The sequence below is a fragment of the Leguminivora glycinivorella genome, chromosome 19 (assembly GCF_023078275.1).
Source record: "Leguminivora glycinivorella isolate SPB_JAAS2020 chromosome 19, LegGlyc_1.1, whole genome shotgun sequence".
Lineage (NCBI taxonomy): Eukaryota > Metazoa > Arthropoda > Insecta > Lepidoptera > Tortricidae > Leguminivora > Leguminivora glycinivorella.
Genome location: NC_062989.1, coordinates 9283791 through 9400224, shown reverse-complemented (window position 1 = coordinate 9400224; position 116434 = coordinate 9283791). Strand labels below are relative to the sequence as shown.

General features: G+C 38.0%; 7 protein-coding genes across 9 annotated transcripts; 1 reads left to right on the top strand and 6 right to left on the bottom strand.

Moving 5' to 3' along the window:
• Positions 1-3922: 3922 nt before the first annotated feature.
• Positions 3923-6479, bottom strand: LOC125236557. 2 transcript variants are annotated; one of them, XM_048143397.1, is made up of 6 exons: positions 6241-6474; positions 5692-5848; positions 5339-5456; positions 4970-5104; positions 4584-4797; positions 3923-4316 (listed from the first exon to the last, which is right to left on the bottom strand). In XM_048143397.1, the coding sequence occupies exons 1-6, from the start codon at positions 6404-6406 to the stop codon at positions 4159-4161; spliced, it is 948 nt and encodes a 315-aa protein (XP_047999354.1). In that variant the 5' UTR covers positions 6407-6474; the 3' UTR covers positions 3923-4158. The 2 variants fall into 2 exon arrangements, with proteins under 2 accessions (XP_047999354.1, XP_047999356.1); XM_048143399.1 differs by lacking the exon at positions 4970-5104 and having other exon boundaries at positions 6241-6479.
• A 750-nt stretch (positions 6480-7229) lies between these two features.
• On the bottom strand, positions 7230-31807 carry LOC125236497. The gene is made up of 6 exons (XM_048143318.1): positions 31380-31807; positions 17335-17491; positions 16797-16914; positions 9186-9320; positions 8333-8546; positions 7230-8066 (listed from the first exon to the last, which is right to left on the bottom strand). The coding sequence occupies exons 1-6, from the start codon at positions 31543-31545 to the stop codon at positions 7912-7914; spliced, it is 945 nt and encodes a 314-aa protein (XP_047999275.1). The 5' UTR covers positions 31546-31807; the 3' UTR covers positions 7230-7911.
• Positions 25685-28342, bottom strand: LOC125236498. Of its 2 annotated transcripts, none has more exons than XM_048143319.1 (2): positions 27569-28342; positions 25685-25959 (listed from the first exon to the last, which is right to left on the bottom strand). In XM_048143319.1, the coding sequence occupies exons 1-2, from the start codon at positions 28013-28015 to the stop codon at positions 25861-25863; spliced, it is 546 nt and encodes a 181-aa protein (XP_047999276.1). In that variant the 5' UTR covers positions 28016-28342; the 3' UTR covers positions 25685-25860. The 2 variants fall into 2 exon arrangements, with proteins under 2 accessions (XP_047999276.1, XP_047999277.1); XM_048143320.1 differs by having other exon boundaries at positions 25685-25956.
• A 1141-nt stretch (positions 31808-32948) lies between the features above and the next one.
• LOC125236702 lies at positions 32949-49227 on the bottom strand. The gene is made up of 6 exons (XM_048143618.1): positions 49030-49227; positions 48017-48173; positions 43179-43296; positions 42182-42316; positions 34692-34905; positions 32949-33329 (listed from the first exon to the last, which is right to left on the bottom strand). The coding sequence occupies exons 1-6, from the start codon at positions 49190-49192 to the stop codon at positions 33175-33177; spliced, it is 942 nt and encodes a 313-aa protein (XP_047999575.1). The 5' UTR covers positions 49193-49227; the 3' UTR covers positions 32949-33174.
• Positions 49228-51358: 2131 nt separating this feature from the next.
• LOC125236762 lies at positions 51359-60879 on the top strand. Its single transcript, XM_048143686.1, has 6 exons — positions 51359-51508; positions 52465-52618; positions 54118-54238; positions 56275-56435; positions 56913-57121; positions 60495-60879. The coding sequence occupies exons 1-6, from the start codon at positions 51421-51423 to the stop codon at positions 60647-60649; spliced, it is 888 nt and encodes a 295-aa protein (XP_047999643.1). The 5' UTR covers positions 51359-51420; the 3' UTR covers positions 60650-60879.
• An 8154-nt stretch (positions 60880-69033) lies between these two features.
• Positions 69034-84110, bottom strand: LOC125236726 (alpha-tocopherol transfer protein-like). Its single transcript, XM_048143645.1, has 6 exons — positions 83869-84110; positions 82653-82806; positions 81928-82048; positions 80835-80969; positions 78204-78417; positions 69034-70050 (listed from the first exon to the last, which is right to left on the bottom strand). Exons 1-6 carry the CDS (start codon positions 84044-84046, stop codon positions 69896-69898), a joined length of 957 nt encoding a protein of 318 aa, XP_047999602.1. The 5' UTR covers positions 84047-84110; the 3' UTR covers positions 69034-69895.
• A 6969-nt stretch (positions 84111-91079) lies between these two features.
• LOC125236432 lies at positions 91080-101411 on the bottom strand. The gene is made up of 6 exons (XM_048143235.1): positions 101180-101411; positions 96981-97134; positions 95414-95534; positions 94121-94255; positions 92218-92431; positions 91080-91660 (listed from the first exon to the last, which is right to left on the bottom strand). Exons 1-6 carry the CDS (start codon positions 101355-101357, stop codon positions 91509-91511), a joined length of 954 nt encoding a protein of 317 aa, XP_047999192.1. The 5' UTR covers positions 101358-101411; the 3' UTR covers positions 91080-91508.
• Between the last annotated feature and the right edge of the window lie 15023 nt (positions 101412-116434).

The window sequence follows — 116434 nt, the reverse complement described above, 5'->3', positions numbered from 1 at the left end:
GTAAGTTGTGACCAAAATAAATAATCAGTCTTGCCTGTATAGCGGTACCAAATATACGATGCATCACATATCAAGTGCAAAGACGTCTTTCAAACCCGCGCGCTTCATTTTCAATGCGTATAGTTCAAAAACTACTGAACGGATTTTAATGTTTTTTGTTTTATTTTGAAGATGTTAATATCAGATTTTATTTAAATAAATAAAAATGTGTCCATATGGTAGAAAAACTATTTGTAAATTTCGTGAGAATAAAAAAAAATTAAAATTTCATATTTTTTTTATTATTCGGCCTCCATCTTTATTTTTTAAATGATTTTAATTTTTATATAAATAAATGTTTTAATACAAACTGATAGCTACCCCAACCATTAAAATCGGTGCAGCCGTTATGATTCCAAAATTGTTTACATCACGTGCGAAAACGTCTTTCAAATCCGGGCGCTCCATTTGAAATGGGTATAGTTCAAAAACTACTCAACTGATTTTCAAGATTTTTATTTTATTATGTAGATAATATTATCAGGTTTAATTTAAATACATATAAATGTAGCCATATCATAGAAAATTTATTGGTAAATTGCACGAGAATGAAAAAAAAAGTTTGATATTTTCATATTTTTCTTATTATTCGGCCGCCATCTTAATTTTTTTATGATTTTATTTTTTTATATTAATAAACGCTTCAATACCATACCATAGACACCCCAACCATCAAAATCGGTACAGCCGTTACGATTCTATAAATTTTTAAAAATATGCGGCCGCCATTTTGGAAAATGTCCGCCATCTTGAATTCTAGTGGATGAAAATCGTGTTTCCTCGGATGAAATCATTTGTATTGGTCCCTAGTATCACTGTGCAAAGTGGCTTGCTTTCTGCATAAAATGCAGTTTTTTTCCGTAAGCCCTATGACTAAGATATTATCGAAAGCGTTTCCTTAGCGCTTGTACATTCGGCTACGCACACTGATTTATTTGCGAAATGTCATTCGATATTTGCCAGTCGCTTTTCGGTGAAGGAAAACATCGTGAGGATACCGGACTTATTCCAATAAGGTCTAGTTTACCCTTCGGGTTGGAAGGTCAGATGGCAGTCGCTTTCGTAAAAACTAGTGCCTACGCCAAATCTTTAGTTACGCCAAATTAGTTGTCAAAGCGGACTCCAGGCTCCCATGAGCCGTGGAAAATGCAGGGATAACGCAAGGAGGACAATGTATGTGACGCTGACTGTAGGTACAAAATCGTACCTACCTGTGATAAATGGACACTGATTGATTCATTGATTGGACACACATACGTAGAAAAATCATTGAAAATATGCATCTATTAATGAACTTATAATTTTATTTATTTGTTCATGTTACAGAAAACACCCAGTAGTTATGAGTTTGCTTCTTAAATAAAATATTAGGTATTTTTGAAAAAAAAAAAATAGTTTTATCTTACTGGTGGGCTACCTATATAGGTCGTAACCAATCGTAACCAAGGATCATTTATATAGGATTTACATACTTCCAAAGACATATATAACTCCGTATAGACAGATAAAGTCTCAGAAAAAAACGTACCTCAGTTCCATACAGAAAAAGGAACGGTGGCCTATAGATGGCATTACACCTTTGGGGTATACGCTTAGCTAGATGGCTCTAATATTAATATTTGACATTTTAACACATATCAAGCTGAGAATATGGGCCAAATTGTCAAAACTGAGGTTCAAGAGTTTTAAGCCTGTGTCAAGAGATGGCAGTCTATGCACTGTGATTACACAGTAACTCTCTATAATACTCGATCCTCTTTGATACTTCATACTAAGAGTCGCACCTCGATTTTTTAGCGTCACCTATTAAATACTATCATAACTACATTGATGATTTTTTTCAAAATGTGTGCCACCAAATTTATTTTTTTCAAAATGTAAAAATGTAATGGCGAATAAACGCGCGCGCTCCAGGATAGCATTGAAGACAAAATCCACAACGATGGTAGCCATGATAAAGTAGGAAGACAACTTAACCCGATAGCAAGCTAGAGATTAATAATTACAATCTTCTAAAAACAATAAGATCTACCATCATATGATCACATTCCTTCACCCAAATAAGGAGCCATTACCTCCGCAGTCGAGAAAGTGTCCCATAACGCATATGCAAACAAATACCATAACAGCAACCTAGATATGATTTAACTCATGTTATAGTAACTGCACTCATATACACACCTATACACTATACACATATAGCTATCTTAAACTTAGGTATAATGATTTTTTTGTATATCCAAATAGCAATAAGATTTTTTTATTATATTCAGAACCTAATTAAGAATCTATAATCGATTAAAAATGTATCCCAGTAGAAATAAGTAAAAAAAAAAAAGAAGTAAAAAGCCAAAAACAGTTGTCATGTATAATCCAACTATTTTTGACTCAAAAAAAAAGGGGAAAGCTGTAGTGTAGTGTGACAACCCTAATGATATATAACTCTCATACAGAGTGACAACCCTATGCTCATGCAGCTGTGTGTTATGGATCATTGAGTTTTACGATGTAATTATAAATAATCATAAAGTTTATGGTATAATTAAAGTAATGATTATTGGTCATAAAACATACAATAAAATGTAATGTTAAAACAGATGGGAATGACTATTGACCGTGACCAGGATAGTATATAAGCACGATTTTTATTGAATAAATATAGAGTATTGACTCGACTTTTGAGTTATCATTACACCCGAAGCACCCCACACTTCAGTGTATTGACGTGATATCATGATTTTAAAATAAATAAAAATGTCATTTATTCTAATAAAATATAAAATCACGCAAAAATATTTGAGGAAAATATGATTTTGGCCACTTTCAGGCTGCGAACAGCGCCATCTAGTTTTAAGCTTAAAAGGCCCATACATTTCAGGGGTAGGTACTCTTTTTGTATGGGTTTTGTCTGTCCCGTATTAAAACTTTCTTGGTAGTAACTAAGCAAACCAATAGTAGCTATTCTAGAGGTTATTACTTTAATTGATCTTAGATATGTTTGAATTAAAGGTTGTTGTAGTTAATTACGCATTGTTCTGAATAATCGTCGTATTGTCTTTAATACTGCTACAATTTTCAAGTTTTTATGATCAAGTGATTTAGAGCCCAGGCCCCGTAGCCGAATGGCATTTCTGCGAAGCCAAACGCCGCAGAAATGCAGTCTGGATCTGTCGCGCCAATACGCTAGAGCGATAGAGATAGATAACTACGAAAGAGATATTATCGTGGCGTTTGTGAATTCGGCTATACACAGAGCTTCTAACTAATCAGTAAAGAATTACTGTCAAAGTAACATACTAGACTACTAACTAACATTAACAATGCCATAGACTGCCTTCTTTCGACACAGGATTAAAACTTTTTGACCTCAGTTTTGACAATGTGGCTCATACTTGATACAAGTTAAAATTGTAAAATATGAATGTTAGCGCCATCTAGCCGAGAATCAACCAAACGTGTAGCGTTATCTAGACCATACATACTTCGATGGTTCCGAGGTATGATTCTTTTTAACCGCCGCCTCAAATCTCTCAAGGAAGGTGGTTTTCAATTTGTCTGTATGTTTTTTTTTAACCGCCGCCTCAAATATCTCAAAGGAAGGTAATCTCAATTCGTGTTTTTTTTTAAATGTTTGTTCCACTATATCTCCGTCGTTACTGGACCGATTTTGATTTTTTTTATTGAATGTATATGCATATAGATTGGTCTTATTTTTCTTAAAACCCAATTCTGATGATGGGATCCTGTAGAAATCGAGGGAACTCCTCAAATGTGAAAGGCACACATATGGTGATTTTTGTGCTTTTTAAGGAACAGCATGCATTTACGTACGGAACAGTGACATTTGGTGCAGTGGAACTGCTGATGATGGTCAGAACGGAACTCCTCAAATCTGAACGGCACGCTTTATAGCAACTGGTATTTTTATAAGAACAGCATGCACTTACGTCCAGAACAGTGACATTTGGTGCAGTGGAACTGCTGATGGTGGTCAGAATTAACCTTGGAGCCTTTGAGCATTTGCGAGAGAGTTGAGGGAGTATTTTTATTTAGACTAAGTATAACAATCTTAAATAATAATTTTAAATTATCCCACATTGAAAATAGAAAATAAAGTGTTCAATCGACATTCAGTAATTTAAAAGAACCAGGTATTCCAAGGAGTTCTGTGTCTAAATTATTATCAGAACACCTCAGCTCTTCAATGATATGGGCGCGTTTCATTTCTTCCAAAAATGCGACGTTCTCTTCAGTGGAAAATGCTTCATTCATTACATCTGTAAACACACATTGCAGATAAATCTAGCATAGCCGTAACCAAATAGGATTCGCCTTATGTCTCAGTGCTTAATTAGTCGGAGTACCTACTTCAGTTCGTTACTAAGTACTATTTTCGTGGTATGATTTGGGTTTAACGCTCTAATATTTTTAGAATCAAGTTTAGCTGTAAAACATCTCAAAAAAGTAATTTAAACACAGATAACAATATTATGCTGTTATTAAGAGTCAATTTCTACTTTATCTAAATTAAAAATTATACATACCGTAAAGTTCCAAAATAGATTTCTGTTCACCACCGTAATCTTTGGGCAGCATTTTTTTAGATACATGTTCTTGTAAAGATTCCACGTCTTTTACTGCATGTATCCGGCTGCCTATTTTCTCGCTAACAAATTGTTTTATAAACTTTATCAGCATGTTGACCATCGTTGAAGAAGTTATAATGTTAATGGTGCTTAGTCTAAAACCATATGCTTCCTGGAAAAAAATGTTGAAAATATTAGTGGCATGTCTATTGCCTAGGAAATATGGATACCAACAGTGAAGTATAAAAATATGGGTGTACGAAAGCCGCTCAAAGTCTATATCGAAAAATTAAACACCATGTGGCATAATTTTAAGCAACTTTTGTGCTTTATAAAATACTTACAATCACAGCAGTAAGACATGTTCGGAAGACAACCCAGTCTATGTTGCTGAGGAGGTCCGCAACGCTCACTTCGCTTAAGTCATAGATTACGTGATATCCTTTTGCATAGTCATAAAGTTTTGCACATTCTAGAATCTGTAAAGTAAATTATTTAATAGCTTTAATTACATGTCAGTTTTTGTCCATTACGTCGACGTCAGTGTGATAATTTGGAAAGCGCCTGATAAAAAATAATGGCAATTTTTTAATTCAAGTAAACTGTTTACATCAGTTATCAGCGATGCATAAATATAATAAGTGTTAAGCGATGATATCCGGAATAATAACTACCTATTCTACGTCCCATTATTATATCTATTTTATACATACAATTCTGCAATGTTGATAGGCCTCGAGACATCCAGCAGCTGTGACAGTTTTTGTCATAAACTTTCCGATATGGATTCTGCAGTTATCTTCAGACATATTGGGCATTGGCACGTTTACGCTGCAATACAAAAACAATAAAGTCGTATCTTGACGTCACGCGGCCTTCAAAAGCTGAATTTTAATTGACATTAAATAGATACTAATAAGAATTTGACGTACAGTGCGCACACCAGTTCCTTGGTTATGGTGTCAAATTAATTCCTGGACGTACCTATGACATGCATTTATGACAATCAGCGCCACGCACGAATAAGTATATAATTATTGGTGTCATCAGTTACAAAAATACTTACAAAAAATTTCTTAAATTCGGAAAGTCTTTTATAGCATGGCACTTCTCAAAAAGAATAGGAGTCATTGTTTGCATAGTGTATAGGTTATTTAATCTTCTTTTAGCTTTTTCTAGTGATCCCTTTGCATTTATTATACATCTTTCTAAATACTCTCTGGCTAAAAAAAAATATATATTTGTTAATTTTTCATAGTAAATTATGGTACTCAATGTCGTTTAAACACATTTGAGACTTTGTATGCCATTTAGTAGTAATTTGGGTCAATTGTTTTTATTTAATCCGCTTTGATTGATTTTCTTTATAAAATTCCTTACTTTAGTAACCTAACCACAAAATTAAAATTTTGAAAAAACCCCTGTCCACGAAATAGTAGATCGATTTTCATGAAACATGACTAAGAACACTCCCGACTAACTTAGCTTTCAGACAGACACACACACAGAAAGACAAACAGACAGACAGACAGACAGACAGACACGTCAAACTTATAACACCCCGTCGCGTCGGGGGTTAAAAACAACATATCGGTAAAATTAGGTAAAAACTTACGTAAGTCTTTCTTCATGAAATGTGGTTGTTTCTGAATCCAATCATGTAAAATATCTATAGCTTGATCCATAGCACCATATGTATGTAAGTTATACTCCTTCCTCACATCATTAATTGTGTTAGGATTCAATTTGAAATAGCAGAAACTATTTATTTTCGATGACATTACGATAGATATCGTTTTCCGTTGACTATTATGCGAAGAATGAATTCATATGTAACTATGAAATCTATAGCAGACGAAAATAATGTTATAAATAAACAGAGTCTCCTCATAGAATTCATTAAAATAAAATACCTGATTTGTTGTATAAAAAACAACTCGCCATACGGAAACTAGAAACTGGTCTAACAAGTTAATAATAGTTAAACGCGATTTAATCCGTTTCCATAGTTTTGATAACTATCGAACCGAAGACAATTATTAATAATAGTTAAACGTTGTGTTTTGATGATTTTAAAGTTTCGCTAGCAATTTATTTTTCTTTTGACCTAACATAACATAGGTGTTAGGTACACTTAAGAATATAATTTTATTTATGCTATTTTTTATAGGAAAGTGAGAATAAAATTAATAATAGGTCAATACAAGAATCCAAAAAATTATATTTAATTTCAACATGACAAAAACAAATCTAGTACTACATTTATAAATTTCGAGCAATGATCAAAGTCAAAATTGTAAACAATAGAATAATGAGAAACTTAAAAGATATGAAATATTCATTCCATTTATTTAATGAACTACTATAATTTAACTTTGTTGTAGTTACAAAATAATAATGACCTAATAGGTTCATCGTTCATTGAATGAACAGTCAGACGCAGGATTAATTAAATAAAATATTCATAATCTTTATTTCACACAATAAATTATAAGTAATTACATTTCTTAATTCGTTTACTCTGCTCATTCTAGATATAACATGTTTTGATATTTCTAGATGCGTGCTAGCCCTTCACTTCCAGGGTAAATAAAATAGATAACACATATTTATTTCCAGATTTATTTTCATTAAATACTTAACCTTATAGAACCTTCTTTTTCGTCCTCCTGTTTTAAATGTGATATTTTAGATAATTCTTAGAACAAATATTGAGAAACTTTTATTTCATAACAAATACTACACTTTAATAAAAGGTAAAATAAATATTTACAAATCGTTTCTGGTGCAAAAGTACCCATAATACTTGTGGCCCTTTGGATGGTTATGGATAACTTTTGCACCAAAAACGATTCAGCGCGGGGGCCCTCTAGCTCTTTTTGCCGTAATCTAGAACAAAGTAATTTATCCTCATAGAAAACAATTTAATTTGTATTTTTAGTAGACACACTGCTATTTTAACTATAAACTTGGTCACCTTTTTCTTTGTATAATATGACATTTATTTCAGTTTATATTTTAGATAGATACGTTTTCTGATATTTCTATTAAGAATCAACTATGTTTTTCAATCTTAATAGGAAAAAAGTGTCCCATACGATTTTTTCTGATGTGTTAACATTTTCCAAAAAGTTTGTATGGGATAGAAAAATAAGGAAGTAACAAAAATTCATGGAAGTTCTGGGACACATTTTCTCTTATATCGAAAGTGCTTCTGTTTCTGGAGTAGAACTGATCTAAAATTCACTAAAAATATCAAAATAAAAATGGACAAAAAAGCAACGCTTTAATCTACACTCAGTAGTTTAAAAGACCCAGGCATTCCTAGATATTCTTCATCAAATCGACCTGACTGCCTCAAGTTCTCATTTGTACACGTTAGCTGCATCTCTTTCATATGCGCTACATGTTTTTCGGTGGACATCTCTTCATTCATTTCGTCTGAAATAAAACCAAGTAGTTTAGTTTCTAAAGTTACTTCTGAGCTAAATAAAATCATAGGTATTAAGAGTTTTGCAAAGGTAAGTTACCTGCGATTTTGACTAGTTTTGACAACCTCGCCTTACTTACTTTAAACATCAAACTTCAAAGTCGAATTTTGAAAAACAACATAAATATTACGAAATATAACGAACTTTTTTTTTTTGAGTTATTACAGTTGAACAAAATGCATTTAAAAAACAGTATCCTTTAAAAAAAGACCTTACCATAAAGTTCACATAACGATTTCTGATCACCCCCAAAGTCTTCCGGTAGCAATTCTTTAGGTAAAAACTCGTGTAAGGACGTTACAGTTTTAAAAACGTTGATTCTTTGAGCAATTTTATCACTGACTATTTGCTTCAGGATTTTCACAAATGCATCTATCATTTTTGATGTAGATATAATAAATATGCCTGCTATTCTGAATCCGTAGCATTCCTGAAATCAAGTTATATACCTATTAAATTTGAAATTCGACATTGTTAAAGTTAGTAGGTATTGTAATTTAAATATTTTCGTGTAGTAGTTTGGTCTCGATTTCTATAATCATAATATATTCAAAAAATATAACTAGCATAGGTAGTTTTTGTTGCAAAATCTAATTGTGCGTCTCTTTTATTAAATAGGTAATAGTTACATTGAATTAGTGCAAAATTAGGTTCGGATATTTCCATAGTTAAATTTATAAGATTACAAATTTTAGTCTAATCTTACAATACTAACTAGAACTGTTTCAAATGGTAAATTATTTAACTATACATGTTTATGCGAAAAAATATAATTTTAATAAACTATTCAATATGTATACCATATTTTATACATTTAACTAGTGACCCGCCCCGGCTTCGCACGGGTACTATACCTACATGTAAACCTTCCTCTATAATCACTCTATCTATTAAAAAAACCGCATTAAAATCCGTTGCGTAGTTTTAAAGATTTAAGCATACATAGGGAAATAGGGACAGTGAAAGCGACTTTGTTTTATCCTATGTAGTGATGTGATTCGATTGTAAGTATATCATCGATTGCTAAAGATAATACATATTACATAGCTTCCAACGAATATATACTTACTGTAAATAAATTGATATTGTTTCGGAAATCTGCAAGGTTCATGTTAGTTAGCACATCCGCCATATTGACATCGCTTAGGTCCATAATTGAGTAAAATCCTTGTGCATAATCATAGACTGTTATGTATTCACACATCTGTAAGAATATTTTTAGCTTAATCAGATAAAATTTGGCTCGCTGGATGATGTGACAGCGGATATACAAGAGAACAATCTCACACCTCAGGATGCCAAAGACCGGGCAAAATGGAGAAGACTAAGCAGGAAAGCGGACCCTGGCGCTATGCCGAGAAAATGCTAAGTTGAAGAAAATTTTCAATCAGAAATGAATTGAAATGAATCCGTAATAAATATCAATAGTTTTTCTTAGACAGTCTTTCGGTTGAGGCGGTAAGTATGTGGATATGAGAAGCGCCGGGTCAATCTTTCAAATATAGTTTGTACAGTTGGATAAAAATTGTGTAAAAAGTTGTTCTTTCCTTCCCTCCTTTCCTGATTTTGAGAATTGCTCAACCGTGGTTTAAAGTCTGATCAGAAATAGGTACTTATATGGCTATTAACAGGTGGGCTCCTTTATTCTGATAGATGCGGTGACAGTTCAGTATAGTATGAAGAAAACATGCAAATTCCGCAACATGGCACGTATTGCGCATAGTCCTATACTGATCAGGCTTTGGAAGAGTAGACGTGAAAACTAATGTTATCGGTTGTCTGCTTTCACAATCAGACCACTGTTAATCTTTCATTCACTCTATTTACTATATTTATTTAAATCTGCGCTTCTTATGCACAGTAGAGCTAAAGGAAGTACTTGTGTCCACTGTGGCGTGAAACATAATGGCCGCCTTAACTTGTCTATGAAGTCTTTCCGCAAAACCGTTAGTAGCCGGATCTGCCGGATGATTAAGTAAACAGTGCTGAGAAGATGGGTCGAAAAAAGAAATGAGTGCAAATATTTTTTTTGAAACGATGACTCAAATTGAGGTTTGCGGTATATGTATCTGTATGAATATATACAGGTCCATTTTGGTCAACCTAATTGTACAATGCAGCCATAAACAAAATTCGTGAGCAGATGTAGTAATGTCTTGTAATGGATCAAGGTCAACTAGTCGAACGGTCAAAAATGTCAAAATAGTTAAGCAGCGTTTTCACTAAACGTTCTGAACAGTTCTGAGCGAGTATTTGTTCATTCGTATACCTATTAAAGGTATGAAAGTCAAGTATTTTTATCTGCGTACGACCAAAGAAGATCGAGTTTCTAGAGAGTTACTGAAAATGTGTACCTAGACATAATGCATAGACTTCCATCTCTCGACACATGCTTAAAACTTTTGAAACTCAGTCTTGAAAATTTGTCCCATATTCTTAGATTATTAGCGCCATCTAGCCGAGAGCCCCCCAAAGTTGTATCGCCATCTAGCCCACTGTACCTTTTTACCCGACTACGGCAACGCAAAAGGAGGGTTATGATTTTGACCGGTATGTATGTGGGTATGTATGTATGTATGTATGTATGTTCATCTGTTCCCTCATAACTTCTAAAGTACTCATTAGAATTTGACAAACGATACGTCATTCGAATTGTCTTAATCGTCCGCTGGTTATAGGCTATATGACGTCACCGAAAAGGAAACATGGCGCCCTCTAGAGGTCATAAAGTAACGAAGCAAAAAAATAAAATGAAGTTAGGATGACATGTTGTATATCATTTGAAAGGTCTTGATTAGCACATTTCAAATATGTATATATTATTAGCTTTTATTCCCAGCTTTACTTGATTACACCTGATAATTCATTGATTTCTCGGAAAAATTGACTATTTGCAAATCCGCAACGCCGACTGCGTTTACACAAGAAGGCTTTTGCCAAATAAACAAATTTGCCTGCTTTGTATATTAATTTTATTAAAGATTTGCAATATTTTTTCGACCTAAAGCTCAATTTCGTACAGCAAATTGTCATGATAAGAACTAGATGAAGTTTGACGCTGTTTTGACATTCTGACGTGTATCGTAGACTGCAGGAAACCCTAGACGAATGGTATGTTACGTCATCGTGCCAGAATGACTTTCTACTACGACCATATATTATTGAAAGCTAGTTAATCATCTAAAGTTATTATAATTTTCACAAAGAGAGAAAATACGGTACCACGATACTGATTGCCAGCTATAACTGTCTCTATCAGTATACGGTATGCTTTATGAGGTTGTACATACCGTAGACGCGGTCCTAAATCTACTTAACGAGTCCTTACAGAGTTACGTCCTAAACCAACTTAAAGAGGCCTTCGGCGCCCTCATAGGCTCATATTTAATGTGTCACGCAGTCCTAAGCTCTAACTTAAAGTGTCAGGCGAAGCCCGGCGCACGCGCACCTAAGCCGGGCGCCTTCGGCGCCCTCTAACTTAAAGTGTCGGGCGAAGCCCGACGCACTCGTGCCTGCCGGGCGCCGAAGGCGCCCTCTAACTTAAAGTGTCGGGCGAAGCCCGACGCACTCACTCCCAAGCCGGGCGCCTTCGGCGCCCTCTAACTTAAAGTGTCGGGCGAAGCCCGACGCACGCGGTCCTAAGCCGGCGCCGAAGGCGCCCTCAAACTTAAAGTGTCAGGTAAAGCCCGACGCACGCGGTCCTAAGCCGGGCGCCGAAGGCGCCCTCTAACTTAAAGTGTCGGATGAAGCCCTACGCACTCGCTTCCAAGCCGGGCGCCTTGGGCGCCCTCTAACTTAAAGTGTCGGGCGAAGCCCGACGCACTCGCTCCCAAGCCGGCGCCTTCGGCGCCCTCTAACTTAAAGTGTCGGGCGAAGCCCGACGCACGCGGTCCTAAGTCGGGCGCCGAAGGCGCCCTCAAACTTAAAGTGTCAGGGAAAGCCCGACGCACGCGGTTCTAAGCCGGGCGCCGAAGGCGCCCTGAAACTTAAAGTGCGGGGCGAAGCCCGACGCACTCGCTCCCAAGCCGGCGCCTTCGGCGCCCTCTAACTTAAAGTGTCGGGCGAAGCCCGACGCACGCAGTCCTAAGCCGGGCGCCGAAGGCGCCCTCAAACTTAAAGTGTCAGGGAAAGCCCGACGCACGCGGTCCTAAGCCGGCGCCGAAGGCGCCCTCTAACTTAAAGTGTCGGGTGAAGCCCTACGCACTCGCTTCCAAGCCGGGCGCCTTCGGCGCCCTCTAACTTAAAGTGTCGGGCGAAGCCCGACGCACGCGGTCTAAGCCGGCGCCAAAGGCGCCCTCAAACTTAAAGTGTCGGGCGTAGCCCGACGCACGCGCTCCTAAGCCGGGCGCCTTCGACACCCTATAACTTAAAGTGGCGGGCAAAGCCCGACGCACGCGGTACTGAGCTGGGCGCTAAAGGCGCCCTCCATCCTAAAGAGTCGGGCGAAGCCCGACGCACTCGCTTCCAAGCCGGGCGCCTTCGGCGCCCTCTAACTTAAAGTGTCGGGCGAAGCCCGACGCACTCGCTGCCAAGCCGGGTGCCTTCGGCGCCCTCTAACTTAAAGTGTCGGGCGAAGCCCGACGCACTCACTCCCAAGCCGGGCGCCTTCGGCGCCCTCTAACTTAAAGTGTCGGGCGAAGCCCGACGCACGCGGTCCTAAGCCGGGCGCCGAAGGCGCCCTCAAACTTAAAGTGTCAGGGAAAGCCCGACGCACGCGGTCCTAAGCCGGGCGCCGAAGGCGCCCTCAAACTTAAAGTGTCAGGGAAAGCCCGACGCACGCGGTCCTAAGCCGGGCGCCGAAGGCGCCCTGAAACTTAAAGTGTCGGGCGAAGCCCGACGCACTCGCTCCCAAGCCGGGCGCCTTCGGCGCCCTCTAACTTAAAGTGTCGGGCGAAGCCCGACGCACGCGGTCCTAAGCCGGGCGCCGAAGGCGCCCTCAAACTTAAAGTGTCAGGGAAAGCCCGACGCACGCGGTCCTAAGCCGGGCGCCGAAGGCGCCCTCTAACTTAAAGTGTCGGGTGAAGCCCTACGCACTCGCTTCCAAGCCGGGCGCCTTCGGCGCCCTCTAACTTAAAGTGTCGGGCGAAGCCCGACGCACGCGGTCTAAGCCGGCGCCAAAGGCGCCCTCAAACTTAAAGTGTCGGGCGTAGCCCGACGCACGCGCTCCTAAGCCGGGCGCCTTCGACACCCTATAACTTAAAGTGGCGGGCAAAGCCCGACGCACGCGGTCCTGAGCTGGGCGCTAAAGGCGCCCTCTATCCTAAAGAGTCGGGCGAAGCCCGACGCACTCGCTCCCAAGCCGGGCGCCTTCGGCGCCCTCTAACTTAAAGTGTCGGGCGAAGCCCGACGCACGCGGTCCTAAGCCGGGCGCCGAAGGCGCCCTCAAACTTAAAGTGTCAGGGAAAGCCCGACGCACGCGGTCCTAAGCCGGGCGCCGAAGGCGCCCTCTAACTTAAAGTGTCGGATGAAGCCCTACGCACTCGCTTCCAAGCCGGGCGCCTTGGGCGCCCTCTAACTTAAAGTGTCGGGCGAAGCCCGACGCACTCGCTCCCAAGCCGGGCGCCTTCGGCGCCCTCTAACTTAAAGTGTCGGGCGAAGCCCGACGCACGCGGTCCTAAGTCGGGCGCCGAAGGCGCCCTCAAACTTAAAGTGTCAGGGAAAGCCCGACGCACGCGGTTCTAAGCTGGGCGCCGAAGGCGCCCTGAAACTTAAAGTGTCGGGCGAAGCCCGACGCACTCGCTCCCAAGCCGGGCGCCTTCGGCGCCCTCTAACTTAAAGTGTCGGGCGAAGCCCGACGCACGCGGTCCTAAGCCGGGCGCCGAAGGCGCCCTCAAACTTAAAGTGTCAGGGAAAGCCCGACGCACGCGGTCCTAAGCCGGGCGCCGAAGGCGCCCTCTAACTTAAAGTGTCGGGTGAAGCCCTACGCACTCGCTTCCAAGCCGGGCGCCTTCGGCGCCCTCTAACTTAAAGTGTCGGGCGAAGCCCGACGCACGCGGTCTAAGCCGGCGCCAAAGGCGCCCTCAAACTTAAAGTGTCGGGCGTAGCCCGACGCACGCGCTCCTAAGCCGGGCGCCTTCGACACCCTATAACTTAAAGTGGCGGGCAAAGCCCGACGCACGCGGTACTGAGCTGGGCGCTAAAGGCGCCCTCCATCCTAAAGAGTCGGGCGAAGCCCGACGCACTCGCTTCCAAGCCGGGCGCCTTCGGCGCCCTCTAACTTAAAGTGTCGGGCGAAGCCCGACGCACTCGCTGCCAAGCCGGGTGCCTTCGGCGCCCTCTAACTTAAAGTGTCGGGCGAAGCCCGACGCACGCGGTCTAAGCCGGGCGCCTTCGGCGCCCTCTAACTTAAAGTGTCGGGCGAAGCCCGATGCACTCGCTGCCAAGCCGGGTGCCTTCGGCGCCCTCTAACTTAAAGTGTCGGGCGAAGCCCGACGCACGCGGTCCTAAGCCGGGCGCAGAAGGCGCCCTCAAACTTAAAGTGTCGGGCGTAGCCCGACGCACGCGGTCCTAAGCCGGGCGCCGAAGGCGCCCTCAAACTTAAAGTGTCAGGGAAAGCCCGACGCACGCGGTCCTAAGCCGGGCGCCGAAGGCGCCCTCTAACTTAAAGTGTCGGGTGAAGCCCTACGCACTCGCTTCCAAGCCGGGCGCCTTCGGCGCCCTCTAACTTAAAGTGTCGGGCGAAGCCCGACGCACGCGGTCTAAGCCGGGCGCCAAAGGCGCCCTCAAACTTAAAGTGTCGGGCGTAGCCCGACGCACGCGCTGCCTAAGCCGGGCGCCTTCGACACCCTATAACTTAAAGTGGCGGGCAAAGCCCGACGCACGCGGTACTGAGCTGGGCGCCGAAAGGCGCCCTCCATCCTAAAGAGTCGGGCGAAGCCCGACGCACTCGCTTCCAAGCCGGGCGCCTTCGGCGCCCTCTAACTTAAAGTGTCGGGCGAAGCCCGACGCACTCGCTGCCAAGCCGGGTGCCTTCGGCGCCCTCTAACTTAAAGTGTCGGGCGAAGCCCGACGCACGCGGTCTAAGCCGGGCGCCTTCGGCGCCCTCTAACTTAAAGTGTCGGGCGAAGCCCGATGCACTCGCTGCCAAGCCGGGTGCCTTCGGCGCCCTCTAACTTAAAGTGTCGGGCGAAGCCCGACGCACGCGGTCCTAAGCCGGGCGCAGAAGGCGCCCTCAAACTTAAAGTGTCGGGCGTAGCCCGACGCACGCGCTCCTAAGCCGGGCGCCTTCGACACCCTATAACTTAAAGTGGCGGGCAAAGCCCGACGCACGCGGTCCTGAGCTGGGCGCCAAAGGCGCCCTCCATCCTAAAGAGTCGGGCGAAGCCCGACGCACTCGCTCTCAAGCCGGGCACCGAAGGCGCCCTCAAACTTAAAGTGTCGGGCGAAGCCCGACGCACTCGCTCCCAAGCCGGGCGCCTTCGGCGCCCTCTAACTAAAAGTGTCGGGCGAGGCCCGACGCACGCGGTCCTAAGCCAGGCGCCTTCGGCGCCCTCTAACTTACAGTGTCGGGCGAAGTCCGACGCACGCGGTCCTTCGGCGCCCTCAAACTTAAAGTGTCGGCCTGTCGGGCTTCGCCCGACGCACGCGGTCTTAAGCCGGCCGCCTTCAGCGCCCTTATATTTAATAAATAAAATGTAACCCCAAAGTAAGTCAAATAAAAAATAAGTTCAAAAACTAAAACCCGACTACTATAAGTAAAATGTGCTCTAAAAAGTATGAAACAAGATAGAATTACTTTATGAAATTATCATGCATGATATTCACAGATGTGTATTCTTTTCAATACGTTAATTCAATGTTATAATAAGTTTGTAAATTTTAAATATACTTGCAAAGATGCCGAAGATAACCGTGGTCGTATGCCACTTATGTACTTACCTTTATAATTGTGGCATACGACCACGGTTATCTTCGGCATCTCTGCAAGTATATTTAAAATTTACAAACTTATTATAACATTGAATTAACGTATTGAAAAGAATACACATCTGTGAATATCATGCATGATAATTTCATAAAGTAATTCTATCTTGTTTCATACTTTTTAGAGCACATTTTACTTATAGTAGTCGGGTTTTAGTTTTTGAACTTATTTTTTTTCTCTATGTTTCCGAGGTTCGTTTTTTTTTCTTAGACTTTATCTGTCGAATGAATACTCGCTCAGAACATTAATTGAAAACGCAGCTTTAGACGATACCTGAAGCCCGATCATGGTGTACAGAGACCATTATGTCCATAATGTAAACTCAGCAATACTTGTACCCTTAGCACCTTTGCATATAAGATGATATGCAGGCTGCGGTCATTTTACATACTACGGACGACAGAAAGTGACGAAGCCATGATGATGGAAGACTAATGCTAAAGATGAATCAGTGTGTCACGCCACAATGATTATTAACCTTCCTCTTTCTCCCCTTATCCACATCTCGGACACTGGCGATCAAATGTATGAAAGAGGCGCATTCCTAGCACACATTCTAAGCTCGTGTAGGTGAACGCGTACCATGCTTGTATGGTACAGGTACAGATCGCAAGTTCGCGTTTTTGACAGGCGGTAACTGTGAAATAATTGAAACGGGGTGGGCGGCACTTTCAGCGGGGAGTGGGAGTGGCCATACTGTACAATAGTACTCTTTATTACACTGTGCTTTACCTCATCCTTACATACGAAACTTACTATTGCAGCATGCTGATAAGTCTTCAAGAAGCCAGAAGGTGTGATGTTCTTAGTCATCATCTTAGCGACGTGTATTCTGTAGTTGTCTTCGGTCAGTTTTGGCATAAATACGTTGATGCTGGAAACGGTACGGTTATTACAGATGTAGTGCACCATGACAGGAACAAATATCTATTGCTCATTACACATATAAATGCCCTTACCGGGATTCGAACCCAGGACCGCGGCTTAGCAGGCAGGGTCACTACCGACTGAGCCAGACCGGTCGTCAAATAGCTTTTCCTTCATATTTTTCCGGATACGTTCGTATTTATAATGCTAGGCGTGAAAGGCAGTGTCAGCACGTCTTGTACTGAAACTGACTGCAACAGCATGACAAGTTTACTTAGATGTACGTTTCCGAAAAAAATCGAAAAAAAAAATTTAGCACTACATCTGTACTTTCATAGATTTCTTGTGGGTAAAGCACATTCAAAAATAACATACCACCAATTAAATACCCAAGCATAACATTAAACTTATTTAAAAAAAAACTTACTAGAAGTCCCGCAAATCTGGGAAATCATTTTTCGCATTGCTTTTTTCAAAAAGGTTCGGGGCCATAGTACGCATGGTACAGAGTCTGTCTATTCTTAGTTTTGCTTTTTCAAGGGAACCTTTTGCGTAGATGATAAATCGCTCCAAGTAATCTCGTGCTGAAAAATAAAGCACATTCTCGAAATAATAATTTGATTATTTATTTTTAAACTCCGAATATCTTACCGATACAGGGTACGTAGCCGAATGGCACAAACGCTCACGAAACGAAACGCTCGTAGATATCTATCTCTCGCTCTTGCGTATTGGCACGATAGAGTCAGACTACCTTTCCCGGTGTTTCATTTTCGTTTCGCGTCGCACACAGGCGGATTTTCTTAAATTTATGGCCAAAATTCTATGGTATCAAATCAACTATAATGGTCACGTGACTTTATTTTTCTAATCTGTATGCTTCTTAGCATTTAATGACAGTCCGCATGACAATTTAAATGAACGTTTTCAATACTACCCACACTAACAAAGTATCGACTTCTGATCAAAGACTAATTACTTGTTAAAGATAAGTTTATTTATATAAGATATTGTCTTATTTTAATGTGTTCAGTGCAATTTATATTATGGATTGTGAAGCTGGAGGTATGTACCTATGTTTTAATATAAAGGGATATACTTTTAAGTTTGTCTGCACACAAGAAAAAAAAAGTTTATTTACAATCGGAGTTACGCTTGCCGGATGCTTATATTATGCTACAAAGTTATAAATTCAATAGAATTCCGCTATTGCGTAAAGATTTTAACAAAACACAACGTATTAGCTAAACTTTTTTGATAGTTTATATTGCTAATACGTGCTACTCTGTTTTTTATTAGTCAATTATCAAGTAGAAGTAGAAATCACGAAAATATTTAGTTTTTATTTTTTCTTTGTTTTTAGGTTCATCTTCTCAGGATATCATCATAAGCCGTCAACAATTGCTTGAATATTATAGAACGTGTAATTCGAACGATAATAATGAAAAATTTAACAATCTTGTTCATAAAGTAGCAAGTTTCTTAGGTGTTGAGGATGACCTAACAGACGGCTCAAAACAATTGTTATCTAAGTTCATATTTGATTACAAACAGAAGTGGGCTTCTGCTAGAAGAAACAGTGCCTATTTCAATAAAAAAGAATGTAATTGGCTTAGTAATGGTATTTGTTTTGTTGTTAAGAAACATGTTTCAAAGCAAGTTAGCGGAAGACCTTCTAAAGATTTCTGTGAAAGCAGTGATCGATCTAAACGCAGAAAAACCGAAGGTTTACGTAAGGAAAATACTAGTAGTGAACTTTTGTTTGCTGCTAAAATGAACTTCAAAAGAGATGGTGACCTGAAATCCGCTAAACAATGTGAAACTATAATTACAAAACAAGAAGCCACTTCTGGACAACCTTACATTCCCTTTACACCAGATGAAGCTTTAGCACTTGTTGTTGGAGCAAAACTTACCAAGTTTCAATACAATTTAATTAGGAAAAGTACAAGTGCTCATAACTGCAATATCTATCCTCCTTACGAAAATGTTACTTCTGCAAAAAAGAGATGTTATCCCAAAAATATACTTGTCAGTGAATCTTCTGTGACAATGGCCATGCAAGACTTATTAGATCATACAGCAATGAGACTTGTTCATTCACTGCATGAAGTTATTTCTTCGCTATCTAAAGACCAACTTGATACATTGACTTTGATTACGAAATGGGGTTGCGATGGTACATCTGGACAGGCTGAATATAAACAACTATTTGAGGATGAGACGCTTTCAGATTCAAGTATATATTTGATTACTATTGCTCCGATACAATTAGAAGTAAACAACATAAATGGAAGTGGTAAAACAATTATATGGAGAAATCCTACTGCATCTTCACCGAGAAGTTGCAGACCCTTAATGCTGCTTTTTGCCAAAGAGTCGACCGATATGATTAAAAAGTGCGTCAATGACATTGAAACTCAAATAAAATCCTTAACACCAACTAAAATAGACCTCAATGGTATTGATATACAGTTAGAGCATAATTTAATTCTGTGTATGATCGATGGAAAAACCGTTAATGCTATAACTGACACTAAATCAAACCAAAGATGTTACCTGTGTCATTTGACATCAAAAGACTTTAATAGTATACGTCTTAGTTTATCAAGGAATATTGTTAACGAGGATTTTTTAAATTTTGGGATATCCCCACTACATGCCTGGATTCGCCTTTTTGAATGTTTGCTACATGTAAGCTATAGATTAACTATATGTAAGTGGCAAATTCGAAGTCCAGAGCATAAGAGTAAAGTAGACCTTAGAAAAAATACATTCAAGAAGAATTTAGAAAAAAGATGGGCCTCATAGTGGACAAACCCAAACCCGGTTTTGGTAGTAGCAATGACGGGAATACAGCAAGATTTTTTCATTCTTTCGAAGATTCAGCTGAAATTACTGGCATAAACAAAAATTTAATATATCGATTTCTTATAATCCTTTTGGCTCTCACAAGTACGTTTCCAGTCAACCCAAATAAATTTAAAATTTATTGTGCAAAGACAGCTGTTGTCTTTATCAAACACTATCCATGGTACCCCCTACCAACAACTGCACACAAAATCTTATTTCATGGCCATAAAATAATAAGAAATTGTATAGTGCCTTTAGGATTACTCTCAGAAGAAGCTCAAGAATCCAGAAATAAGGACATAAAAATGTATAGAGAACGCTATTCGAGAAAATTCACTCGAATCCAAAACATAGAAGATGTGTTCAATAACCTTCTAGTATCATCTGATCCTTACATAACGGATATTTCACGAAAACATTACAAACAAGATACAAAAATAAATGATTATCCAAAAGAATTAAAGTATTTATTGGACATGTAAGAAAACATAACTAATAAAATATAGAAAAAAAATTGCAACAGTAAATCGAACATAAATAAAGCTGTAGTTTAATTTAATTGTGTTTTTATTTTATTATTTCAGCGTTTCTAACGTTTCCTTCAATCCATTAGTTTTGGCCAGAAATTTAAGAAAATCCGCCTGTGTGCGTCGCAGAAATGCCATTCGGCTACGGGGCCAGGGTGGCTAGCCGAATGGCACAAACGCTCACGAAACGCTCACGAAACGAAGCGCTAGTAAAGCATAGTTAATTTAGAATTGGTACGCGATGGGAGGAATTTAATTTTTAAATGAAAAGAAAAAAGTAAACAATATTTTTTATTGCAGAATATAAAAGATCGTTTATTAATTTATAGCGTGTCACATATATTTCAATCATTCAGTATGTTTATGCACAAAATTACGGACTTTTCTGAAAATAGTATTCATCATCCTCTGAACAAGATTTTCATCCATCTTTTTTGTCTGTTGATTCCGTGTGGACCGCAAGGAGTGGATATTTTGAATTATTTTGCCACTATTATTTAATTGTCCTTTAATGAAATAATGATGTGGGCAATAATTATTGCCTAGTAGTTTTCTAGAAATTCAACAATTTAGCAATCATTGACCCAGACCAAGGGAATTTTTCACGTATTTGTTCACAGTGCATTTTCGCCGGTCAACGTCCATCATCAATAACTTACAAACGCAAAAAGTTAGATCAACCAAATTTCTAATATAGAGTTATCAACGTATTAAAATTAAGATGTGATTATCAGTTTTTTTTAATTTTTAAATATATTTTTTTTTATTCGTCGCTAAACACGTGCCAGTACTATGTTAACTATGCTTTAGATATCTATCTCTATCGCGCTTGCGTATTGGCGCGACAGAGCCAGCGGCGTATCGCTTTCGTTTGGCGTCGGAGAAATGGCATTTCTCCGACGCCAAACGAAAACGAAACATAGTCCGGCTCTGTCGCATCAATACGCAAGAGCGATAGGGATAGATATCTACTATCGTTTCGTTTCGTGAGCGTTTCGTGAGCGTTTGTGCCATTCGGCTAGGCACCCAGGTCTCCTCAATATAATATTTTTTTGCTGTGTTAATTAAGTACAGAGCAAAAGGGAGTGTACAAGCTTCTAATGGGTTGGCAACGCGCATGTGACACTCCTTGAATTGCAGGCGTTCATAGGTTACCGTGACCGCTTTCCATCAGGCGGACCGTATGCTTGTTTGCCACCGACGTAGTATAAAAAATAATATGGAAAATATTCGAATTCACGAATAATTTTAGTTTTACATAATAATGTTTTGACCATTCATTAACAGTATATTCAACCGGTGTTTAAGAGAGGTCAAAAAAGGTGTGGCAGGTTAGAATTGCTGCGTGTGCATTCAAAAATGCATACAATTTCGTTTATTGGAGAATAATATTATATATTTATGTATCAAGAACGATTTAATATTAAACTGACAAAGCCCAAACAAAAAAGCGTAGTACCCCTTTTAGGCTTAAAACTAGATGGCGCTGTTTCGCAGACTGAAAGTGGCCAAAATCATATTTTCCCCAAATATGTTTGCGTGTTTTTATTTTTTATAAGAACAAATTACATATTTCTTTATTTTAAAATCATGATATCACGTCGACACACATTTTGAAAAAAAAATTGTGATTCTTAGTATGATGTTAATCTTATATAAATAATCCTTGATATGTATGTAATTATGTATATCAATCACTAATTATTACAAAAAAAATCACTAAAAATGTTAAATCACCAACTACACATTGTCAATTTACTTACAACCTAAACTGCAAAATTATATTTTTCATTAGTTTTGTACACATAATTATTTTAAAGAAGATACCTACCGGTTAAAACAATGAAGTTTAATACCCTTTCAAAACGTCATTTGAAGGTTGAAGGTTGTCTGAAGGCCGATTTTGAATTACGTAATTTAAGAGTATATTGGTATCATCATTATACAAATACTAATTTTACTGCGATGTTGGACTAAAAGATAGATAAGATAAGAAGAAAAAACCGGCCAAGAGCGTGTCGGGCCACGCTCAGTGTAGGGTTCCGTAGTTTTCCGTATTTTTCTCAAAAACTACTGAACCTATCAAGTTGAAAACAATTTTCCTAGAAAGTCTTTATAAAGTTCTACTTTTGTGATTTTTTTCATATTTTTTAAACATATGGTTCAAAAGTTAGAGGGGGGGACGCACTTTTTTTTCCTTTAGGAGCGATTATTTCCGAAAATATTAATATTATCAAAAAACGATCTTAGCAAACCCTTATTCATTTTTTAATACCTATCCAACAATATATCACACGTTGGGGTTGGAATGAAAAAAAATATCAGCCCCCACTTTACATGTAGGGGGGGTACCCTAATAAAACATTTTTTTCCATTTTTTATTTTTGCACTTTGTTGGTGTGATCGATATACAAATTGGTACCAAAGAGATTATCCGCGGACGGACGGACGGACGGACGGACGGACGGACGGACGGACGGACAGACAGACATGGCGAAACTATAAGGGTTCCTAGTTGACTACGGAACCCTAAAAATAGACCGAAAAGAATATTTTATGATGATGATAATGATGATGATGATAATGATGACGATGATGATGATGATGATGATGATGCTGATGATGATGATGTAGTCCTAGACGTATCCGTCGACGGCGACATCGGACAATTCAGGCATTTAATAAATTCTGACGTGCATGAGCTCGAACGTGACTTGCGAAGCCGAGTTTTGTTTTAAACTTCCGGTCGCAAGTCATGCAGTAAAGCCCACCATTTTCGTCATAGGTGTATGTGTAGGAGGGCTTGGGCCGACATTTTCGGATCTAAGGACCGATTTTTGAATCGAAAATCTGTGGAAAACGACATAATGCTACGACTTTCGAACGGCGAATTCATGCGTTCGAAATTCAAAAATCGGTACCCTAGCGTTTAGCGTCATGATCTTCGAGGCGTGCACTTTCGAAGTCGTTGAGACCAGTGTTGATCGCAGTTCGCCACTCCGATCTCTGAGTTGCAAGCTCTTCCCATGATTCACACGATTTACCGATGGCCGACAGGTGGCGCTTTAGAACATCCTTGTACCTCAGATATTGTCCACCAGCCTTGCGTTTACTCGAAGCTAGTTCAGAGTAAAACACAATTTTGGGCAATCTTGATGGTGGCATGCGCACAAGGTGTCCACATCAACGCAGTTGAATATTTTATAAGTTACCTTTCAAAATGGCCTCACTGTGCTACAGTTTTCGTTTAAGTACCGTATAATTTGGGTGAAATTAACACCATGTGACTTAATTAAATACTTTAACTTTCATAGAAATAATTTTAAAACAATTTGCTTTGTCAGAATCAGCAATTACTCATGTAGTTATCCTTATCATTTGTGTTGTTCTGTGTGAGTATTGAGACGACGATTTATTTGTGAGATTAGAGTCAACCAAGTCGCCAGGTCATTTGATGGTCAGCGATCACTGCCGCCCATGGACACTCGAAACACCTGCAGGGAAGATGCGTTGCCGACCTTTGACGTTGCACGGCACGGGGGTTCGACTATTCGAATAGAACCAAAGAGGATCGAGTCCCCCAAATGAAAGGTGTAATGCCATCTAGGCCACGGTACCTTTTTCTCTATGGCTTTGTGGCGATTTTTTCTTAGCCTTTATCCGTCTATACGGAGTCACAATTATGTCTTTGATAGAACGTATGATTCTGATTTACTAAATCTAACATTAAATAGCATGATGACACGTGCGATACTCGTACTTTTAACAATTATTGTCAACTTTCAATATATCACAATGACACCTGCCGAAGTATATTTTGCTAGATAAAAAAAAGGGTGCGAAAAAAGCGAGGGAGAAATAATATTGACAACTTTTATTTTAGATAACCTGGACTATAATGAATTCGATATTGTAAATCGCTAATTATTGCGCCTACTACGAATTTTAAACATACCTAGTTGCATAGCTGGGCATTAACTCGTTAATCCGTTAATCGTTAATTAACGAAGTTAACATTTCGGTTAACGGATTAACTTTTAAGTTAACTTTAAAAAATGTTAACGGATTCGTTAACTTCCGTTAAATTTCATCGAGTCCGTTAATCGTTAATCCAGCACCCCAAGCGGCTCGCTGCGCCGCGAATACCACGTCCTGACTGCTACTGTAAAAGCCCGTAGTACGGCAAAACCTAGGATTTATCGGTAAAAGCAGATCCGTCGGTTATAAACAGTCTAAAGACCAATTGGCGACTTTGGATCAATTATTCGAGATCTTCTAAATCTTATTAGACGTGCTAGATCGATCACTAACGCCTTTGTCTTGCGTGGGCGACGGTCGCGCGACCGTCGCCGTCGCGTCTCATACTTCCATATCGATAAGGTTTGATTTCGTATGCGTCGCATCGCCGTCGCGCGACCATCGCGCGACCCTCGCCCACGCAAGCCACGGCGTAACCTGGGAATAGAGTGCAATCATCAGGCATGACAGACAAATCGCGCAACCGACGCATCGAGTTAGAGTCCGGCGGGCCTTAGATTACTCTACCAAGTTATCGTGGCCCACAGCATCGAGTTGTCGTCTCAAATCTCAATCTGAAGAACCGACACACCACGATCGCGACCGCATGAATAGGAATGTTTTGCATTCCAACAAAACATGTATTATGTACTAAACAAACACATAACGTCTCTTTAATGAAGAACGCATATGTTATATTTATTTATTTATTAGTAAAAACATGTTTACATGACCTTACAGTAAAACCAATGCGTCACGAAACTTAGATAACAAAAAAGACAGAAAATAAAGAAAACAAAATTAAAAATAAAATTAAACAATTGATTTGGGCAATGACGTCACAGCGTGGCTCCGTTGCGTCGTTTGCCCCGGTGTGGGATTTGGCAGGTTGCCCCGGAACCGCCGAAAAACCACACCTTTCGGCCAGAAGTCTGCGCTCGCGATGGTGTCCTGCAGCGGCCGCGGCACGCGCACAACGAACGAGCTGAAGTGCACGTAGTGACGCGACTGCAGCTGTTGCACCCTCAGCGTGTAGCCAGTCTTCCGGCGAACGTAGTCCACCACCTCGTCGGCCATGGCGGAGTAATGCAGGCGAGACACGTAGAGCGCCCTACTCGGTGTGGCAATCCGTAGACCAGAATTCACCGGTTCCGCAGAGCCACACATAGTCTTGCGAGCCGCTCTGCGCGCCTTGCTCTTCTTTTCCACCAATGTGAACCCCTCTTCATCCACATTGGTGCGGGAAGTATTTTCCTTGGCAGGTGCCCGTACTTCACATCCCTTTGTAGTTGGTGCATTGACCCGGCTAGTTGCAGTAGACCGGCCGGCAGTGACGTCAGCGTATGCACGCTGACACCGTGATTTCGACGTGATTTATATCCCTTAAAATACTTAAAACATACCTCTTTCTCTATGGTTACCGTGTTTTTTCTCTATGGTCCAGCTGGGATGCCCGCTCGCGCTTGGCTGAAGCGAGCTGTCATCCTGACGGTTGACGTCTGTCACTTCATAGCGTCTTCAACAGCAAGGCCCTTGCCGAGACGTTATGTGTTTGTTTAGTACATAATACATGTTTTGTTGGAATGCAAAACATTCCTATTATGTACCTTGCCAAACACATAACGTCTCTTTAATGAAGACGTGTCTGATATCTGCTGGTTGAAAGAAAGAAACACCCATACGATATGTGAATTCTCTATTAATATAAATGAGATGTACATAATACAAACAAAATAGATAAGCCTCTGTAATAGACCTATTAAGGCACCTGCCCATTAATAATTAACTGAGATCAATAATCAACTTAGGTAGTATTCGAGATCAGTAACATACATTAGCATCATAATTCTGTTTAATTATTGTGATGCTGTTAGCAATATGAATCTATATTACTATAAAAACAAATTTATAAAAAGCAAAATAAAACTTTCTTCTGACTTTTAACAACATAAGTAATAATGTATGTTTCTAACAAACATAAGAATGATTAACTATAATCAATTAAAAGATTCATGTACTTGTGAAGTTATTATGAAGCATATCAGTACCAGAATTATTTTCAGGCACTTGTGCAGATCTATAGTAATGATTTTTAAAAGTTTTGAAAGATCTCCAGTTGCCTTTTTCCAGGATCTCATCAACTGGTCTATTATCTAACCAACCCTTAGAGGCAACTGCAGATCTTACACTTCCAGGTGGTGCATCAATGCCAGCCTCCTTGAATATGGATCTGATCTAGCCTGCTATGTTAGTTTTAGAGGACTGCTTAATGGTGCCAGTTACAGTTATAAATAACTCACAGGGATTATTAATGTGGATGATATAATGGAATGTCTCATCTCTCATAAAGTCAACAGTAGATTAATATGTCTAACCGGACAAATATTTTTCTTCGGGGTGCTTTGATAGGCACCAACCCGATTGTCTTTGAGTTGCTGTATCTGTCTTTGATTCAAACACTGGCCATAATACTATGCTATTATCTGATTCTATAAGGCTCTCATTTGACATTCTTAGCAAGGTTTATCATGAATCCTGCCAGATGCTAACAATAATATTAATGCAGTTCTTCTTGCTATGTCACATAATGAGAATTTTGCTCCTGTAGTCAATAACCGGTCATACAATAATTTTGTATCCCATATCGGTGATCTTTGAGTTATTGGTTTAGCAGAAAAAGTGGCCTTAAAATCTATTTAATTAGGAAACTCTTGGACAGCATTTCTGTTTTGGCACAATAGGTAGCAATAGTTATGTAATAAAATTGTATTGTAAGCTAAGCTAAGTTCTGGTCCATATGTAAGCCGGCTAGGAACCTAGCTACCTCATCTCCACTTGGGGATTTACATTTCACCTTGTCTTTACTACACCACTCCTTCCGTCTTCTCATTGCTGGAACGTAAGTATTGAAGTATTCAAGGTGGATGATCTCAAATTCATACCACCCCCAATCCTCCAAGTCTGTATTTCCAGAAGCTCTATTTGAGGTGGGTGATACTGATATCCTGTGGTCCTGTCCAGTAGAACCCTTTGCAGGTTCGGTACCAAATAGGGTTTTTTTCAGTGCTCGTGCCTGAAGATCTGGCATCCAATAACACTGAGTCCAAATTGGAGCTACTAGTATTAACATACCTTTAGTTTAGATGACAAAGCACCTGTGGAATTGAATTGGGATATGGAGAAATTCAAGCTAGTTGGAATTTCCAGGTACAACTGAATGCATTGCAGAACTCCGCTTGCTGATTTGAGTCTAGAGTTACATACCTTGGCACTATCTTTGTCTCTGCCGATGTACACACCACGATTTCTGGCACTCCCCGCTTCTTGAATATGGCTTCCGTAGCCTGTGGAAGTAAACGTCACTCCAGAAGTGGATTTGCACTTGATAATCGGTCTGCAATATTGTTGTACCTCCCCGGGAGGTAACAAGCCGACAGTGAAACTTTCAGCTGGTCGGTCAGTGTCAGCAGTCTGGTTGTAAGAGTCAGTAGTGCTAGGGACCTCGTGCCCCCTTTTTTTCTGATATAAGCAACGAGAGTCTGATAGTCTGTCTGGACTAATCTGTGAGCACCTCCGAGGTGGTCCATCTGACTCATCTGACTCCGTATTGCAGCACATACTGCATACATCTCCTTTACAAATAAGTGCCATAACTTCTGTTTCTTGTTCCACGTTCCTGACAGATGAATCCCATTTAACTGGGCTCCCCATCCCGCGTCCGCCGCGTCGTGGTTTAGAAATGAGTTATGTCCTTGCTCCGTAGGGGCATTGAAGCATAGTGCAGTGCAAAGCATCCTTTCACTAACGAAGCTCGGCTAGGACACCTGTCGGGATTATTTACTTTCGTCGAGGTCTGTTCTGACAGAACTGTCTGAGGTATCTCTGCATCCTTCTGCATTTCAGCTAACCCCTGTGCATAACTATTGGCAAAATTCAAATGGCCGAGAAGTCTGTTTTCTTGAAGACAACATCTGCCTCGCTTCACCAGACAAGCTCTCTTGTCCTGAATCTTTTGTACCTTTTGTTGTGATAAGGATTTTGTACTTTCTAGAATGTTCCAACACAAGGCCAATTAGACTTTGAGTAATTTATTTTCCAGCTGAGATGCTCGAGAAGAGTCACAACCTCCGTGGCTGGAGACTTCAACTCTGAACAGCTCTAGTTTGCTAACAGGTAGTCGTTGAGATATACTAGAACTCGAAGGCCTTTGCCCGCAAGACTTCCGCTGTCCAGCTTGAAAGGCTGCTAAGGATCGAAGTGCTGAGGAGAGGCCGAAGGCTAGTGAAGTTAGTTGAAGCAGTTCCCCGTTGTAAAATTTCTGCCACTAAAGCCTGAGATATCAGTCTGAGAACTCATTGGTTGAGATATACTGTTCAGACCTCTCAGGTTAAAGATTGGTTGAACCCCACTGTCTGTCTTTTTTACCAAAGAACATCTTTGAGATGAAACCGGGGTTCTTGAAGGGTGGGCGTTCCAAAATCTTCAAACTTTTTACCTCCTCTATCACCTCGGTCATCTCTGGGGATACTCTTGTTGAGAATCATCACTGTTGATTTAGTATTGGAACTATTGGATATGTAAGTAGGGCTTTTGATTTGGAAGGAATCCTTCATCCCGCTATTGTTTTTAAAATAAATTGGTTTCCTCCATTATGCCTCCAATTGTCCTCAAACAATTTTAGACAACTATCTTGAAACAATTGATTGTTACTTCTTCTTGTTAGAATGAATGGTTTTATTGTGTCTGTAGCTCTGTTTTTTGTGTTTTCTGTCATGTTTGTTATTGTTATGTGTCTGAGAGCTTTGAGTTTCTGATTGGGTCCGCTGCTTCACATCTGAACTATTGTCATATTCTTTCACTTTTTCTGGTTGTTTATTTGTGTTAGCTGATGGTATCTTCTTTTCCTTAATATAATTTGGAGTATTTAGCCATACTTGTGTCCCTCCGAGAGACTGTATCAGCGGTGCCATTGCTTCTCTACTAAACAGATGTTCATTACTTGGCGGGAGATTCTTTAAGCTAGCTTTCAGGTTTGGATTTGTAACTTCATTCAGTATTCGGTTCCGCCTAATTTCTATACATTCTGTTCGTTTCCCAGAAATTATTTGTAATGTTGTTTCATAATTTTTGTATATCTCTGAACCTGATCCGAAAATTGAGGACACCTTTTCATACAAGGTTTCTGAATTTAGTTCTTGGCTGTTGGTACTCCAGTCAGCCAACTCCTGTAAGCTTCGTTTTAAGATACATCTATTGGTTAACACCGCATTTGATAGTCCTGCTAGGACATTTTCTGTAGATGCCAAATAATCCTTGCCTTTATTAAAATGCATCAATTCTTCATTGATTCCTAGCTCCACAAATCCGGGTTTAGCTAACATCGTCTTTAAAGAATTCTTATAATTATCGAACTGCCTGCCAGGCCGGAGAGTTGAACTTTTGCAATTTTTCTAAAGCTTTTAAGTTAACTGGATCTGCTGTCTGAACCACAGTCCCTTCTTTAATCTCCGTACTTATCTCTCCTATATCAATCGTTCTTTTGTTGAGGCGTGGCGGTACTAAAGACGATGAATCTTCGTCCCGTGATGGAACCTCGCCATCGACGCCATCAGTAGTCTGCGATTGTATTAGGTAGTTCGAAATGTAACTCACCTGACTAGTAAGCGTGTCGACCCTTGGGTCGTACATGACCTGTGGGAACTCTCCGCGAGTTTTCCGAGGTCGCTTGTTCGGAGGCGGCGTCTCACCCTCCGAGGATGAGGACGATCCGTCCGAGGATTCTGAGCTCAGGGAACAACGTTTGCCGTTCTGCGGGTCGGGTTCCGCACCCTTCCCGTCGTCTTTGGAGCTCATTTTCAGCTTTTTCGTTCACTTTTCTTGTTTTCACGGAAAAACGTGACTTACACTTTGGAGGGAAAACATACGCTATGAAGTGACAGACGTCAACCGTCAGGATGACAGCTCGCTTCAGCCAAGCGCGAGCGGGCATCCCAGCTGGACCATAGAGAAAAAACACGGTAACCATAGAGAAAGAGGTATGTTTTAAGTATTTTAAGGGATATAACATATGCGTTCTTCATTAAAGAGACGTTATGTGTTTGGCAAGGTACATAATGACCCAATAATTACCAATCCGAAGTAAAACCTAGGATTTAGCCAACCAACGGCGGTAAAAGCCCGAAGAAACCGTAATTATTACATTTCGGTTTTTTACCGATTGGCGTCACAGGTTTTAATAGTTTTTGGTGGATACTTAGTAAATACAAATACATAATACCTACAGTGAAGTCCTATTTTTATGACGTGTTAACGGATTATCGATTAACTTTAACTTCCGTTAAATCTACCGAAATGTATCGCTTTAACGATTAACGAAGTTAACTTTTTAAGTAACGGATTAACGATTATCGAAGTTAACTATTTGATTAACGGTGCCCAGCTATGCCTAGTTGTTAAAGTGGCCCCAGGCTCTCATGAGCCGTGGCGAATGCCGGAATAACGCAAGGAGGATGACCGTTTAAGAACAGTCAACCAATCTGTAGTAGAACCCTTTCACAGTAAAAGTCAAACTGACTTCTATAGCAAATAAAGCACGGAGTAACTACGACAGGGTTCTAGAATGGCCTAGGATTCTAATTGGTTGACTGTACATACAGCCTGTGACAGTACTACACATAAGCGTGCTCGTAATTCATTTATCTCTATAAACTCAATGCAAGGAGACGAGTAAATTGCCAAGAGTCTATACTTATACCTACTATTTTTCTGTTCAACGGAGCAGAGAAGCGGTCACTTCGTTTTGCGTAGTGACCTGAAATTTAAGGCTTTCCAGTTGGAAGACAGAAAACACATTTATTTTATACTAGCTTTTCCCCGCGGCTTCGCTCGCGTTAGAAAGACAAAAGGTTCCAAAATTCTGAAATTTTTACATAGGTAGCCTTGTATGTCATTTCTCTCCATCCAGTTTCGTTCAACTATCTCCATCACTATTGTGTCAAATGTCATGTCCCTTCAACTATCTCCACGTCAATTGCTCGCTCCCATTTATAATACGTATTAGTATGGATACACTTACGAAAGTCCTTCTTCACAAAATGATCTTGTTTTTGACACCAATCGTATAATATATCAATAGTTTGTTCCATCATCCCAGGGTCGTGTAAATTAAATTCTTTTCTTACATCTTCCAAAGTATTTGTGTTAAATTGTAAAATATTGTTGCTTATCAATGTTACACTCATTTTAAATATATGCACTGAACTTCTCGGAATATTATTATTGACTGACTAAAATACTAATAATTAGGCATGTAACTGCAGCTTGTTGAATAAGTAAACACGGTAAATTAAAAATGTAAATTTATTAAATTACCTACATCTGCACCGATGTAAATATTAGTTACAACCTTTATGTATAAAATAAAAATACTTATACCTAAATTATTTAGTAGGTATATTATATATTATATTTTTAAGTAAACCCGTCAATAGTTATAAACATGTAACATAACAAAAAATAACAATATACTCTAGAATAGAGATGGGCCGAATATTCGGTAAATATTCGGTATTCGGCATATTCGGCAAGTTTTTCAATGTTCGTATTCGGCCGAATAGTTCGGTTACATTGCCGAATATTTACCGAATAAACAAAGTAAATAAATAGCGTAAGTTGTTTCGTTTTTCATCGGATAATGACATCCCATTTCAGCATTCTAAGGAACCACCAAAGGAAGATAAAATGCGTTAAGATATAAGTACCTACAATAATTATGTAAAAAAGTCAAAATAACGTAGTTTTAAGAAACAAAAACCAAAATTTTCTTCGACAGTAAATTATAGAAACAATAAGAGCCTTTAGTACCCATTACCAATCATTAAAAGTTTTTAACTCCAAGCCAGGATTTAAAATATGGCGAAACCGAATATTCGGCCGAATGTTCGGTTCGGTAGCAGCTGAACCGAATGTTCGGCCGAATATTCGTATTCGGCCCATCTCTACTCTAGAATAAACCAGAAATATAAATATAAATAACTCTCCCCTTTGCACTGGTTACACAAAACCTTAAATAAAGCTAAAGCTAAACCTTCAGAAATAATTGTATCGACGAGAAGTCTTTTTGACTTTGTTTTTATAATTTCTGTAATAAATATATAGGGTGCATTGGAGTAATTTAGAAAGTCACATAATAATCACCACCATATCATGATCCCCTTTCGAAATTACTCGAGCATGTCTGTGATTCGAAATTACCCCAATGCACCTTATGTATACCTATCTATAGATCATACCATTGATCATGACGTGCGAATATCTATGCTCTAACGACAATAATATAATCATCAACACAACGATGTTACTTGCTCCTTTTTTAAAGCATATAACAATATTTTCAGTACAGATGGTGTTTTTTTTACGCACTAGTGCGAGAAGTGGTTCATTATATGCCAGGTCGAAACTTCGGAGGGTTATCTGTACTGAAAAACGTCGTACGATACACGTGCGAAAAGGAAATACGTAACTCGTGTCGATTTAAAACACTCCCTTCGGTCGCGTTTTAATTTATCGCCACTCGTTTCCACTTTCCTTTTTTACGCACTTGTATCGTAATGTACTATTTCAGTACAGATGGTGTATTTTACGCACTAGTGTTCATTATATGCCAGGTCGAAACTTCGGAGGGTCATCTGTACTAAAAAACGTCGTACGATACACGTGCGAAAAGCCACTCGTTTAGAACCTTCTTTTTTCTAGTATCGTAATGCACTATTATGGCTTTATATCAATCGACAAAGTGGGACGTTTTCCCGTGCAAATTCACAAATATATTTTAAGTTAAACAAAAAATAACAGTTTAGAAAAGCATAGGTTCAGTCAATGCTTAGAATTTTGAAAGTCCCCGGCATTCCCATGTAATCTTCTTGACATTTGTCTTTTCGCCTGAAAGCCTCGTTGGTGCGAGCGAGTCTCATCTCCTTTGTATACGTTACGTGCTTCTCCGATGAGAGTTCTTCCACCCAGTCATCTGAAATTAATACATAGTATTAGTTACACATACATTGCCAGGATGGACCATAGTCGCTGGGCGAGACGAACCATGGTGTGTGCCAAAAATGCAGTTTACACCTTATATTATAAGCTGAAGTAATTGAAAGCAAACTACTGATTAATACTATTGTAATATTAGCTACCTTTTTGTTCGTCGTGACATCTATTGCAAGTAGCAGTACTGATAATTTACGCTAGTTGGCGCGTGATTGACGAGTGAATCGTGGCAAGCCGCCCCTTAGATGGAGAGATGACATCTGCCAACTGGCAATGGACCGACAAGCGTGGAGGAATGGAGATATACAGATATATATATATATACAGATATACAGACTTTATTGGTAAATATAAAATATACATATTACACGTCATAGCCTTAAAACTAGTTAAACTATTACACTTAGAGGAGGCCTATGTCCGAAGACGGGCGCTTTAAAGGCTGCTGTAGATTGATAGATAGATAGATAAGTTATACATAATATAAAATTTTAGTCACATAACGTAAGGTGTTAAGGGAGATTCCGGGATCAGTGAAAAGACGATGACATTTGGAATAACCGAAAGAAAGACGAACAACTAGCAGCTGAGCCAAATATCATTATGTGAAACTAAAATAGATCGTCTCTCTTGGCTTGTCCAACTCGAAAGGATGGCTGAAAATCGGGCAGTCATAGTGGCCTACTGGGATCGACCAAATGGAGTCCCGTTGGCCATCCGAAATATTGTTGAATTACCTCCGAGATCACGGCGCGATACCGTTCTAGCACAGAATAATAAAGAGTACTATCGTACAGTATGACCACTCCCGCTCTCCACTAAAATTGCCGCCCACCCCCTCTCGTCGAATAGTGCACCTATCATATCTCACTCACACAAGCATGATACGCGTTCACCTATATACACGAGCTTAGAATGTGTTCTGGGAACGCGCCACTTTCATATAATTATGTGATCTCCAGTGTCCGAGATGTGGTTCTAGACTGAAGAAAGAGGCGCGCTCCATTGTTAGAGGTCAAGCTTGTGTTGGGTTATATCATGTCAGACATGTTATGTCAAGAGCCTACAGATGTAGTGCGAAAAGGGTTTCCTTCGTATTGTACCAGAAACGCTCACAAAATGTATGAAAAAATGGTAACGGAATGGGAAAAAAATCTTAGGACACTTTTTTCTCCTATTAGGATTGAAAGAGCTCGCGATTCTGAGTGGAAATTACATAAAAATATCCAAATACAAAAAAAAGTGGACTTTGAAAAAAATGGCCCAGTAATAACCTATTTACTCTTGAATCTGGGTAGATTGTATTCGTTGGATTGGATTGTATTGTTATATTTATAGTTACCATATATGTCCAACAGAGATTTTTGTGACCCGCCATATTCTTCTGGCAACAACCGTTTCGGAACATAGACTTGCAGCGACTCCACATCTTTGAGCACTCTAATGCGCTCAGCAATCTTAGCGCTTATAAATGGCTTTACCATGTTCAGGAATGTGTGTATCAATTTTGACGTCGAAAGCACGTATACGCCCTTTACGCCGAACCCGTAGCCTTCCTGAAAAAAAAAAGAAATAAATTCAATTCAATTACTTATTGATAAAACCACAATTGTACACGTCATAATAAAAACAATACAATAGCGATTTATTTATTTATTTCTTTGGGCCATTTTTTTTTAAAGTTGTCCACCCCACTTTTTTCTTAACATAGATATTTTTTACGCGATTAATACTCAGAATCGCGAGGTCTTTCGATCCTGATAGGAGCAAATAAAATGTCCCAAGATTTCCATACATTTTTTCGAACCTTCCATTCCGTTACCGCCATACAAAATATATGAAAAGATGGTAACGGAATGGAGAAAAAACCTTGGGATACTTTTTTTCTTCTATTAGAATTGAAAGAGCTCGCGATTCTGAGTGGAAACCACATCAAAATTTCCAAATCCAAAAAAAAAAGGTGGGGTGGACAACTTTAAAAAAATGGCCCCTTACACTTTATTTCACAAATACAGAAAAGCGGACTTAATGCCTAATGGCACCAGTAAACCATCGGGCCAAACAGGTACATATCTACATAAGGCCTGATTCGTAACGGATTTGTCAAATTCAGAGTGCTTTTTCTTGTATAATTTCTAGCTTACTTTATATATACATTACACCATTCAAATTGCCAGATTCACAAAATTATTATGTTAGAATCATGTTTAAAAGCAATTCTCAACTAACTAGATAGATAAAATTAAAGTGATCGCTGAAAATAATTCGGCGACAAATTGCTGTCAAAAACTTGATTCCTGTTGACGAAACTTGCATTTAAATCATTTTCAACACTACCAGGCAACCAACATTATACCTTATCTGAAAGGCAATTTCTTTACGATTCCTATGAAACAATGATAATGTAGATGAGTCTCCAAATATCCACTTTACTAGGAATTGTAGTGATACTACATACATTTTATATGAAAATTAACCTCAATATCACCATCGGTTTTCGATGCCGTTTTTTTCCACAGAAAACATACACCGAAGCTTGACGCCTATATAAAATCGTGGCTTACCTTCTGAACTCCCAATTTTGCATTCATTTAGGCCATATAGAAGCCCTGAACTTTAGATATGCCGCGATATAAACACTAGGCTAAGTCAAACTTCTAGGACTTGGTACACAGTAATTACAAAACAGAACTAGACTTTGCGCACACCAAAATGTTCCTTTTTTAACGTAGAATTTAGTAAATCCGATCACATCCCACATCTTTTGGTATTTCCAAAAAAGTAATTAGATATTGGTTACATGAAATAGGTTAGAGAATGTACGGTAGAAATAAGTCAGAATTTGACAAATAGAAAAAGTTAGCGCGTTTCGTTTCACGTAGTTCGGAGGGGAGACACAAATAGAAAAAGGTCAAAGATTTGTTAAGAATTGCTATTAAATCCCGTGTGGTGATAACTATTATTAAATAGTATAAATAATGTCGATACGGTTTGAAGTTTAATTTATTCAAGGTTTTTTAATAGGATTGAGTCTGATATGGAGAGCGGACCGAACAAACGGAACGCAGATTTTCGTGGGTCGGCTCGGTTGACGGTTTTGACAGATGAGCACAGGATCGAATACGGGAACACGCGCGCTCCGTTGATTAATTTCTGATCCGGTCCCCGCCGCCGCCGCAGGCGGCTGATTGCGCCTTGACATGCTGCCAGGCGTAGTTCTTGTGTTGGTAAACTAAGAAAACGTATATCGCGTGTGAAGTGTGCGTGCGTGCAGTGTGTTGAAAGCCCGCGAGGCTCCCGAGTCCCCACCGTAGAGTACAGCTGACGGGACGTGGGCTGTATGCCGAGCGCTGCCGTAACGGTAGCGCCGGCGACCTCAAGGTGCTTTACACGTCCCCCCCATCATTCGCCGGCGTCGTCTGACCGGCGCCTTTGGCGCGGGCGCGTCAACGATGCGCTGATAGCGCTGGCGTCTTTCTCCGCAAGCTACAGCTCCCGGACCCGGGCTGTGAGTCGCGCGGCGCCTGGTCCGACGCCGACCAAGCTAAGGACTTCACGGGTCACACTCGCGACCTGAACTACAGCGAGCTCGTCGCCCACCGCCGCCACCGACGTTCCGCCCGTACCCTGACGGTACCGGCGCTGCAAACGACGAGACCACGAGTTCGTGAGTGCACAAACATTTTCCCCCCGTTTTCTTTGGCCAAAGATACGCGTAGTCGTCTATCGTACAACACCGCGCGTGTAAACCATAAGCGGCTAGACCTTAAGTTTAACCGGCCTTGAGCCCATGTAATCGGCCCTCTAGTTATTTAGTTCCGCTGAATATTATTTGCACGTATTGACATCTTTGGCTCTATTATTTGCTTCCACTCCATGAAATCTACAGAGTCGGGTTCCCATTCTATTCACTACAATATGGCGCCCGAAACAATTTAATACTTTATTACCCTGTGGATTTCATAGTGTATTATTTCTTAAAAATTTAAATTTAATAAATTTGAAATTTTGTGGGCCACATTTTTTACCTGAATCTTAATCAGTCACTAAATATGACAATAGAATAAAATTTATTAATTAATTTGTGAGTCCACTTGTAACAGGCTAGCAAGTTTATTTATTATTATAATTTTTTAGGCTGCGCTATGAATGAATAGCATAGCACCAGCCACTTATTATTTCTCACTCTCACTTTAAGAGTGCATTTATATTTTATTTCACATTTTCTGTAAACACAGAAGTGTCATTGATTTATTTATTGCTAGACCTGACTCAGGTGGACCCACGTCTTTGGCAACATGTCGGACGTCGAAGATTATCAAGAAGTAAATACAAGAGACAATAAGTCTCCGATCCCCTCATATGTCAACACGCGACCGCGGGGTCCTGCTCATCCAGAAGCCCACCCGCCCGGCCCATCCACATCAGACAATCCTCAACCCTCAATGCCCACATTGGGGGCGCCTGGACTTGTCCGCCAGGCAAAATTGGATCTGACAGGGAGACATACTACTCCCGTTTTCTCTGATTTTTTTTTCTTTCGGATTGACAACTGCAGGCGGAGTCGACATACACTCCTACCTAGCTATTATTGAATAGTATTGTAATTAATATTGTAACGAGGTATACCTACACCATTTTGTTGAAAAAAGGTCGTGACCTATTGACGAATGGCATGCATTCCATTAGATGCATTCCAAATTCGTTACATGACCTCAAGTTGTCACAAGGTGTAAGCTCGAATTAGTTGCAAATATTTTGGTAATATTTTTTTTTGGGTAAAGTTATTGTAAAAACCCACATTTTTTTAAAAGGGATCCCTACTTCCTTGGCCATAGTTGCCAAGATTTTTTAGTGTTCACAGAACACACTTTTTATGTGATCACATACTAATTTTGACAACACAAGTCAAAAAATTATTTTTTTTTGGAACGTTCCCATTAAAACCAATTTCTTACATAACTGTACACCTTAAGCGCTTAGGGTAGTACAAAGTCATGGACTAAAACTCAATACTTTGGGAGAAAAAACGAATACTAAGTTTTTTTTCTCAATATATTGCAAGCCTCAAGGCAAAACTTAACTATTTGAACTAGAAGTGTGAGATAGGAATAAGCCTCCACTATCTAAATAATTTAAAGTTGTAAATAACAAGTAACAAATAGTTACCAAGTTATTTTAAAATACTAGGACTGTAGGTTTAAGCATGTATATAATATTGCATGCTAAAGTTAGTATTGAAATAATTAATGACTATGGTGAACTTACAACAAGTGACCCTGATCAAAGTACTTGGCACTTAAATGTTGTATAGCCATAGAAGCTTAAGGTAGCTCGTATTAAGTAGGTATGCTATAAGTAATTATAGTCATAGTAATTAAACTATTTAATTTAAAATTATCTTTAACGAACTATAGATAAAACCTTAGGTTAAAATTTCAGAAACCATAGTGGGACGCCACTATGATTTCAAACACTTAAAATAGGAAACAATAATAGTTAAGAAATTAGCTATAAAACGTATAAATGGGAATTATAGTCCAAGCGACAATAGTAAGTAACATAAGTGCATGATAATTATTAAATAATAATAATAATAATAATTGTTGATTGGACCTATATTTCTTATTTGTTCCACGGTTACCCCGGCTGTTTCGGTCGAGTGGTACTCTCCCTTTTTGCCGAGAAGGGGGATACTGTAGTGATACTACATACATTTTATATGAAAATTAACCTCAATATCACCATCGGTTTTCGATGCCGTTTTTTTCCACAGAAAACATACACCGAAGCTTGACGCCTATATAAAATCGTGGCTTACCTTCTGAACTCCCAATTTTGCATTCATTTAGGCCATATAGAAGCCCTGAACTTTAGATATGCCGCGATATAAACACTAGGCTAAGTCAAACTTCTAGGACTTGGTACACAGTAATTACAAAACAGAACTAGACTTTGCGCACACCAAAATGTTCCTTTTTTAACGTAGAATTTAGTAAATCCGATCACATCCCACATCTTTTGGTATTTCCAAAAAAGTAATTAGATATTGGTTACATGAAATAGGTTAGAGAATGTACGGTAGAAATAAGTCAGAATTTGACAAATAGAAAAAGTTAGCGCGTTTCGTTTCACGTAGTTCGGAGGGGAGACACAAATAGAAAAAGGTCAAAGATTTGTTAAGAATTGCTATTAAATCCCGTGTGGTGATAACTATTATTAAATAGTATAAATAATGTCGATACGGTTTGAAGTTTAATTTATTCAAGGTTTTTTAATAGGATTGAGTCTGATATGGAGAGCGGACCGAACAAACGGAACGCAGATTTTCGTGGGTCGGCTCGGTTGACGGTTTTGACAGATGAGCACAGGATCGAATACGGGAACACGCGCGCTCCGTTGATTAATTTCTGATCCGGTCCCCGCCGCCGCCGCAGGCGGCTGATTGCGCCTTGACATGCTGCCAGGCGTAGTTCTTGTGTTGGTAAACTAAGAAAACGTATATCGCGTGTGAAGTGTGCGTGCGTGCAGTGTGTTGAAAGCCCGCGAGGCTCCCGAGTCCCCACCGTAGAGTACAGCTGACGGGACGTGGGCTGTATGCCGAGCGCTGCCGTAACGGTAGCGCCGGCGACCTCAAGGTGCTTTACACGTCCCCCCCATCATTCGCCGGCGTCGTCTGACCGGCGCCTTTGGCGCGGGCGCGTCAACGATGCGCTGATAGCGCTGGCGTCTTTCTCCGCAAGCTACAGCTCCCGGACCCGGGCTGTGAGTCGCGCGGCGCCTGGTCCGACGCCGACCAAGCTAAGGACTTCACGGGTCACACTCGCGACCTGAACTACAGCGAGCTCGTCGCCCACCGCCGCCACCGACGTTCCGCCCGTACCCTGACGGTACCGGCGCTGCAAACGACGAGACCACGAGTTCGTGAGTGCACAAACATTTTCCCCCCGTTTTCTTTGGCCAAAGATACGCGTAGTCGTCTATCGTACAACACCGCGCGTGTAAACCATAAGCGGCTAGACCTTAAGTTTAACCGGCCTTGAGCCCATGTAATCGGCCCTTAGTTTTTTACTCCTAATGAATTATATTTGCATGAATTAATATTTCGGCATTATTATTCACATCAACTCTATGAAACCCACAGTGTTAGATTAGTATAGCAAGAGGACCTTGTACTACAAAAGTCCGAAGCCTTACCAGAGTTCATTCCGGCACACTTTTCATATAACACACATTTTATTCATTACAATACATTTTACAAAATAATAGCAATAAATAATAAAAATGGTTCAAAAACAGTTTACTAATTCAATTTACTAATTCAATTCAAGTACCTACCTAGCCATGCCGATATAAAAATCCGATATGATGTAAGTTTGCAATTTTGCAAAACGATATTTGGCAGGCGCTTTGTTGTTGTAGTCCTAAGGCACCCCAGAGGTGCAAAGGGCCTTCACAAGCTCGCGCCACGCCTTTCTATCTTCAGCGACCCTCGTGGCCTCGCTCCAGCTCAGACCAGCCGCTCGTAGCTCATTTTCGACGGACCGCTTCCATGAGTGAACAGGGCGCCCGGGGCCACGGCTTGCATTCTGCGGTTTCCAGCCGAAAGCAATGCTCGCATTATTTCTTCCCTCTCTCCGAAGAGTGTGTCCAATCCATCTCCATTTTCGTGTCGCGATTTCCTCGTCAATGGGTGTTTGCTGGCATATACTCCACAGGTCTTGATTTCGGATAGTGTTTGGCCAGAAAACGCAAAGGATCGACCTCAGGGACTTGTTGACGAATACTTGGAGCTTTTTCGTTAGGCCCTTTGTCACTCTCCACGTTTCGCAGCCAAACAGTAGCACAGATTTCACTATGGATTCGAAGAGGGAAAGTTTGATTCGACGCGTGAGCACATTTGACTCCCAGACGGCCTTTAACTGAGCAAACGCAGCCTTCGCCTTTTTTATTCTGCTGTCGATGTCGTCGTCCGCTCCACCTTTGTCAGTCAACACGCTCCCTAGGTACACAAACTTGGACACCGAGTCTAGGCTCTCGCCCCCCAGTGTCAGCGGATCCGTTGAACTTGACTTCACACGCATGCTGACTGTTTTGCGTTTGTTAATTCGCAGGCCCATTCTGTCCGCCTCTTCCTGAAGACTTTCAAGTTTAGCTTCCGGAGTTTAGTCCAAGTCTTCCAGAGCGTTGGTGTCCCATGGTATACCTCTCGGCGTCGATACCACATTGCGCATGACGTCATCTAGGAGGATCACAAATAAAAGCGGCGATAAGAGGCATCCCTGTTTTACTCCGGCTGTAATGTGTATTGGCGCTCCGAGCTCTTTCTCATGTACTACCCTGCATGTGCTATCTTCGTATAAAGAGCGTATTATCCGTATGATGCAGGCAGGGATACCCCTCCTGCCCAAACTTGCCCACAGCGCGGTCCACTTCACCGTGTCAAAGGCCTTTTCAAAGTCAACAAAAGCTAAGAACAGCTCCGTTTGCCATTCGACACATTGTTCTATAAGGATGCGTAGGGTGTTGGTGTGGTCTGTGCAGGAGCGACCCGGGCGAAATCCTGCCTGCTCTTCGCGTAGAGTGTCAGCTAAACTTTTGCCAAGACTTTGGCAGCAGCTGGGAGTAGTGTAGTGTAGGCGCTTTATTCTATACATATTAATACTTTTTCAATGGTTTGCGGCATTATCCCAGACTTTAAATGAAAATAATTTTTTTGGGAAGCATTTCATCTAGCAAGGATATTTTATCGACCGAGGTATTTTTTTTTAATATTGTACTTATTTTATTTGTGTAAAACTTAGTGACGATAAAATAAACTATTCTACTTACCAGATACAAAGTGATGACATTGCGAAATTCGATGATATTCATTTGGCTAAGCATTTCCATGATGTTCACATCTCGGAAATCGGCAATCACGTGACACCCTTGAGAATAGTCATGAAGTTTCATGTACTCAGACAGCTGAAACAGTAAAACAAAACAAAATTAATTCTATACTGTAGTTTTTTCGCCAAATTCGACATTATCAAAAGTTGTTCATTTTTAATCTCAGCAAAATTATTGAATTTTTAAATTATGCTATGAATGCTCAGTGAAATTAAAATTTTAATAATCTGTCTATCCATGAATGTGTGTATATATAATTTTTTCTAAATTTTTCGTTACATGTAATTTTTATTTGTGAATGTGTGTAGGTAATTGTATACTGTACCTATGGACTAAGTTGTCTGCAATAAATGATTTATTATTATTATTATAAAAGCTACCTTAGCAATTCCCAAAAAGTTTTGATCACGTCTTCGATGTTGATAAAAACTGGTAGGCTGATAGAGTCCATGATTATGAGCAAGATACACCAGGGGGCCGATTTTTGAGTCTCACGGCGTTCGAATTCAGAAAATTGTCACTGAAAATAATAGGCAATTCACCGTTATCAACCGGTATTTTAGTGACAGTAAGACTCAAAAATCGGCCCCCAGGCCCCGTAGCTGAATGGCATTTCTACGACGCAAAACGAAAACAAAACGCTGCGAAAGGTAGTCTGGCTCGTCGCGGCAATACGCAAAGAGCGATAGAGATAGATATCTACGAGCGTTTCGTTTCGTGAGCGTTTTGTGCATTCGACTACGCACGCAGGTTGCCTAAAATACCCCAAGAAGTTTGTATGAAACTTTTCTTTTTTGTTACCGAAAATGTATTGTTTGGTAACAAAAAGGGAATATTCCATACAAAACCTCCTGGAACATTTTATGTGGAAATGGCGCCCTTCGAGCGAAGGTTTGCGTAATATCCCACATTGAGAAGCATTGTAAACAATACTTACAATCACGGAATGTTGATAAGCTTCTAAAAACACATCTGGCGTTAGACTTTTGGCTGTCACTTTTGCTATGTAGATCCTGTTGTTATCTTCCGTCATTTTTGGCATGTGAACGCTAATGCTGTAAAAACAAATTTTGCTTTAAAATAAACATTAAAATGAAATCGTTTTTTGTTTAATTGTATTATTTGTAAATGTACATACACACTTAAATTAGGTACCAATAAGTGTTGTTCCGTGATGGGGAAAAACATATTATCATAAAATTTCACACAATCAATAAAAATAATGTTCCTTTTGAACCCACAACCTATATGTTACCTAGTTGAAGAAGAAATCGCGGCTAGTATTTATTTTTAATATGTTATTCGATATCGAGAACACCTCGGAAAATAACACTAATAAAATTGTAGAAAGTAATCAGCGCCTTCAAGCTGTTAGTAGAATCTAGAATTGTACACATGATATCGAAAGTCGTTAGTCCATAACGTATTCAAACTCAGGGTAGCCACATTAACCTCTAAAACGGGGTCACTTCCAACTAGGGATTGCAATCCGGTCCGGCGGATCCGGTAATCCGGCCGGATCCGGTGCTTTTTTCATGCTACCGGATCCGGTGAAATTCGCCGGATCCGGTACCGGATCCGGTAATGACACTCAATATGTTAAAATAGTGCAAAAAAAATAAATTTATGCCAACATTTGAACGTTGCTCAACAGGGGATTGCAATACGGTCTGATTCCCAATCAAAAAATAATTTAGTACGTATGTTCTTTGCATTACAAGGCTCTTTGCAAGTCAAATTATTGTACTTTCTGTCTTTGAATCCGCAGTAAAATCTGTGCAAATGCTTGTTTGGATGCAAAATGTGGAGTAATGACAAAAATCCATAGGAAAAAACTTCTCGTTAACATGTCCCCGACGTTTTCTGGCCAAACACTCTCCGAAATTAAGACCTATGGAATATATGCCCATTGGTGAGGAAGCGACACAAAAATGAACATTGATAGCACACTATTCGAAGAGGACGAAAGAACGCAACCATTGCTTTCGGCTGGAAACCGCAAAACGAAAGCCGTGGCTCCGGGCGCTCTGTAAACTCATGAATGCGGTGCGTTGGGGATGAACTACGAGCGACCGGGTCGAGCTGGAGCGAGGCCACGAGGGTCGCTGAAGATAGGAAGGTGTGGCGCGAGATCGTGAAGGCGCTTTGCACCTCTGTGGTGACGTAGGACAACAACAACAACAACAACAGGTTTTCAGCATACTGTAGTTTTTTTTTATCCGTGACTGGATATTTTTATACAGACTGAGAAAAGGTTAACGCTGACTTTAATAATTATGCTTAATATATGATAGTGACACTATTATTTTTTTGTTCTTCTTTGCATTTTAGTAAAGTTAACTGTAAAATAACACAATACATTATAAACTGAAATAGATGTCATACACGAAAGAAAAAACGACAAGGCCCAGCCGAGCCGAAAATATTTAATTAAATAATTTGATTTGTTCCCTAGTTGAACACAATTAATTTTTTTTAACTGGTCTCATAATGCATGTAGGTATGTCATAATATCCGTTCTTAATCGTATCTTTAAAGGTCTATATGTGTACTGTAAAAAGTTACACTAAAAATAATTTTGTTATCCTATGAAAGTTTCAAAAGAACGGAATTTGATTTGCGACTGATTATTACAGTAAAATTTACTTGTTACCTGGTATCCCTACTTCCAACTAGGTTAAACATGTAATTTATATAATGAGCAGCAATTTAAAAAAAGACTTACATGTACAAATTTATTAATAGTTACTACTTTTTAGATGTTTAAATATACGGACGTCCTCATGTTTATATCGCAATAGACGATATGTTTCGAGACATGGAGACTCATCATCAACATCGGTCATGAGTGTTTGCGGCGACGAGACTCCGTGTTTTTTTTTTTTAATAAATGGGCTTACTCTTGGCCACAGACTATCCGAAGGCAAGGACGTGGCCTACGATGGAGTGAGCTCGCCCAGAAGATGCCTGTTCACTCTTGATTTTATATATTACCTCGGAAATATTAATGTGAGTACAACCCGTATATTTATAATGATGTCTCACGAAAGTTTAACGTCTATAGTTTACGGGCCGGTTACATCAAACCGTGTGTCACAAAGCGTTTAGTTAAATTTTATTGTATGGTAAGTTCCATAGACGTCTGCTACGTGACGATGATGTGTCTGTAAAATGTGGTTGATGCAACTGGCCCTTACTCGTGTTTTGTAATTTTACTATTCCCTTTCCTCCCGTGGGTGTAGTAGAATTCTACTGTGGGATACGGGTTGAATTTTATTGGGGTGATGGGGTGTGGGTGATGGGCTAGCAACCTGTCACATCAATATCACGATTTGGTTTACTTTCAAGCCCCTAATTGTTAAGAGTGGCATTGAAAGTTGAGCAGTTTTATGTGCGTTGCTTACTCCTTTTGCCAATACAAATGTGGGCTCATTTATATTCGTGTATGGTTGTCATTATTAAAAATAAGATGCTCCAAAATAAGGAAATCTAAATCTATGCGGAATCAATCGTTTCCTCAATATCAGGGTCAATGTTATTTGTCAAGATCGAAGTTCCTTTAAGTGTATTTATTGCGTATTATGTCTATTTATAAAATTGGTATAAAATTACAAGGTTATTGGGTCCAAAGCCACAGAACTGGTACTTTATTTCACGAAATAGATCATTATCAACTTTTACGTGCCACTTTTTGCTTGCGTTGCGTCGCCCTGTAAATTTTTAAGGTTTGATGAGTAAGATTGACCAAATATACATTTTTAGATACCCCAAAATACGAACTAAATATTTATGAAACATAAAAACGAGATCTTTTAATATCCTGTTTTCTAAGTGAACGAATAGGCAGCGTAAGAAAACATTAACAAAATACATATTTTACGTACTTAATCGTGATTATCTGTTTATATGTCTCTAGCGTATTCCATACGGTTAAATAATGTATCCAGTTATAGTATCTGATCATACGACGACCGGTTGGCGCAGTCGGTAGTGACCCTGCCTGCTACGCCGCGGCCCAGGGTTCGAATCCCGGTAAGGGCATTTATTTGTGTGATGAGCACAGATATTTGTTTCTGAGTCATGGATATTATCTTCTATGTATATAAGTATTTGTATATTATATATATCGTTGTCTGAGTACCCATAGCCTTCTTGAGCTTACCGAGGGACTCAGTCAATCTTTGTAATAATGTCCTATAATATTTATTTATTTATACGAATCATTTTGTTAACTGTTATCAATTATTGCTGCTTGGCCAGATTTAAAAATAATACATTTTTTAAATCTGGCCTAGCAGCATTGTACGCCGTCCAACTTAATTAGACATGACATAAACGTCATTGCGCCGACCCCATATAACGGGAAAAGAGCAAGGGAATGATGATAAACGCCATGTCGTAATGACGTTTAGGTAGGTACGCTAATAATTAGCGATGATGTGGATCAATTTTATTATAGATGTAGATTGCGTGCTGAATAATTATTTATGAAAAAATATATCTCATCTATTCAAAAAGAAAACCATGTAGGTAGTTATGCTCCTTAGGTCCAATATTCATATAAGTACTAATCGCTATTAAGATATTCACCTGTAACGCTGTATATTTCGACGTCTCTTTATAATAAGTGTTTTCCACTTTATTAACATTTGGGCGCTGATCACTGGCTCCAAATAATGAATATTATTACAGTTGAAAATATTGTAGTAGCACCAGTAGTGGACAGTGTACCAGTAGATGTCACTTTCAATTTTAAGTTACTGTCATTAAATGTGACAGAATAGTGTCATCTTTTGCCACATATTCGTGTAGGTAGTACACTTGTAAATTAATACTTATAGACGGTCAACCAAATCTTAGCGCTAAAAACCGGCCAAGAGCGTGTCGGGCCACGCTCAGTGTAGGGTTCCGTAGTTTTCCGTATTTTTCTCAAAAACTACTGAAGCTATCAAGTTGAAAACAATTTTCCTAGAAAGTCTTTATAAAGTTCTACTTTTGTGATTTTTTTCATAGTTTTTAAACATATGGTTCAAAAGTTAGAGGGGGGGGACGCACTTTTTTTTCCTTTAGGAGCGATTATTTACGAAAATATAAATATTATCAAAAAATGATCTTAGTAAACCCTTATTCATTTTTAAATACCTATCCAACAATATATCACACGTTGGGGCTGGTATGAAAAAAAAATCAGCCCCCACTTTACATGTAGGGGGAGTACCCTAATAAAACATTTTTTTCTATTTTTTATTTTTGCACTTTGTTGGCATGATTGATATACATATTGGTACCAAATTTCAGCTTTCTAATGGGACGGACGGACGGACGGACGGACGGACGGACGGACGGACGGACGGACGGACGGACGGACAGACAGACATGGCGAAACTATAAGGGTTCCTAGTTGACTACGGAACCCTGAAAAAGCGGCAAAGAAAAATGTAGGGGTCACCGGCCATAATATGTCTTCATAAACCTCCTCTCCTAAACCTTGAGGTTCTCGGAGTCATCATCATGGGCTCCAGAATGTGATGTGTTTGCAAGTAGATGGATGATTGTGTATCAAATGTGTCTCCGGTATCGTGAGGTGATGGACGAAAGGTGATCGTATTTTATATAATGTTTGTTTCTTTTGTTAATCACCTAATAATATCTAAACTGAATTGTACAGTGCTTTGGTTTCGACTGTAATGCTGTAAATTATGTTTACAATAAATAAAATAAATAAATAAATAAATCAACAAGCACGCAAGCAAAAATATATTGATAACCACTTACTAAGTTTCGTGTAACTTTGGAAAATCCCTCTTCACATTACATTTCTCGAAGAAATGCGGTAGATTTGTCCTCATGGTGCATAGCTTGTCCACTCTCGTCTTAGCTTTCTCTATCGACCCTTTTGTAGAAATTATCACTCGTTCCAGATATCCTCTATCTGTAATAAATACTTTTAAATGTAGATGCAAACTGTAATGAATGATATTAAAAAAGTGACCAAGATGCCCAGTTGCACAAGGCTGGAATCAAACCTGACCAGCGTTCTTTGCTTTCGCGGCACGTGCCTGAGCCATTCAGCCACATATGACATAGTCCGCGGCCGCGGGAGTACTTTATTCCATTTGTATAAATAATATATGCAGTTTGTTACATACTGAAAGCTTGTTGTAAAAAGGGGTCCCTCTTTTAGGTGGAGTAACAATTTTAATATATAATATTGTCTTCGGTTACCGCGATAGTTACTCATGAAATAAAACTATGAAAATGGATTAAATCGCGTTTAATGAAAATTTTAATGTACATATTTTAGAAAAATATTTATAATATTTCTAATAAATCATACGTCTGTCAAGTCGGGCACGTTTTAGGGATTTAGTAACGGTTGATACCAAATGTATTGTGTGCTTATTGATTATCCCTTATTAAGTACATACTGTCGAGGTTTTCTGTAGTAAGTTTTATGTTTAATTATTAAGCATGATTAAAATTAAAAAAATCAATTCGTTCAGGTGGTGACGGGTTAAGAATTTCACCACCCACTAGGTGCTATAGAAGTCGACTGTAACTTTAATTTTATTGTGATGGGAGCGATATTGGTAATTCAACTTATTTATTGTCACTGGAATGATTGTCAATGTCATGATTTCGTTTCCTGTCAACCTCTTGCTAAAATGGCACTGTCACTTGAGCGCTGCGGCTTTCGCGTGCTCTCTCTATCCCTTTTGGAAATAAAAGTGCGAGTTGCTAATTTGTCTAAACCACCAATTTACACTAAACAGGAGTATCAAACTTACGGAAATCTTTTTTCACAAAATGATCTTGCTTCTGGATCCATTCTTCCAAAATACTGATGGCCTGTTCCATCGCCAAAGGTTTCTCCAGGTTACACTTCTTCCTCACATTTTCCAAAGATTTCGGATTATGTTCTAAAAATTCACTTCCATAAAAGATAGTCATATTTGCAATAAATGTCCGTTCGAGACTAAATTTAGTTTTCGACTAACTTTAATAAAGAAGTCTCCTTTGAAGAAACGCTCGATTTGACAGTTCTTCCGGTTATAAGTTTATGTATAAAATAACCGTTAGTTGTTTGATATTGATCGAGTTAAGAAACTGGTTATGATTGTATTAATTTGCTAAAAATAGTAAAAGACTCATGGCATAGATTAACTTAATAAAATATTGTAAAAAAATGTTGGACACACTTACATACGAATTTGAATAAAACGTTTTTTTTTAACCCCCGACGCAAAAACGACGGGGTGTTATAAGTTTGACGTGTCTGTCTGTCTGTCTGTCTGTCTGTCTGTCTGTCTGTCTGTCTGTCTGTCTGTTTGTCTGTGTGTGTGTCTGTCTGTGGCACCGTAGCTCCCGAACGGGTGAACCGATTTCGATTTAGTTTTTTTTTGTTTGAAAGCTGAGTTAGTCGGGAGTGTTCTTAGCCATGTTTCATGAAAATCGGTCCACTATGTCGCGGTCGGGGGTTTTTTCAAAATTTTAATTTTGTGGTTAGGTTTACATATCAGCCTTTTTTATACCTACATGGCAAACAAGCATTCAAGCCACCTGGTGGTAAGCAATCTCCGTAGTCTCTGGACACCTGTAACCCTGGTTGAGCTCTGCCTTTTATTAACACTGTACATGTGGAAAACTAAAAAAAAAAATTGCAACATGGGACGCGGACGCCCTTAATCACAAAAATATGTTTGGTGTAAGCTCACGTAATTTTGTAGTAAATACAATTATTAAAAGCAATAAGTTCAAAAGAACCCTAACAGATTACAAACAATCAGTTTTTTTTAAGTGTCATTTTTGTTTATCAGAAAATACAATTTTATGTTTTTTGCCCTTACACGTGCCATGTGTTTTGAATATTAATCCGCACGCAAAACATACGCATAATCATAGCAACTTAGCAACTGATTTGCTAGATTAATAAAAATAATTAGAATATATAACACATATTATTATATGTATTTCACTTTCTATTTAAGTTTTACTTTCTTTTTCTGTGACGTCATCAAATTAAAAGACAATAATAAATGAGGATGCGAAATAGAGAGCCGGTTTTGCCTTATTTCCTAAATCGAGAATGTTCGTTTTATTTGAAAGTTAGATTATTTTTAAAATATAAACTTATGGAAAGAATCAATAACATTACGCCAGTCTGTTGACGTTAATATATGAAAGCAGCTGACTCTGTTTTGAGACATTCAAAATTAACAAACTTGTTTCTGGCCAGGATCGTAAATTATGGTTAGTATCCTTTTATTTGTGTGTTTTTATTGTATATTCGTCAGTTTGATATATAACTGGTTCAATTTTTTTCTAGGACATATCCTATCTATCTGAGAGGTTTAATTATTGTGCAACGGGACAGCAAAACCACAGTTAATTTAATAAATCCTAACATAAATAAATGAAAAATATTCTTACACAGATTGACTGAGTCTCACGGTCACGGAGCCAACAATATATATAATATACAAGTACTTATATACATACAAGCAATACATGACTCAGGGACAGTATCTATACTAGTATACTCATCACACAAATAAATGCCCTTAAAGGGATTCGAATTCGGGACCGCGGCTTAGCAGGCAGGGTCACCACGCGCGAGGCCAGATCGGTCGGCGTGAACTTTTAGTATTTCTTCGACTGACGGGTTCTTATTATTAAATTAAAACGGGACTTAATCGCGTAAAACTTACGTTTATATCCCCGTTCTACCCGTGACCACGGACGTAATTCACGTAATGTCATGTCTGAAACGTCGGGATAAAATAAACGTAAGTTTTACGCGATTAAGTCGCGTTTTCATTTAATAATATGACGGGTTCTTTACTGTATTATACATAAAAATGTTAAGGTACTCTTAAGACAATATTTACCAAATTTAATCTATAATTATTCTCTTAAATTGTGATTTCGATAAAACGAAGGTTTAAATTATAACTACTGCTTCTGAAGGCAAACTTACAATCTCTTCCGTTTTAATTTTGATATTGTTTTTATCGAAAAGTTGCATGACATTCACGACAGTATCAAAAATCTTTTTACTGTTGGCCGACGTGTGTCCTTAAGAAAAAACTATGGACGTAAAAATTCTCCAAAAATTACCTGATGGTGGGTTTTACAAATTCAGGCAAGACCAACTTAAAATTGTCAGGAAAGCAAGCAACATGGATGACACGGAAGGAATCAGACAAGCTATAGAATTGTTAAGAAATTGGATACAAAAACAGGAATATTTTAACAAGAAGGATCAATGTAAGTTGCTTTATTTAAATTTTTATTTACAATTCTCCCGTGACAGGCTAAGAATTTCACCACCTCTTTTCTTCCCGTGGCTATCGTAAAGCCGACTGTGGGATGTGGGTTAAATTGTAGCGTAGGCGAGAGAGGCTGGCAACCTGTCACTGCAATGTCACAGTTTCGTTTTCTTTCAACCCCTTTTTTGCCAAGAGTGCACAGAAACTTGTAGTAGTTTTATGTGCTCTGCCTACCTCTTTATGGGATACAGGCGTGATTGTATGTATGTATGTTTATTTACAATTACAAGTTTTTTCAACTTGTATATGATTATATTAGTATTTTTTCTTATACTGTTTTGTGTAGTGCCGGTTTAAAAAATCACCCTTTTCTTCCCGTGGGTATAAGAGTCGAGAGGAATACTCAATACAGATCGCCCAGCATGGCAAGTACGAACCCGCTATCTTAGGAAACTCGCACTTTACAATAGAGATAGACTAAAGAAACATAGGTAAGGTGCATTAGGGTAATTCCGAAAGTCGTCTAATTTCGAAAGTCGCATAAAAATCGCCATTATTTCCATCATATCAAGATTCCCCTTTCTAAATTACCTACATTAAAATAATAAATTGAGTATAGGCTCAAAGTGTGCCCGAAATATTAAAAAGGTTTCTGTTCGTGTTTTAAGATTTCCGCACATAAGCCCGAGATATCAGTGACAGCCTAGTGCTAGAAATTTTGGGGATCAGCGTGCGTAGCCGAATGCATAAACGCTCACGAAACGAAACGCTCGTAGATATCTATCTCTCTCGCTCTTGCTAATTATCGCGACAGAGTCAGACTACCTTTCGCGGCGTTTAGTTTGCGTTTCGCGTTGTAAAAATGCAATTCAGATGCGGGGCCAGATGTATCAATAAATTAATATTTTTTACCAAGAAATATCCTTCATAAATTAAGTTTTTAACTTTTTCCAGCTGATACATACTTCGAAAAAAATTTACTAGTTTCTAAAGGGTCCTTGGAACGGTCTAAACTCCGTATAGAGAAGATTTGTACATTACGGACTATTTGGCCTATGCAGTTCACTATTACCGAACGAAGTTACTTCACGGAGGATTTTAAAACTTAGTATGTATAGGTCTCTTATCTTATCTTTATACAAGGGTTAAGTTTAAGTCATATTTGTGTCGCTTATATTTATAATTGGGTGAATCCATTCTGGTATAAGGTTGATTATCTTTCAGATCGCTCGCCATCAAACGTCATAGTTTGGCGAGATTATATAAAATTTGTAAAAGTGTACATGTTGTTGTGAATAATAATAATATAAAAAAAAAAGATCATAATTATATTCATATTCATATTCATTTATTCATAAAATTAACAATTTTACATGTCAGAGTTAAAGTTAAATTATCATAATTAGGGTACAATACAATATTACATTTTAAAAATAGAAGAATGTATTCTCAAATAAATTCAGTAATTAATTATTAAAATAATAATATATAGTAATTATAGTAATTATTATTTTTCATTTATTTATCTCTTTTCTTAAGCTATAATTATTATAATTATTATATTTTTTATTATATTCAACCTTAAAGCAGAATGGATTTACCCAAGATTGAAGGTAAGCGACATAGTTTCAAGTTTGACATTAATTAATATTTGCACCAATTTTCACTGTACCGCTTGTTAAAATTGCGGCCAACTTAACTTAGACCAATATTTGAAATTACTTTCTATCGAGCCATTAATCAATTAATCATAAATCTAGTACAGTTATGTTAGAGTCGTAACTACCAAAATGAGTTTTCTGCGATTTTGACAGTCTCGCCGGTGCAATTAGGACGTTGATTGAAAGTATCATCTACTGGGGCACTGTCAAACACTGGTACCTTACCTATTTATATTACCTATACCTTACCTTGTTTGTGAGGTGACAGGTTAAGAATTCCACCACCCCCTTTCTTCCCGTGGGTGTCGTAGAAGGCGACTGTGGGATATGGGTTTAATTGTGGCGTGTCTGTGCAATGCAATGTCACAGTTTCGTTTTCTTTCAACCCCTTATTTTGCCAAGAGTGGCAAAGAAGCTTTAGTAGTTTCATGTACTAGGCCTACCCCTTTATGATATACAAACATACATATATACATATAATAACGTCTGTATCCCATAAAGGGGTAGGCAGAGCTCATGAACTACTCAAGTTTCAGTGCCTCTCTTGGCAAAAAGGGGTTGAAAGAAATCAAAAATTCTTCCTGAAGTCCTGTATGATATACAGTAGGGTGGAGCGAAAAAACACTTTTCTGGAATTAGCAAACCTAATAGTTATCAATCAATGCCCCTTAGTCTATGAAGCCTTTGTGCAAATTTTCAGATTTTTAAATCAACATCTTCTGCCTCCGCATTAGGGTTGAAATTTTGAAAATCTCATACAAACCTAAAAATTCAACTTTCAGAAAAAAAAATACAGGCGTGATTGTATGTTATGTATGTATGTATACCTTACCATATTTATGTCGTATTCGTAGGTTGAATATATATGATATAACTTGATAATATATGATATCTCGAATTGAAGATGTCATGCAGTTATTTAACTATATGTAATTTTTTTTTTCAGTAACAGCGTTCATCTGCGTAATGTGACCAAAGACGGTTCCAGAGTAAGCTTGTCCAAACTATATGACACCAAAACGCTGACTTCTGACCTACTTATACGATTCGTCACTTACGCGGTTATAGTAAGTTTTTTGTAAAGTTTTTCTTCCAGCCTAGGTTATTTTAGTTTGTACAGTGAGCTGCAAAAGTGCATGGCGAATTTGTAAATGATTTAACATACATACGATCACGCCTGTATCCCATAAAGGGGTAGGCAGAGCACACGAAACTACTAAAGCTTCAGTGCCACTCTTGGCATATAAGGGGTTGAAAGAAAACGAAACTGTGACATTGCAGTGACAGGTTGCCAGCCTCTCGCCTACGCCACAATTTAACCCATTAATGATTTAATTCATTCATAATTTCTCCATGAAATTTCGCAGCTCTACTTGCATGTGGGAAGAATGTATTACAAGATGAAGAAAGTGATTACCATATTTAGAGTAGACTAAGTTTACTGCCAGACTTTTTAGGCTTAAAACTAGATGGCGATGGCGCTGTTTGGCAGCCGATTTTGGCCACTTCCAAAACCATATTTTCCCCAAATATTTTTGCGTGTTTTTATTTTTTATATTTATATGAACGTCGCCTGTGTGGTGACGGGTTAAGAATTTAACCACCCCCTTTCTTCCCTTGGGTGTCGTAGAAGGCGATTATGGGATATGGGTTAAATTGTGGCGAAGGCGAGAGGCTGGCAACCTGTCACTGCAATGTCACAGTTTTCGTTTTCTTTCAACCCTTTATTTGCCAAGATTGGCACTGAAGCTTTAGTAGTTTCATGTGTTCTGCCTACCCCTTTATGGAATACAGGCGTGATTGTATGTATGTATGTATATTTATATGAGAACAAATGACATAAGAATTCCTTTATTTTAATATCATGATAATATCATGTCAATACACATTTAAAAAAAAAAAGTTTGTAGGCATCATCAATGTAGTTATGATAGTATTTAATAGGTGGCGCTAAAAAATCGAGGTACGATTTTTAGTATGAAGATTGTAAATCCTTGGTGATTGTCAATAAATTTAGCAGAAAATTGTCACCTATTGGGTATTAGCGTGTCGAGTACTGGTACTTTTACCTTACGTTTCCATGTTAAGTCGGTGAAGTTAGTAAGGCCGATAGTCCACTATCATATGTTTATCATAACACTATGATCATAGGCAACATGCCGTCCTTTTTTTTCACGTTGGAGAAAAAGGGAGGCATTCAGACCTATGATCATATTTATATGATAAACATAATTATGATAGTGGACTATCGGCCTAAGGCCTGACTACGTATCTATAAAGGTGCCTATTGACATTATTCGCCGGACGATAAACTAAAAACCAGTCACTTTTTCTTATTAATAACTAGCGGCCCACCACGGCTACGCACGGGGCTATCATAAAAATGGTTAAAATAAATTATCCGTGAAATATAGACATACGCCATTGCGATTTGTTTGTAGATCTATGAGAGAGAGAGAGACAGAATTTCGCCATACATTGTTTTAATATAGCTCAAACGGTTTGGGCAGCGTTTTTGATTAAAGCTCTCAAACAGCGGAATTTTGTCCGACTTGATTAGCAAATATTGTCATATTTCAACGAATTCAAACAAAATCTCAACAAATTATATATTTAAACCTTTCTCAAGAACCAATCAATTCATTAGTGAAAACCGCATGAAAATCCGTTCAGTAGTTTTTGAGTTTATCGCGAACACACACACAGACAGACGCGGCGGTCGACTTTGTCTTATACGGTGTAGAGATATAGATAGTCGGTGGGGCTCTTATCACCACCCTGTATAGTAAGATAGGTATAAGGCTAGATTAACAAATTACGTGTGGTGCCGGGTTTAGAATTTCACCACCCCCTTTCTTCCCGTGGGTGTCGTAGAAGCCGACTGTGGGATATGGGTTAAAATTGTGGCGTAGGCGAGAGGCTGGCAACCTGTCACTGCAATGTCACAATTTTAGTTTTCTTTCAACCTCTTTTTGCCAAGAGTGGCACTGAAACTTGAGTAGTTCATGTGCACTGCCTACCCCTTTATGGGAAACAGGCGTGATTGTATGTATGTAACAAATTACGCAAAGACAATAGTCAAGTCAAGCTGGTTTTTTTTCAGACATGCGAATATTCCATGGCACATGATTATCCAAATGGATTGGTAGCTATTTTGGATTTCCGGGAAATCAACTTGATAGATCTACTGGCTTTTTCTACCCGACATTTTACTCTTCTGCAGCAATGTTTGACTATATTAAAGGTAAGAAGTAAATTATGTAAGTAAGTAACTTAAAGGTAGATACAAAACGTTTTGCTGCTCGTGTCGTGTTCATAATGTACAGTCAAACAATTGGGGCCCTAGGCCACTGTAGAACTATGTCACAGTGACGTTATAAGTCAGATTGTAAGAAATCTCTTAGTGCTGGTCATTTTGACATGGTTGTGGTGTGGCCTATACCCTATAGGGTTCCAATTGATTGACTAGTTGCTATAGAGATACGTTTTACCAATTTGAATCCTAGATCACTTTAGAACCCTGTCTTATTAACACCGTGCTGTATTTGCCACAGAAGTCTTGAAGTTTTAACTATGAAAAGGGTCTAAATTGGCATAGGATTCAAATACCTACACGCTTACACTATTTGTCTTTCCAAAATTGACCTTGCAAGTCATGGTCAGTTTTTCGTCATTCTACGCTATCCATAAGTAGTTTTTTTTTATAAATTGGCAAACTATAATTTCCTTCTGTATTTCCAGGCACGGCATGCGCCTCAAAGGTCTACACGTGCTTACGACATCTAAGGCAACCGATGCTCTAGTAGCATTCGCAAAGCAATTGCTACCGAAGAAACTGGCTGACAGGTTACATGTGCACAGAAATAAGGACACCCTGTATGAATTTGTGCCTAAGGATATCTTGCCTACTGACTTGGGGGGTGATACGTCGAGCTTAAGTGAACTGCATGGTAAGAACGTTAAAAATACCATTTATTTAAATGAGGCATACTCAAAAGTTATGGCAGATGGCGCCACCCTGTTAGTCCATTACTAAGACAAAGAATTTCATACGCGAGAGCGAGAAAATGATATTTGTTTTCTCTCTCTCACATATGAATGACAGTGACATGCCTAGACACTTGCACAGGCGCCGCCTGGCGGGATAAAGACATTAAGATGCAACAGGAGGGGTCAATTCTCCATACAAACGCTCTAGACTATTTCCTCCCGGGTTTTTGAAGATAGAGCAATCATTTCAACACAGATTATCGCAGTTTACTAATGTTTTGCTCCATATCGAGGAGCATTTTCAAATAGAATATGCATCAGTGGTTCGGAGGCCCAACGTGACGATAAAATAAATTAGGTCACCAAACGAAGGTAAATCAGTGGAAGTAATTTGTGTATATGGGATCTTCAAACAGTTCGTACCTTTCTGTACGATATGGCACTCTCTATACGATCGAAATTTTATCTTCGACATGGGTATTTTTAGGGTTCCGTACCAAAAAGGTACAACAGGAACCCTTATGGTGCGACTCTGTCCGTCTGTCTGTCCGTCTGTCACATTCCTAAATATCTCGAGAACTACTAATGCTATCAACTTGAAATTTGGAATAGTTATGAACATTGTAAACCTCTACAAATAGAAAGTATAATTTTTTTAAATATATTAATTTTAATTGTAGAAAATGGCTAAAATGAAAGGGGGGCAAACTGTAAATTTCAAGTTACTAGGTCAAGTGGGATATCGTTGGAAAGAGCTCAAATTGAACGTAAATAAGCTATTTTTTATAATTTTTTTGTTGTGAAAAAAAAAAAAGAATTTTGAAGGAAAATGTAAAAAAAATACCGTTCCCCCCCCCTTATCTCCGAAGTTTACCAACGAAAAATTATGAAAATTTTAGTAAACATTGGTTTTATACTAAATATTACAGGAAAAATATAATCGTGTTTGTATTTTGAATACTTTTTTTTTATTCACAAAAAACTTTTCAGATTTTTACTTTCAATTTACCCACCCTTGCGGATGTATATCGTACTTCAAATTAATACGAGATGTTACGTAAACCATCTTCTGTCCAATAAAGTAAAAACTGTTTAAATCGGTTAACATTATAAAGAATTATCCCTGAAAAACCAGGTCGCGCAAATTAGTTAGCAAATTGACCGGGAGATGGCGCTATACACAATAATACTCATTAGTGCCTATACTTTTGTCTTCTAGTCAAGTCATTAGAGTTATGAGTTATATGAAAATATGAGATTATTTTTACTAGGTAGTTTGAAAGAAAGTTTGTACGGAACCCTCGGTGGGCGAGTCCGACTCGCACTTGGCCGGTTTTTTTTTGTTTTTGTTTTGGTGACGATCTAAGATTTATTGAAATTGAAATTCTTTATTTCAGGTCTATCGAGCCATATTTTTGTTAGTAATACATTTAGCTTAAAACTAGGTTATTTATTACAGATTCTTCTTCTTCTTCTTCTTGATTAGGGGCTATGTAAGGCTTCAGGGCGCCTTATGTATCACTGCGACCATTTCTGATCTATTGTGATCGCCACCTACTACAACTCTCCATCAAGTCCTACAAATTCGAAGATTTGTAGTATCTTTTTGAGATCGAGATACCTCACATCCTCTGGGTGTATTTGATAGCTGCCCAGAATCATGTTACGTGTACGCATTAGAGAGGGGCACTCTGCCAGGATGTGCAGGGGCGTTTCTTCAGACTCTAGGCAGAATCTGCACCGCCCGCTCGCACGTTTCCCGATAATGTGCATGTGCTTGTTCAGGTGGCAGTGCCCTGTGAGCACTCTTACTAAGTTGCGTAGTTGGTTCCTTGACAGCGCTAAGGCATTTGAGGACGCCTTTTTGCTGTAGGCTCTGATGAGAGCCTTGGAATGGTTCATGCCTGGCGTGTTCCTCCAGAGCTGAATGGTTTTACTACAGATTAGGCACCATTTATACCGGGTATAAGTGTATCCTGTAACAGTATCCAAAATAACTGTAGACTATACTCGAACTTTTTAAACTAAGCCATTTGTTCAGCAACTTTTAAAAATATCTTGTTTAATGATTTTCATTTTATCACTCTTAATTTTTTTCCGAATCGCAATCTATTGCGAGTTTTGTTATGTTTTAAGAATTTTAGAAATCTTTGTTTGTTTGGAAATAATATAAATAGCGCCTGATACAAAATTGAAAGCAATACTTCCTTTAGAATTAATTATTTTTGATCAGATTGCTTGATTAGTATTTAATATCACCTCACACTATTTCCTCAATTTTGGGGTGGAAGTAAGATAAAAATTGTATGCCCTTAAGGAATCATTTCCAAGGTTGAATTCTATCAGCTCGATTCAGCGGTTTCAGAGTGTATAAGTTACAACTTACATTCATTTATATCAAGTTATTATCTTTTAACAAACGGAAAAGTGTGGTCATTTGCTGGTTATTAAAATGACGCAAACTATAACTAGGAGTAAATAATTAAATTAAGATCAATGTAGTTGAATAGGTAGGAGAACAGTAGAAAACCGCTCCAAACCGTGTCATATCATCGCAATTATTTTTTGATTTCTGTCAACCCCATTATTCCTTAGATTTTATGAATGACACTGTTGTTTTTTTCATTATTTAATATATACACCTTATTATGTGGGTATGTTTATGTATGTTTATGGTTATACTTATTTGAGTACCTATGTGTATTTGCATGAGTGTTTAGTGTTGTTTGGTTATATTTAAATTTTACTTTTCATATATCTTAGAGCCACCTACCGTATATTCTGATAATAACTCCAATACCCAAAGGTTGTCTGGAAGAAATAGCTCTTAAGCGATAAGACCGCCTGTTGTTACCTCTGTTTAATAGTTTTTTGTTTCTTGTGCATTACTTGTAAACTATGTGAGGTGGGCAATAAAGAGTATTGTATTGTATTGTATTGCTAAGAGTAACACTGAAACTTGAGCAGTTTCATATGTTCTTTATTCTTCTTTCTTTGGGAATACACTGCGAGTTAATGTATTACTAGCTTTTGCCAGCGGCTTTGCTCGCGTTAGAAGGAGACAAAAAGTAGCCTATGTCACTCTCCAACCCTTCAACTATCTCCACATAAAAAATCATGTCAATTCGTCTCTCCTTTTTGCCGTGAAAGACGGACAAACAAACAGACACACACACTTTCCCATTTATAATATTATTATGGATTATGTATGTATTTATGTGTCCAGAGGACGTCACTAGACGTAGGTACCCTGTAATTTCATTCACAAATAAAAATTAATTAGATACCTAGATGCTATTTCAATGTTTTAATTTCAACGTTTCCCTTTTGCAGAGGTCTTCGTTAATGAATTATTCTCAAAGAAGCATAAAGAATGTATGGAAGAATCTAATCGTTCTACGATCGACCTATCCAAGAAGCCAAAAGATTACTTCAGTGATGACTACATAAGCATCTCCGGGTCATTTAGAACTTTAACTGTAGATTAGATTTATTGTACAGGGTTCCCTTTACAGACCCTAAAGGCCCACTTGCACCGACCACTTAACTCAGGGTTAGTGGGCTGTCAACTGTCAAATTCCATATAAAATGGTGGGTTAACCCTCGGGTGCAAGTGGCTCTAAAGGGAAAATTTAGCTACTGTATATATATTTTAATCTGCATACGAGTATCTACGACATGTAATCTTAATAAATAATTACAAATATTTTTTATTATAAGTTTTGCGAATAACCTGCTGTGTTACTATGTATTCCAACTCATTAACAATAAATGTCGTCACACCATAGATTAAATATAAGAAGATCATGCCATCCCATACATTAAAATGCTACCGCCTAAGAACGCGCATACAACACCACACATAGATGGCGCCACACGAAATGCCTTGTTGCCATCGATTATTTGTAAATTGGCGTTAAGTGTCACTTTCGGGCCATAAATCTATGTCAAAAGTGACACTTAACGCCATCTACAAGTATAATCGAAAGCTACAAGACAATTTTTGTGGCGCAATCTATGTGTGGTGTAGTGTAAGCGCGTTGTTACACTGAGAGAAATTTGCATTGTGAATTTAACAAGTTCGACTTGTTGCGGTTTATCCGTTTGAATCAGCCAAACGTATGTTTAAAACAATATGTGTCAGGTTGTTTTTATAAAATCGACTTGTTGATTCAAATATATTGCCGATTCAAATGACAAGTAGCTTGTTGTTTCAACTAAAGAGCACGTAGGCGCTATTTTAACTAAAAAACTTGTTGAACGAACATGAAAACTGGTTGTATTTTCTCTCAGTGTAGGCGGTCGCATTTTAATGTATGGGATAGTATGATCTTCTTATATTTAATCTATGGTCACACACGTGAAAACAGCCTCTACCGTGGTAAAATAAACGTGGAGTGAACTCACAAGTCTTCGACGATTAGCAGTGATTGGAATTACGGCAACAAAACTTTAACAAAACCTTAGACCTGACGTAAATTAAAAAAAGTACCAAGATTATTATTTTCAGATCAGTGTTTTTGATTCTATACTTGAATCCAAGATTTACAATACTTTACTTCAAGGATATTCATATTTTCAGGGATGTATGCACTCTATAATGTCCACTTAGCAAGTTTCGTTAAAGTTTTGCTCCCATAGTTCCGATCACTGACGATTAGACATAACAAATTTTTTTTTATTTCAGTAAGTCTTGTTCAGGCGCGCTATTCACGTTCTCCTGGGCGAAAATTGAAGGTTTTTCCCTGAGGGCTAAAATATGCACCGTATACTGAAGCCCTACGGACGAGTTTCTATCTTAAATCTTAACCTATAAGAAAAACCCTTCCATCTTGCTCAACCTTACCTTATATGTATAAATGTCGAACACTCATAGTAGAGGGTAAGGTTGATGATTGTTGACGTGATCTTTGCCCGCAGGTGACAAGGACAACAAACATATTCATCTGTGCTAATTAAATATATTATCAGACGTTTAAATACTCAAGAAAACTTTATTTGTGTATATTTATACATAATAATTGTTAATATTTAAAAATATTTTAAGCGGGTTACTCACGTATTAAGTCGATATAGCGTTCGACATGTTTCGACAGAACACGTATTGGATTCGGACACGACGCACTATGTAAGATTTGATAGGGTAACCGTACTGGCGCGAGAAAAGTTCTTCGTTCAGCGGAAAATACGGGAAGCTATAGAAATTAGTCGTCATCCTAATTTCAATCGTGACAGTGGTTGGTCGGTGCCACCGAGTTGGAAAACGGTTCTAGGCACTACGTCGGTCCCCAGTGTAAACGCACCCTTAACAAGTGACGTAATAAGTGTTGTGTGCAATCCGGCTTTTGACAAAAGTAACATAGTGGGTAGCTCCGATCTCGCCACGGTGACGTCGCCCGCGCCGCCGACCCCCCCCTGCGCCTGTCCTCAGCAGCCGCGCGCACCGAGCAAGCGCCCGCAGTATGCGTCGCGCTCTCGACATGTAAAGGCGGGGTGTCGCTACTCTTGAGAAAGGCTCTCGAAATTGAGCCGAAACATGTCGAACGCTATATCGACTTAATACGTGAGTAACCCGCTTAAAATATTTTTAAATATGTATGAGTCTCACGGGAGTTTTATAGTTAAAATAATAATTGTTATTTATCTTAATCGAGAATTCAAGACAATTTTTTTGTGGTGCCCCTTTTTCTCCGTGAGTTTTTTGGTAATGTGTAGTGATTGGTAAAGAATTTCACCATCCTTTTTCCTCCCATGGCGATGGACTGACAACCTGTCAATACAATATCAAAATTTCATTTTCGTTCAACGTGCGTTCAATCATTTAGTTGTCAAAAGTGACAATGATCATGGGCGTGAGCTTATTATACTTACGGACTTTCGATTGATCCGTGGAACATGGCGGATCGATATGTATTTTTTATTTTTCAATTCTGCTGTTTAATGTATAAGTTTGATAGGATATTATGCATTAACACATTTGGTGTTTCGGGTGTCCATGGGCGGCGGTGATCGCTTACCATCAGGCGACCTGTCTGCTCGTTTGCCTCCTATCCCATAAAAAAAAAAAAAAATTAAATACGCAAAGGGTGCAGTTGATGAAGAATTCGTTTGGAGATGCGAATATCCAATTCTACGGACATTACTCGGCAGTTCGTGGTCCCGGCCGCCATCATGCTTTGTACTGCTGCTCCAGCTACCATCCAATGCAACGTGAAGGCCTAATCACTTACATGCACACATCGGTGTTTTTTATATCTATGTAATACACTTGTCATTGGCAAAGGCCCACGAGGCTGCCATATTGAATAAATGAATGAATTAATAAATAATACTTACATGTAAATATGTATGTCTTGTCTGATTCTGAAATGTTACATACCTACTGCGGTACCTACAGCACAGATATAAGAAGGAAAAGTAGGTAGGAAGGGAGATCAAGTTTTTGAACTCACACACACTTGTATATGGACGCTCCTATTGGTCCATTGCGCAGTACACGCGCATCATTTCCATGTCTGTGTAGGTACATACGAACGATCAGCAGCGAGTCGTGTCATCACGTACGCACACAAAAACAAATGCATGCTATTGCTTAAGGTGCTAATGCTCTAGACCTACAGCACAGTATAAGCACAGTATAATAAAGAGTATTATCTCAGTATGGCCACTCCCGCTCCCCGCTGAAAGTGCCACCCACCCCCTCTCGGTTACCTCACAGTTACCGTCTGTCAAAAACGTGAACAGTCGACCTGTCATATGTCACTCATACAAGCATAGTACGCGTTCACCTACACGAGCTTAGACTGTGTGCTAAGGAACGCGCCTCTTTCATATACAGTATGTAAACTAACGAAAACCATTTAGTGTAACCCGTAAATGTCCAGGTGATACTGAGAAACTTTTACTATGGGACCAACACCCAAAACGCGAAATAAAAATTTACTCTCCCATAGGAAATACTTACTATAAAATAAAACTACCTATGAAACTGTCAGAAGATATTTTCGTGATTTCGGGGTTGATCCCATAGTAAAAGTTTCTCAGTATCACCTGGACATTTACGGGTTACAGTAAATGGTTTTCGTTAGTTTACATACTGTATTTAAATGCCAGTGTCCGAGGTGTGGTATAAGGACGACGAAGTTACTCTCTGGCAGCGGCGACCCGAAAGGTACCTACTACATTCGAAAGCACGTGGTTGAAGAAAATTACTATAAATATTACTCGACATCGCCGACATGTACTATACGAGTGAGCACCTCAAGGTTTAGAAAATAATACCTACTCGAAAGTGAAAACAACACCAACCACCAACCTCGCTAATCGGCCCTACCATATTGCCATACACCTCGCCTACAAAATTACGATCTTCATAGCGCAACTTCGGCAGTTCCACGTTCCTGGAAAACTATCAAACGTGCCGACTAGCCGGGAAACACCCTATTTACTGCCCAGACGTGAGCTTCGTGGTAAATAAGCTGGTAGGTTTAGCTTAAAGTTAGCACCTAAGATACGCTGACCGACTGAAATACTGTGAAGTCGGGCACAGTATAAGGACGACTCAGTAGTTACTCTACGGCAGCGGCGACGCGAAAGGTACCGGCTAGTATTTATAGTATTTACTATAAATGTTACTCGACATCGTCCAAAGATTTTGTTATTTAATACTATTAACTATCAGTCAGAAAACACAAAAATATCATTATGCATTCTTATCCACGTTTATCCAAATCCGCTTGCATGTGTTGCGTTGCGTATGTACAGTCAACCAATTTGAATCCTAGGCCACTGTAGAAACTTTGCACAGTAAACGTCAATGTGACTTCTTATGGCAAATAGAACATGGTTTAAATAAGACAGGGTTCTAGAGTGGCCTAGGATTCAAATTGGTTGACCGTACACGACGTGCTTGTGTGCGGCGCGCGGCGTACGATTGTTAGAAGAGTTATTACTGGTCAAGCATACTGAGATGCTTATATTTTACTGCCAACTTCGTACAAAATAAAAAAAAAAACACCGCTTTTATCCTCATTATAACTGTTATTATCCACCCTTTACACTTTCTTACAAGAAAATTAACGCAAATGTTCATTGTTTCAAATTAAGAATCAAGCTGTAACTTTATATAAAACCCTTGTTTTTATTTGGCAAATGAAACTTTTTACAATTTTAAGCGGAAAATTTCCCCGCCAATACAAAGAAGTCAGGTGTTTTAGGCCGTTTGCATAATAAAGAATAAACGGTTTTTATGCTAATTGCTGTTTTGGACGTAATGAAGGGATAAAAAGGGAATTTATTGTTTGGGGCGGGTGTGAAAATGGACGATGGAAGTACCTTTGTTTATCTCTTTTTTTCTTAGGGTCATTAACATTACGCATTCATGGTTTAGGGCAGTTAAAAGTCTTTAGAATTTTTGCATTATTAGTATGATTTTGAATATTATAGACATTGCGATCGGAGTACAAGTTGCAGAACAATCTCAGAATTTCATTATAATACTAGGGTTTTTCGTGTCATGAGAAAACTTTCATGCAATTTTAAATTCAGAACATTCAATTTAAGACTACGATGTACGTCAACCAATTGGAACCCTAGGCCACTGTACAACTATGTCATAGTGACGTTATAAATCCGATTGTAAGAAATCTCTTACTGTTTGTCATTTTGACATGGTTATAGAGTGGCCTAGGGTTCCAATTGGTTGACTATACCATAGGTGAATAAGTAAGGGAAGAGTTGTAATTGTAACTCCATACATAGTAAATGCGAGTTATTTGTATAGTTAAGTGACATCTAGCGACAATCACGCGTCAAATAGCGTCACTATTTCAATAAAAAAGCTAGCCAAAATTATTTATAAACATTTCTATAAGTGATTCTATTGTAAACTGAAATAGATATCATACACGAAAGAAAAAACGACAAGGCCCACTGGTGGCCGAGCTGGTGGTGGGTGGTGGCTGGTGGAGATAAAAATATTTAATAAAATAATTTGATTTGTTCCATAGCTGATTCTATTGTGACAATCGAAGTATACTATTGTAGTTTATTTTTATTTTTAAATAAAATAATAAATAAATAAATATTATAGGACATTCTTACACAAATTGACTGAGGCCCACGGTAAGCTCAAGCAGGCTTGTGTTGTGGGTACTCAGACAACGATATATACTACTTAATACTTTACTTTTTTTACTTTTTTTTACTTATTTATATCGAATAATGGCCAGCTTTTTAGGGTTCCGTAGACAACTAGGAACCCTTATAGTTTCGCCATGTCTGTCTCTCCGTCCGTCCGTCAGTCCGCGGATAATCTCAGTGACCGTTAGCACTAGAAACCTGAAATTTGGTACCAATATGTATATCGATCACGTCGACAAAGTGGTAAAATAAAAAGTGGAAAAAAATGTTTTATGATGATGTCATAGTTAGGTATAATACTATTATTATTTTGTTATGTATTGTGACGTTGGTATATTGAAGTGCAAACTCATTCCCCTAGTCAATTAAAACTAATAACTAAATGACAATGTGAAATGTAAAGGTCATAGGTTAAGTTCAAGTACCCACCACCTTTATTATGATATTTAATGACTTCGAGAAATCTAATGTCGTTCACATACGGTCACGGACTTTAATTGTTGATCCACTTCTAGCTCATTTTATACTGGACATCTCATAGTTAAGCATAGTTACGCTATGACGTTCCAGTATAAAATGAGCTAGAAGTGGATCAACAATTAAAGTCCGTGACTGTACATTTTATTACTTTAGCATTACAGGGCCCCGTAGCCGAATGGCATTTCTCCGACGCCAAACGAAAGCGATACGCCACTGGCTCTGTCGCGCCAATACGCAAGCGCGATAGAGATAGATATCTACTAGCGCTTCGTTTCGTGAGCGTTTCGTGAGCGATTGTGCCATTCGGCTAGCCACCCTGTACAGCAAAACTAGGTCTTGGACTAGATGGTGAATATACGTATCGCCAAAAACATAAATCGTGCACCAAACTAACTGTTTCTGTTTAGCTCGATGGTTGACTGGTAGAGAATGCCTCAAGGCGTTAAGTCCGCCATTTGTATTCTTTTTTTGTAAATTTGTGCAATAAAGTTTAAATAAATAAATAAATGTAACTCCGCCTCCGTATAGACAGATAAAGTCTAAGAAAAAAACGTACCTCGGGACCATACAGAAAAAGGTACGGTGGCCTAGATGGCGTTACACCTTTGGGGGACGCTCGGCAAGATGGCGCTAATATTAATATTTTACATTTTAACACATATCAAGCTAAGCATATGGGCCAAATTGTCAAAACTGAGTATCAAAAGTTTCAAGTCTGTGTCAAGAGATGGCAGTCTATGCACTGTGATTACACATTTTACTTATGACACTAACTCTCTATAATACTCGATCCTCTTTGGTATCGCTATAATAGGCAATAAAACAAAAATACTCTTTTATGCTGCAAACCAACGAATAATTATTTTTTAAGAATTAAAATTCTTTACCCCAAAATTCTCAAAAGGAAACAACTTTAACAAGTTTAAAGAATTCGTAACTCGAAAACAACATAAAATCGGCTAACATATATGAGGTATATTGGTGTGAGGTATATTATAGGTGGTGAGGAATCTAAAAATACTTTTTGGACCTCTGGGTTTGGACCACCTTTTTAGGGTTCCGTACCAAAAAGGTACAAACAGGAACCCTTATGGTGCGACTCTGTCCGTCTGTCTGTCCGTCTGTCACATTCCTAAATATCTCGAGAACTACTAATGCTATCAACTTGAAATTTGGAATAGTTATGAACATTGTAAACCTCTACAAATAGAAAGTATAATTTTTTTTAATTTATGAATTTTAATTGTAGAAAATGGCCAAAATGGATGGGGGGCAAACTGTAAATTTCAAGTTACTAGGTCAAGTGGGATATCGTTAGAAAGAGCGCAAATTGAACGTAAATAAACTATTTTTATAATTTTTTTGTTGTGGAAAAAAAAAGAATTTTGAAGGAAAATGTAAAAAAAATACCGTTCCCCCCTTATCTCCAAAGTTTACCAACTAAAAATTATGAAAATTTCAGGAAACATTGGTTTTATGCTAAATATTACAGGAAAAATATAATCGTGTTTGTATCTTGGAAACTTTTTTTTGATTCACAAAAAACTTTTCATATTTTTACTTTCAATTTACCCACCCTTGCGAATGTATATCGTACTTCAAATTAATACGAAATGTTACGTAAACCATCTTCTTTTCAATAAAGTAAAAACTGTTTAAATCGGTTAACATTATAAAGAATTATCCCTGAAAAACCAACATAGTATACAGCACGGGAAGCATGGTCGCGCGATAAATGATAAAACATCTGGCCGTCCCTATCGCACTTACTAATAGTGCGATAGGGACGGCCTGATATTTTATCGTCTATCGCGCGACCATGCTTCCCGTGCTGGTCGCGCAAATTAGTTAGCGAATTCACCGAGAGATGGCGCTATACACAATAATGCTCATTTAGTACCTATACTTTTGTCTTCTAGTCAAGTCATTAGAGTTATATGAAAACATGAGATTATTTTAACTAGGTAGTTTGAAAGAAAGTTTGTACGGGACCCTCGGTGGGCGAGTCCGACTCGCACTTGGCCGGTTTTTTTATTATTATTATGAATGGGCTTATTCTTGACCATAGACTAGCCAAAGACAAAGACGTGGCCTACGATGGAGTGACCTCGCCCAGAAGATGCCAGTTCACCCTTGATTTGAAGGCGTATTGTATCACCATCATAAATATGTTTTGATTTAAAAAAATCGTACCATGAATTCCGTTAAAGTATCGTTGATTAAATATAATTATTTTATATTAAAAATACTCTTTTTATTTCTGAATTGTAACATTTATTAATGTTACTATAATAAATACAGGCAAAATTCGTAAGCAAAGTAAAACAAATAAATACAATCATATACAATTTTACACCTTCCAATTTCAAATCCATAATAGAGAATACAATACACAAAACTGTGTAGTGGGCTCCACTAGCACAAGTAGAAAATACTTTTCCGTGTTGCATTTACTTATGACATATTTATTTTTGATAAATGTAGGCAACATTGTAGAAAATATTAAGACATAATAAATAAGGTTATTTTAATTAGAGATGATGTAAAGTTTGTGCTGATGCTGCCCTCTGCCGCAGATCGTTATAGTAATCTCTTTGAGTCTCCATGGTCTCCCACAGTTTACTAATTTTCATTATTTTCATTTTCATGTTTTACTTTCTAAGTTACATCTCCCCACTTTTAATAAATAATGGTTAGTGCAGTCAGTATCAAAAGTAGCAGAAACAATAAGTTAAACTTCATTCTCAAATCACGTAAAGAAACAAATCTCGAAGTAATTATCGAACGATCTCACTTCACGGAATATCGATCTTTAATTTTAACCTTTTTTAACTGTAAAATACCTTTGCAGACTATAAAGATTTACAAATCTGTATTTGAAAAAAATATCTAGAATGGCAGATAAATTTGGTAGATTACTACCGCTACTATCAATGCTAACTCACACTTCCAGTGAATTATTACTGTATTACTGGCAGCGGCCAACGTCTCCATCGAACGTACGAGAATTTGATTTTGAGCAGCATGCATTAAATAATATCCCTCGCATATTTTTACATGTCTGACACGCCACCCTGGTCGCCACCCGTGAAGCACACACTCAGTCTCCGCTCCTAATCTACGCTCAAAGTCCTAAAGGACCCTGATAACCCCATGTATTCATCAATGGCGCCATCTTTTGGCTTCTTGGACAGATCTACGGTCGCTTTTTGAGTCTCTTTCATGTATTGAATATGTTCTTTGGAACCAAGCTCCTTGAAGAACTTTTCTGGAAAATAAAATATTTCTATGATATTATAAAATCGGAACAAAAACCTAGTCAATTTTTGTGACGGGGATATTATAAATCACAATTATATTGAAAACTATAGGTACACGATCGATGAATAAGGTGTGAACATGTATTCTTGAATAATTTATTTACAAGTGCAAAATGTAGAAACATAATAGAAACTAATGTATGTAAGTACCTACCATAATATGGGGTGAGTAGGTTTCGTGGGGGAAGTTGGGTTATGAATGGGGAGAAGAGAAATGGTAGGGGGTGAGAAGGGACTTTTAGGCTAGATTTGTCATTTTGTTACTATATAAACTTTTTCTCTTGGCAAATCAACATAGGTAAATTATTTTAATATGGAGTCAATCCTAGCCATTGTCAAATCTCACTTTGTTCGGATTCCACCTCACCACAAAGTGACCTAACCACGGGGTGAGGTGTAATTGTAACGACAGATAATTTAAAAAAAAAACGAAAATTTAAGTTGCCGGAACACTTTTTGTGTATATGAATCATGTGCAGCATAATTATAAAGATAAATTTTTATCGAGGCTTGAACTTCGACTTCGACCCAACTCGCCCCATTTTGCGGTATGTAGGTAATGTAGATGAGATGATAGAAACTAAAACTAAGCACTAAGCAAAATTAAAATAACGTTTTTTAATTATAAATAATTAAAAAACGTTATTACAGGAAGCTGAACTTTGTCCTTTCTTATATTTAATACATTTAATATTTGCCTATGTAAAAATAATAGCAAAAATAAAATAAATAAACATGTACCGGTATTTTTTTCTCATGACAGGTTAAATAGGTTAAATACAGTAGTTATTAGAAAAATACATCCTTTGTTACGAAAACAGAAAATGGCTTGCTGACGATACTAGTCTGACCTTTAACTAACAACCTATGAGGGTCATAGACGTCATTTCAAATGGGTTTTTTCGCAGAAAATCAAGGAATAAAAAAAATATTGAAAAATGCTTTAAGTCAGAAACTATTTGGGTAAAAATAAGAAAATTCGAATTCGTGGGCGAATGAGAACACCCACTATTTCCATCTTAATTTTTTGCACACATTTTATAAAGAAGCAAACATTGTATGTTTGATACACACTGTTGTCACTGATGTTTTCAAAGCCAATAAATATTCATCGAGATAATTTTGACAACTCTTTATTATATATATATTGATTTAAACTAACACGATCTTCACTCATATTATTAAATTAAAACGGGACTTAATCGCGTAAAACTTACGTTTTACAGACTGTGTACATGCCGTTGTCGAAGGTGGCGGGGCAACTAAGGTCAGCAAAGGATGTTATTCCATATCAGACGCCAGGCGTTTATAAGATTGACTGTAGCTGTGGTAGTTCTTATATTGGAGAAACCAAACGCACCATAGCGGAAAGGGTCAAAGAACATATCGCGGCGGTCAAAAAACGACAAATAAATAAGTCTGCGGTTGCCGAGCATTTGCTAGAGTCAGGACCGAACCACTGGATTGAACTGCATAATCCCAAAGTCCTTTCAACTGAACGTCTTTACTATAGCAGGAAAGTACGTGAAGCGATTGAAATCAGAAAACATCGTAATTTCAATCAAAATGAAGGGCAAGGGATTTCATCTTCGTGGAATCCAGTGATTAGCAAGTGTAAACGTGAGAAAACTTCCCGTCTCATACCATCGGATGTCGTGAGTGTTGTATGTAGGCAGAGTGGCAACCCTAGCGTAAAAGTGACTGATGACAATCAAGTGCGGGTAGTTCGAAAAACTCGTACAGCTAGAAGATGTTGATACAACTCCCAGCCAGTCTACCCGTGACCACGGACGTAATGTCATGTCCGAAACGTCGGGTTAAATATAAAACGTAAGTTTTACGCGATTAAGTCCCGTTTTAATTTAATAACTCTTTATTGTAACTCGGCCGAGCAACACGTTTACAAAAGCAAGTCTTAAAAAGTTCGAGAAATTTAAAACATCGAAAAGATTATGATTACTTCTAACTTCGTGATATTCCGCTCGGTGCCTTTGGCCCAGCGACGAGACGCAGTGACCTCCTGTAGGCACCGTCATAAATACGCGGATACATATGCCTCACTCACGTGAGACTGACATGGCGTCGTCCCGTGAGACGACAGACGTCGTCCCGTGAGACGACGGACGTCGTCCCGTGAAACGACAGACGTCGGCCCATGAGACGACAGACGTCGTCCTGTGAGACGACAGACGTCGTCCCGTGAGACGAAAGATGTCGTCCCGTAAGACGATAGACGTTGTCATGTGAGACGACAGACGTCGTCCTGTGAGACGACAGATGTCGTCCCGTGAGACAACAGACGTCGCCCCGTGAGACGAAAGACGTCGTCCCGTGAGACGACATGACGTCGTCCAGTGAGATGACATGGCGTAGTCCCGTGAGACAACAAGCATCGTCCCGTGAGACGACAGGTGTCGTCCCGTTAGACGACATGGCGTCGTGCTGTGACACGACAGGCGTCGTCCAATGAGACGACATTGCATTGTCCCGCGAGACGACAGGGTGTGTTCCTGTGGGGTGGCATGGAGACGATGAAGAAAATTGACAGCGATGGGACGCAGTGTAATCCTATGCACCGTCATAAAGAATATAAGGGACAAATGCCACGCTCACGTAAGACGAGACAGAGCGACGTCCCGTGAGACGACATAGGTTCGTCCCTTGAAAAGTCATAGCTTCGCCTCGTGAGGTGACAGGACACAAGAGATGTTTTGAAACGACAGATGAGGTCCCATTAGATAACCTGGCCTATGAAAAGATAGGGCCCACGATCCGATAGGGCATCGCCTCGTGATATGACAAAGGAGATCATTCATTGTGCAGACATGATTCGTCATTAGAGACAACATGAGTAAAGTTGTGCTGTGCGAAAAAGTACACTGTCATAGAAATTGACAAGCGTCGCCCCGTAAAAGATTAAACTTTGCAGCGACTTGGAATTTGGATTTCGTTGCCCTATGCGATGATTTACGACATCCTGTGAGAACCCATTGGGTTATTACATGCTATGCACTAATTCACCTTTCGTGTCATGAGACGAGCGTTATGATCACGAGGCAAAATGTTGTATTTGTACTCGAATCTCAATGAGATTATGTCGCTTTAACATCTACTTTGCGGTAATTAGCACAACTCTTAGCTAAACATACTTTGTATAAGGTATTTCTAACCATATGTACTTCGTAGAAGGTCTTTTGAATCAGAACCACAGCGTACGTGTTAACCTGAGACATACACAATTACACAGTTTAGTCATTGTCTTATTAGACAAAAATCATCACGTGATGGGTTCCCATAAGTGGGGTCGTTTTAGACAGGTAAAGTGAACGACAACGGCGTCGTCTCAATTGCCTAATTAGCTAATACATAATCAGCGTGGTCACCTGACCAACAGATGAATGATTGTGAGGAATGTCCAAATTTATCTCACTCGTGAATATCTGAACGGCCATAATGATGACGAATCTGTGATCCAATTACTGTAAAGCAACGCCGTTATTGCCAACGTAATTTGTCATGTCAACTTTTAGAATGCTCGTCATGATAGAGGTTTATTAGCAGGTTTGACGTTGTGAAAATCCACATCCACATCTAAAAACGTGTGGGTGGAGCTTCGGTAGCAATTAACTAGCACTTTGTTGCCAGATACTAAGCAAATTAAGAAATATACATAATAGTGATGCTAAACAGACTGAAAAACCACTTTATATTACAAAGCCCTTCTTGCCCAATCAGAAAGGGAGAGGGGGCGGTGAAGATACCAATGAAAAAAAAAAAGAAAATCCATTAATTTATGCCACTGTTTTACGCTATTCCTAGAGTGCAAATTCTTTTAAATAAATGATTAGAGCTCTAGTCTCATCAACTCACGGGCGTCAATAATTGACGCATGGTCTTGGGTCTTGATACGGACTTTAGAAATGCAGAAGAACCACTCAGGTACTTAGCAAATGTTGACTATTAGCTACAAAATAACTTACCGCAAAGGAAAATTCTTGTACTAGGCTCATTACTCTGTGAAACCTGGATATTCGTCTGTATTTCAGCAAACTTATAGCTGTCCGGCTGAAACATCCAGTCGGACTAATGGCGGATAATGTCCCAGTATATGTTGTTCAGTATACCGAACTGACAAAAGTATTACTTCTGTAACAATCGACCCAGTAGAGACTTCTGAACCAATTAATTTAGAAATAAAAAGCTACAGCTCGGAAAGTTTTCTAAGTACGATATATACATATATGTACTACAAATTGACCTCAAACTGCCGTTAATCGACCAACGGTTAGAATACTCAATCATGCATTATTACTAATGTTAGCTAGACCAAGGTTACAGACAATCCTTGAAGAGGTTAATTACAAAGACAACAAACTCGTACCGGAAATCTGACTCCCAAATATATACGATATTTTGTGGATAGTTTGGCAAAATGACTTAAAGGATATGTTATTTAGTACAATAGCATTTTAGTATGCCTTGTTGCATTGTTACTCAGGACGGACTCTCGTCGTAAAAGGATTTATCGGTTGCCCAGTTCGATGGCGTAATGTTACGAATCCTATGTTTCTATAAATAACTAACGAATTAGATTAAAGAGACGACCGAACAATATTCTCAAACTATTTACAGCGAAGAACTATGGCTTACATCTCTTGACCGAAGTAAATGAAGTTGGTCCTAAACTTAAACAACTACACAAAACAAAGCAATAAACCGTGTAGGTAAATTGTATTCAAAGTGCTTATTTGTTGTATGAGTATGATATATCGAAAACACTTTAAGCTCATTAAAACCAATAGGGCAATACATTTTCCGAGAGAAGCCGATTTTCACAATTTGCTAAGGCACTCTTATGGATAACTTGTTGAAAGGTAGTCACTGAATGTGGAGGCCTGTTTCTGAAATAATAAATTAAACGGAATGAAGGATGAATCTCTTTCGATTTTAGAACACAGTTTCCTCTTACAAATAAAGAGGCGCTCGCATCCTAAAATTATCGCCCGCTACTGCGGTATTACTAACAGAAAGTTCCCGTTTATTTCATTTGACAAATGTTCTCTGAATAGGTTTCTGGGGCCTAGAGAGATTAACAGAAGTTGTATATATACAATTAACTTTTGGAACTCCATTAGCGCGTTGTAGGATCGATACACATTTCCGCAGTTGCTTACTAAGCGCCATTTATTAGAATTTTGCGGCGCGACTATTTGTCAGTAACAGAGGAGACGCCACAACTTATTCAAAAACGGTTCATAAGGTCAGAGGACGAGTCCCGGTCCCAATTGAATTTAGTGTAAGGAACTAGAAATATGATGTTTATAACATTACTGTGCTTATGACTTAATTTAGAAGACTTCGGACTCCTAATATACCTGACATACAAGAATTTGTTAGGACACTCATAAAAGGGAGCGCAGATTCTAGGCAAAATGGGTTTCTAGTGGTAACAGAAAACTTAAAATTATTGCCGTTTAAATAGATATTGATGAACTATATTTATCAGAAGTAAGGTCTTGAAACCTAAATGAAAAATAAAAGCTCAGCGCTTAAGGTACGCAGTACTTATAGCTACGATATTTTGACATATTGGTCTCGGATGACAGGCAAGTGTAAATACCATTGTCATCGTCCGTGGCGCTACATGCTACATCCGTGTGCACGTACAACTTTTAAGAAAAATTCTAATTATATGCCATACGATAAATAAATAATTGTCATCTCGATATAATTGTAGAATCAGGTATTACCCTACATAACAGTTGCATCTTGTTTGTGGGAAGTCCCGCTGCATATGGATTTTGGGAAATAAGCCAGAATACAGTAAATATTAACCCGTATGTTTATATGTATACATCAGTTTATAAAAAACGTGAGACATTTATATTATTCGCACAAAAGAGCAATATATAATATATTGCTTTGCAATTTGGTGATAAATTACGAAAGTTCTGAAAAGTTTTCTATTTACTATCTTAAGCTGATGACTGAATTTTTATTATAAATGGGTAATCGTACATCATTAACCCTTATTTGAAGAGTTATCTGTCGTCTTACATTCTTATTAGAATATCGAAATGGACTAAAGAGCCATAAGTCGTAATGTTTTAGAATTACTAGCTCACGAATCGTACAATTTTGCCTTTATTAATTCGGCTAGTCAGCACATAAGTCATAAAAATGATAAGCCTAAAAATATATGCATCACATATTCATAATTATTCAAACAAATTAAATATTTCAAATATCGAAAAAAGCATACTAGCTAGACATAGTAAAAGACTAAATAAAGTTGACGCGTACAGTGTAGAGAGGATTCCTGCGTTAACATTCATGTATATTCATGGAAGTATCAAACTCAATTCAATTAGAAATAATTGCCTTCATTTGATCTTCGCCTAAGTATGTGTGACTCATTAGATCATTGATTCGTTTCAATCGCTTGTATCAGAAAGCTTTTTGCTCAGTTGACCCATTTTAATTTAATAGGAAAAATTTGCATAGTTTCCGTTCTCGTAAAGACTTTGAGTAGGAGCTTACCTTTTATTATATGGATCCTTAGCTAACCATGGCCATGGTATTGTCAATTCAGTCAGAAGCCGAAAATGTATTATCATCTTATTTGCAGTTTTGCTACCAGTCCAGCAGTAACGCATACATTATCGTGATGTGGGTATAAATTACAAATTAACATATGATAGCGCGCAATTTCTTCCAACTCAAACGTTCATTTCAATTGTTTTGGCAAATGTATATTTCATATACAGAATTCATAACACATTATGCTATGGGAAATGTTGACATTTGGCAGTGGGCTATGTAAGACAATGTTTAAGCTATGTCAATATTGCTCATTACTCAGTATACTAACAATAATATGTGCATATTCGGAGATACATATAGGCGCATTACTTATGGTACAGTAATCAATTTACATGAAAAATAAAAATTTAAACATAATGTCATAATGCTCATGGCAGTGCTATGATATTATTTGTGTATTATAGTTACATGATATAGATATAGTTATCTTAAGCAGAAGAAGACTAGTATCTTGGTGAATTTATAAGACAAAAAACATGTATATGATCTTGTTCTGACTAGGGACTGTTGTAAGGGAAACGCGAGACAAATTTAGCCGACGTTGATGTAACACCCATTGATGAAGGGGAAGCTCTTCAGAGTTTGGGTTGCTACAGATATTTTCTCACAAAAATGTTATTGAAATAACAGGTTTTATTTCCGTAAATATTGTAATACCGATCTATTAACTACTGGCTTCCTGTCGGTTTTATGTTATACATAAATTAAGTGATTCACCACCATCATAGAGTCATAATGGATAACTGTGCTGTGCTGTGTGGAGTCAGTTTCAACTCATGAAACCTTAGTGGCTAAATTTTGAAACATCCCTTTGTATACCTTCCTATTTCTTATTATGACATTTCTGTATAAATAAAGTATATCAGTCACAGTACGCCCTAACCAGCGCCGGCAGAGGTTTAAACACGTCTCATTAGTGGTTCAAGCGAAGGCACGGACACCTAAATAGAACCGTTTTTCCCCCGAAGGGTAAAAAACGGATATTTAGGTTCCTGCCGAAGCTTGAACCACCCTTAAGGGCCTTGCCGGCTAAAGGTACTGAGGAAAAAGCAGCCGAGCGCTGGTAACCGGGCGACACTAGTACTTGACTGGCGCGCCAGATGGCGCTACTAGTCGAGGAATTCACTCGATTAGGGCCGAGTTATGAAGGTGTTAATCTCATTAGTGGTTCAAGCTTCGGCAGGAACCTAAATATCCGTTTTTTACCCTTCGGGGGAAAAACGGTTCTATTATGGAAGCGGGTCAAATTTTATTTTATTATTGTGATTACTGATTTCAGACACACAGTTATCTAAGTTTCTTTTAATAACTAGTGTCTATGCGAAATCTTGGGATTAGTTGTCAAAGTGGACCCCAGGCTCTCAAAACCATGACGAATGCCGGGATAACACAAGAATGGTGATGATAAGTCGTCTAAGTTTCTTTACCACAGTTAGCCTAAAGGCGGGGTGAAATTGTTCCGGGGTGAATTTATATCAATAATAAAAATTAAACATACCTTTCATTTCTTCAAACGGCTCAGCATCACCACCATACTCTGGGGGCAACATCTTCTTAGGAATGAACTCGTATAGAGTGTCCAAGGTTCTGTGTACATGTAGCCTGTCCGCGAGTTTCTTGCTAACCACTTGCTTCGCGAGGGACACTAGTGCGTCTGACACTTTTGATTTTGTTATTAGATGGACACCCTGGATCCGCATACCGAATCCTCCCTGAAATCATAACAAATATAAAATTAAATGTGATGATAATAAATAAATAAATATTATAGGATATTCTTACAGAGATTGACTGAGGCCCACGTTAAGCTCAAGAAGGCTTGTGTTGTGGGTACTCAGACAACGATATATATAATATATAAATACATAGAAAACATCCATGACTCAGGAACAAATATCTGTGCTCATCACACAAATAAATGGCCTTACCGGGATTCGAACCCGGGAACGCAGCGTAGCAGGCAGGGTCACTACCGACTGCGCCAGACCGATGATAGGACCAAATTACACAGAAAAAGTAGGTACTTATATAATATACAGGGTGGCCCATTCAAATCGGTCAGTATGGGAAAGTCTGAAACTATAAGACATACGAAGATTTGTTCTTAGGAACCATGTCACCGATTTTGATAAAAAAAAAAACTGCATTCATACAATTAAAAAAAAAAGTGTACCCAGCTGGGGAATCGAACCCGGTTGTTTTGAAAAAATAAACTTACACTATTTCTATTCAGATATCGTTTGTGTAGGTCTTAAGCAGTAAATATCTCTAAGAAACATAATGTCTAAAATGAATAAATGCATTTTTTTCACATACTTTAATTTATCATAGTAGGTGTTCAAAGTGACCACCGTTACAATATTCAGCAAGTTCATTTCATCTTTACAACAGTGTACAAAAATAGCTATAACACCGTTGAAGACCTAAAAGCAGCCATAGAGTCAACTTTAACGCAGATTCACCACATGAAGATACAAAATGCAATAGTAAGATCGTTACCTAGACGTGTTGAATATTGTATTGAAAAAGACGGTGGTCACTTTGAACACCTACTATGATAAATTAAAGTATGTGAAAAAAATGCATTTTATTCATTTTAGACATTATGTTTCTTAGAGATATTTACTGCTTAAGACCTACACAAACGATATCTGAATAGAAATAGTGTAAGTTTATTTTTTCAAAACAACCGGGTTCGATTCCCCAGCTGGGTACACTTTTTTTTAATTGTATGAATGCAGTTTTTCTTTTTATCAAAATCGGTGACATGGTTCCTATGAACAAATCTTCGTATGTCTTATAGTTTCAGACTTTCCCATACTGACCGATTTGAATGGGCCACCCTGTATATCTATAAAATATTGATTTAAGTCTATGTGTAGAAGGGCAGAACCGTCATCAAAACCAAGCCATCGGGTGATGACCTTGAAGCGGTGGCGTGTGCCTCGAATGCAGATAAAAAAATGTGTATAAATGTGATACGTTTTGTATGGAATGAGATAAAAATAATAAAATTAAACAATCTCTGTAAAATATCCTAATCTAACAAGATTAAGTAGGTAACTAAAAATTAAAACTAGAGGACTTAAAGGTGTAGACTGGGACTTAAAAAAAAAAAGACTTCACATGGTACAATGTCAATATATTTACCTACAGTCACATACAAAGTGAGAAATGTCCTTTGATAGTTATTCTCATTGATGAAGTCATGCTAAATTAAGATGACCTGTTAAATCACCGGACTTCAACTTATTATTTTGTGTCTAGCATAGGAAAAAAACTTGTCAAGACGATTTTTATTATTTTCAAAGTAGATATATTGATTTAAACTAACATGATCTTCACTCATATTATTAAATTAAAACGGGACTTAATCGCGTAAAACTTACGTTTTATATTTAACCCGACGTTTCGGACATGACATTACGTCCGTGGTCACGGGTAGACTGGCTGGGAGTTGTATCAACATCTTCTAGCTGTACGAGTTTTACGAACTACCCGCACTTGATTGTCATCAGTCACTTTTACGCTAGGGTTGCCACTCTGCCTACATACAACACTCACGACATCCGATGGTATGAGACGGGAAGTTTTCTCACGTTTACACTTGCTAATATAAAACGTAAGTTTTACGCGATTAAGTCCCGTTTTAATTCAAAGTAGATGTTATTGACAAAACTGCAGATTGTTTAAAATGTTACTAATTTTGATATCTATCAATATGACTAATCCCCATAATGGCGTAATTGTCATAACTCATAAAAAGGTGTTGTGTAACAATAAGTTTTTTTCTCGTGGAATGCGCCAAGTATATACAAGCCTAAAAAGTAGAAGCGTCTAACGCCGTGTCTTGCGTGGGCGATGGTCGCGCGACGGCGATGCGACGCATTCGAAATCAAACCTTATCGATATGGAAGTATGAGACGCGACGGCGACGGTCGCGCGACCGTCGCCCACGCAAGACACGGCGTAAGGGTCCGATGGTAGAATGGGGACGGTGGAATAAGCTCGTGTAGCTCTTGAGCACACTCCCCGAAGTTTATTGTAATATGCTTGAATGTATTTTGTATTATAGCGTATACTGTTTTTTCGTGTTATATAAATTTACTGTGTACTTATTTATACTTACCATGTACAAATGTACCATCTGCTGAAGTTGAGAAGGGCTTAGAATTGCGATCAGATCCAGCAGATTAACATCTCGGTAATCCAGCATGATAACAAATCCATTTGGATAGTCGTACTTTTTCATGTACTCACATAGCTGAAAGTAATTTTAAAACATATATTTCCGAGCTCATATAACCCGGCAACCTTCAAATCAAGAGTGAACAGGCATCTTCTGGGCGAGCTCACTCCATCGTAGGCCACGTCTTTGCCTTTGGCTAGTCTGTGGTCAAGAGTAAGCCCATTTATAATAAAAAAAAAAAAACATGATTCGTTATTTAGTTATAAAACTCGGGACTGGCAAACTACAGCTGCTGCATAAGTAAAAGAAGGTTAACTTTCAATCTTCAAACTTCAAACTTTTTATTTTGCAAGAATACACGTAAATACATAATAGGTATTAAAACTAGGGAAGTGTCAGTGTATTCGACCAACAGGCATGCAAAAAATACTTTAAACAGATTAAAAATTGAAGTTATAAAATGTCAACATGTAACATGTAACTAAACTTAAGTCGTAGCAAAGAGGATCGAGTATTATAGAGAGTTACTGTCAAAGTAAAATTTGTAATCACAGTGCATTGACTGCCATCTCTCGACACAAGCTTAAAACTTTTGAACCTGAGTTTTGACAATTTGGCCCATATTGTTAGCTTGATATGTGTTAAAACGCCATCTAGCCGAGGGTTCTTCAAAGGTGTAACGCCACCGTACATTTTTCTCTAGGGCTTTGGGGTACGTTTTTATCTTAGACTTTATCCGTCTATTCGGAGTTACATAGGTCACAGTAAATGTGACAATTAAAATTAAAATTTGGAAAAAAAAACCCCGACATAGTGGACCGAATTACATAAAACATGCCTAAAAACACTCCCGACTAATTTCAGCTTTCAAACAAAAAAAAAACTAAATCAGAATCGGTTCATCCGTTCGGGAGCTACAATGCCACAGACAGACAGACACGTCAAACTTATAACACCCCGTCGTTTTTGCGTCGGGGGTTAAAAATTAACTTTATGATGAAGGTTTTTTGTAATAAAATAAAGAAAAACTTACTATTATGGAGTATTTGATGTATTCCTTGATAAAATCAGGCTTCAAAGCAACATTGCTGTTTATTTTAAATAGGTTTACTCTTGCATACTCAGGTGTCACATCCGGTAGTGCTATGCTGTTACTGAAATATATATTTTTTTTACAATTTGACAGTTCTAGATAGAATTACAGAGAAAAAAATGCTTAGAAACTAGTTAAGGTAAAAACTAAAATGTACCATCGAGACACTATTGCCCAGTAGATGACAATCTGTTGCCACATTTATTGAAAATTAATTAAAATTGAGTGGCATCTACTGGTGCTCTGTTGATGTCGAGCACAGGTACTTTTACCATAATATGGTCTATATTATAGAGAATAGTAGAAAATTAGAGACTAGTTGGACATTTGCTATACGACCTGTTGCTTAATATAATATCGTCACTACTTTTAAAAAATCTCGTATCTCACGCTGTTCCTCAAAGTTAAAACGCAGTAAGTCTATATGCATTCCATACATACTTACTACAATTTATTGACAGACGAAGATACAAGTTTTTTAAAAGTAGTGACGATATTCAGCTTCATTAAGAGAAGAATAGAGGGAGAAATTAAGAGGAAGAGGAATGAACTATTTTATGTCATTTATATTGAAAAAAAAATTTAAAAGGCAAGGTGTATAAGACACCAAGCATTAGTGTTAGAACTTTAAAGTTAACGAAGTAATTAAATTATTTTAAACTTACAATATTTTGAAAAATTCCTTAAAGGAATTGATGTCAACTGCGGTAAAGTACTGGGGCCAAATAGTTCTGAACGTGCATAGCTTGTCGAAGCACGACTTGGCGCGTTCCACGGATCCTTTATTTAGAATTAAAAGCCTTTCCAAGTAATCATCGGCTGCAAAAAAAAAATGATTATTTTTTTTGGAAAGCATTTATGAGCGATACGGGTCGGGATGGGACGATTTGTCAATTTTTGAGTATAGAAAGTGCCACTCAATGTGCCACTTGATCTGAGTTTGAATCTGGCCACGAGACCCTTAAGACGCAACAGTAGCGGTCAATACTCCATACAAACACTCTCAACTATTTCCTCCCTGTTCAAAATTTATGACAAGTAGCCAAAAAAACATAAACGGTCTAACTTAGATTATTTAATTGTTATTCAGATTCTCACGTTCCGAATGATTAAGTTTTGGAGGAGAAACAGAAACAGTTGAGAGCGGTATCTCGACTTTTAAAGATTTTTTCTCAATATCTTAGTTGTTGCCCTTAATGTACTTTTTTTCTAGAAATCTAGTCAGTAACCCGAGTATACTTAACTAAAATTCCCAAAACGAAAAGGGCTCCTTTCCATTTTAGCATTTTCGCTCCAGTTGCCTTTTAAAGTTGTTAATTATTATCGGTTTCCAATAAAGTTGAATGGTAATTGAATCTTTATTTATTTTATTTATTTGGAGATTCAACAGATAGATAAAACACTATAGTAGACAGGAAGTCATCTCTATAATATTGGTACACGCCAGGATATGAACCCGGATTGAAAGTCGGGCATTATTTCCACTCGGCTACCACTTCTAATAGATAAGAAATACCCTATTACTATAATTGGGCCATTTTTTTCAAAGTTGTCCACCCCACTTTTTTGTAACGTGGGTATTTTTTACGCGATTCATACTCAGAATCGCGAGCTCTTTCGATCCTGATAGGAGAAAAAAAAGGTCCCAAGATTTCCATACATTTTTCAAACCTTCCATTCCGTTACCGCCATACAAAAGGTATGAAAAAATGGTAATGGAGTGGGAAAAAACCTCGTGACACTTTTTTCCCCTATTAAGATTGAAAGAGTTCGCGATTCTGAGTGGAAACCACATAAAAATTTCCAAATACAATATAAGTGGGGTGGACATTTTTGAAAAAATGGCCCAATTACTGTAATTAGGAAATAATAGCTACTTACGATAATCTTTCTTGTTCAAATAATCCTGCTTTTGCAACCAATCCTTCAACAACTGAACAGATTCCTGAATCCTTTCAGTTTTCTCCAAATTGAACAACTTCCGAACTTCATACAACTGATCAGGCTTCACTTTGAAAAAACCTAGTACCGGTAATTCCTCAATTACTTTTACACTCATGATGGTTCTGAACAATTTCAGAATGTACCTATTTCGTTCAACTACCAATCGACGACTGACTAGTAAAGGACGTACTTAGAAGTATTTATTTGAAACCAGTCCTTGTTAAAAATCAGCCTTGATCATTTAAAAATTCGATAGTTGAAGATTTGTGCTGAAATGAGCGTCAAGGGTTTAAAGATTTGTTCTAATTTTAGAATTCGAGCTGTTAAAAGGAAAATGGAGAATCCGCCTGAATTGTTGTTTCATACAAACGTATATTCCTTATTTTCTTCTCTATAATCTGTACTTCTAGGTATTTCAAAAACGTAAAAAGAAATTGTACAAGTAATACAACATTAAATTTTTTTGCCAACTAAATACAAAACCAAGTGGATCTATGCGCTGAGCACTGAGCGACCTGACCTGACCTTTGGTTGAGTAATGTTTTCATTTATCCTTAAAAGGCTTAAGGAGTAGGTATTTTAGGATAGATTTTGTTGACATTTATTAAGTATTTTGAGGATTTTTTTTCTTCTTTCTATGGTACTATTGATGACGATGACGATGATGAGATAAAATAAGATATTCGGACTTTAAACTTTAAAATCGCCTTCAATAGAAATTGTCAACAATGTGAACAAACCATTCTATAAAATATCAATATTCTAGCACAATTTTATTATTTTAAAGGTGGAGGATCATAATGTGATATGAATTGATTAAATAAATAACACATGGATTTAGCCAGTATCTGAGTTAGAATGGAAATTAAAGACATTTTGACTACAAGGTTTGTTTACATTGTTCACAAATTCTATTGATCATGACTTTAAGATAATGTTACGAATGTTACGACACGATGTTCATACGTTGAGTTATCGTTGAGTTTTAAATACATTAAGGTGCATTCGGGTAATTCCGGTAGTCGTCTAATTTCGAAAGTCGCATAAAAATCACCATTACTTCCATCATATCAAGATTCTCCTTTCGGAATTACCAGAGCATTTCCGTCATTCCTTACATACGATATGGATCGGGTGTCTCAGTTTTATAATTGGCGTTCAAAAAATTGTTCGAGGACTTTCGATTGATTCATGGAACACGGCGGATCGTCCTATATATTTTTACTAGCTTTTTTCCGGGGCTTCGCCGCATACTAATCTAATCTTGTTTTTCCATACAAACTTTGGACCACCATGTCACCCCTTTAGGAGGTATTTTGAAAAATCCTTTCTTAGTGCTTTTCCACACATTATAAAGACGGTTTCGGCTGTGCGTAGATATGTCAGTCAGTCAGTTTCTTCTTTTATATATTTAGATTTTTTTGCATTCTGCGGTTTAATGTACTTACCCTCTTTCAAAACTTAAATCAATCGTAATGAAATTTGAGAATCTGAATAACAATGAAATAATCTGTGTCGGACCGTTTAGTTTTTTTGGCTGATTGTCATCAATTTTTAATACCATACCTTTTTTACTCCATAATCAATAATGCCGGTTTTGGAAATGTTTGATGGGCTCTAGCGTCTTTTCAAAATAAAAATATCAAAAAATTCAAAACGGTCCGACACAGAAAAAAAAAATCTGTATTGAAAAATCAATTGCTCTATCTTCAAAAACCCGGGAGGAAATAGTCGAGAGCGTTTGTATGGAGAATTGACCCCTCCTGTATCGTCTTAATTACTGTTTTGTACATTTATGTAATTTACTTGACATTGGCAAAGTGCCTTGGTAGCAGGAAGCCATTTTTATACTGAGTAAAAAAATCGTCACTTTTGACACTGACATGTCCAAAGCATCGTAACATTTACTTAAAGCTAAAATTGCGCCATCTATGTTGTATCTTCAACTAACATTTGACTTACCTTAGTATTATCAAGAAAAATTTAATACTGGACTGACAAAGCCCATACCAAAGACATATGTAACTCCGTATAGACAGGTAGTCTAAGAAAAAAACGTACCTCAGTACCATACAGAAAAAGGTACGGTGGCCTAGATGGCATTACACCTTTGGGGTACGCTCAGCTAGATGGAGCTAATATTAATATTTGACATTTTAAAATATATCAAGCTAGGAATATGGGCCAAATTGTCAAAACTGAGGTTCAAAAGTTTAAAGCCTGTGTCAAGAGATGGCAGTCTATGCACTGTGATTACACATTTTACTTCGACAGTAACTCTCTATAATACTCGATCCTCTTTGGCCCATACAAAAAAAGTGTACCCCTGAAATGAATGGGCCTTTTAGGCTTAAAACTAGATGGCGCTCTTTCTCAGCCTAAAATTGGCCAAAATCATATTTGCTCCAAAATATTTTTTATGATTTTATTTTTTTATAAGAACAAATGACATATATTTCTTTATTTTAAAATCATCATATCACGTCAATAAACATTTAAAAAAAAAAATTTTAGGCATCATCAGTGTAGTTATATGATAGTAATAGGTGGCGTTAATAAATAGACGTAAGTACCATTCTCAGTATGAAGATTGTAAAACCTTTATAAATCATCCTTGATATTATCTTGTCCTTAGTCGGACGCCTTTGGCGCCCTCATACAGAGAGTGAATGCGTTTTCACATTATCCGATCCGATATCGGATGTCGGACCGATATCCCATACATTACCGGCGCCATCTTGGATTTTTTCCCGTGAAATCCTTCCGACATCCGATATCGGATCGGATAATGTGAAACCGCACTAAGGCGTAGCTAAATGACTCTATACTCCTGTGATTCTAGGATTGCAGAATACCGGGATTAAGTATATTACCCTACAACTTTTTAATCTGCGACTAACTAATAAGGTGGCTGTCAGGTTTGCAGATCGCGAGTATCTCAGTTCGAGTCTTGACATTTATTTCAAGTAAGTTTGAATAAAGTCATGTAGTAGGATCATGTGCTCTGCCTACTCCCTTATGTGAAACAGTCGTTATTTTAGGTACATATTCGCAACAGTATTTTAAGAACAGGCATTAATAACAATCTATATAAGTAGTTGGCGGCATAGCAAATGGGAGGATCCACGTAAAATAAACGTGAGTCACGACTTCATTGCGTGTTTATTTGAACTACAGCAGCAAATTAAAGGATCTATAACCCATATATGCCCATAGGGTCGTTTTCGACGTTTTCCCACTGCTGAAAACACGCTAAAATAAGTAGAAGAATGAAGTTGTCACCTCAAAAAATAGGGAAAAAATAATCGTCACTACTTTGAAAAAAACTTGTATCTTCGTCTGTCAATGAAATAGTTATTTGTTATATGTACAAGGGGGCAAAGTTGTGTTTTGAAAAACGAGCATGTGAAAGGATTCTATAGTTGAACCACGAGCGAAGCGAGTGGTTCGAGAATAGAATCCTGAACTTGCGAGTTTTTTAACACACGAGAAGTAAAATACATTTGCACCCGAGTGTAACACAAAACTTTTCCCCTCACTATAGCGAGGAAACTACAACGCAAAAAATGCGTTTATCACTGCTTCCAGTAGTTCCACAGGTGGTAAATCATCTTTATTACTAGATTCACCTACGCGTTTAAAATCACTGCTTCCAGTAGTTCCACAGGTGGTAAATCATCTTTATTACTAGATTCACCTACTTTTATCAATTTTAAAGCAGTTAATTTGACTTTATTCAAGGTCAAATTACTTTACCCACTAGTGGATAAAATGCGTTTTTACCCGCTGGTATTAAATGACAAAACACGTGTTTCCGAGCTAGTGAGAGGAAAAGAAAATTGTAGTATGTATGGAATGCATATAGACTTACTGCGTTTTAACTGAGGAGCAGCATGAGATACGAGATTTTTTCAAAGTAGTGACAATATATGTGTTGGGCTCATAAATAAATAAATAAATAGATATTGGGGGACACCAGCTTACACAGATCAACATAGCCCCAAACTAAGCAAAGCTTGTACTATGGGTGCTAAGCGACGATATACATTACTTAAATAGATAAATACATACTTATATACTTTTATTACGCGGGCGAAGCCGCGGGTAAAAGCTAGTAGAAAATACATACTTATATACATCATCCATGACTCAGGAACAAATATCTGTGCTCATCACACAAATAAATGCCCTTACCGGGATTCGAACCTGGGACCGCGGCTCAGCAGGCAGGGTCACTACCGAGTGAGCCAGACCGGTCGTCAAATGAACATATGGGATATATCGGGAAAGTAACACTTATTTAGAGATAGATTATTATTTGAACTTGCGTTGCGAATAAATGGAACATGCCATAAAACCGTGACTCATGTTACTCTTGCAAGATCTTGCCGCGGATTCACCAAATGACAATCGATTAATTTTATGTTGTATTGGCGTTTGCCGATGTGTAGATGGCGCCTACGCTAACACCCTTACTAGATTGGCAGGCATAGGTCATAATAAAATTAAACTCATTTATAATATTAAACTGTCAGTATATTTATTTTACCTACATTCTATTATTAGCTAACTTAATAAACAGAGAAGCTTTAATATTTAGCCCTTTCAAACTTTCAGTCAAAGAAGGTATACCTAATAATAATCTCATTTAAAATGATTAGGCATATATTTAATTCACTGTATAGTAATTTAATTTCAGGTTTGAAAGATCTAATTTTCACCACCCCCTTTCTGCCCGTGTGGTGATGGGTTAAGAATTTCACCACCCCCTTTCTTCCCGTGGGTGTCGTAGAAGGCGACTGTGGGATATGGGTTAAATTGTGGCGTAGGCGAGAGGCTGGCAACCTGTCACTGCAATGTCACAGTTTCATTTTCTTTCAACCCCTTATTTGCCAAGAGTGGCACTGAAACCTGAGTAGTTTTATGTGCTCTGCCTACCCCTTCATGGGACACAGGCGTGATTGTATGATTGTATTTATGATGTATGATATGAAAGATCTAAACTGACAAAATTATACCGTAAAGTAAACACAAAAATAATAACAGTATATTTGTGCATGTTATTATTAAATAAGACCAAAATAAAACAAACAATTTCATATCTAGGTATTTAACCCTTAAATGCATGACTATGACAAAGATTTATTTAATTTGGATTTTGACACGCTGTCAATAGAGTCAAAAATGCATATATACATCACTATGCATTTAAGGATTAACAGAAAAAGTGACGGTCTACCTTCCATACAACCCTTGCCTCTATTTTCCCGTCTGGATGTGTATGTGTATAGAAAATATTTTTGCAAATTTTTGTATCTACTATACCATGCCTCTAAATTGGTACATACATTTGAATTATTATTTAATAAATTGTAAAATTGGTATAAAAGAAAAAGAGAGATTTTACATAAAAAAATATATATTCACAAATTTTAAAATATCTTCTAAAATACAAACTTCGTGGCCGTCAAAATATCTTATAAAATGTTCCAATTAATTGATTTTTAGGGAGGAATAGAATAATTATATATATGAAAAGGTGATAATATCACGATTATCTTCCAACTTCGACTTAACACAAACATACACATTGCTTTAACGTCAGCTTGAAATACTTAAGAAAATTATCGAAATAAATTTAAAAACAGTAAACAAGTATGTACATCTGATAATCATGACATGACTAAGATATTTACGCAAATACATTTGCGAAGATGACGATCAGCGTACCAGATGGAGGTTGAACCATGTTCATCGTGGGCACTTTGACCATAATACAAATACAAGGTTACTTTACCAACCAAACCTATATAAATTTCTTCCATTTACAGTTTTTTTTTATTACACGTCGGTGGCAAACAGGTATACGGCCCGCCTGATGGAAAGCGGTCACCGTAACCTGCCTGCCTGCCTGCCTGGACGCCTGCAACTCAAGGGGTGTCACATGCGCATTGCCGACCCATTAGAAATCGATTTGTACTCAATTCTAGAAAACGCTACTGTGTTATACAAATTTTTTTGTTTAAAACGTTTAGTGTTGTTTTATGTAAATCAATGAATTGGTTTTTCACAGGTGACTAAGTTACCTTGTCGGGTCAAAGTACCCTTCTGTTACGGAACATAGGATATGTAATGTATATTATTTTGACGTATTACTTTACCTGTCATCAATATAAATTGAATATTATGTAACTCTCAAAATAAAATATTGAAATTCTTCGTAAAACGAAATGTTTATAGTCTCTAAAACATAACATTCCCAAAATGCATAAACTTGAACTCGTCGTGGTGTCATAACTCATAACATAACATAAGCAGGGAGCGTACTTTTCGTGCCGATGACATCAATTTGACGTCACGCTCCATATAGGGTGATCACAAATTGTTTTATTGTAAATTATTAATCATTAGTCATCAATCATTTTAAGTTATGAATTTCTTTGCATGGTAATGAATGCAAGAAGGATGGTGTGCTTTACGTTAGAGAGAAATTCTTTTTCTACGTATTTATTGTAATGTTAATAAATACTATTTAATTAAATTTATTTATAAAAACAAATCAAATAATTTTATTCATGTTTCACATTTCAAGTAGGTATTATTTATGCCACATGTAAATGGACTACTGTATTTGAAGTAATTTGTACACGATTAAAATGATTGACGACTAATGATTAATAATTTACAATAAAACTATTTGGGATCACCCTATACGGAGCGTGACGTCAGATTAATGTCATCGGCATGAAAAGTACGCTCCCTGAACATAAGTAATAGTTACAAATTATAAATTAAGTTCTGTGATCACCACATAATACCCAGATTTCAAATTAATGATCGCTTCACAAAATTATTATTAACCATTACTTCGTTAAAAATAAAATAAAAAACAGATATAACATATGCAAATGAAACCTTATAAAAAAGAAGATCTTTCGATAGCGAGGTGTTTCAATTTAAGGTATCTGAATACAGCGTTACATACATTATAGTTGAGACGACTAAAAAAAAATTTGTTCGTCAATTGGATTATCAAAGAATATTAGACACGTATTTTTTCTTTTTTCTCGTAAACGAAAAATTACGACGGTACAATGCGTTGAAGTTTCGCGTGACGTCACGCCTAAGTACAATTTTTACTTAGAAGTGACGTCACATCAAGCCTGCAGCATCAAGTATTTTTTTATTAATTAGAAAAAGCGAAAAATATGTTCAGTATTTTTGGACGGACTAAACAGAATGCCATTTTTTTATGTAGTCGTCATCCCTATTCTTGGGTGCAATCAGCAAACTTATACATGCATAAAGTGAAATTATCATACGGCATTTATCATACCCTTTATTTACAAAGTTTAATTATAAAGAACAGGAATCTATCCTGTATTCTATGTGGAGGTCCTATCATCAATTCGGTGACCCTTTATTGTGTGTGTTGGTATATAATTTAATCTATATCCGTATTTTGATTATGCTAATTATATCATATTGCTAATCTGGCATTCTTCTAATCTGGCATACTAATAATGTGACATTCTGCATTTCTGACATAAAACGTCAAAACCTTCTGAAATTCTGATTCAATCAACGCTCAAAGTCCTAAAAGAACCAGTCATTGCCATTTCTTCAATGGTGCTATCTTTTGGTTTCTTCTTCAGATCAACCGTAGATTGCTGAATATCTCTCATGTACTCCATATGCTCCTTTGTACTGAGTTCTTCAAGGAAATTCTCTGAAAATTTGAAAAATATATGATTAGTTACAAAATTATTTTCATATCGAACATAGGATATTTATTTTTAAGCTTAGGCATTCACAATTGTGCCACAAAAAAAGTTACGAGTTTAACTTAAGTTCCTGAAACTCATTGAACAGTTTCATCTTAGAGTTCCTGAGGTCACTATGAGGTTCCTGAGATCAGGGGCTTTTGCCAAAATGACCATTCCCATTTTTGCTACAGTCTTAATAGTCTCAGTAAAAAGGACATCGTTTAGCATTCGATAGGATTTAGCATCGCGACCTCCTGTTAAAAATGACAGCAAATGATCTACGCCAGTTATTGTGGAAAAGTTTCGCTAATTTTTATCTGGCAGACGCATTCGTGCCGTAGTAGACGGTAGCTGCTCCGAAAGCAAAGCACATTAATGCTGGAGTTCCGCAAGGTTCTACGCTATCCCCGCAGATTTCTGGACATCAATGACATGTCTATCGATGACAAAAATACTGATCAGCATATCAATAATGGGCCGTAAGCTTGTTTTACACCATGTAGTATAAAAAAAACCCTACCCATCATTTCACTCAAAGGCGCAGCATCACCACCAAGGTCAGCCGGCAAGATCTTCTTAGGAATGAAATCATGAAGGCTGTCATAATTTCTGTGTACATGAATCCGATCGCCAATTTTCTTGCTTAAGACTTGCTTCATTATCTTAATCAGAGCATCAGACACCTTTGATGTTGTCACCAGGTGGATGCCACGAATACGCATGCCGTATCCTTCCTGTAATCAAAATAAGGTTTAATTATAAGGCGTTTAACGAGGATCTACCCTCATAGGGTAGAAAAAGAATTGTAGAATTTTTCAAAGAGTTGACATAGCGCATGATACACCTGGTAGGCCGTAAGAACTGTTCAATTTACTAAGCGGACACACTAAAACATCTTTAAAATTTGTAATTTAAAAACTATTGATAAACAGTTGACGGTGACGACATTAGAAAAGCTATCATCGTCGATCGCTACATAGTTATTCTTCCATAGTTAATTATATTTCACGATGCAGCGTATTACTTTGAACGATCACAAAGCAATTTTGCACAAATGGTATACTGGAAAGTGTTCTCTGCAAAAAATCGCAAATATATCCAATTTTTCAAAATCAGCGGTGTTCCAAATCCAGCGGTTGTTAAAATCGTAAAATTATCTATCGGTTCACCAAATTGTAAAAAAAGTAGGCATTCGTGTAGGTACTGTTCAAAATGTAAAAAAATAAATAATATAAAGACATATAAGAAGCAGAAAATGCAGAAGAGAAGTGCAGATAACAAATTGCGATCCAAAAAATGATGCGGAAAATTGTATAAAATGTTGCTAAAGAATAAATCTCGTTGCATTTTAATGAACGACAAAACGTACGTCAAATTTGACTATAGTACATTACCGTGGACCCCAGTCCCACAATGACGTCGTAGGAGAGTATGTGCCAGATGAGGAGAAAACCATAAAAATGGATAAATTCGGGAAAAAAGTACTTGTTTGGCAGGCAATCTGTTCCTGTTACTTTAAGAGTGTATCTTATTTTGCTACTGGTACTATTGGTGGCGAAATTTACAGAAAAGAATGCATTCAAATACGATTTTTTTGTCATCTATCCGATACATTATATCTCTCCTTTGTTTGGGCCTGATTTAGCAAAGTGCTCACTATGCTGGTCAGACAGTTGAGCTACTAAAACCAAAAAACATGGAATTTGTTCAAAAAGAAGCCTATCACCAAATTGTCCAGATCTCTGATCTATCGAGCGGTACTGGACCAATGTTGAGACATACTTACGAAAGAATGTCTGAGAAGATATATTTTTGATGAATTCAAACGAATGTGGTCTGCAACTTGCCGAAAAGTAGCAAGAAGTGATGTGCAGGCAGGCACTCATGCGTTGTATCCGTATAAAAGTCCGAAATTTTTACCGATGATACTTAATTAAGTTATTTTTTCATATTAAATATTATCTATTACGTTTGTTGTCGTTTTAATAACATTCAGCTAAATAAGATGTTATACTATGCAGAAAAAAATGCTTTTTTTAAGTGTCCGCTTAGTAAATTGAACAGTCCAGTCGCTGGTTTACCACTTTTTATCATATTTTAGTAGTATAGGAGGAGGAGGAGTAAAATAGTACATTACGATACAAGTGCGGAAAAGAGGAAGTTAGAAACGTGGCGGTAAGTTAAAAGACGGCCGAAGGCAGTGTTCTAAATCAACACTCCCTTCGGTCGTGTTTTAATTTATCGCCACTCGTTTCGAACTTCCTTTTTTCTCACTTGTATCGTAATATACTATTTTGCCTTATTTAATAGTTCTAGGAGAACTGAAAGTAAATTACGTAGTAGTAAAGTCTTATCCATCAGCGTTTGGAGATGTTGTCACCTAGGTCTACTAATTCAAGTTATGCGATTATAATATTACGTACCATATACAATGAAACCATTTGCTGTATTTGTGTAGGACTAAGGACGGCAATCAAATCCAACAGATTTACATCCTGATAGTCCAAGACTATGATGAAACCGCTGGGGTAGTCGTGCACCTTGCAATATTCGCACACCTGAAATAAACATAAATTATAAGTAAGGAAAGGATTTATTATTATTTATTACTAGCTTTTGCCCGAGGCTTCGCCCGCGTATATTTTGAAACTGCGGATTGTTCTATACAAGCTTCCATGCCCCATTTGAGAGAAGTGGGGCGTTAGAAAGAGACAAAACCGGCCAAGTGCGAGTCGGGCTCGCGCACAAAGGGTTCCGTAGCAGCAAATATAATAAACTTATTATGTCAATTTATACACCTGCCAAAATTACAGTTAAATCAACCTATCTCAAAAACTATAAGAGATACTTTGATCAAACCAAAAATCGTTGAAAGAGTTAATTAGCATGCATCACCTCTATTTTTTTTAGAATTTTATACCCCGTAGTTATAAAAATAGAGGGGGGACATACTTTTTACGACTTTGAGAGCTGATATCTCAAAAACCGTTCACTTTAAGAAAAATGTTTTTTAGAAAACTTTATATCATTTTAAAAGACCTTTCCATTGATACCCCACACGGGTATGTACATCGAAAAAAAAATTTTCATCCCTCAGTTACATGTATGGGGGCCCCACCCCCAATTCTTTTTTTTTACTATTTAGTGTCATAATTTTGTAGCGGTTCATACAACACAGACGGACAGACGGACAGACGGACAGACGGACATGACGAAACTATAAGGGTTCCGTTTTTGCCATTTTGGCTACGGAACCCTAAAAAGTAGTATGTCACTCTCCATCCGTCAACTATCTCCACTTAAAAAATCACGTCAATTCGTCGCTCTGTTTTGCCTTGAAAGGCGGACAAACAAAACGGTCTCTCAATTAATTATTAACTTTAATTAATTATAACACAAGTTAATTATTAATTTTAAGAATAGTCAGTTTAACTTCTTAAAAAGGAAAACATAAATTATGGTAATATATTTCGATAATGTTTTTTTAGCATATTTTCAAATTTATTTGGGTAAAGCTGAAAAAATGGTAACGGAATGGAAAAAAATCCTTGGGGCCCTTTTTTCTCCTATTAGGATGGAAAGAGCTCACGATTCTGAGTGGAAACCACATCAAAATTTCCAAAAAAAATGGAGGGCAACTTTAAAAAAAAATGGGCCTGTTATGTACGTGTGTATGTATAACTGAATCGTGTATACATGAGTGTTGGAATACTTACAATGATAGAAAACTTTATGTAAGTTAAGATTAGATCAGCTTGCAATGGAACGTTGCTATTTAATTTAAATATGTTTATTCTGGTGTAGTCTTCTGTCACGTCTGGTAGAATTAAACTATTACTGAAACAAAAAAAACATTACCATATTAGCATAATATTTGTGCTTAAGTTTCATTATATCCAGATGTAGGAAATGTTAAGAAGTGCTTTTTGCATTAAACTTTACTGTTTTTTTTTAATTAAAAATAAACGTTTCATGATGTTATTATCTGTCGGTAGATGTCGCTATCTACATCATCGTAAGTGCATACCTTGATAATATAAACAAAGAAATGGAAATATTTGTGAGAGTCTAGAAGAGCCCAGTTGTTTAAGAGTAATGAACGGATTCCTGGGTGGCTAGCCGAATGGCACAATCGCTCACGAAACGCTCACGAAACGAAGCGCTAGTAGATATCTATCTCTATCGCGCTTGCGTATTGGCGCGACAGAGCCAGCGGCGTATCGCTTTCGTTTGGCGTCGGAGAAATGCCATTACCAGGCCAGGCCCCGTAGCCGAATGGCATTTCTCCGACGCCAAACGAAAGCGATACGCCGCTGGCTCTGTCGCGCCAATACGCAAGCGCGATAGAGATAGATATCTACTAGCGCTTCGTTTCGTGAGCGTTTCGTGAGCGATTGTGCCATTCGGCTAGCCACCCTGGGTACGTTAGGTCGTTACGCTCACGAAACGAAACGCTCGTAGATGTCTATCTCTATCTCCTCGTGCGTATTGGCGCGACAGAGATAGACTACCTTTCGCGGCGTTTCGTTTTCGTTTCGCGTCGCAGAAATACCGGCTACGGCATTGACATTCCTGGCATGGCATTTCTGCGAAAGGTAGTCTGGCATTGTCGCGCCAATACGAAAGAGTTTCGTTTCGTGAGCGTTTTTGTGCTACTCGGTTAAATACCCTGAGGGTGCGGGATCAAGTTCCACCGGACGCTATACGTTTTACCTTTTTAGGGTTCCGTACCTCAAAAGGAAAAAACGGAACCCTTATAGGATCACTTTGTTGTCCGTCTGTCCGTCCGTCCGTCCGTCTGTCAAGACCCTTTTTCTCAGGAACGCGTGTAGGTATGAAGCTGAAATTTATATCAATTACTCAGGTCTACTGTCCCTTGAAGCTGTGAAAAAATCAAACTTCTAAGCCAACGCAATCAAAAGATACAGCCGTTTATGCCGCAAATTTTCGACACTTGCAAGGGAATCAAAACCTACAGGGTGCTTCCCGTGAACTCAGAATCTTGAAATTTGGTACGAAGCAACGTCTTATAGCATAGATAAAGGAAAAATTACGAAAACCATAAATTTTTAGTTACATCACATAATATATTTTTTTTTAATAATTTTAACCTTACTACCCATTTTTTTGCAATAAAAATACCATAGTTATGACTCGATTGTCGTAATGAACGAACTTTGTAAACCTTGCAGGTTTGTACGGAACCCTCGGTGCGCGAGTCCGACTCGCACTTGGCCGGTTTTTTTTTATATAAAACTTCGATATAATATTTGGTATACTTACAATGTTTTAAAATTTTCTTTGAAAGAGTTGATGTCAATGGCTGTGAAATACTGGGGCCAGATTGTTCTGTACGTACATAACTTGTCGATTCGCGATTTAGCTCGTTCCACGGAACCTTTGGTAGTTATTAGAAGTACTTCTAAATAAGCATCACCTGTAAAAAAAAGAATCAGTTTAGTTCCTGTTTAGAACTAATATTATAAATGGGAAAGTGTGTGTCTGTTTGTTTGTTTGTCTTTCACGGCAGAACGGAGCGACGAATTGACGTGTTGTTTTAAGTGGAGATAGTTGAAGGGATGGAGAGTGACATAGGCTACTTTTGTCTCTTTTTACCCCCACTTCCCTAGAATGGGGGGGGGCAGAAGTTTGTACGGAGCATTACGCAATTTTCGAATTTGACGCGAGCGAAGCGCGAGCAAAAGCTACTATATTTTGTCAGAAATACACTTCATATTAAACACGTGTATCGCAGAAATAAAACCAATATAACAGTCATTTCGCATAATAATTTTATGATCCAAGCACATTAAGTTGTTCTACGAATAATATTATGCAAATAGCAGTCCGTCAAAACATTTGCTATCAAGTACATAACTACTCATACTTATTCTCCTAAAGTTAACTAGAAGGATCCCATTAAGGTGTAAGTTTGCCTTTGTCATATATTATTGACGATATCTGTGCCTCTTGTGTTTATTTTGATGTACAAGAAAGCTCATAAATCTGTAGGTACAGTCAGCTGCGAAAGGGTATGGAGAAATTATGAATGAATTCATTGAGAAATTCGCTATCCACTTTTGTAGCTGACTGTACATAATAAAGCATCATCATCATCCTTGCGTTATCCCGGCATTAGCCACGGCTCATGGGAGCCTGGGGTCCGCATTGGCAACTAATCCCAAGATTTGGCGTAGGCACTAGTTTTTACGAAAGCGACTGCCATCTGACCTTCCAACCCGAAGGGTAACTAGGCCTTATTGGAATTAGTCCGGTTTCCTCACGATGTTTTCCTTCACCGAAAAGCGACTGGCAAATATCAAATGACATTTCGCACATAAGTTCAGAAAAACTCATTGGTACGAGCCGGGTTCGAACCCGTGACCTCCGGATCGAAAGTCGCACGCTCTTACCGCTAGGCCACCAGCGCTTTTAATACATAATAAAGCACATAATAAAGCATTTTAATTTTAAACACTTACTAAACGTCACAAAATGCAGTGATATAATCTCTAATCTTCATAATATAATTATATCAACCTTGGTATCTTCTATCACGAGACATTCAAGCGTGTCGCAATCATAGCCGATCTAGCCGGTTATACTAACTTGTTTCATTTTTCCAGTTTTATGGGCCTTGACTTATCAATTTCAAGTTCGTGGGTTACTGGATCCAGTGAGATTTATGACAATTTTTGGCGATTAATATGAAAACATACTTCAAAATTGAGTATTGTAAAACATTTTTTGTATTTTAGTCTATGGAAACTTTCAAAAAAAGTCTCGAGTCTCTTCGGAAAGAGAAGAATCTTAGAATGTATGACGAACCATAAAAAAATAAAATTTTGAAGAAACCCCCGACCGCGACACAGCGAACCGATTTTCATGAAACATGGCTAAGAACATTCGCGACTTACTCAGCTTTCAGACAAAAAAAAACTAAATCCAAATCAGTTCATCCGTTCGGGACCTACGATGCCACAGACAGACACACAGACACGTCAAACATATAACACCCCGTCGTTTTTGGTCGTTAAAAAAGAAAAATTATACTGGATGTCTAACCTCAAATTAATCGAAGATTGTATCAGCTTGTGCGAACTAGGGGAACTATGTGACGATAATAGGTAGGTATATGTTTGTCGCAGCCGGATTATGTAATTGGGTACATTACGGCTAGTCGTTATCAAAAACGGGGCATTTTTGTAAAGCGGCAGTGCAACGATTAGAATTCAGGCTAAAAATTGACAGGTGAATCTCTTAACGGTGCTTAGTATAGGCAAAGACATATGTAACTCCGTATAGACGGATAAAGTCTAAGAAAAAAACCTCAAAGCCATACAGAAACAGGTACGGTGGCCTAGATGGCGTTACACCTTTGGGGAACGCTCGGCTAGATGGCGCTAATATAAATATTTGACATTTTAATACATATTAAGCTATGAATATGGGCCGAATTGTTAAAACTGAGCTTCAAAAGTTCTAAGCTTGTGTAGAGAGATGGCAGTCTATGCGCTGTGACTACACATTTTACTTTGACAGTAACTCTCTATAATGCTCGATTCTCATTGGTATAAGACATTAGAATAGTTATTTGTTACGACGAGTCTTGCGTGGGCGACGGTCGCGCGACCGTCGCCGTCGCGTCTCATACTTCCATATCGATAAGGTTTGATTTCGTATGCGTCGCATCGCCGTCGCCCACGCAAGCCACTACAAGGGGGCAAAGTTGTATTTTAACGCCGAGTGTGGAATTGAAAAACGAGCAAGTGAAAGGATTCTATAGTTGAAGAATAGAATTCGAGAATAGAATCCTGAACTTGCGAGTTTTTTAACACACGAGAAGTAAAATACATTTGCACCCGAGTGTAACACAAAACTTTTCCCCTAACTATAATAGCGAGGAAACTACAACGCAAAAAATGCGTTTATCACTGCTTCCAGTAGTTCCACAGGTGGTAAATCATCTTTTCACCTACTTTTATCAATTTTAAAGCAGTTAATTTGACTTTATTCAAGGTCAAATTACTTTAGCCACTAGTGGATAAAATGCGTTTTTACCCGCTGGTATTAAAGGACAAAACACGTGTTTCCGAGCTAGTGAGGGGAAAATGTAATTAGGTAACTTTATCGTGGAAATTAAATTAAAAGTTTATCTATTCAAAATAATTCCGCCCGCAATCTAATGCAAAAAAAACTCGCATCAAACGATCGTTGTATGTAATGTCAATGTCAGTACCTACATTGCTGTTGAGATTTCCAAAAAATAATGATGGGGCGAATATTAAGATTATTACACCTCTCAATTAATGTTAATACCAAAGAGGATCGAGTATTATAGAGAGTTACTGTCAAAGTAAAATGTGTAATCACTCAAGTACAACAGTGCCATCTCTTGACACAGGCACAAACAAACTTTTGAACCTCAGTTTTTACAATTTGGCCCATATTGTTAGCTTGATATATTTTAAAATGTCAAATATTATTATTAGCACCATCTAGCTGAGCGTACCCCAAAGGTGTAATGCTATCTAGGCCACCGTATCTTTTTCTGTATGATACTGAGGTTTTTTCTTAGACTTTATCTGTCTATACAGAGTTATATTATGTCTTTGGTTAATACTAATGAATTCCGTCTGGTTTAATATCTTGGGATTAGTTTTCAAAGTCCATAAATGCCGGGATAACGGAGGATGATGATTAAGGATTTCACATTGTATATAATACTTTTTTCCGCGCTTCGCTCGCGTTAGAAAGAGACAAAAAGTAGCCTATGTCACTCTCCATCCCTTCAACTATCTCCACTTAAAAATCTACCTAGGTTAATGTTACTGCTTGCTAAGCCGCTGGTCCAAATAATTACCATGAGATATGCTCACTGTGGTCCTCGATGGGTTATTGTGCCTCGACAGTTTTTGTTTTAAAATATTGATATTACTATCTATGGTGGGTTCCCTCTATTTGGCATAACTTTAATTGTCCGAAACGATTTTCGCATAACAGACTTCGCATAATCGATTTTCGCCGAATGTTAATTTGGCAGAAAACTTATGCCGATTGTTTTTATGAATAAAATTAATTCGCATAATTGTATTTGGCATATTTCTTAGAATCAGAATATCCACCCATACTAAATGCTGTTAAGAGAGTCGATTTGGTTAGGTTAGAACTGCGACCTCAACAAATAAAACATTTTGTCAAGAATTTCGGTTAGGTTAGGTTAGAACTGCAACATTAATATAGTAGTATTACCTATGATAAAAATTCTGCGTAGTAAATTTCCACTAAACCATGTTATGCAGAAATAATTTATGCATAAAAACCATCAGCGAATAACCTTTATGCAAAATGTATGGACAAAAATTAAATTATGAATGAATTCATTATGCGAAAGGTGATAAAGATTATGCGCCATTGTAAAATTTTGCAGCCGATAGTACGTTTTATTTCGATGTAAATTGAAAAAAAAAAAAAATACTTACTAAAATCTTTCTTGTTGAAATAATCTTGCTTATCCACCCATTCCCTTAGCAGTTTTATCGCTTCCTGCACTCTTCCCGGTTTTTCTAAATTGAACTGTTTCCGCACTTGAAACAGTTGGTCATGTTTGAACTTCAAAAAACCATTATTTGGCAATTCTTCAATAACCGTCACACCCATTTTGGCAAGATAATCCGAGTCCTTTCGCTAAACGTACTAAACGCCGACTGGCCGGTGTCAATGTTTGAAATATAATATATAACGTGACGAGTGAAAATATTTATCACATTTGCATACTAACCGCAACGAGGCTCGTCTACTCTTAGACAAGAAGTCGATCGATCAAGCGACGTTGCGTATCGTCATTGTGTCTCTCTATCTCACTTGTGTATGTAGTTGACAACATGAGTTACTTGGGTTTCTATGCAACCAGATGGTCGTGCGATAAATGAACATGGAGCCCTTGAAAAGTCGATAGGGATCTTTATTTTATCGTCTATCGCGCGACCATGCTAACCGTGCAGGAAATTTATTCGACACCCTTATCAAGGAAGATATAATAGCGGGACATACAAAGCCCACAAAAAGGCGTACCCCTGAAATGTATGGGCATTTTAGGCTTAAAACTAGATGGCGCTGTTTCGCAGCCTGGAAGTGGCCAAAGTCATATTTTCCACAAATTTATTACGATTTTTAATTTTTAAAAGAAAAATGCCATGCTTCTTTATTTTGGCGTTAAAAAATTGAGGTACGATTTTTAGCATGAAGATTGTAAATATTATAAACGGGAAAGTGTGTGTGTCTGTTTGTTTGTCCGTCTTTCACGGCAAAACTAAAAAAAGTTGAAGGGATGGAAAGTGACATAGGCTACTTTTTGTCTCTTTCTAATGCATGCGAAGCCGCGGGAAAAAGCTAGTCCTAACAAGAAAGAAAATTCCCCTTTTCTAAATGTATGTGTGAAACGATTTTTGAAATTAAAATAAATACATGATTTTAAATTAAAATAAATACAAATGATTTAACAGCGTCTACAGTGAGGGAAAACGTCTTTCATGACTACAATCCAAGATTAGGTACTAAGGGCCAATTTTTTAAAGTTGTCCACCAAACTTTTTTTGTCACATGGGTATTTTTTACGCGATTTATACTCAGAATCGCGAGGTCTTTCCATCCTGATAGGAGAAATAAAAATGTACCAAGATATACATACATTTTTCAAATCTTGCATTACGTTAACCATACAAAATGTATGAATAAATGGTAACGGAATGGGAAAAAATCCTTGGGACACTATTTTTCTCCTATTAGGATTGAAAGAGCTCTCGATTCTGAGAGGAAACCACATAAAAAAATCCAAATCCAAAAAATGGGGTAAAGAACATAAAAAAAATTGCCCACAATTAGGCTTGTGTAGTACATGTACTAATGACAGCAAAGCGATCCGTGTGATCCGACCGCAACCGAACTAGAACCGACTGACCCGTATCGAGAGCGCGCGAAAACGGGGCCGATCAGCCTTTCGGCTAGTACGAACGAGCGTTACTGTACGCCATATACACAATTTGTCTCTCGCTCTCTCGGTGTACTACTGTACTAATGTCCTAAAAGAACGAACTAGTAAACTTAGGAGATCGTACTAGTTGGGAGCGATCTTTTCAGTGAACGAGCAGGCACAACTCTACCCACAATCGCTGATGCGTTCTTCCATATTGGTGCGACACAGTTTCGTGTCAACTTGGCGTTCGAACCGATTTAGATTTCAATTAAATCCCTTTCAATTCGGGAATTCTAGTTTAATATACTAATGTTATTAACTAGATTTATCGAAAAAAAATTGTCCATTAAGAACAACTCAGTTAAAAGATATTGCGAAAAAATGTTTCAAATCCAGGTTCCGCTCTTCGACTGTGTCCTCCTTCAAAACTTAATCAATCGTAATGAAATTTGAGAATCTGAATAACAATGAAATAATCTGTGTCGGATCCTTTAGTTTTTTGGGTATTGCCACCAATTTTGAATACTCCACACCTTTTTTGCGTTATAATCAATAAGGTTATTTTTGGGAATTTTTGATGGGCTCAGCGTCTTTAAAAACCAGGGAAAAAGCCGAGAGCGTTTGTATGGAGAATTGACCCCTCCTGTATCGTCTTAATCGGGAGTATTCTTATAGCCATGTTTGATAAAAATCGGTTCAATATGTTGGGGATTTTTCAAATTTGAAATTTTGTATTGTGATTTATACTATGTAGTGATATATTATGTATATGAACTTGTCTATAGCCAAAGTAGTTTTCTCGTTATTTTACATAGTTATAAAAGTTCAACACTACTCAGGGTCGATGACTGGTTTTGCAACTGTCGCGTTATACAATTTACATTTTTTAACTACTGACGCAGAATCCTCAATGCTAAGGTTGACGTATTTATCATGTTTTTGCCAAGACATATTAAATATACAGGTTTTCAAAAAAGTAAACGCAATCTGCGTCATTATTTTTTTATATGTATGTGTATATTTTTCTCATAGTTGGGTTACAAGGGAGTAATAGTTATTTGTTTTACAAGGGGGCAAAGTTGTTGTTTAACCGCACACCGTGCCAATATTAATACCCGAGTAAGCGAAATATTCCAATATTATCAATATCGTCCAAGATATCAATATTATCCAATAATAAAAAGTGAAATCTTGAGCGTTACGAGGGTTTAAGACACGAAGGTTAAAACTTTGCCACTGAGTGAAACACAAAATTTCTCACCACACCAATGCAAATATAGTACATTACATCAGAGGCCGGGAAAATGAGGATTTCCGGCCAATACGGCCGAGCGAGCGTGCGAGCGAGGCCGAGGCCGGGAATCCGTTTTCACGCCGAGGCATGTATAGTGCTTTTCTCAAACATACAATGAAATAAAAAAAAATGCTCTAAAGGACAATATTTTATAAAAAAAAGTTACTTTGCAGGCCTAGGCCTAAAAAATAATATGAAATCCCTTTACAGTCCTCTCGAGTTGTTGCGCCCAAAAAGCGATACTTCCCAGCCCATTTTAAGGAACGTAAAGACAATATTTCATTGCATGTTTGAGAAAAAGAATTTTACTTTACTTTACTTTTACTTTACTTTACTATGATTCAAAATCATCATTTATAGGTAAAATCTATATAAAATGTAAATCTACTTTGCACTCTTTTGGATATAATGCAATTTTGTATCTGATTTTGAATAGCAAAGAGAGCTTTTAACAGTTGGTGTGGTGAATAATTACATATATGTATACAGCGAGCGCGTAAATTGAATCCTGAACGAAGCGAAGGACTCTATCGAGGGATTCTAAAATATAATCCTGCTGAACACCTTTGGGGTTTTTCTCCTTTTATTTCTACACTCCATAATTATTTCGTATGCTTCGATTACAAACTCCTAAGATTCAGAAAATAGTAATGTTACTAGGCATCTTCATTGCATTCATCCTATAAAATTAAATATAATTTTAAGACGCGTTTTAGAAGGTGAAGCTACTATGCAAATTGGTTTGGACAAGGTTTAGGTGATAAAAAAAAACTTATAGTATAGGTGTACAGTATTTATTATTATTATTATTCAGACCCTACTGTGTCCCACTGCTGGGTAAAGCCCCCCCCCTTCTTTTTCCATTCTTCTCTGTCTAGTGCTACTTCAGGCCAGCCAATCAAAAATGAGTCCAGGCTATCCCGCCATCGCCGGTGTGGTCTGCCGGATCCCCGGTTTGACTCGTGGGGTTCCCATTCCCTGGTTATCTTGGCCCACAAGTCGTCCGGCATTCGGCAGATGTATAGTATACTCTTATATTACGTAAAGTCTCCATCTATCTCATATGTCGAAGTTGACTATGCCCTCTCAAAATATCGAAACATGAAATGCGGTTTATATACTGGCCTCAGCGTATATTTCAGACGATTTATGATGCAATGTTCGAGAGACATCGCTTTTGGTGGCTAAAGAGACCTATGCGAGAGCGACATACTTTGCCACATAGCTGACAAGGGAAGCTTGCAACCGATTGCGACGTTTCGCTATGGTGTCTTCGTTCCCTTTTGCCAGCAAGTGCCGCAAACCAGGTCGAAGGTTAGAACCGCGCTTTAAGGGGCTCCACAGTTTCATCGAATTTTGAGTTGAAACTCCTAAATTTGCACTACAGCTAGAATTATAATACCAACGGCCATCGGTTCTTCAATCTTTTATCTCTATTCGTAAGAGCCATATTTTGAAAAAAAAAAACTTATTTTTTATGAATATTTTAACTCGTTTCGAACTCTGTACAACATCTGCCATATTTTGAAAAAAAAAAACTTATTTTTTATGAATGTTTTAACATGGTCTAAAACATTTTTATCGAAATTTCATTTTAGTGAAGGGTACCTATTACATACGTGAAATCGACATATTTGGATTTACATTTGATTTTTCTAAAAATATAAGAAAGATAATAATTTTAAAGTAATTAAAACAAAAGTTATTGCCAAAAAAAACATTTTTGACCCTAAAATTGTTCAACTTTGATGCCAAATATCACAGAAACAATGAGATGTGAAGGAAATATGAGATACTATTTTGTTTAAAGACGATGCTGTTAACGTGATAGGATTTAGAAACTATCATAATATCAATGGATTCAAATCGAAGGTCATCGCCTTGGTAAAAGCGTGTTCCGATATCTATGAGCCCTCTTGCTCGCTCCGATATAACAAATTATGACTGGCGGTGTAGCCGAATGGCAATCGTCGATGCCAGACGCCGAGGGAAAGGCATTCTGGCTCTGTCGCGCCAAGCTACGAAACAGATATTAAATAAATAAATAAATATTGGGGACACCTTACACAGATCAACTTAGCCCCAAACTAAGCAAAGCTTGTACTATGAGTGCTAAGCGACGATATACATACTTAAATAGATAAATACATACTTATATACATAGAAAACATCCATGACTCTGGAACAAATATCTGTGCTCATCATACAAATAAATGCCCTTACCGGGATTCGAACCCAGGACCGCGGCTTAGCAGGCAGGGTCACTACCGACTGAGCCAGACCAGTCGTCCACCAGTATATTATCGTGAGCGTTTGTGCATTTGGCTACGCACCCTGTGTGCGTATATCTATCTCTATCTCTATCTCTATCTCTATCTCTATCTCTATCTCTATCTCTATCTCTATCTCTATCTCTATCTCTATCTCTATCTCTATCTCTATCTCTATCTCTATCTCTATCTCTATCTCTATCTCTATCTCTATCTCTATCTCTATCTCTATCTCTATCTCTATCTCTATCTCTATCTCTATCTCTATCTCTATCTCTATCTCTATCTCTATCTCTATCTATCTCTAATTGCTCTCTATCTCTATTGCGTATTGGCGCGACAGAGCCAGACAACATTTCTGCGGCGTTTCGGTGTCGTAGAAATGCCATTCGGCTACGGGGTCTGGTCTGGCTTGGTCGGTATTGACCTTGCCTGCTAAGGCGCTGGTCCTGGGTTCGAATCCCGGTAAAGGATTTTTTTTGTGTGATGAACACAGATATTTGTTCCTGAGTCATGGATGTTTCTATATATTTGTGTGTATTTATATAAGTATGTATATCGTCATAAATTAAATATAAAAAGATCATACCATCCCATACATTAAGGTGGCTCGCTTTCCATACAAAAAACATCTACCATTTATTTAGTCACCGCACACTACAACTAAATAAAAATATGCGCATACATCTACTATACATTATCCGTCGTCGCGGTAGTGAATGAAATACATTGTTTCATACAGAAATCATGGACAAATCCATGTGAATTTTTTATTAATTTTACGTAAATGTGCGTGCCAAATTTTGTGTACAGACACAGAGCCGTCATATTTCGCGCATTTTTAGTTGACATTGTCATCAGTGACATTTGGCTCTTGACAAGTAATTATTTAAAGATATTGGTTTAGTTAACTCAAGCAGACTCAGAAATAATGACGCATTTTGTCAACAAAGATACATATCGTGTATTTCGACACTGCTAATGTAAATCGAAATGGCGTCTCGGTCAAACGACCGACTATGATGCAGAAGATCGTGGGTTCGAGTCCGAAGTTTTTTTTAATCATTTGAACTTTTATGGATTTTTTAAGTATTTTTTATTTTTTTAATGGAATATTTGACTATTACTATATTGCTTTCCTATTTTTTATTTTCATACAAAAATACAATACAATCCTTTATTATGCCTTTGTTGATAAAATAAAATATTACACGTCTGGTATAATACATTATACATAGGTCATAGTGTGGGCATAGTATTAGTAAAGTATTGCATTTACTGAGCTGGTTGACCTATGTTATTGTTGTGTGAATGTTTTTCTTCAACAACTAAATGGTTATATACAAGAATATGGGTAGCTTTTGCACATTGTAATTTTTCCTCAGTCACCCGTTGACCACGAACGCTGTAAAGTGTTTGAAACATCGGGATGAATTTTAAACTCATTATACGCGATTTAATCCGTTTTCATAGTTTTTATTTCATGAGTAACTATCGTGGTAACTGAAGACAATATTAACTAAATGGTTACAAATAATAATTATCATCAATATAATCTGGTCCAGGCAGGCAATTATGGTCGCGCGATAAATGATAAAACATCTGGCCGTCCCTATAATCGCACTTACTAATAGTGCGACAGGGACGGCCTGATATTTTATCGTCTATCGCGCGACCATGCTACCCGTGCTGTACTAGCTTTTGCCCGCGGCTTCGCTTGCGTTAGAAAGAGACAAAAGTAGCATATGTCACTCTCCATCCCTTCAACTAAATCCCCTTAAATAATCAATTAATCACGTCAATTCGTCGCTCCGGTTTTGCCGTGAAAGACGGACAAACAAACAGACACACACCCTTTCCCATTTGTAATATTAGTATGGATTTGACATTCTTATTTATATTTAAATAATTATATATGTAGAGCCCAATTTCGTCGGTAACAGCGTGTTATGTAATGGCGTCGTTGGTGAATAGTCGTCTGTCACGCCGTGAAGGTGCGTTCGATTCCCAGGATTCTATAAACTTTTTGTATTTTTTTGGATATAAATTTCGTATTTTTTATTGACCGAGCAAGAATGGAGAGCCGAAGGTATCAATTTTATCTTAGAGAACATATTGATTTTTTTATTGTCATTTTGATTTTCTATTTATTAAGTTGAGATATAAAACACAACTTTTAATACCCTCGCTAAATATAATATTTTATCGAAATTACTCCTTAGATAAAAAAAGTCCACTTGAGTTTTTAAAGCATTACGTTACTCAGTTAACTATTGCATTTTCATTTACTAATTTAAGATTTCAAAAGCGATTTGAATACCCTTGCTCCATCGAAAATAAACAATTAGAAAAAAAAATCATTCGAATCGTAGTTTAGAAACTAAAATTTATCTATACTTTTTTGGAATTTTTAAAAATATCAGATTAGGATAATTATGTTAGAAATTCTGAGTTCGACGAACCCAAAAATTATTACCATGTAAGAGAATAGGTTTTTAATCTTTTTTGTGGAAAACGCTCAGTAACTATTGTACGAGCACATATACATTTATGTATAATAATAAAACAAAAAATAGTGTCTCATAGTGTTGTGTTCCTGCCGGTGAGTAAGGCTGCCAGAGCTCAACGAGGGTGTGGGGTGCTGACAACGGGAGGACTTACGGAACTAATTTGTTCCGTCTATTGTCCTTTGAGTCGTCGGCAACCTAAACCCTCCTTTGAACTTGTACACTCCTTTTTGCTGTGCACACGCAGCAAAGGGGAGTGTACAAGTTTCTAATGGGGCGGCAACGCGCATGCGACACTCTTTGAGTTGCAGGAGTCCATAGGTTACGGTGACCGCTTTCCATCAGGCGGACCGTATGCTTGTTTGCCACCGACGTAGTATTAAAAAAAAAAAAAGAGAAAAGTCCTGGATTCGAACCCAGTACTTCCATGCAAATCATGCGATGGCACGTATTTACCGCAAGGCTATTTAAACAAGCTGTCGCCGCGTGAAATTATTGACTAGAAGGAATACAAAAACACTGTTTGTATGTGTGAGTGGTACTTAAAAATAGTGTAAAATAGTAAATTTATTTACATTAAGGGGATTAACGTTACAATGAGAAGTTGAATGTTTGTTGTAATACGTCAATTTTAATATTAAATGTTCGCGAAGCATAATTGAAAGTATATAAATGCCTGTACGACTCCACAAAAAAAATAAGACTGGTAATTTGCAGATTAACGCCATCTAACGCAGCCTGAGCTTCGGGTAACCTAAGCGAGCCACCTTAAAATGCGACCGCCTACGAACGCGCTTACACTCCACCACACATAGATGGCGCCACAAAAAAATGTCTTGTAGCTTTCGATTATACTTGTAGATGGCGTTAAGTGTCACTTTTGACATAGATTTACGGCTCGGAATTGACACTCAATGCCAACCTACAAATAATCGGTGGCAACAAGGCAATTTTTGTGGCGCCATCTATGTGTGGTGGAGTGTAAGCGCGTTCGTAGGCGGTCGCATTTTAATGTATGGGATGGTATGATCTTGTTATATTTAATTTATGATATCGTCGCCTAACATTCATCACAGTAGGTTGTGATCTTTACTTAGTTTGGGACTAGGTTGATTTGTGTAAGGTGTTCCCCAATATTTATTAATTCTACTTTATTTAGTTCATATTTATCTTTCAGATTAGGTATCAATATGGAAAAAAACTACCTAAATTATATCTCAGATACCATTCTTTAAATGTCTTGGGGATTTCTTAAACTTCAGGCGTATAACAGTAACATGTTAAGAGGGAAGGCGACGCCCGCCACGAAACCGCCTGTCCATACAAACTCCTCCCATTCCATCTATCCCATTTTCCTCTATGGATATTTACCATTTTGACTCCGTACACTTCATTGTCCTGAAAAAGTATAACATAAAGATTGATAAAAATTTGAATGATTGCTAATGATATGTTTACTAATTTTACTTTATTATACGTAAGAGTTAGAGTCAGATTAACCTATTGTCCCAGAGCTGTAAGAACCTTTTTTGACACAGTCATGACAGCGTCCACAAATTGTAAACTCGCGCCACCTAATGAAATTTTAAATAAAATCCTGTAATAATATTTAAAAAAATCAAGTACTTAAAAATAATATTTCGCGTACTTTAAACATAATCTAACATTACACATGTTATATTTTTGCGGATCTTCGTTAGTGAGTATTTTACGATATTAATTTATCACGCAGGATTTACTTATTATGTCATTTTCATTTTTATTATTTTTAAACTAGTGCTGTGGCGGAGTCTGTCATTTTGATTCAAATGACATTTCAGTAAGTTGATAGAAATCGTATATTTGTTTAAGCGCCTCCTTGTGTAACTTAGTTTATAAATGCAAGATACATGTTCTTTGTTTTGTAGCTACACTGTATTTGTATGCCATGTGGCGAAGCATAGTGATACCTATCTTTATACTATACATTTAAGACCTACTTTTGTACATACCTATGTTTAACAAATAAATGATTTGGAATTTGGAATTTGTACATAGGGCCTAATCGATTCAACCAATTCGAAATTAATCGTTAGATTTGGCAAACGATACGTCTTAGCCACATCGCAACATACTTCAAAACAAATGTGTTAAAAATGTGAACTTACAAATGCGGAACAATAAGTCGCGCAATAGTATGCGGAAAGTCTGTCCTAGCAAAATCGCTGTGAGGAAAATGTGGCGCTGGTGGCCTAGCGGTAAGAGTGTGCGATTTCCAATCCGGAGGTCACGGGTTCGAGGAACGGCTCGTACCAATGAGTTTTTCGGAACTTATGTGCCAAATGTCATTTGATATTTGCCAGTCGCTTATCGGTGACGGAAAACATCGTGAGGAAACCGGAATAATTCTAGTAAGGCTCGCTTTCATAAAACTGGTGCCTACGCCAAATCTATTAGTTGTCCAAGCAGACCCCAGGCTTGCATGAGCCGGGATAATGCAAGGAGGATGATGATGATTCAGAGGAGAATGCACCTACCGGGTGAAACAAAATTGGTAATACCTACAAAATAATATTTTCTGGATCTACTCATGACTACAGCCAACTTTTACTATGGGACCATCTTCGAAAACATCACTTCAAAATCTACATCTTCATACAAATTATGAACCCAACTTTTGATATGATTCGTTATTATGTACCCATTTCTCCATACTAATTCCTTGCAAATTTGCATACATATTAATGAACTCGATACCAGAATTTACACATTTTTTTGCCGAATTCGATATAAGTCCCATAGTAAAAGTTGATCGTAATCATGAATAGATCCAGAAAATATTATTTTGTATTACCAATTTTGTTTCACCCGGTATAATGATTGTGTGGTAAGCTGATGGACCCTTTTTTTCTCAACGTAGACAATGACGCAGATTTTTAGCTGTCAACAAGGTAACGCTTACGCAGTTGATAACACCATACAATAAATTCATTTACATAGACTTCTACCTGCTAACAATGATGTTTTAAGTTCATGGGTCAAAATATTATACTACTTACTATGAAATAATTTATTTGCCAAGTACCTAAATAATCACTTTAAAGACTTTATGCAGAGTTGATGTACATATTACATTTATTTACAACATATTTACATAATATAAAAAAAAAACTATCATAAAACTTTATTATCTAGCTTAATTCTAATAACTAAATACCTTCACTCAGAGTCCTCCCCAATGCAAAAGAAGCCCAACACGCTCGCCGCGTTGCCACGTTGAACAGCGATGGACAACCAATGCAGAGTTTATTAATTATGACAATTATTCTCAGAAAGGATGTTTACAAGAAAACCTAAAACCACACATCTACATACCTAAAACTAAAACTAAATAACGGATTCTATAGCATACGCGTCACCAGAAGTAGTACAAAAACGTATGCTATAGAATACGCGTCCGCGAACGTGTTAGGCCGTTTTCACATTATCCGATCCGATATCGGATGTAGGAAGGATGTAAAATGTAAGATTTATGCGCTTCCAGGTCTTCATTTATGTATTTAATAGATCACTATTACTAAAAAACGATATAAAACGCAAAAATTGCGGATTCAATGCCGATGGCACTTTCCTACAACAGTTTTTGTCCGAGGCACCATCGAACTGCCGATATCGGCAGGACGCTTCCGACATTTTTTGGCATGCCGGACCCCCCGCCAGTTGTCGGCCGATAATATTTGTTTGTGTGCGTATATAATGTATGTATACGTTTGTAGTAGTGTGCGTGACAAAAATGGCGTCTATTAAACAGCTGCTAATGATCGAAATTCAAATTAGTTGACGATTTCCATAGAAATAAATTAATAGTTTAAAAAACACTATAAAACACGCTTTTATAAATGCACGTAAAAGCCAAAAATAAATTATGGATCGTTCAAGTTGTCTCTATTTGTGAGCTGAAGTTTAAAAACTATGTGCTTTTAATTATAATATTTGATTGTAAAAGCGTGGGGCGCTGGAACAGGAAAGACTTTTTGTATAACCACAGAATATATAAGTATAACTTGCTGATAAATCAAATTATGCTATGTTACGGGAAGGAGGTTACACAGATTGACGCGCTAACTGGAGTTGCAGCATGACTAGTAGGTTCTACATTAAACAGTCAAATCAATTAAAAGTCAGTGTTCAAATTAGGTACCAGTTTGTCGAACTCAGACAAAATATGCGCTAGTAGCGAGGAGAGTCGACAGTCACCGACACTTAGAACGCCGCTTTTTTCCGGTAATCAAAGTACAAAAGGGGAAAGTGTCTACAGTGACAGGATGCAGAGTTCTTGTTCGTGGACGAGATATCTTTGGTTCTCTTTGGTAACCCTTAGGCGGCATATGTAAACGTTATGTTCTTATGCAACTTCATTCGCCAGGAAGTTCGAATTAGTATTTGTTTACAAGAAAGTCTTTACTGTTCCAGCGCCCCACGCTTTTACAATCAAATATTATAATTAAAAGCACATAGTTTTTAAACTTCAGCTCACAAATAGAGACAACTTGAACGATCCATAATTTATTTTTGGCTTTTACGTGCATTTATAAAAGCGTGTTTTATAGTGTTTTTTAAACTATTAATTTATTTCATACTTTTTAGTCATTAACACTTTCGCTACCAAGAACCCGACTGTCGGGCACACCGCTCGTAGAAGCGTAGCCGATTACATGGGTTTCCCCGTATGTAGCGAAAATGTCGTAGCGCCGCGTAGAAGCCCGGTTTCGAAAGTGTTAATAATGAAATAAATACCTTTTAACATTTATACATAAAATTATTTCAAGTAGGCGGATTTTACATGCCATTTGTGGCTTAACGTGTACTTATTGCTAATTGCTACTTAATAATAACTAGCGGCTACCTTCTTCTTACGGTATTATCATAAAAATGTTTATACCTAATAAGTTATCCGTAAAAGATAGACAATATAGACATGTGCCATCGCGGACTTTTTGAAGATATTAGAGAGACATACTTTCGCCATACATTGTTTTGAAGCTCTCAGCTAGTGGGATTTTGTTTGACTCGATTAGAAAATATTGTCACATTTCAACTAATTCAAACAAAATTTAAGTATTTCTTTTTTGCCGAGCCCCCCTTTATTTGCACTTAAGGGTCACAGGAAAACCATTACCCAACTTATTTTAAATACAACGTTGATCTTTATTTTATGCGGGGGGCTTTGCCCCCCGAACCCCCCTTTGTTTGCTCTGAAAGGTCACAAGAAAACGCTAACCCAACTTATTTTAAATACTACGTTAATTTTTCTTTTATGCGGGGGGCTTTATTCTTTATTCTTTATTCTTTATTCTTTATTTCATTGGCTTCGCCCCCCGAGCCCCCTTTTCGTTACTCTTAAGGGTAACAAGAAAACCCTAACCCAACTTATTTTAAATACAACGTTTATCTTTCTTTTATGCGGGGGGCTTCGCCCCCGAGCCCCCCTTTGTTTGCTCTTAAAGGTCACAAGAAAACACTAACCCAACTTATCTTAAATACTACGTTGATCTTTCTTTCATGCGGGGGGCTTCGCCCCCCGAGCCCCCCTTTGTTTGCTCTTAAAGGTCACAAGAAAACCCTAACCCAACTTATTTTAAATACTACGTTGATCTTTCTTTTATGCGGGGGCTTTGCCCCGAGCCCCCTTTTCGTTACTCTTAAGGGTCACAAGAAAACCCTAAACCAACTTATTTAAAATACAACGTTGATATTTCTTTCATGCGGGGGCTTCGCCCCCGAGCCCCCTTTGTTTGCTCTTAAAGGTCACAAGAAAACGCTAACCCAACTTATCTTAAATACTACGTTGAACTTTCTTTCATGCGGGGGCTTCGCCCCCCGAGCCCCCCTTTGTTTGCTCTTATATGTCACAAGAAAACGCTAACCCAACTTATCTTAAATACTACGTTGATCTTTCTTTCATGCGGGGGGCTTCGCCCCCCGAGCCCCCCTTTGTTTGCTTTTAAAGGTCACAAGAAAACGCTAACCTAACTTATCTTAAATACTACGTTGATTTTTCTTTCATGCGGGGGCTTCGCCCCCGAGCCCCCTTTGTTTGCTCTTAAATGTCACAAGAAAACGCTAACCCAACTTATCTTAAATACTACGTTGATCTTTCTTTCATGCGGGGGCTTCGCCCCCGAGCCCCCTTTGTTTGCTCTTAAAGGTCACAAGAAAACGCTAACCCAACTTATTCTAAATACAACGTTGATCTTTCTTTCATGCGGGGGCTTCGCCCCCGAGCCCCCTTTGTTTGCTCTTAAAGGTCACAAGAAAACACTAACCCAACTTATCTTAAATACTACGTTGATCTTTCTTTCATGCAGGGGCTTCGCCCCCGAGCCCCCCTTTGTTTGCTCTTAAAGGTCACAAGAAAACCCTAACCCAACTTATTTTAAATACTACGTTGATCTTTCTTTTATGCGGGGGGCTTTGCCCCCCGAGCCCCCCTTTTCGTTACTCTTAAGGGTCACAAGAAAACCCTAAACCAACTTATTTAAAATACAACGTTGATATTTCATTCATGCGGGGGGCTTCGCCCCCCGAGCCCCCCTTTGTTTGCTCTTAAAGGTCACAAGAAAACGCTAACCCAACTTATTTTAAATACTACGTTAATCTTTCTTTTATGCTGGGGCTTCGCCCCCGAGCCCCCTTTTCGTTACTCTTAAGGATCACAAGAAAACCCTAACCCAACTTATTTTAAATACTACGTTGATCTTTCTTTCATGCGGGGGCTTCGCCCCCGAGCCCCCTTTGTTTGCTCTTAAAGGTCACAAGAAAACGCTAACCCAACTTATTTAAAATACAACGTTGATCTTTCTTTTATGCGGGGGCTTCGCCCCCGAGCCCCCTTTGTTTACTCTTAAAGGTCACAAGAAAACGCTAACCCAACTTATCTTAAATACTACGTTGATCTTTCTTTCATGCGGGGGCTTCGCCCCCGAGCCCCCCTTTGTTTGCTCTTAAAGGTCACAAGAAAACGCTAACCCAACTTATTTTAAATACTACGTTAATCTTTCTTTTATGCGGGGGCTTCGCCCCCGAGCCCCCCCTTTGTTTACTCTTAAAGGTCACAAGAAAACGCTAACCCAACTTATCTTAAATACTACGTTGATCTTTCTTTCATGCGGGGGCTTCGCCCCCGAGCCCCCTTTGTTTGCTCTTAAAGGTCACAAGAAAACGCTAACCCAACTTATTCTAAATACAACGTTGATCTTTCTTTCATGCGGGGGCTTCGCCCCCGAGCCCCCCTTTGTTTGCTCTTAAAGGTCACAAGAAAACGCTAACCCAACTTATCTTAAATACTACGTTGATCTTTCTTTCATGCGGGGGCTTCGCCCCCGAGCCCCCCTTTGTTTGCTCTTAAAGGTCACAAGAAAACGCTAACCCAACTTATTCTAAATACTACGTTGATCTTTCTTTCATGCGGGGGCCTTTTCTTTACTCTTAAGGATCACAAGAAAACCTTAACCCAACTTATTTAAATACAACGTTGATCTTTCTTTTATGCGGGGGCTTCGCCCCCGAGCCCCCTTTGTTTGCTCTGAAAGGTCACAAGAAAACGCTAACCCAACTTATTTTAAATATTACGTTAATCTTTCTTTTATGCGGGGGCTTCGCCTCCCGAGCCCCCTTTGTTTACTCTTAAAGGTCACAAGAAAACGCTAACC

Coding starts and splice junctions, on each gene's coding strand:
- LOC125236726 (XM_048143645.1), bottom strand. CDS start 84,046: ATGAGTGTAAAAGTAATTGAGGAATTACCGGTACTAGGTTTTTTCAAA. Junction 82,049..82,652: donor AAGGAATTTTTCAAAATATT/GTAAGTTTAAAA, acceptor TATATATTTCAG/TAACAGCATAGCACTACCGG. Junction 78,418..80,834: donor AGATGGTACATTTGTACATG/GTAAGTATAAAT, acceptor TTATGATTTCAG/GGAGGATTCGGTATGCGGAT.
- LOC125236702 (XM_048143618.1), bottom strand. CDS start 49,192: ATGACTATCTTTTATGGAAGTGAATTTTTAGAACATAATCCGAAATCT. Junction 43,297..48,016: donor CCAAAGTTACACGAAACTTA/GTAAGTGGTTAT, acceptor TTGTTTTTACAG/CATTAGCGTTCACATGCCAA. Junction 33,330..34,691: donor ATCTCTGTTGGACATATATG/GTAACTATAAAT, acceptor TATTAATTTCAG/ATGACTGGGTGGAAGAACTC.
- LOC125236762 (XM_048143686.1), top strand. CDS start 51,421: ATGGATGACACGGAAGGAATCAGACAAGCTATAGAATTGTTAAGAAAT. Junction 51,509..52,464: donor TTTTAACAAGAAGGATCAAT/GTAAGTTGCTTT, acceptor AACTTTTTCCAG/CTGATACATACTTCGAAAAA. Junction 56,436..56,912: donor GTAAGAAGTAAATTATGTAA/GTAAGTAACTTA, acceptor CTGTATTTCCAG/GCACGGCATGCGCCTCAAAG.
- LOC125236498 (XM_048143319.1), bottom strand. CDS start 28,015: ATGGGGAGCCCAGTTAAATGGGATTCATCTGTCAGGAACGTGGAACAA. Junction 25,960..27,568: donor GAGACAAAGATAGTGCCAAG/GTATGTAACTCT, acceptor TCTTTCAACCAG/CAGATATCAGACACGTCTTC.
- LOC125236557 (XM_048143397.1), bottom strand. CDS start 6,406: ATGTCATCGAAAATAAATAGTTTCTGCTATTTCAAATTGAATCCTAAC. Junction 5,457..5,691: donor CCGAATTTAAGAAATTTTTT/GTAAGTATTTTT, acceptor TTTGTATTGCAG/CGTAAACGTGCCAATGCCCA. Junction 4,798..4,969: donor CATGTCTTACTGCTGTGATT/GTAAGTATTTTA, acceptor ATTTTTTTCCAG/GAAGCATATGGTTTTAGACT.
- LOC125236432 (XM_048143235.1), bottom strand. CDS start 101,357: ATGGGTGTGACGGTTATTGAAGAATTGCCAAATAATGGTTTTTTGAAG. Junction 94,256..95,413: donor ACATAAAGTTTTCTATCATT/GTAAGTATTCCA, acceptor TGTTTATTTCAG/GTGTGCGAATATTGCAAGGT. Junction 92,432..94,120: donor AAATGGTTTCATTGTATATG/GTACGTAATATT, acceptor TTTTGATTACAG/GAAGGATACGGCATGCGTAT.
- LOC125236497 (XM_048143318.1), bottom strand. CDS start 31,545: ATGAGTGTAACATTGATAAGCAACAATATTTTACAATTTAACACAAAT. Junction 9,321..16,796: donor CTTATCAGCATGCTGCAATA/GTAAGTTTCGTA, acceptor ATATTCTTACAG/ATGTGTGAATACATAACAGT. Junction 8,067..8,332: donor ATCGTTATGTGAACTTTATG/GTAAGGTCTTTT, acceptor GTTTTATTTCAG/ACGAAATGAATGAAGAGATG.